The sequence below is a fragment of the Nyctibius grandis genome, chromosome 5, assembly GCF_013368605.1.
Source record: "Nyctibius grandis isolate bNycGra1 chromosome 5, bNycGra1.pri, whole genome shotgun sequence".
Lineage (NCBI taxonomy): Eukaryota > Metazoa > Chordata > Aves > Nyctibiiformes > Nyctibiidae > Nyctibius > Nyctibius grandis.
In genome coordinates, this window is record NC_090662.1 from 53,404,466 (window position 1) to 53,526,883 (window position 122,418).

The 122,418-nt window shown below is 40.5% G+C and overlaps 2 protein-coding genes across 2 annotated transcripts; one reads left to right on the forward strand and one right to left on the reverse strand.

The window, feature by feature from the left end:
• Positions 1-2,403: 2,403 nt before the first annotated feature.
• On the forward strand, positions 2,404-37,890 carry PLEKHG7 (pleckstrin homology and RhoGEF domain containing G7). The gene is given in 16 exon segments (XM_068401741.1): positions 2,404-3,120; positions 4,287-4,309; positions 9,666-9,793; positions 11,099-11,139; positions 13,107-13,202; positions 14,341-14,490; positions 16,481-16,576; positions 18,921-19,016; positions 20,287-20,400; positions 22,048-22,222; positions 24,181-24,296; positions 25,323-25,416; positions 28,760-28,839; positions 30,171-30,330; positions 34,199-34,296; positions 37,783-37,890. Coding segments are annotated over 16 exon segments (2,292 nt in total).
• A 7,861-nt stretch (positions 37,891-45,751) lies between these two features.
• On the reverse strand, positions 45,752-118,988 carry EEA1 (early endosome antigen 1). The gene is given in 30 exon segments (XM_068401356.1): positions 45,752-47,383; positions 48,440-48,538; positions 48,879-48,999; positions 50,343-50,581; positions 50,880-51,065; positions 52,803-52,934; positions 53,383-53,568; positions 60,201-60,383; positions 61,213-61,407; positions 62,803-62,904; positions 64,392-64,722; positions 65,321-65,460; positions 67,417-67,572; positions 68,781-68,894; positions 70,305-70,505; positions 71,084-71,287; positions 71,517-71,636; positions 72,643-72,792; positions 76,076-76,414; positions 81,231-81,347; positions 86,298-86,453; positions 88,085-88,179; positions 88,182-88,205; positions 88,292-88,399; positions 89,272-89,311; positions 90,149-90,214; positions 90,343-90,397; positions 94,284-94,411; positions 109,308-109,400; positions 118,867-118,988. Coding segments are annotated over 30 exon segments (4,227 nt in total). The 5' UTR covers positions 118,891-118,988; the 3' UTR covers positions 45,752-47,260.
• Positions 118,989-122,418: the final 3,430 nt, after the last annotated feature.

Here is a 122,418-nt window from a genome sequence, read left to right on the forward strand (position 1 = left end):
TGGTTTTCAATTAGTTCTGCAACACAACAAAATAGTGAATTATTAATGTTTGGATGAATTCTCTAATACTCTGATACTAAAATCTATCTGTGTTTCAGATTACTCAGATAGTTAGCACACTTGTTAAAATTAAAATCTGATTGTAAGTAACGTAACCAAGGGATATATCACCACTATTCTTCCATGATGGATGAACAACGCATAGTTAGATCCAGCCGAATGAATCAAGACAAGCAACAATAAAAGGATTATTGGAGCAGTGGAGACATTTCGTCTGCTCTTGCAGCTTACTGTATACTTGACTGAGATTTCTCTTGCCAAACTTTATCAATACGAAAAGTACAAAAAAAAGAATCATAAAAGGAATGAAGTTTAATAAAACATATGGATCATGTTACCTTTTGTAAACGGGCATTGACCCTGAAGCCACTTCCGTCTGATCTGATAAACAAATCCCCTAGAAACAGATCTACAAGAAAAACTAGTTCCCTATACCAGCATTCAGTAAGGAGGCTTTAAAAGAGAAAACACTACTGCTAAGCCTGCTATCAGTTAATCAAGAACTTGTTGAAAATTTGACATAATTGCATATGAAAAGGACATCACACACTGGAAGTTGGTAAATGTTCACCTGGCTACCTTGGTAAGTTTAATCATATACACTAATTTTTCTGCATGTATGTGGCGTATTTCTGCACTTTTTTTAACAATGTACTTTCTTTACAAATACTTTGCTGCTGAGAGATTCTGCTCATAATAGTAACTCCTAAGTACTCATAAAGAAACTCGTAAGTTTCAACTTATTTTTTTTAAAAAAAAAGGTAAACTGAAAAGCAAAAAGAAAACCCCATATTTTAATATAAGACTTCCATTAAAAGATGTCTTTAATCTTTTCTATTTCTGCAACAGAACTCTATTCGCATGAATACCTGGAAGCTCCATGCCGAGTTGCAAAATTCTGCATAGGGAAGAGGTAATATTAAAAAACAAAAAAAAAAAAGAAAAAAAAAAAGGCAAAGAGAATACCTGGCCAAAAAATGATCAGTCTTTTTATTTCATTATGTAGCTTAGATGTGACTGCACTACACAAAATAAAAGTCTAGAAAGATTAAAAAGGAATAACAGCAAATCTCACAGCAATGGTGTGCAATCATATCTTTGCTCATAAGTTGAAAATAGTAATAATTTCTCATTATTGTAATTCATGATATATCTTGAATGTGATTTTTAGTGTTTGTCCGTTTTAATAAGCAAATGTGCTAATTAGCCTTTATCTATTAAAGAGGAATGAATAGATGCTAATATATTTGTGGCTGTTCACTACAGTTGTGAAAGAAGCCATTTCCATCATAAAGATGTGCTTTTTCTTCAGTAAACATCTGAATTATTGTCTTCTAATGGCTGAAGACCTTGAAAAAAGCAATACTTTGAACTAGCAAACTTGATGAAATAATTTGTTTCTAATCACTTCAGAAATCAATCTGATGGGACTATATAATTAGACAAAAATCATATTCAATGTGTGATATTCAATAGCTCAAGAAAAAAGTCAACATATGTTTGAATAAACTCATTCTAATAAATAAAAGTGCCCAAAGAAGCCAGCAATCATGAACAGTTTTAAGATTCCTCTTAGCAAACAAAGAAGCTGAATTAAAGAAGTTGAAGAGGTTGAATTAATAATCTTCAGTTATAACTTGAGATGTCAGTCCATTTTTAGAGAGACTAGTCATAAAATACCTTAAAATAGAGCTTCATGAATCACAGAACATAAGATTATTTACTGGTCAATCAACAGATAAGTTACTTCGATAAACTGTTGTCTTCATTCTTTGATTACAATGTATACATAATTACTACAAAATACTTTTCCTACTGAAAAGAAAAGTGAGTGATTAGACTCACCTTACATAAATAAATTGTATTTGCTTAAGCATTCAGTGAGTAATTAGTATTTGTTCATAAATGATTGTGCAACACGTAGGAGTCCAGAGAGCTAGTGACTTCATTTTTATCCCATGTACAGCGGTATCACAATCTCACTTATTGATGGGGGAGTGGCAACAGGAAATTAGGCGGCCGCAGTACCAGACAAGCAGAGTTCCTAAGTACACAGTTAGTCTTCACCATCTAATCAGTTCTGCTGACTGATGCTGACACTGCTTGCACACAGTTAGTGGCTGTTCAAACAGCTTGCTGAAATAGGGTCCTGAAGCTGTTGAAACCTGCATTTAAGCAGGATTCAAAGTGCAGGCAATTGTTTCTGTATTAGTGCACATATCTGCATTATTTCCTTTAGATTTTTTTTCCATTTGCATATCCTCCCATATAAAAATGCATATGGCAAGTTTCTAAGAACCTTTTCTGATCATGCATCCTAGGTACCCACAGCTATAAATCTTCATGCTGCAAATAATACAACAACCAAACTCTGATTATTCTCCGGACCTGGTCAAAGAAACCTGCATCAGAGTGGGACTTCTAAATAAGGAAGCTAAGCTTCATAAAGAAAATGTTGCTTTGTCTAGAAGCAGCAATCCAGAAGATATCTTCAGTCCTTGTGAAACACAGGCAGTATCAGTTTGTATGGACACCACCATGCCTCCAGGTGACTACATTCGACAACGAGGTTATACAGAGTCTTCACTTCTGAAACTTCCTGCAGAGGAGTGCATTGGGAGCCACCGTGCACTGTTCCAGTTTGACCGGCATGCTCTGGCCAGAATTTCCACTTCTCCAACTTTAAGGCGTCTAAGGATGGCCTCTGCCTCACAAGCACCATCATTTCAGGACTGCTCCGACACAGCTCAGCTGCGAAATCAAAAGGAATACACCAGCTCTCTCCACCACATTTGTAAGAGTCCACCTAGGTGCACTACAACTTCCTTATTGTCATTGCCTTCTTGTGTCCATGCAAAATTACTGTCTTCCAAAGCCAAGTCTGAAACAACTATAACAGATCCAGAGTCTACCAGCCCCAGATCAAAGCTGCCAAGCCAAAAAGATCTTCTCAACAATGGCAGTGCCAATGAGACATTCAAAAACTCTCGGAGAGCCAACTCTGCTACACTGCCTAGGAGACTCCCTCACCCCAGCCCTACACCACAGGAGGGTGTCCAGGTAAGAGGAATAGGATGATGCAACCTCTTTTTCAGTCTTGCATATTCAGTGTCGGTCCATCATGGCCCAGTGCATAAACAGTGCAGTTCTTAACCTGAACTGCAACCGGCTTGTGTTCCTTTGATAAAACAGACCAACTTCTATGCTCACAAGGAAGGGAGATTTTTTCTTCCAAATCAGCAAGAGACAATGGTTCCAGCCTTGTCTCTTGGTGACCAGGTTGGCCTATTCCACTCCTGCACATGGCCACTCTTTTCCACCTCTGTCCATTCACCCTGGTGGGCCAGTATAACTGTTTGTGTGGCTATGAAAGCACAAGACTAAGTAATTTATCCAATTCTGGTTTGGGTTTTAGAAGATTGTTTTCTTTCCAGGGTCCTTCAGCAGGGTTCTTCCTAAGTCGGGGCAGTTCTCTATTCTGTTTTACTGAATAGCATTACTAACCCCAAGAAAACCAAGAATGAAGTCATTCAAGATGGTTGAGCCAAATTTAAGGTTTGCTACAACCAAAGGAAGAGGTCCCATTCCCTTTCTTTATTTCCATTTACCTAGCTCTGCCACTCACTGGCCCCCTCCATTTTTATGTTCAGCTCCATAAATGAGCAGGCAATTGTGCAATCTTTTCTGAAAAAAAGAAACACTGATTCGGTGAGTCTCAGCATCAGTAAAGAGAAATAAGCAAGGCAGGAGCTAGCCCTCCTTCTTTCCCTGGCAGCAAACTACCATTCAGCTATCCCCCATAACTTCACCCCAAGGAGAAAAGGAAAGGCACTTCATAAGCCAGGTTTGCTACTAGATCTACGCTCCAAGACCTTACATTACTTGCACAAGCTGTTAAATTTGGACACATGCTTGACTCCGTCCTCATGCAAAGCACCTACACACAGGTTGCACTGAACATGGATGGTGTCAAATAGGTGAATAGCTCTTTACTAACTGGTTAGTATTGTGCCACAGACCAAAAGCTATTTCACCCCTCCTTCAAATACAGAAAACATTCTGGATATCAAATGAGTTCTGCTCCTTTCTCCAAAACAGCAAAAATAATTAGCCAACATCTAAGTCTATGTAGTATATTACTCTTAATAAATGAGTATTTCTTTCACAAAAACAGATTGCTTGCTTGCTTTCTGACCAAGTAACAAGAATATTTCACTTTCTTTCAGAAGAGTGGATTGCCTATACAAAGGTATGCGTATATTTGTTTTATATATATTCTAAGCTTCACTGCTGTACATTTTTAACGAATCTGCTTCACTGTAAGACAAAACTGAACAGTGAGGTATGTATGTGTAACTCAACTTTAATTTGTAGATTCGATTTGTGAAATGCCTGTCACCAGCTTGTTAAACTAAACTTTTTAATGAGATTGTCTTTCAAAGGTGGTCCTCTCCCCGACATGTTTAGCTGTATTTCACGCAATATTTCAGCTGGACCATCGGAGAGCTCTGCACTAGGAACTAACTGCCAAAAGCTCTGGCTGTTTGGATTAGCAGCGTCAAATTTCAGCTTGAAGAATGTGAAACATCTCATAATCTTGAGCAACAATCTTCAAAACTTTGTGGGAGGGAAAGGGAAGCAAAGACGCTAGCAGAACAGCTCGATATTGTTCTCATACACCAGCAAAGCAGATCTAGGACTGCTGCTGGATTGGGGGATTGTTAATCCTACAAACTAAGAATACTTGCATTTTATAAGTTAGTGCAGGCAAGATAAGGTGTTGTGCACTGTAGATCTGTGCAGTGAATTGCATCAAGATCTTACAAGCAATTATCAGAAAGTAAAATCTTGATTAGAAATGAGTTTGATTCAGCCACGTTTGTTTCCTTAAGATGTTCAAATGTTTACAGAAGGGAAACAAAATTTATTTTTCCCCCAAGCAACAAGGAAGTAGCAGCTAGTACCTCCCTTAATAACCATACCTCTCTCACTGGTGCAGTGCTCCCTTTACTGCATGATCCCCTTGAAGATTTCAGGTGGGGCATGCAAGTGAGTGAAGTATATTAAAAGCACTAGCCCTGGTGAGCAAGGATGGGGAAGACAGTAATAGCCTCAGAACAAAGAGCAGAACACCGCTTTTGTGACTCTACCATAATCTGTTTCACTTCTTAAGGCAGTAGACATCATTAGCTGAGCCGTATCTCCTCTTCTTCCCAATGTTTACTCATTTTCAGGTAAAACCTCCAGTATAACCAACCGTTTGCAAAGAGGTCTGTGTTTGGGACTGGGTGTGTTGGAGCAGGCTGATACAGTCTGTGAGTCATTACACAATGCAGCTCACTAGACAAGGTTTAGCAGATGTGTGTGTGTGTGTGTCTACACGCTCAGTGTAGAAGGCACTTCCTAGATTTTCTCAATTGTTGCAATTTCCAGGCCACTCTTTAGCACTTTGAATTTACAGTAGAAAAGGGAGAGGGAGATGGAGAAAGGAGAGAAGGGAGAGATCTTTGCATTTCGGTGTGAAAACAAGTGATCCGCACCTACTACGGGAAAAGTCTGCACCGATCCAACTCAAAACTATAATACATAAGCATATCTCACTGATGGGGTGAAGGTTTGTGTGATCTGTAGCAAACTTCAGGGGAAAATTTGAAGAATACTGAATGCAAATGGCTAAACAGGACAACACTGAACATTTAATGTACACACCTTCTCTTGGTGCCACTTGCCTGGCAGCTTCAGAGGAAAACCATTATATGCCAGCTAGGATATTGGCTCTGGCCTTTTATCCAGATACATTTTAAAATCAAGAAATCACAATGCAAGCTTTGTTCCACAGCCACCAGCAGGAAAGATTGAGAAAAGGATGTTTGGATGATGTATTATGATTTTATTTCTTGTCCTGACCAATACTATAATGTGCAGAAATGTAAAACAAAAATCACCAGTTTCTGCTTTAAACTTTTTTGTCAGGTTGAATTTGGTCCAAGGTCTGGGCAAGGGCTGCATTCAGCTCCTCCTTTATCCATATCATTAGTCTAACTCCTTAACAGCTAATCCCTTCTTATCACAGCCAGAGAAAACCGCTGAAATGTCAGATTATTTTCTCCATCTAGAAGTGCATTGGGACATTTGCAGCCCTCCTCCAAGGCTGACTTACATATCGCCCAGGGTAAAAACATACCTCCAACCTTCAGTTTTAATGAACATCTCCTCCCTGCTCTCAGGCTGCACTTTCAAAAGCCTTTCTTAAACCAGCAATGCTCATTTTAAACAGCCTTCCCCCACACAGCTTTCAGTCAGGAGCGCCAGTACATCTCTGTTGGCATGGCAACATGCTGAACTGATGCTGAATAAAAATAATCAGCCAAAATAAATAAACAAAGGGGCAATACAGAGAGAGGTGTGTGTGGTGGAGACAGGGTGAGATGCTAAAGCCAACACTGCCATGGAAGGAAGTGTTGATGAAACAAAACCTTTAGTTTACTCTGAGCTCATTTTCTCCTTGCCCCGTTGAGCATATCAGAGACTCAGTGCAAAACTGGATTGCGCTATTTCCTGAAGACAACCAGCTAATGAGGAGTTTTCTCAGTAACTGCCAAGGCAGCCCATTTTCAATGAGTTGAGGGAGCTGGGCTCATTTATCTTGAAGTGCTCCTCTTCCTCTTTTAATGTCTCAATGCCCATAAAGTGTCATGCTAACTCTTTGAATCAGGGAGTCCAAATACCCTGCCTGAGTGGCTTGGGTAACAGTGTCATCACCTGGCAGCTATCTCAGTACTGTGACCACCCTGTTTTATTGATGCTTGTAATCTCTTCTGTTGCTTTTATTCTTATCTAGTAGGCATTCTTTTAAATAACTTACCTATTATTTAAGTAAGGTGATTTATATAGATGTCTGTTTCCTGGGACATCTAAAGGTCTAGTTAGGCTAAGATTATGAACATATCAAGATACGGATATCTAAAAAGCAATCAGCTGAAAGTCTCCATGCCCTAGAAGCAACTGTATACCCAGGATATTTGTATTTCCAGACCATGAGCTGCTTCAGTGTCTTTAGTAATTTTCCACAACTTTGTAATCCAAGCCTGTGACATTATCTTGTTTCACAAAACAAGAATATTTAAAGGAGGAACTACTGGAGATTATATCTCGTCAGGTGCTTGAGCTCATCACTAAAATACAAACATTCCTTTCACTCAAGCACTTCAGCCCCCTGCCTCTAATAAGGAAAACAAAAAACTAAAGAAAAAGGCCTAAGCTACAGCGTCTGCAGGCATGAAAAGATGGTAAAATATTGCATACAGACTCAAAAACTGATAAATTGCATCACACAGCACATCAGTAGCTTCATTCATCCAGTAAAAGCAACAAGAGCATCTAATGTATCTAATATGTGTACAGGCAGTGGGCCAGGTGACCACAGATACCTGTGTATCTTCATCTGTGAAGCATGAGTACGTGATTTAGGCATGTAAGTCATTAATCACACCAGGCATGTCAAACTGCAAAGGTATATGGTACATACACATCCAAGTGACCTTGGCATGGTCCAACACATCACAGGCTTGCATACCTTTGTGAAGAGCCTGTTTAGACGTATGTGTCTCTGAAGTTCAAGGCTCTTTTGATCTAGGGAAATAACACTGTTTAACTCAGTTACAATGAAACTGTGCTTCCCATTACTAATCTTCATAAACTACTAGCCTCCAACTTCAAAACATATTCTGCAATTGAAGTAGGCTAGATACTTTAAGAATCAATAATACATTGGCAAAATTTTGTTGTGAATCCAACCTGAAATAAATCCCTTTAATTTCACAGTACGAGTGACAACTTTTAGAATTATCCTTGTATTATATTGCAGCATCTGGCCTGTATAATAATCCAGCAGCCCAAGAGATTGCATGGTGGAATCACTAGAGGTTTCAGAAGCATCTTAGTATGATTGTTACCGACACAAAATTTGCACTGGGTAGCACTCAGCGCACCTCATCAGGAAGCAGTCTCCCTTGCACTGATAGGGGCTTGCAGACAACCAAGAAACAGACCCCATCCATAAAAGCTTTCAAACCACGTCTTAGGATCAATTTCATGAGAAACCTCAGAGTTTCACTGTAAATCTCTAAAGTTAAGCAAACAGATCCTATGCTCCCCATTCAATAGGACCACCAGAAAATGAAAAGCTCTTAGAGAACTCATATGTTGCACGTTGTCAAGTCCTCAACATTTAGTTTTCAAGCCCTAACATGCCTGTGTTTCCAGTATTAAAGTCCCAGACTTGGCCCTCCTGATAGCCTACAGCCCTCTCTGTTGTTAGGAGCAGGTCTTTTATCTATACAATTCAAATTTAGCTAAGGCAATTGCAAGCAATGTCACTGTCAGATCGTAACAATAAGCATAATCTCCATGTCCTGCTATACACATCAAATCCCAGTTCTCTACCTCAGAGCTCATCTGTCAGGTGATAAGTTGTCAAGTGACTATTCACGCACTTAAGGGGAAAAATATACCTGCCAGGTTTCACATCAGGTGTTGGCAAATAGCGAAATACTCACAGTAAGGTATCTGCCTAGGCAAAAAAGTAATTAGAATTATACTTAGCTGACCAAAAATACCATACAGAATAAATGGTGACTAAAAAAAAGAATTTTTATATATGTACACACATTTCATGCCTTCTCCTTCAGCTACTTAATTACTGACCCTTTGAAATCTGATGCAGTCTTCAAGTGTCAATCAGTTGAAGACAGCAGAACAGAAGATACAGACATCCATCGCTTTGCAACAGTATACTAACACAATTAATTAGCTATCGGTGTGTCATTAGCAAAATCCAAAAAGGTTTTTGATGTGCACCAATAATTTCTGTATGAATGCAAGCAGCCTTTGGCACAAACACACTGTTGGATACAGAATGCCTGTGTCACTTCACTTGATAGATCTACACCCTGGACAATGCCCTCCGTTAGTAACAACAATAGTTGGGAAGAGCCATTTGTTTTCGACCAGCAGGGCTGCTAAGTCATATTATATTCAAAATACAAAATATTTGAATTAGCAGGAAAAAAGCCAAAAAGTTTTAGAAGGAAAATAGCATGAACTAGCCAAAAGGTTAAATATTTTTTAAAAATCCCAACATTTAAACTCTTTCACCAGTATGCTGTCTTTTCCTGAAATCATCTGACTTATATGAAGTTAAAAGTAATGGCAGCTCACATACAAGCTAGGGACATCGTCTTTAACTGCTTCCTTGGACTCCAGTGCCAAAATATAGATTCTGAAATCTCCACTTACTTTTTGCCTAATCTCAGAAGAACCCAGGAATTTCCATTGTTTAAATTCTCTAAGTACCTAATATCTGAGGCAAGCCAGGGCCATAAGCACCTTGATCTCAGCAACAATGTGGAGTTGGAAGGAGAATTAGGTATTTGCTGTTGATTACTGAATTTTTCTACTCATTTTTCCTTTAACACATTATGTCATAGCCACTGAGATTTGGTTTTTTAGCTCATTTCCTCCTGCCTCAGCAAGGAGCACTTCAGAAGTTTCCTCTGCAGCCCTGAGCAGAGAGAGATGACATGTGGTGGTGTTGCGTCTCACAGATCAGCCGAGTGCAGGCGTAGCTCCATGGTAGTGAGTCTGCCAGGATTCGAGGTGTTCCCTGGAGACCTCCTGGTGCCAGACAGTGCCATGGACTACCTGCCCCACGCGGCCCTGCTGCTGAGTGCAGGTCAGACAAAGGGTGGGGTTTGCTCGTCTGAGCCCAGCAAAAGGCACAACTGAAACGTGTGCATTTGTGGGATGGGGAGGGAGGATCAATGCGACAATGACACACAAGGCAGCACAGCCACCATGGGGATTCTGTTACCCAACACCAAAGTAACTACATTGCTAATTTTAAAATTCCCCCAAACTACTTTTTCTGCGTTTTATTGTTGAATGCAAAATCTAAGAGGTAGCTGAGGGGGCAGGACACAGATCACCTCCCTCCTCCACAGGGTAGGAGCAACCAAAGCCCAGGCCAGGATCTCCCTCTGCAAGCAGCTGAGTTACAAATTCCCACCTGCACAGCTTCACGGGAAGAGGATGGCCACGCTTCCCAACAGTGCTCTAATCACAAAGGCAGAAGACCCAGCTCATGGCTAGAGGTTGCTCACAAGACCTTCCAATACTGAAATGTAGACCTGCAAGCAATTTCCACAAATACCTGTTGTGGAGTATAGTGTGCAGTGTGATTGCTAGAGACCAGAAGATGCTGATGACCAGAGACCAAAATTTTCTCAAAAAAATAAATAAGTCAAGGTCACAATCAGCATTTTCGTGAAAGTAAACAAGACAACCATCCCCAGAAAGAATGAACAAGGCCTTCAAAATCCAAAAGGAGGAAGTTTTGACTGTGATTCCCAGTCACACACAGGCCTGAATGTAGGCGACACATTTAGAAAACTTTTTCAAATTTCTTGCTGAACAAGCACAGCCATTCCTCACCTCTCGCCAGTGGTGAGATCTACATCTAGATCCCCAGCTTTCCCTGTGCCTCACTAAGGACCATGAATTACAGCCTGCACCACCATGCCAGCCCCATGAGAGATCTGAGGCTTAGGTTTTGTAGGACCGTTTATTCACAGGAGTTTTAAATACCTGCATAGCTCCAAAATATCATTCATGAGCAGACGTAGCCTAGTTCTTGCTTCAGAACAATGGATATCTTCAAAAACTGGCCTGAGGTATGATGCGTTTTCCCATGTAAAGTACTGTCAATCACATACTGATCATCTGCAGCAAGTGAGAGCGTTTAGCATCATCCAAGATCCCATCACTGACATATTTCTTGCTGGGAGGAATCCAATAGGCTTAATGGGTTTTAAGTGTGGTGCACAAACTGCCTAAACACAAGTATTAAATCTGAGCCCAGTAGAGTATAGTATATCAGGATTCATATAAAAAAAAAAAATTTAAAAAACCCCATATAAATAATATTTTTATTTTTAGTTGTTTGTTTCTTTACTGATAACACTTTTGTTTTACTCATTAGAGTCCAAAAAGCCAAGGTGGCCATTTGCCAAAAGAGGAGCTGTGAGTATTTCACCACATTTTTTTCCTTGCACTGACCTTGCCCTCTCACACAACTAACCTGGGTAAAAAAGAGTTTCTTCAATTTAGTGCCCTTGGAGAAAGGCAGCCAGCAGGTGAGCCGAACGCAGAGGTCTCAGCCCACCCTGGGACTTCTTGGACATTAATCTGCAATGAAGGTAGGGTGGCTCCAGCGCAGCCACCAGTGCCCCTGCACGTGATGCACATGAAAATACAGCCAGTGCCACTGCCCCCCATCCCCGGGGTGATGGGAGGAGAGGTGCCCTTGGCACCAGGAGGGAAGAGGGGAGTGGGCAAGGGGGGACCTCTCATTCAAGGTGTTCAGGGCTGGCAGCGGGTCCAGTGCAGCTCCCCGGGATAAGAGAGCACAAGGTGGGTAAGTCAGTTGCATCATTGCTTTGACCGCACTGTATCCTGTATTTTCTGCATGTCAACCTAAACCTTAGTGCCTCAGGGCTCTGGAGTATGTGCCTAAGTCCCACTCACATGGAAGGGTCTAGGCTTTACCTTTCAAAGTAACTTTTTTAGCTGCTTTCTTAGGCCTTTCCTTGTCCCTGTGGGCACCCTCACACTCTCAGTAAAAGTATACACACCAGCACACTTCAGTTAATATCCTTATTTAGCACATTTCCTTGACTTTTCCAGTTATGAACATTTTTCACTTATAGGGTATCTGAATTTCCTTTTTGAGTGTTGTTTCATCATTCAAAAAAATCATTGCAAGTGTCTGATATACTTTGCACCCCTAAACATGTAATTGTCAATAGTTCCCTTCCTAATATTTTTTGCATTTTATCTTCTAAATCTCATCTATCAAAGAAGAGTTTGTGCAATTGAAAACCAATGCAAGTACTCAGATTAGCATGTACAAGGAGTTTCCCACTTCATTGATAGCATTTCTACAGCATTTGAAGGAGCATGGCCTAAACTGAGAATTTTTTTTTTTGAATATTCAGCAAAATATTTGGAACTTTGCAATAAAATGCATTGGATATTTAGCCAAAAGTAATTTCTGAGACTATTAAATGCCATAAAATTTAATTATGAAGATTCATTTGCTGGGCATGGTTAAGCATGTGTATATATAATTGCATTATTGTTTCTGCTCCATTTCAAGCTATCTTTCAAAACCAAGAGTTGACCTTAAACTCTGAATTTCAAACATTATAATCAAACACATATTTCAAAATTTGCTTGAGTTCAGTGCCTAAAGTTCAGACAATAGAAATACATGAAGTATGAGTATACAGTTCCAGAGAGCAGATAAAACTTAGGCAAACACCGTATAAGTCTATGCTCACAGCACTAAATCAGAGTTCATAAATATTGGTTAAACTTTTTACATGGCACTGTCAGCCTGAAAAAACAAAGCCAAACCAAAAGCAATTGTTTTTATTTCATGATGCCTCACAGACAAACTCCTCCTGCTCTTTAAGCTTTCTAAAAGCTCATTTTATAGATGCTTCTCTGCAACTGACCAAAGGAATTTTTTCAATACGTAGCTCAAGTAAAAAATCTTAAAAAACATAAAAATAAACAAACACACAAGCTTTGTATACCTATGGCAGGAGGATGATTTCAACTATGAGTTTGTTGTCCCCTACTTCTGACAGTGCTGAAGGAAGCAAAGTGTTTTATTTGTTCTGTCTGCTGAGGGTAGCCCATTGTCTGTTGCCATACCAATGATTTGCCCTGCCAAAGACTTCTGTATTACATAAATAAGATCTTACACACCCACACCTAAGCCACATACACACCCCACCCATAGCTACAAATAAACCTGCCATCACTGCCTCATCTCTGTGTAGGAGAGTCTGAAAATATGAGGAAATCACTCAGTTAAGGGCAAGTTCCTTACAGATCAGAGTAAGGTTACTGAGCTGGGTAAACTTCTTATTGGTCTTTAAAACATTGTAGGAATCGGAGAGGGTTTTTTTGTCGTTCAACAGGGTAAAGACAAACAGAAGCAAACATCTGAACTGGAAAACTGTCTTTCAACCATTAAGATCACAGACTGCAGCACATATGATTTTTTCTGCTTTAAGGTATCAAAATACTCAGTATACTGTACCAAGGATACTTAAAGATGGGGATAAAAATTCTGCATTCTTTTCAAACCATTTATACCATTTTTCACTATATTAATCTGGATATGAGACCTTTCTGCAGAATTATTGCTTAAGCAAAAGGTATATTTTTAGTTTTTGAAATGAAGGGGTGAGGGGGAAACTGCGAATGTCGTAGGTGGTTAGCAAGGGCCCTCACAACCACCTGGATGTTGCCAGGCTTTCAGTCTGCCCTAGATCAGGGAGGTACCACCTTCAGAAAAAGCCATCAAGTCAACTGTCTCAGCAGTGCCTGCAGATCTGGGGAAAGAAATTGCAGCATCGCAGAGATACCAAATGGGGCACGGTCACCCTCACCGCTGTCTTAGGGGTGCATTCAGAGGCAGACACGTAGAGGTCAGTGCCAACACCAAGGTTCAGCTGCAGAAATCCCACCAAAGCCTGTCTGCCAGATAAACAAGGCTCCTGGCTTCCAGGGCCCCCTAGCCATAGAAACACCAAGCTTGGGCTACCCGGGTGATATTCAGATAATCCACACCTAACACCATCCCTTCTCCAGAGCAAACCTTTTGCTTCTCACAGCAGGCTGTTATATCCAGTTCCCCATAGACTTGGTTGTTGAGGACTCCTGTCAGTGCCTGACATATATGGGGACGATTGACTTTGGAGCAGGTCAGGAATGTGATAGGGGCCACCTTAGGACTAAACAAAACAAAATTCAAGTACCTATGAAGACCTAGTCCTTTGGTACCTTGATTTTACCATCTGGAAAATAGGAAGCTGTCATCCATCCCTGCTTTCCAGCAGAAGCAGTAGCACAACAGATTAAATTCCTTAGCATTTGCAAGCTGCCCAATACTTTATGATACAGCATCCCACCAACATAGACTATCATACTGTGTTACTTTCAAATTCAGTGTGTTGATGTTATAAATATTTTGGAGGAAAATGTCAGTTTTTTTAATCTTATTAAAAGAATCTTTAAGTCTTCAGAAGAAGAATCAGTAATACTGGCAATCAGGCTCTTTACATGGACAAATAGATCATAGATTCTTTTCATAAGGTCTGAAGCAGTTGATGTAACAGTCAGTGGTTTTCTTTCTTCTTCAATCAATAGAGTAAAACCTGGCATGATTTTATAAAAGCACAGCAGACTGAGCAGAAAGATGTTGACAGCCGGTTAAAAGTGAAAAAAGAAGCAGCAGCATGGGAACTTTTCACGAGTGTATGCAATTACTTCCTGGATCATTTGCTGGTTCTCAAGATGGTAACTTCAGATTTCATTTCTCAGAAATAATGAAACATTATTTGCCCTGCTGCCAGCATGGCAGACATAAAGCCACCTGTAACCTCTCATTGGGTGTCTACGGGGGAATGACTTCAGCGCTTGGGTTTTCTCCCATCTTGTCTGCTCATCCTGTTTCCACAGTTCCCTTTGGTTTTTATCTTCTTGATGGCATCTCTTCTTCTAGACATCACTTTATAGACATCTTCTAGACAGATCCTTCCAGTAATCTCAGCTGATATTCTACTTTTCCTCTTACTAACGCTGAACTGAAGCCACTCTCCAATTGACTATACTGGATATTTCTCTACCCCTAGTCTGTAATGTTACACTCTCCGTTTAACTTCATATACAGCTGTGGTTAGATTATCCTGACTAGAGCATGAAAACTTCAGAATTCAGCAGACTGGTAGTTCTAACATTATAAGAAAACAAGCAAACTAAAAAAGTACTCCTATCCCAAAAACTCCAAATTGCCTCCATCATGGTGAATTTTAAGAGCTTTGAAATACGGACAAGAATATTACACACTGTTACAAGAATAGCTGCACTATTTACATTCATCACACATCAAAAGTTAGTGTATCCATTTAAAAGGATGGAAGCTTCCCCAAATATTTTCCTATCATTTTTCTCTTATTCTGCACAGACAACTTCTGTTTTCTTATTAGTTGAAGGAAAAAGATTAGTGAAACATCTTCCGTGTTGCTGAAAAGTTAACCTAGGCAGTACAAGAAGTACGGCAAAGTAAAGGGAATAAATAGAGGAGTGGGCTGAAGTCTTCCTTAGTGGGGCAGAACAGGAAGAGAGAGGAAAGGGGAAGACAGGACCAGCTATTGGTCCAAGGCAAGATGGAAGCATCCTTCCTTCTATACACTTTGTTCAGAGATCTGAGAAGATTAAAAACACGTGAATCCTGGGAAGGATGAGGACAATAGGAGACATGCAGGCCCCTTGGTGAGTCTGATGTAGGAATCTGCAGACAAGCCTTAGCCAGCCCTGCGTGAACCACAAATGATAAACTATTCTGTCCCCACCAGCTTCCCAAACTGTGCTGCCAAATAAAGAACCCATTGAATTTGGGTAGCCAGTTTTACAGATACCTGCTACTCTAAGCAGTTCCCAGTACAGAAATATTCCAACGATTTTAATGAATCTCCACAGGAAACTTTAAGACCACCTTAAATCCCCTTTAAGCTCTCAGGTCAACTGATCCTGGCAACTGCAGAATTACACAAGGCTAATCAAGCACTCTCACTGGCTCTTCAGTCTTGGCACCTCGGTGAAGGGTTTTCCCATTAATGTTTTTCACACATATACAAAAAATTCTACTTGGTAATCTACATCTTTTAAGCCTTTTTCAGATTTAAATCAGATTCAGCACAGCTCCAAGATCACCATCAGAGCTTAAATAACATAAAATCTTAAACAGCTAATAAATACACATGCGGTTTTCACTCAATACAGGTTAATAAAACAATCCAAAGAGATGAAAAACTTTAATGAGCCCTCTACTTATGCTATTCCAACTATTTTTTTTTCCACAGTAACTCTAAACAACTTATATAGCAGCAGATGTATGGGGTAGGAAGGAAAGCATTTAGAAAGGTCATAGAAATCTGAAACTATGGCTCTGATGTTATTAAATCCTTCACACCAATCTGCAGGGGGCTCAGTTGCCCCTCTTCTGCCAGAGAGCACAGCAGGGACATAACTGCCTCCGTGGCAGCCGCAGAGACACCCCAGAGACATCACTCATACCCTCCTTTTTGCACAAAGCCCAATATTTAGCCTTCAGGCAGGTCAGAAAAGTTTCTCAGAGTATCGTCTTCTGCCCTCCCCAAATCAAATGATCGTTTCATGAGAATTATAGTGCAAATGTTCTTTTCAGGGGGAAAAAAAAAAAAAGGAGAGAGAGAGAGAGAGAGATATTGAATTGGCACAAATAGTAAATTTTGTTTTGGTTTTAAAGGTATTTATGAACACTCTAAGATGCCTCCAGAGTAATGAGTTTCTCTTGGATGTGGATTTGTGGAGACTTTTTGCAAACTTAGAGGAGTTAAACAAGGTGAGTAAAAAAATAAAAGTCTTACTGAGATCAGAAGTCAACCAGACCAATAAAAGGAGATGAGAAACCATCCATAAAACTTCTATTCAGATTCAATGCTCACGTTTGGAACTTACTTCAAATAATTAGTCTTTCCTTTATTTCTATTTTGTATATCAGTGGGGGTCAAATTTCACCAGTGCAAATTACTCTCATGTGCCTCCAGCAAAAGATAAACAGGCATTTGAACATGGAGGAAAGCTCATTTGGCAGTTGCTTCTGAAGTAAACACTACTTTGAGACTAATTCTAATAAGCAGCATCCTTTTAAAAGGATTTGTGAAGATAAATTCCAACTGCACAATCCTTACAGCAAAACAATCAGAATGGCAAAATAGCTGCAATAACAAGTTTCCTTTTGCAAACAGATGGGCACAAAGACTTTGCTCTCTATTATGCCACTCCAGTAGAGCAAGTTAAAACAAAACGATGACCACCCCTCTCCAGCTGGGGTTTCGCTTGGTGTGGGTGGAAGGATATCTCCCACACCGACTCGATGCTCTGTGTTCATATACTACTTACCCTCCAGCTTCCAGGAGGAGGGGGATCATAAGGCTTGGCTGTGATGTGCTCCAGCTCTTTGCTGCTTGTGGCCAGTTACTGGGAGACCATTTTCAGCTCCTGAAAGTTAAAGGAACCCATAAGTCCAAAATGGCTTTTACATAACTTCAGAAACAAAACAGGAGGTTTTCTTAGCTTGAGAGTTCTTTTACAGGACACCTCACCCTTAATAGCAAGGTGAATTTTGAAAGGGGCTCTTCAGCTGCATAAGTTGAATAACTGCTCACAATCACATCACATGCCCTAAACCAGTTGCTTACTTCCAGTTCTTCCCCTTATCGAGTTCCCGTGCCTGACCAGTTAACACCTCCCTTTTTAGCCAAGACAAGAAAAGCTGAGAAGCTCTTCAGATTAGGGACAATTAGCCAGAGCTCAAACACAGGAGCAAGTCACCTCTGCTCAGTGACTGACCACACACCATCTGAGCTGCTGTGAGTGACCACCTGAGCAGGTTTGGAGACACAAGGAAAGAGATTTTTAGCTGATGTGTTTCACCTTGCACTTGTTGTGGGCTAAGACCATACATGCAGACAACTACTAGTGTTCAGTTGATGTGTGTGTGATGAGTCCTTCGTTCTTGTTCAGAGAAGTGAGAGGGCTATATTGCTGTGTGCCATTTAGAGATCACAAAAGCTTTGAGTTTGGCTGGAGCTTGGTCATGTCTTGAAAGAATTCTCTTTAATATCTTTCTTTATTTTGTTTTCTAATTTTGTTGTCCTTATTAATGAGGATGATAAATTATCATCCTTTATGCATACTTGTATGTAAAATAGTGATCAAATGTCAGAGAAAGTAGCTTCTCTCAATGCCTTCTATGCCTTTTTTTAATGCATTTTACAGCATGCATTTCTTCTTGACAGCAGGCCGAATCCATGAAGAAATGCATGCTGTAAAAGGTGTAAAAATTGTCAAAATGAAAGAGTAAACATCATCCTATAAGCAACCCTGCCCCCATAAATACACCAAACAAAGCAGTGTGTGCAGCTACAACAGCAGTTCATAGCAGTATCACAGAGAATGATGTTCCCTTCTGGACTAAAATTTGGCCTAAAGCTGAGACTGGTCATGAATTTGTGTGCAAATAGTGTGTTCAGGAGGCAAATGTGGGCTTAGGAGCAGGCTTTCATCCACATCTGACTGACAGTGTGGGCACCCCTGAATCCAGTGCAAACATATAAAGTTAACTTATAGCCAATATGTGACTTTTTATAGCATTTTATAGAAATTTCCCTCATCTCCAATAGCATGAAACAAACTCAAACTATGAAAGACTGTATCTCCTTGAAATGACCATGAAGACTGCCTTAATTGTCACAGCTCTGTCATACACAGTGTTTGCCAGTAAATACCATTCACCCATTGTAATTGTTCATGTCAATTCATGTTAAATACAGCTGCTACCCTAAAATAAGTTTAAATGGAATAAATAATCTTGTTTCAAATCTTTTGTCATATGGCATTATCACAACATAAGTTGGTATTTGAATAGATTTCTTTTAGCTTCTGACTAATTAAAGCATTCCGGGTGTAATTCTGAAGCTATTTACAGAATCACAGAATCAACTAGGTTGGAAGAGACCTCTGGGATCATCGAGTCCAACCTTTGACCTAACACAATTCTGGCAATGTCGGGGAAATAGGCACCCCATTAGGCTTGCAGCCCAATTTATTGGGAAATAATTGTTTTAAACTTAACTTCAGAAGATCACTGATGTTAATTTCTCTTTTTTTCCCCCCTTACTTAGATAAGTCTCAGTTTTCTGAAAACCTGTTTTGAAACTGTGAAGGAGCATGTCAGCAAGTCAGACTCTCCTATGGATTTCAGCTCCATACTCAGAAAGGTAACATAATTAGAAGTATTCTCACTTAATATCAGCAGGTCCTTGCAGCAGACCATTTATCATAACATGCAGTTGCTTTAGAGCAATCCAGTCAGTCAAGGACAGGCCATCTGTCACAGGCAGTTTAGTTTCAGCCTCACGCACCTCCTGTCAGTAGGATATTTTTCTTTTTATTCACTGGCGTGTTTGAAGTGGTCATGGAAAGGTGCTCTGTATGTGGAACAAAGTGTGGAAAGATTTTCCCTTCCTGGGGAACGGTAGCTCAGACCTTGAGGTAACTTTGCCACCAGCAGAGGCGAGCTTCTCGCTCTATGGAAGATGACCAGACACCAGCTCCATCACTGGATGTTCCCTGCCTTCTTTCACTCCATCGCATAGATCCTTCCTTTACTCCATGGACCAGACCCATAAGTGCTTAATTAAGAGCTCAATGGGACTGAAATACCTCTCGAACTTTGGCCTGTATCTGCTAAGCAAGAGAGAGGCACAGATACAGCTGTCCTGCCGCTGCCAAGCACTGCTCTGCAACCCTTTTGGGCAGCCTGCATGGTAAACAAGGCAGTTGTCCAAACAGCTCTATTTCCTGCACAAATTCCCAATGACTGAAAAGTTGGCAATATTAATACAGACAGAAAATCAATTGATGGACCTGAACTTTCCCTAGCAGTAGAGGCCATTAGAAAACTTCTGGGAAAATATTAAAACAGACCCTACCTCAGGGTTAGGATTTTAAAAAGGGAAAGGGAGGCTAGAGCTTGGCTTCTCACCCCCATTACCTCTGATTTCAGGTGTTCTTACCAGTTACGCTTGTGTGAGAGAGACAAAATCCCAGACAAAACTGAGTTTTATCACGGATGGCATTCAACATTTCTAAGAGCTAAAACATTCCGATATAAAGTGACATGCTATATGAGGCCATGCAAAGCTGTTGCATAGACAGTGTTTTTTATCTTCAGCTTCTACAGGAATGTCACATCATATATTTCCAGTGCGAACGAAGTCTAAGAATGCTTCACACCTCTGCAGAGCTGTTAGAACTCTGCTGCCATGCATTGCTTGAGCACAGTTGTGGGTTTTTTTACTACTTTACCACTTTTTTACTACTTTTTAACTTGCCCTTTACTTTTCTAACTCACCCTTTCCCTCTTCCGCTATTTTCCTAGGTATGAGGAAATCTCAGGTAAAATGCCCATTACAAAACCAAAACTTTTCTTCCTCCCTTTGTCACGACATTTATCTTTCTTGTTAAGTTTCCAAGCCTTTTCTGCAGTTTTTCCAGGGTGACCTCTGCCAGACACACCAGATTTATTGCCTTAATTACACCTCCGCTGTCTTCTACTTGGAAAACCTGAGACAGAGAGAAGATTTTGGCATCTACCTGAAAGTAAAGTGATGGTTTTGTTGTTGTTCTTCTTGTTATCTTCAGCCTTCCTGCCTTATGATAGGATTTTAACAGCAGACTAGGAAAGTTCATTGGAAGCAAACCTGTGTAGATAGCATTTTACATAGATTTTTTGAACCGCAGAGGTTATCATAGATACGAAGTCACCCTTCTGAGTGTATGTTCCCCTGCATATGTGAAAGTCCATACTTGTAATTTAGAACAGGCAAGAGAGGGAAGCCAAAAGGGAACATCTGGCTGCTTTTTTTTCAGGCAGAAAATACATACTGCCAGCCTCGATCATTCAGATGTTTCACACATAATCCCTTGACTTGGTGACCTCCCCCTTAACAAAGTGAAATGGTTACAGAAAAAAAGAAAGAAAAATCAAGCCACATTGTAAAATCTCTCTCAAGTCTTTTACCTTGATATATGTCCTGCATAGCAGCTTGGTTTAGATGTTGGGTGGGAACACAGTATGTAGGGTATTACGTACTTTAGCAGATGACAGGGCTCACGTTCCCTGAGTACGAAACAGCCCCCAGCCTCTGTGCTGTGCCACATCAGCAGTGACATACGCAAACCTCAAAACTGGAGAAGCGTGTGATGGCTTCCTTCTGCTTAAGGAAAGGTGTATATGATACAACCCAAAACAAGGGGAATAGAAATCCATGAGCATGTCAGTGCTTTCATGTGTCTTGGGAGCCTACAATGAGAGAGCGGGGTGGGTTTTGGCTGAGCCCTGTCAAGAAAGACAGGCTGCTTTCCTCGCTCACGGGTATTCGCTGACCCACGTGCCCACAGGGAGCAAGCAACCCCTCTGCAATAGCAGTGTTTTAGCTCCTCTGACAGGTTCTGCTTAATCATAGATAAAGCAAATGATAGAACTTGCTATCAAAACACTACAATTAAGTCAGCATTTACCTCCCTCTAAGGCTGGAAAGAGCTATCAGTGATGTGTTTGTAAAGTTACAGCACTAGAGCAGGTTCTGTCTTTGCCGACACCACATCTGCCTGAAGTGACAACTCCAGCCAGTGGAGCAGTGGGGCTCCCAGGGAGAGGGCTCCACTCTTTATGACTTATCATTAGCAGACCAGCGTGTCCTGTCAATAGTTAAGATTGATCTTCAACATTACAAGCCTAGAAAGAGAAATCTGAAGAAGTGGGCTTTTCTCACAGGCAGCCCAAAACTGGGAGGACATGTCTTTGTAGCAGCCAAACTCTGCAGCTTTTAGGGCCTGGGACTTTCACATCGCTTGCTCCCCAACAAGGATTTCATACACTCATGCCTAGGAAAAAGTTCCCCAGTAGGAAGTAGCAGGTGACCCTAAAACATTAGGTGACCCTCAGATGTGACTGAGGTTTTCCTGATAAAATTAAAATGGCAGATAAACAAGAGCACTGCTTGATCTGCTAGCATGGCCACAGCATCTCAAAGGGAAGCAGCAATGCAGAAAGTGAATCTGGAGGAGAAATGCGATTCCCCCTGTAGAGAGCCTTTACGCTGCCCTTGTTCTCACTGTGTGAGAAGTTCATTTTTAATTAGTCCCTGCCTCATTAAAGTCAGCTGATGATGCAGAAAACTGTTTGCTACCTCCCTGCCAGGGAGCAAGCTGAGGCCTAAGGCAGGTTTTCCTTGTCTTCAGCAGTGGTGTGAACAAAACGAACAGTGCAAGAGGCTGCATCTGCCAGAGCTGCTGGTCGCTCCTTTCCATCGACTGACACGCTATCCCCTCCTCCTTAACAACATCTGGAAGAGGAGCACTGACGAAACAGAGAAAGGCTTTATCTGGTCACTTAAAGAGAAGGTGGAAAAGTCCATATGTAAGTAGCTACGGTTAAAAGTCAAGTGTGCAGTTAACAATTAGCAAGTTATGTGGCTTTTTTGTGCATGTCCTTTGAGTGTGAATGGGTCCGGTCTCCCTGCAGAGATGCAATGAGGACGTGCAATGCCTTTCTACAATCCTAAGCCCTTCCCCATTCTGTAGGAAATGATTGGTGCCACCCTTTTGCTGTCAAAGCCTCTCTGAGCAAGGTCACAGGACTCTCAAATCAGTGAGCCACTTGTATTTGCTCAGAAACATCTGCAGTGACATGCAATTAAAAGCAGATCACAAATTAGAACAAATCAAGAAAGATCTCAAACAAAGAAGTCTTTGAGTTGGATTTATGTCTAGGGAGGATTTGTTGGGGATAATCCTTAATAGGATAAATTTGCACTCACAAGGGGAATATTATGTCAGTGACCTTTCATTAAATGACAGGGTCCTAAGATGTAAAGCAGCTGAAGAGCTATCTATCTCAGCTATGGATTTTCTCTAGCTATTGTGGAAAAAGAAGGGGTTGGTCAAGGAATATATTTTTTTCGCTGCATTTTGTTTTAAGTAAATAATTTATTAATTCTAAATAATTTTTTAATTCAGTTTTGTTCAGGAAGCTATAAATGCATCTCTAAGTGTCTTATGGTCACATAGCACATCAGCAGATAGGTTTATTCCACAAAGGCCTCATGCAGCCCCCAGTGAAATCAAAAACAAGGCAGTGCATGAGCAAAACACTATCCTGCCAATCTCAGCAGGGAGAGGTGCCAGGCAATGCTTCATCCTCACCAGCAGCAGACCAGGACCTTGAGACACCCAGCATGGTGGCTCGCTCTCTGCCACTATCCTTTTCCCCATCCTGGAGTCTGAAGGCTCAAACATCTCCTTGGGAGATGAGGCACAGAGAGAGTTAATGTCTTCTAGAGAGAGATAAATCTAGAGCTCCTTCTTCTTGGCTAAATACTCCCATGACAGAATTGCCACCTAAACGAGAGACACGGGTTCTTTCTTTTCTTGCCAAGTCTTTTGAGGAGTCTAGCCTGATGGCCACACAAGGAGCACACTTTTCGGCACAGAATGGGTCCCATGGGAAAATAAGATGGTTTTGTTGCTAGTCTGGGGACTTCTGCTGCAAGGGCATCAATTTTAGGTATGCTCCAAAAGACCATGGGTTATCTGGGGAATATTACTGGCAAATAAATAGGTCATTCCACATTTTAGATACCTCTGGGCCAAGCAAACCATAGATAGAGGGGGGTGACCCCTCTTTATTCATTGACACATGACAAAAATCTGCCCTCATTTTTTGATCAGTGAATCAGCGACATAAGGAATAGTTGCAGACCCAGCATTCCCCTTCTGGTCCATATGTGTGTGTGTGTGTCTGAAACCATTATTTGCAGTATCACTCAACACAAAAACTTGGAATTTAAGTTGCAGGTCCATTAAAGGTTTCCCCATAATGGCCCTGAATCAGCAAAGACTTAGTCCCCATTTTTCACATTCTGAGGTGCCCCCATCCCAGATAAATACTTCAGTCACTTCTGGCACCACTTCCCCTGAAATTAATTCTCATTAACTTCAACAGACTTTTGATCAGGCTGTATATAATGAAAATTATTTTTCTCTCACTACCCCAGAAAGGGAGGATTTTTTAAAGAACTTTTTAAGATTACAGTTTCATTGAGTTTTATATGATTCTCCCTGTTCCCCAGTCAGATTAGTAAACATAACCTTTTCATTTACCAATGAATTTAAGCATGTTTGAATGCATGGTTTGAAATTCTGGCTCTGCCGACCTGAGAAGGGTTTAGGCATTTTTTACAATGAGGCCAAGATTTCATCTGGGGCTTCATATGTGAGGTGCTTTGGCTCCCACTGAAGAAAAACAGTATTCAGCATCTTCTATGAACAGGACTGGTTTTGCCAGCCTTGGCATAACTGATGTTTCACATATTCCAGGGGATCTGGAAGGTAAAGTGAGGTGGTTGGACAACTTTCAGAAGTTCAGGCAGCTGCAAGAGGTCATAGTTTGGCCTCAGGTCTGAGATCGTGACAAGAGATTCTTTGTCCCAGAGGTAAGCAGTTTTTTAAAGGGCATTTTTCCTTGATGAAGGTTTAGTTTCCTATCTATCTTTACAGTGTGGTCTAAAGTTGGCTGGTTGTCTACATTCTAGTTACTGGGGGTGGCCCTGCTCTAACAGGAGCAGATGCAGCCTGAGCACTGCAAATACTGTAGCTGGACACTCAGGATGTGCACAGTGCCTTGGATCGCAGCATGGGTTGCTCTCAGCTAGCATTCAAGAGAGTACGATCATATGGTCCAGGAGGACTCTCCAGTGTTTGCTTTTAGGGGGTGGAATGAAATGGGATAGATGCAAGATAGACTGGATATCAGGAAAAATTTCTTCACCAAAAGGGTTGTCGGGCATTGGAACAGGCTGCCCAGGGAAGTGGTGGAGTCACCATCCCTGGAGGTATTTAAAAGATGTGTAGATGTGGTGCTTAGGGACATGGTTTAGTGGTGGACTTGGCAGTGTGAGGTTAATGGCTTGGCTTGATGATCTTAAAGGTCCTTTCCACCCAAAATGATTCTATGATTATATGATTCTAAGTATTACTACCTTTTTATAAGGATATGAAGTAGAAATTATTTGCCTCTTTCACTTCTCAGGCTAAGCCAAATAAATTTCTATTTACATTTAAATAGCATTACAAAAAAATTACACAGCGTACCTGGGAACATGTGCACCTTTCTGCTGTGCTTACCCCCTTACCCATACAGTCAGACTTTAAGCAGCATTATGGTAACATCGTCAAGTGGGTCTCACCTCAAGAATTATGTCTGTTCACATGCAGGGCTGCAAAAAACATTAAACTCACTCCGTAAAAGAAAAACCCAGCTTAACATTTCAAAAGCGTAAACACATTTAAGCAATAGCACTGCTGAAGAAACACAGCCATGCTCAGTCATTAGCTGTGCGATGTATTTAGCCTGAGATAAGAGCACACATGTGCTCAGTTTGTTTAACTGCTGGTTGCCTCCCAGTTCATCATCAGATATGCAAGATTCCCCATTCTCTCTCTCTCTTTTTTGGGTCAAGTATTTGAAGCAAAGCTTAAGAGAAAACAACAGCGAAAAGATTTTGTCTTCAGTGAACAGACTTCTCCTTCATGAAGGGAGGCTAACACTAGCAGGTAATGTCCCTAAAATGGTCTTGTATCAGGAGTTTGCTTAACAGAATCATATTTTGTTATGGCAGGTCTAGAATGAACATCTGCAACAGTATTTGAGAAGGTGCGGGAAAGAAAAAGCAAATGTACAGCTTGTCAGAGAGAGACTGAGAAACAGCCAAACTGCCAAAAGGATGAGTAATCTGCATGATTGCTTGTTGCCACATCTGGATATTCAGTCTACCAGGTGCTGAAGAAATCAGCTTGACTGGCCAAAGACTGCCACTCAAAGGGGGCGTTCTACTGTCACGTTCAAGAACGTGGCAAAAGGAAAACAGGAAGTTTAGACTGTCCTATACAAGGTGCCTCACGTGCCAGGGACCGATGTCAACATACCTCACCTATCTGGCACCATATCTGCTATGAGTTTCACTGAAAATTACTGAAAAGTCCAGAGGTTTTTCCTATTTTTATTTCATACTTCATCTCTGCTAAGATTGCTGTTTTGATGGATACCTTGGAACAAGAAAGGGTTATCCTGCCAGGTGGCTTCCCTTTTATGAACAGAGTACTCAGACAACATGCCATTAACTCCACAGGGAGCACAGTGGTCCCACACAAGCATGTTGATTTCTACAACGCTGCTCGCAGCTGTCTGTCACCCTGGCAGAGCGGAGACTCACGGAGACTCACATCTCCAGACACACAGGCACTGTTTTGTAGCAGGGCACAGGTTGTTGCTGGGGCGCTGCTGCAGAATCTCTACCTGCACAGGAGAGGAGGATTTCCTCCTTGCATGAGCTGGAAGCAGAGCCTGGGCAGTTTGGAGAAGACCATCATCTGAAAGGATGCTGGAAGCCGTGTGCCACAGTGTCTGCAGGGCTGTAGCAATGGTTTGACAGAAATGAGCACAGCCCTTGTCTTACATTTCCTTCACCAACATCCTCAGGAGCAGAGGTGAAGAGAATAAGCACACAATACTTTCTGTCTCCTACCACCATTATTACTGTTATGAAGGGAGCAGCAAAAGGGACACGGTCTATTTTTCAGTGTTTTTGTTTTCCTTCCCATGTAAGGAGAATTATAGTAGCAGAGGAGAAGGTGCAACATCAGGGTATGGAGAGCAGAAGAAAAGGTTGCTGCTGATGTTTAGAGGGTGGCAGGCAAAGGAGAAAGAAAGTCCTTTCCTGACAATGCTTCCCCCTGCAGTGAGACATCAGCCCTCAATGCAGGAGGTAAGGGTGGCTGTCGGGTGTCCACATTTCTTTCTGCAATACGTAATCAGAAAATGGAGGAGGTATGAGCATAACTCTTACCCACCAAGACAGCCAGCTGCCTGCAATATGCAATACAAAAGTGCCTGGCATTTGGCCACTTCTCTGAATGAAATATCTTTCATGACAAAAATGAAATCACAAGTCAAATATAATGCCACACAGCAGAAAGAAGCGTGTCCTAAAGTCACAGCTCTGAACAGACTCACACAAATTTGGTGTAAAGGTGAACTGTGCATGTTGGAATGAAACTGAGATCAGTGAGACCACAGCTGCATGGTTTTTTTGTAATCCTGTAGAGTGAGAATAGGAGCAGCTGAGAGAAGTGGGTTTGTTCAGCTGTAGAAAGAGAAGACTCAGGGAAGCATTACTGCTGTCTTCAACTGCCTAAAGGCTGGTTTAAGGCAGATGGAGCTAAAGGCATCTTGGAGTTGCACAGAGAAAGGATGAGATGTAACAATGCAAGTTGCAGCATGAGGTATTCCCCCAACAGATATCTGGAAAAACTTGTTAACAATTAGGCTGGTCAAACATTGGTACAGGGTACCAGAGAGGTTCCAGAGTCTCCCTTCTTTGACATACTCAAAACTTGACTGAACAACCTGCTCTAGCTTGGCCTGTTTGGAGCATTGGGTTGGACCAGAGACCTCCAGAAGTTCCAACTGATGCCATTCAATAACTCTGTGAACACAATATAAATCAAAGAAACAGAAATGTTTGTCCACAACAGTAGACCGAGTTTACAACAAATAATTCTTTCCTGTGTAATGCCCACAAAAGCCTACTGCTGTACAAGAGATGCTGTGGAGAACCCTCTACCAAGATTTTGACTTCATAGAAACTTACAGAAGGGTAGTTTTTTTAAGATGTCTAATAACATGTTAACTTGCTTGTTTGTAGTCTTCTGAATCTCCAGTGGCACGTAAGAAGGTCCTCATGGTCCTCCTTTTTTTTTGTTAAATATTTATTAAAATAATACCTGAGTTTTCAGCATGGCTTGGAGATCAGACTGGAAGACTTTGAAGCATTCTCACAGACGTTTGTTGTTGAATTCCTCACATCCTCATGACTTCTAAGCTAGGAAGAAAAGATAAGCCAACCCTGTTTTGTGTAGTTTTTGAAAGGCTTTTCCCTGCACTTCATGAAAGATGTTGAGGTGTTGGAGTGAGTCCAGAGGAGGGTGACCAAGCTGGTGAAGGGTCTGGAGGGTATGACCGATGAGGAATGGCTGAGGGAGCTGGGGTTGTTTAGCCTGGAGAAGACGAGGCTCAGAGGCGACCTTATTGCAGTCTACAACTACCTGAAGGGAGGTTGTAGTGAAGTGGGAGTCAGCCTCTTCTCCCAGGCAGCTAGTGATAGGACAAGAGGACATAGCCTCAAGCTTCGCCAGGGGAGGTTCAGGTTGGACACTAGGAAGAATTTCTTTACAGAAAGGGTTATTAGCCATTGGAATGGGCTGCCCAGGGAGGTGGTGGAGTCACCATCTCTGGATGTGTTTAAGAAAAGACTGGACATGGCACTTAGTGCCATGGTCTAGTCGACAGGGTGGTGTCAGGGCAATGGTTGGACTCGATGATCCCAGAGGTCTCTTCCAACCTGGTTGATTCTGAGATTCTGTGATGCTATCAATTAATATTTCATCGCTGCAAAAGCCTGTGAAGAGGGCAGCATACTAGTATTTAAAGGTACCAGGAAAAGGTGGCACTTTCCTATTTCTTAATCTCTGCCATTTTCAGAAGGTTCACTGTTTACCAGGTATGATTTGCTAATTTATAGCGTGCTGATTGTTGTATTTGTAGGTACTCCAGGTGATCCAGGTCACTTTTCCTGGCAGGCAAGTGGTTGTTTTTTCATAATGAGGGAGCTGCTACAAGGTACAAGTAGCCAAAATCATCAAGAGACATGATTTTTTAAGCTCTGCATTTGAGAGAGCAGACTAGGGGATGAGTAGTTGTGTACTATGTTGGAAACCATGCTCCTTTGTTAAAAACATTTTGTAAGATGCAGTGATTCATAGATGTGCCTCATCTTAGAAGTAGCAATTCATTAAAATAATCACACCGTAAAATTGATTTTTTTGTTTTCCTCCTCAGAAAGCACAAGACTCCTTGACATCTACCTCTTCCTATTCGATGATTTCCTATTAATTACCAAAATTAAACGTAACAAAAAGGTAATAATGGATGGAGACACACATGGTTGAGGTTGTCATGGTTTTTAGCTTGGTAAATACTTTGAATGTACTTTGGAAGATTGATCTAACAATAAAAACACAAGATGACTAATTGGCGTGAAGGACGGATGATGCTTCCTTATGTTAATAGAAACCCATAGCACTGATTCAAAACCCTGCTTCTAGGCTCAGTATGTCACAGGAACGCTATGATAGGCAGAATTTACATTGCAAGACCTTAAAATTTTCCTGGTGTTGTTCTGATGTGCTGGATTCCTAAAGCTCAGAAAAGTTTCAAGAATGTAAGAAGTTTTCTAATGCTCCCCTCATGACTCAGTCCAGCAACCTGAGAAATTTTTATCCCAGAGATATCAGAACTGTTGTAAAGAAGTGAAAAAAAAGAAGGAAACAAAACAGGGAAATGCTAAAATAGGTGCAAGGTTGGCTTTATTCTCAGTTCCAACACAGCCTGTTGTATGTGTCCTCTCTTTGCCTTCATTTCCCCTAGTTTAAAATGGAGATATAATGACTGGTTTAAGATTTTTTTTATTTATGAAAGGTACTATAGAGAGAGTTCTATAGATGATAAACATCTGTATTTAGCCACCAAAAAAAGGCACTGGATGACCTGAAATTCCTAAAGCTTCAGTGTAGGAGTGCATCTAGCTAATTAAGTTTACGAAGCTGATGTAAATTAAGGCTAAGTGGACCTAAGTTAAATTTCAAGGAGTTTGTGTCTGATTTAAAGACTTCTTGTTTTGTTTTTTTTTTTTAAAGAAGCAGGTGTTCTGCTTTTGTAAGAGATACAGGAGGCATGCAGTGAGAGATTCTAGACCAGCAGCACCAGCCCTTAGCAATGGGAAGGACGAAGGGAGCAGGAATTCAAGGGACCTGGTGCCCACAGGCAATTCTCTTTGAGGGCTGCCCTACGTATATGTGTTGGTGAACCTTCCATGAAGGGCTGCAACCCACCCAGAGTCCCAGCAATTCTGTGTTCAGCATGTATGTGAGAAGAGATGGGGAAACACACCTCCAAGGAATGGAGAAAAAGTCCTGCTATTAAAATAAGGGGGGAGGTGGAAAAAAAAAATACTTTTGAACACCTTGGACTGACTGCTTTCTGCCTGTGGACTTGTATTGTGCTTCTCTTGTGGCATTTTAGTACAAGGTGTGAGAGCTCCAGGTACCGATGAGTTTCTCTGGGGTTCCTCTGGCAAATAAGTTGAGTACCTTTGGTAAGAGAAAGCACATAATGTAGGGCTGTTTAGTGCCTATATTTCATGAGCAGGTGGCAGACAACCAGCTAACCCAACTTCATTTTCTATTCCCAGAAATACGGGGGCTCAGACACCAGCTTAATCCCTGTATGTCCTTCCCTCACTCCTGAGCTGCAGTCCTTCATAAGAGAGGGTGGATGTTGCACAGTCCTAGACCAGCCCATCCCACTAGACAGACTGATACTGAAAAACGTTGACCCCGTCCACGTTATAGGTACGTGTCCACGTGCAGTTGAACGTCTTCAGAAATACAACCTCAGTGCACTGAGGTGGCAGTGTAAAGATAAGACGCTGTTTGCCCACAAACCACCCCCAGATGCCTGGAGTGCAAATGCCGGTGCCTCAGCACTGTTTGGCTTCACAGCTCTGCTCTTACTGTGAGGAATGACCTGCTAACACCGACATTACACTCCATGTTCCCCTGCCTCTAACAGTCACTCTGACGTACACACCAGCAACTGTCAGATATTATCCATTCACCCCAAAGGAGGTATCAAAATTCCAATGACTTCTTTCTCACAAAAGAAGTATTTCCTTGCCCTAACTGTCCTAATGCGCTCTGTCAAACCCCGGGCCTCTTTCCCAACTACATTTTCAATTCTGCAGTAGTTATGTGGCATTTTTTCAATTGTCCCAATGCCCAACACCCCAGCGCATTGCTCTCCTGGATGTCCTCATCATGTGTGCAGCAGCAGTTCTCAAGGAGGCTGAAGAGATTTACCTTCTGCTGTTGCTCCTACTCACCTCCCCACCAGATACTGAGGATGGAAATCACCCACCATACATCAGTGCTTCCTCAGTCACAGACATCCAAACGCATCACCAGGGGCAACTGCCCCAATAACATCTGCTGCTGTGTCCTTGGGTGAGGAGACGAGGAGGACCAACCTCCACAGAGAGTGACCAGCCCTACCCTACCAAAGCAACGTCCCTGGAGTCACCGAATGAGAGCTTGGGTGAGAGAGCAAGCATGAAAATTCAGGCCTCCTCTTGGCCTGAGCCACTCATACAGGCTTTCACATACCTCAGTCTAACACTGCACAGATCTCAGGGCCCTCCTATATCAAAGAAAAATAAGAGAAATACAAATATCCAGGCTGCAGAGCCTGCCAGCCATCCTAATCCTAAAGACCGGGAGGAAAAGCTCAGAGAGCCAGAGTGCTCTGTAAGAAATCAACAGATGTGGAAAATAAACCTAGAGCCCATAAAATTTATGATAACCTTGAAATATATTCACCCAGAGTAATTAGCATTCAGCATCAATGCGGATAGGAAATAAAAGGTAGGCAACAAAATGCAAATGACTAAAGATGGGATAAGTGGGAAAACACAGAGAAGAATAACCTTTTTCTTAAACACACTCCAGGCACTGTCTGTCTGCCTATCAACCCAGCAGAAATGAAGCAAACACAGTGGCCGCCTCTCGCCCGCCGGGTGGACGGGAGGGCAGCCCCACGATCCTGCCTAAGCCCAGACCAGACTCAACGTCGACAGCTTCTGGGTGCTGGAGAGAGCAATGCAGCCACCCCGCAGTTTGCACATACAACATTGGGCATAAAAGCCATAATAGAGATGGGAATATGATTTTTGGATTTTTTTTCCCTAGCCAGCATTTGCTACATTGAGAGATTTCTAACCAGGGTCCTTCTTATCCCTGTGACCCAGCCGCAACCAGCAGAACAAAGTTACCTGCTGCACCCCAGCCCAGGCTCTGGCCACTGGTTAGGGCCCTTCCCAGCACTATGGACCTCATTGCCTGACTTCTCTCCCATATATTCCTACCAGCTTTATTACAGCTCTAGCTATGGCAGTCTGTTATTTACCTGTAGGCTTGTAACACCTTGGAAGCTCCATCCCAATGCAGGACCCCTTGGAGTGGGGTACAACAAAAATAGTGAGAAAAATTACTATAGAGAGCTTGCAGTTCAGATTTCCACCATTTTGGGTAAAACAACAGCAAAACTTCCAGTGTCAATGGAAAATGTCCCTTTGCAGAAAAGAAATAAATAAGTAAAAGACTACTGAGGAATGTGTGACCTTGGGGAATGCTGCCAATTTATTTGCAGTTTCAAGGAGACTTTTACTACTGGTGGCAGTAAAAGATTAGTTAGCACATTGTCAGAAAGGACAGCATGTGACTTGTAGTGATCCATCACGTTAATCAAAAATGTAACCCTGATTTTTGATCTGACAAGTCCTTTTGCATCCATTAGTTTTCTGAGGGTTGACCTCACTTTGGAAAGAAACATAACTCAACATGAGGACTAGAAAAAAAATATATATATTGCAATATCATAGAAATACCCTTTTGGCAGCAGGCAGGAGGCTGATAATTATGCAGGATAATTCTAGCCCAAAGCCTGATACGTATCAGTGACAGGATAAGAGGTATAATAGTGTGCTCATAACACTGGGTAACTACCCTAAAGGCAGAACTCTGTGAATGCCAGGACCTTGTACAGAGATGTAACTTTAAATGTAAGTGTAATAGCAGGAATCCATCTCTGAAGATCGTAAGCAGCAACATACTTTCCGATTAGGAAATCGCTTTCCTTTCAACATTCTGCTCTGGATTTAATCTTTGCAATTACTTACTATTGCTCCACTAATAATGCTTTACACCAAGTTTGAAGGGGCCAGACACACTGGTATGTCGCTATATCAAAGACTGGTAATCTTTACAGCCACAGAATTTCTTTTAGAAAACATTGCAGAGCGCCTGATGCTGAGCATTGCCTAGAAAATTCATTTTTAGGACTGCAACGTTGTATTTCCCATTAACCGCAGGCAGACATAAGGCATGAGTTCTGAAACGCACCGCCTCTGCTGCTACAAATTTCTGCTGCTGATTTGCTGCAGTAATGCAACCAGTCTGTGCTCCACATTTCTTTTTTATAGAACTAGGATTATAGAACATTTATCTTCCAGCAACTTTTTGAGGTCTGACTGTAGAGCACTTGGCAATGCTTGGACAAGAAGCATTACATAGCAGCAAGATATTCTACACAGTGCAAGGCTTCAGAGGAAACTGTATGAACTAGATAAGGTTATCAAAAATACATGTCAACTGTAGTAGATTCAGAAAAATACTGCCTTGTCTTGGCAACTCGAGATCCGTGCTCTCCTCTGGGCTGCGTGGGTTCATGAGCAGGGCTCCGCTTAGGGCTACCGCTCGCAGGGAGGCAATCCCGCACCTTGCTTGCCGTTGCTTCATTTACAACAACGTCAACTCCAGCTAAAAAAAGCAACTCCACGTGAATCTGGTGCACTGTAACAGGTTGCTGTGTCCCCCTCCCTGCTACTACCAGCCCACCCAAGCACACCTGCTGTCTGCCACAGGATTTTGGCTACCTGAAGATGCTTTCCCCTCCTCTTCTTTCTCAAAGCTTGCTTTGTAGCAGACTTAAGCCACCCCTTCATGCTGGACATGAGACGTTGGTGCTGACTTGTCCCCTTGCAGGGAAACCTGCTACCTGATACTCAAAGTCATCTGCAGGACCCACGAGATGCTGCTGTCGCCAATTAACTTCTCCTGCAGAAGTTTGGCACGAACTGGAGTGCTGCTGGCAACGTGCCTGGCCCTGCAAGACGTTGCTGCTGGCAGCTGACCAGGCACACCCCAGGCAGCATCACCGACTCATACACATGACCCCAGGAAGGACCCAAACCCACCATTAGCCTGAGTGCAGCTGCTTCCCTGCATGGCAGCTGTCATACAGATCTGATTGAAATAAAATCAAAATGGGGCCTTTCTCTTTAATTTTTGATATTTGTTTTTCTCTGACTTCAGTTATGGTTTAGTCCACATTGAATGGAAACTTCTCTTAACGATCCCCAGCTAGACTCAAAAGCACCTTAGCTGCACAACGATAACGTAATTAAAAATAAAACAAATGCAAGCAGAATGAACTTTTTGAAACAACAAAGCTTACCGCACAACAAAAAACTAACTCTATCAGGGTGCACTGCCCTGTTAAGAATCAGAAAAGATGATTATATATATCATTTCTTCAGTCATAACCAGACAATGGACTGAGAGCTCCATGAGGGAATTTATATCACTTCTTTATATTTTTCCACAGTCTTCAGCCTGCGAAATGCTTTCCTAATACAGCATGAAAATAGGTATCATCAGTGCATAGCAGTCTTCTTGCTACAAGCTCAGACAGAGACAGCCAAGGTAAGTAGCACACTCTTTTTTTCTTCTCCAATCACAACTATGCTTTCCCTAAAGAAAGATCACAGCCTAAAAGCATCCATGCTGTGCTAAGAATCTATTACAGTTGTGACATTTGACCAACACCAAACCAAAACAAAATAACACCCCAGTGCTCTGGCTCACACATTTGTTACAGCGTTTTTGCTGTTGAACACGTACCAATTTTATATTGTCGTGCTATACGACGATAGCACGTTGTAGTCTTGTTGAAAAACATTATCATTTCTGATTGCTAAACAAAAAGTCATTTCTTATGTCACAGAAATGAAGATGGCTAGCCCCTCCAGAGAAGTCAACACCAAAACAACCCCCCCACACCCAACTCACATGCGGTAGTACTCAGATCAGAAAACCGTGTCGTGCTCATCTATGCATGACACCCATTTTGCAATTTCAGATTGAACAGATGGTATGATTAATCCCACTGTTACATAAATTTACCCCTCATTTTCACACCACATCACATTTCTAGTAACAGCGCTGTATGTAACATCTGAAAGTGCGGTAGGCACTTCACAGAAGTATTTTTTTTTCTCATGTAAGTTGAATTTCATTCTCTGCTACCTAATGCACAGAAATTAAACTACCACTAATACTAATTCTTAAAAGTAAATCACAGTAGATAGATAGACTGTTTCAGGAAAAGGCAATGAGGGAATTCTTTTCAAGTCACTGGTTGGTACTTGGAATAGGTATCTACTCATGAAGTCACAACCTTCTCCTGCTATAGAAATATTACTTTTTCCTTCCAAAGCTGCCTTCACACCAGGTGGCTACCATCTTCTCAATGTCTCCCAAGTCCAGTTTATCAAAGGAGAAAACCCTGCAGTGAAAGGTTCTTTTCACTTGGATGTGGTGGCATTACCACATTTTGTTGACTTCGAGGGCTCTGAGCCCTAGGAAAGGTAGACTTGCCAGCACCGGTTGAATGAACTAACTACTTTATTTCAGCTCCCAAGAAGCCCAATCTCAGCATGATCAATATGTTTTTTAAAGAAACTTTGCTAGCCAAGATGAGCTCATGGCTTTAGCTGATGTGATTCTACAAAGCAGAATGGAAGATGATCTAGATAAGATTGCTATTGGTGAAGGCCATTAGACTAGGGTCTTTAGCTAGCTAAGTGTCTTGGTTTGGCCTAAACCAGGCCGATTTTCCTTTCAGTGATTTTTACTTTCAGCTAAGTCTCCTCTAAGTAACTGCACTTTCTGAAACTAACTGCATGTTTTTGCAGACAGTGTCTGCTTCCAGGACTGATAACGCTCGAAGTTTGTAGTTATCGCTGAGGCACTGGTAGGGATGTTGTGCAGTAAGGCTCTTGCTGTACTTAGTCTTAGAGAAACCAAGGTCACTGCTGAATTCCTCACTGCTTATGAGTGAAGAGCCGAAGGGGGGTCGCAGCTGCAGGGGGAAGCAGACAGGGCAGGTGACCCAAAATTGACCAGCGAGGGTATTCCATCCCATACACGTCATTCTCGGTATAAAGCGGGGGGATCACGAGGGTCTCGCTCTTCTTGCTCTTTTCTGCTATGGCCGGTGTCCAAGGAGGACTCCGACTGTTTTCCTGCTGCCCCTGATCCCGATCCGTGCATCCCTGAATCCAGCTCTCGACTGTCGCTAGGCCCAGCCTGGGCTTCCCGGAGCCTGCCCTGCAGTGCCGGTGGTGACATTGCCGACATCGGGGGAGCTCGATCTTGGTTTTGTATATATATTTGTATATATTTGATTATTCCAATATTATTATTATACTCTTTTTCATTATTATAGGTTTATTAAAACTGTTTTAACTTTCCAACCCGTAAGTCTCTCTCTCTTTTCCCTTTCCCTTTCCCTTCGGGTGGGGGGGGAGGGTTAACAGAGAGCGTCTGCTGCAGGTTTAATCGCCAGCCCAGCTTTAAACCGTGACACTAAGCTATATCAAAATGGAGACAGCAAACTGAATGAAGCCATACATGCCATATTCCCATTGACTTGTCCCAAGCAGAGGGCTGTTACGTTGCGAGCTGCCTCTTAGATCTCCTGATTTGTGGGAGATGCCTGCCTTGGCTCCCAGCTCCCTTGCAAGGCCCTGGCTCACCGTGCCTGCCTGCCTCTTGCTGCCATACTGCACTCTACTGACTGCACGGGGAGCATATGACACATTGAATATAGGTGCAGTGAATCTTTTGCCCCATCCCACCTCTCTCTCAGAGACCCAATACTCAGCAGACACGTGAAAACACAGATCTGAAATATGATCCTGCTGGTCTTCCTGCCCATACCACTGCCCTGCCCTCTGTTCTCTTCCCCCCATCCCCTGCTCTCCTCCCTGAGCCTTGAAAAGCTCAACAGTTTAAATCCTGCCTCCAATGGGTCCACTACCACCTAGCAAACCCCTGTGAAACCACCACCACACTGCGCATCGGACCCTCCTCCACCGGCAGCTCCAGACGGGGTCAGTACAATCGCCCCGTGCCAAAGCCAGGCTCTGTGCTCTGCCAGCCACACACAGCTTGTGCCCTCACCTGCTAGGACTCCCTAGACCCACAGGTCATGCAATTTATCTCTCCAGCTTTCTATTTTTCGAAGCGATGTGTTTAATTTGTTCAGGGTGTAAACATGCGCAAGAAACAACCAGATGGGTCAATAAAAAAAAATTCTGAATTGCAGAGTAGCATGAAGTAGAACAGGCTGCCCCTTCTCATGCATTTTTACTCTTCGCATCAAAGCTCAGTGTCTCTACGTGCATTACAGCAAGGACAGCAGCCCCTGACCAGGCAAAATAAAAATCCTGGGGTGGGAGAAGCACAGCTAGACCTTAAGCTCATATTGCTGCCAACTAATTTGTAATGTCTAATCATAGCAATTCAGAGACAACTCAGCTTCCGTGACCCACACCATCTGGACAAGCACAGAGAGAAGGAAGTTACGTATTTTAAATCCATCTCTCCAGCCATCACCCCCTGCCCTCATACCTGGATGACAGTAGATATAGAGCTAAATGCTGTCAGCATGATGCTAGAAACTGAAATTCATGTGGCAGCACATGACAGATCTCAGAGGGGGACAGAACTCGTGATGCTGATAGCACTGGAGCTGTCTTAATCAGAGGAACAGGGAGCACAAACTACAGGGACAGCATTAAATTAATAAATATTACACAAAAACAGGCGAAATAGCCTGCAGCAAACTTCACTATTTCAAGCAAACAGAGCATTAAAATCCTGCCTTCCAAACAAAACTGAAACCTTCACTGGAAATCCCTGGCCCCAGACAGACTCCAGTAGCATGTAGTGGCCTGAGCAACTGGGAGAGTGTCGGTTCTGGGATAATTCACATTCACTTCAGGAATTATGAGCATGGGTATGAAGAAACACTAAATAAAACTAAAGGCTCTGAGTGTTTATCTATCTGAATTACTGGAACTTTTTTAGATTGTTTTGGTTTAGAAATTATTTTTCATGTTACAGAAAACATGGATGTCACAGATAGAAACGGCAATCTCTGATTACACCACGCAACACGAAACCAAGAAAAGCACTGCTTTCTGCTTCCCAGCTGAATCCTCTGAAATTTAATAACATCAGCGCAGCACCAGAAGATCCAGAGGAAGACTACTGTGGTGATAACACTGTTATTTCTCCCAGTATGCCCTAAGTTTCTGAAGCTAACAGATTTCTGACTTGACTAGACAGAAGTGATGAGTTCTGACCATGGGATGTAGGAATAAACTGGAGGGGAAAATGACCCATGCAAAAAATGTATCGCTCTTTGATGCTCCTTTGCTTCAGCTAGGGGAAGGCTCTTGCCATCCAGGGAAGTTTTAATACAGTTTGCTGTTTCCTAGAAAGCAGGACAGGGGAAAAACCTACATTAGTAAGGAGAACTTATTTACCAGAAAAGTCTAGAAGGGCTATTCCAAGGTTGTGCAAACTGTATTAATAAATTTCACAAAATTAAAATTGTATGGCCATAGCTCCCTATAGTTTTACCTGCCTCTCTACCTACTAAACTATGATATCACAAGTTTTTTGCATTAAGATTGAGCTCGTGGAGGCAGATCAGTAAAAGCATATATTGTACTGACTCCCCATTAATTTTTAAAATGAGATTAAGTTTCTTTGAAAAAGGTCATAATTACATACAACATCCAGTTAGAGATGCTACAGAATATATTAACAGAAAGAAGTGCAATGATGCCCTGCTTTATTGAGTTTTTTTTTTTTACCTGAAGTTTTTCACCACTTTATTAACAGCAGTTTACACTCACTGCAGCCTTCAGAGTTCAAGTTTGCTTTTGCATTAAACCATTCAACACTTCACTGCTATCTGTGGTCCACACAGCATGTGTGCCCCTGTTAATCACTTTTTTCCCCCCCTCTTTTTGAGGTACTGGAAGAGACCCACAGAACAGCCTGCAACTGCTTGCCCCAACATTCATGCAGGTTACTATCACAGAGGGCAGGTGCTCTCACCAGGTCAGCCTTGGCTAATCCCCTGAGATTAGCCATAGTCAAGAGAAAGGGAGGCTTCCCTAAAGCCACTCTTAAGTGACTCTGTCACTTCTCCCACTTCCTGTGCTCCATCAGCTAGTCTCTCTCAGCAGAAAAGTTAGCCCTTAGAATATCCCTTCAGTGTCAGAAATGACTTTGGGGGGAACTGAACAGAGAAGCCACACAGATGAGGTCTATGCTGAAGACTGTAGGAGAGCCATTCCAGTTGCTTGCGTTAATTCACGGGGAAGCCAGCATTCACCTCTACTCCAGAATCAAATCAGCCATGAGTTCAAGAACTGCCCCTAACCCCAGCTCCTCCTCAGCTCCACCCATCAGGCTGCAGTGCTACATTTTATCCACTTGAGCTGGTTCACCTGTACATACAAGCTCTGGTCTGGAGGCTCTATATACGTATGTACTTACCTGGTTCAGCACCCTCCAGATGCAGCCTAGGCCACTGCAGTACATATTCCTGCTCTTCCCCTCTATGCCTGTGATGGGCAAGTTTCTGTCACAGCTTCCTGGGAAAGGACCAGCCACCCAGGCTCCATGCTGAGTGGTGAATGCGCAAGGCAGGAGAGCAGAACAAGTGTAGAGACAGCAGATCTGCTCCAGGACACCACACAAGCTGCAACCACTTAGCCACAACTTGGCTTACACAGCTGTACTCAATCTCCCCCAACCCAAGCCCAGCTGCACTCTGCCTCACACCCTTCCAACCCTGGTGCCTCACCAGGACCTCACAGTATCTTGAAACCAATGCTGGTAAGACAGAAAGGTATTTCAAGCCCAGAGAAATCACACCTGACAGCCTGAACTCTGTGCTTTGTGCGCTGGCAGAAGGGAGGGGGTGTTCTACTCCTCTGCATATTTTTTGCCAAAATGACCTTAAGCCAGGTCTGTCAGTTTAGCAGACAACTAAGTAGTCCCAGAGATTCAGTATTTCTTGGAGGCCAGCACAGCTCCGAGGCCAGGGGAGGGAAGTACTTGCACACAGGCTGTCTCTAGGGAGACATAAGCTCAACAGGCTCTACTGTGATCTGGAGAGAAAGACACCTCAGAAAGAAGCTTCCCAACTTAAACTGCCTTTCAGGAGACCTCTTCTCTCTGTCTTTCTCCACTGTCTACACAGAGCCCCTAGGAAGATCTGCTTCAATAGCTAAACATATTTTTTTGTGAATGTCCCCACAATTCAATAGTGGCTTTGTCACAGGACTGATCTCACATACGTTAATCACCTGGCTTCTCTCAGCAACGCAGTTCCACCCTAAAAGAGGTTTCCCTCTCACAAGTGAGCCCTTCATTAGTCTAAAAACTAAAACAAGCGCTACTTCTGAGTCTTCCAGTTATGCCACTGTCCGACCGCATTGAACGCGACATCTGAACACAGCCCGTGACAGAAAGACTTCAACTGAACGCGGGATACCCAGCAGCCTTGTGCAGTTATTGGGAATGGAAAAACTACTCTGAATTTAACCTGCGAAAAAAGAGATTTGAAAAACAGTCATTATCACTGCCTCCGCAGGAACGTGAAAGCTTTTGTTGCAGCTCTGCACAAGTCTAAGAAACTGGACTGTTTTAGCTTGTTCTTAGATGTGTGGCTTCCCAACAGTTCATTTGTAAGATGATATATCCCCCATTTCTAAGTAGCTTTGCTCTCTGAAGTGGGGCAAGGTAGTTTTGAATGACAGAACTGGTCTATTAGAAAGGTCTAATTTATTTTTTTATTGTCATTAATCATTCCTTTAACAGGTTAGAAAACAAAAATGACATTTCAATAACATTTCATCATAGTTTATACAGAACCGGTTGATGCAGCGTGTCATTTTCTCATCCAAATCCACAGCCACCCTCCAAATCGCAGAGTTTAGGAATTACAGTGCACGCTGGACTAAATTCTTTCACGATGTAAGGCACAACTACATGATCACAAGTAGTAAACACATGCATGGAAAATAGAACTTAAGAGAATTTGAACTTCAATTAGAAAGAAACAAAACCAAAACACACTCATGCAAAAATCAATGTACACCTACCAAGATGGTATGATCCAGTTGAAAAGAAGTGCAGTACTCTGTAGGTAAAACTGCAACATAAGGCTAGTATAATACATTACCTCTAAATACCGGGTAAGAACTTAAAACTTTTTCCATTTATATTTTATACAATTATACAGAAAGTAGGTTGTATGCGCCATGTTCACATCTGCAATAATAAACCGATCATTAAAATTCAGAAAAGAGGCAAACAAGACAATGTAATTTGTGGCACGCATCCATTACAGAATACCATTCATCAAGTTCACATCTCGAGTTCTGAAGGAAAAAAAGAAGACTAAATTAATGGTATATTTGGTGAATCTATAGCCAAATGATAAAGCTGCATACAAAATTGTTTTTACCCAGCAGACCGTGATTATGAAAGCTTGTGGTTATGATTTATTTCCTGTCCAGCAGCTAGAGTTTGCAAGATTGAAACTACAGAAGTTAAAAGAATATAACAGAGTTTACAATAACTTGGAACTATTGGATACCTTCAAACACATATAAAAAAAGACAACTTTTTTCCTTTTTGGTGATAAACTTGCAATTTTGGCATTCACTATAACTTTTACATAACATGACAGTGAGCCAAACTTTACTAAACTTACCTAATGTTTGAATTTCACGCTGAGAGGTAGTTTAAATGAAATCTTACGTAACGGCATCAAATGGTGGGGGTTTGTGATTTTTTTTTTTTTTTTTTTTTTTTTCTTACAAAAGTGACAAATCCTATACAAGCAGCATTTTGGACACATTACTATAAAAAGTTCTGGTATTTGCTAACCCAGCGAGACATTCTTTCAAACATCCCTTTTGTGCCAGGAATCAAGCTTTAGCGTGATACAATGCAGTACTTTGCCATAAAGCCAACAGCAGGAGCCTGGACCTGCCAGCACTGGCCTGCTGGACATATAACAATGAACACTCTTTCCCAGGCCTCTTTACCCAAAAAAGGCAGGAAATACAGATGAATTTGTTTTTAGTTAGGTCACAGGGGGATGAAAAATTGGGAAAACGCCCTACCAGGCCTCTGCTTCATAGTAACGCTGACCCAAAAGGGTTAGCAGGGCTTCAGTTATCTTCAAATGAGCAGATAACTCCTGCACCTGCTGCACAGCGAGTGCATAGTATGTGGTGAACTACAGACAAAAGCAGAGTTCGTTACATTAACTAGTACCTAATCCTCTTCATTAGTGTGATCTTAAGTGGCATCTACTGTTCTCTCTTAAAGATGCAACCTCTTTATTCAGTGCCCCTTAAAAAAACAAGGAAAAAAAAACCTCAAAACTGAGTTTCTGTGGCAGGACTTTACTATCCAATTATTGCTGGTTTGAAAAGTACACCATTTAGTGCTTTTGGAGAGCTGTGGTTTGGACAGTAATTTTAAACTTATCCTAGAAGAGATGCTTGAGTTAAGACTTCAAAAATTAAGAACTGGACAACAGGCAAGACCCTTGAAAATACACAAAATCATGTTTTCTCTTTTTTATAACCTTAAAATGAAGTTCTACCAAAGACAAGGTGTGTGTGACTACATGGTTTTTGTTGTTACATGTGCTCTCAGATGAGGATCGCATTTTTGGTACAAAGGAATTATGAGTGCAATTCTCCTTACATAGCAAGGGGCCAAATGTAATACAGTGAAAAGTCCAGCTGAAGATAAACCTTCTGTCCATTCATTACAGCTAGCACGTGTAATGCCAACAATGCCATTCCACTTACTGTTGATTATATTCAGTTAGACAGCAAAAAGTGCATAGTGCAAATGACAGTATTGTTTCCTAGTCCTCCAAGAATATGAGAGTGGGAGGGGTGGTACTTGGAGGAGTAATTTATCAGTTTCAACATAATCAAACCATGGTACCATTCTTCTTGGCATAGTTTATATTCTGGTTGAACGTAAGCTCCAGTAGTTTTCTGTCTGCCACTGAGTACTGGTCATAAAGTTTTTAAGTTTTGCAACAAGCATTTGTTCGCACTTAGCATTTAACTGTGACATTAACAATCCAGAAAAGTACTTGAGTTTTCCCATGTCCCTTCTTCAGAATGTCACTTTCCTTACATCTAGCATGAGAGACTCAACTGTTCTTGCTAATGCAATACAAACATAGCAAAGTTACTCCATGCTTCTGCTCCAAATCCCGTTCTTTTCTAAGAAAGCTTTTCCAGTGAGATTCACAAATAATCCTAATCATCCCAAAACCAACAAAAATAGTTATTCGTGTCTTGTGTACCTTAGCGCTCCACACTCCAAGGCAACTGGTACTTGATACCTTCCAAACACAGAGGAAAAAACCCACACTGTACCCTAGAGCCTCGGACTCTTGTGCCAGAGAGTGAAGCCAGCTGAAAAATGAGATCCCTCTAAACCTCTTGCCTCCGTTGGAAGCCGCAGCAGAAAATTCCTTTTGTCTCTTCATCTGCAGACAGCAACTTTTCCTACTGTGAATCATAAATTTTATCCTCTTTGTTCAACCTCTGCAGAAAGGGGAAGATTACCGGGGGGGAGGAATACATGGGGAGAAGAAATAACAGTGAAGCGCAGCCAGCTAAGATCAAAAGCCTGCCACTGACCTCTGCAACGTTACCTGCCTCCAGAGGCATTGCAGGACGGAAGGATGAAGTATGTATTGCTGACATAAGGCTGGAGTAGAACAGTAGGATTTGGCATTTTGGAGGCAACAACCCAAGGGATTGTGGCTGTTTGACTGGGAAGAGAGGTGATGTCTCCAGGAAGTTAAAGAACCTCTCTCCACCCCTTAACAAGACTATCCTTTACACTTGTCCAATTGCCTCTGTAGCTTGTCTCAGCCCACGTAGCAGCTGGTCTCTCGTATTCTGCTCCCCCAGCAATTCTGAATATGGATGGAGTGTCCTGCAGAGGGAACAGTTTCAGGAACAAACACACACTTCACTGTCCATTCCTGATGCCATGGTAATGGCTAGTAATCAAAGGCAGCTTGAGGATCCCACACACCTCCTAGTTCGAGCGCTAGTTTTACTGTTATTTCCATTTCTTGCTCTATAATGGCCTCTCCTCAGTCAATCAGAGCAATCCGGCTCTTGCTAAAGGCTTTTAAAAACACATCACTGTGCATCCTTCAGTTCCAGGGCTCTAGTCTCTTCTGCCGTTATTAGTTTTTCCCTTGTTCCTGTGTTTGGCAGTCTGAAAAATCAAGTGCATTAAACTATTTTGTCTGGACTCCTTTAACTCAGCATGGTAAAAGTTACCAGGCTTTTTACTAGGTTTTCCTATTACTTATATTTTAAAGCAGCACAATAAAAATCCCACATTCCTATGACAACATGCCCATCAAAACAGCAGACTGTGCAAGCAGATTTATAAATATAAGCTTTCATAACCTTCCAGTTTCCCTTATTATGTATCTCATAGGTCATTTTACTGAGTTTGAGCACAACTTCTAATCTGGCAGTGAGGCCGAGAGCACGATAGGGTCTATTACACCATCAACTTGTCAACAAATACAGCCCAACAATAAGAATCATAAGCACAAAAAGGAGGAGCGTAAGATTTAGCAATGACATAATAAATTCGCTCCAGTGAAAAGCTGTAGAAATTCTGACCTATTGCTGCAGACTCAAAGCTCAAGCATGAAAGCTTCTACCCCATCACTGCTCCTCCAGATTTTAACAATCCCTCTTTCTACAAATGTGTATTTGAAAAGCATTTCCATCCCCTCAAAAACTTGGTCATATAAACTGGTCAGCAAAATGCAACTTTCAGAAACAGAGCTGGTTTTGCCCCTGAAGCTGAGGAGCTCCAGACCAAGGTCTGATCTGCGATCAACCAACCACACTGCTTCAGCAGCCAGCTGAGTGAGGTGACTGCTTGTCTTTACACAAGGGCATCCCAAAAGGCTGAATTAAGAACAATCCTACTAGAGCTTCTACCACTTCCTCTTTATTGCAGAGCTCTCTCCTCAGCTTTCACATGTTCCCATGCAAAAGCAACATGCCTGAACACAAGTGAGTCTTTTAACCATTTTCCTAGCTCCCCCAGAGAGATTTCCATCTTCCTCTGCCTCATGCGTTTTGTCCTTACACAGCTGCAGGAAGCTTTTCTCTCCCCTCTCAAAATCCCTTCTGTTCCACGTGGTCATCCTTCACCCCGAGAACAGCATGAGGCTCCGTGTGTTACACAACCGGGCAGAGCGCATCCAGGCTGGAGCACAACTGTCACATCTTTACTTTCCCCACATTTCTGAAGTCATGCAACAGGCAAAGAAAGGCTCAAAAGCAAACTCTTCGGATACTCTCAATAAATAATTAAGTAAAAAAAAATTTCCAGAAGCAGAGATTCTGTTCATATTTTCTATTCAAAAGATTCTTATGCCAAACAGTTACACTGATGAGGAGAAACAGTAAGTCCAGAGGCTCTGTTCATATGGAACAAGCAACTCTCAAGTTCGAACCAGAAAAGCAGGTCAGTATTTCACACAAATCACGGTTGTATCCCAAACCCTTTTACAGCAAGGTGAACCAGTTACATAGTTCAGCTGGCTTTTGGGAAACAAGAATTTAATTTTAAGCAAATTCCTTGAGGAAGACTCCTTGATGCTGCAAATGTAGAACTAGACAACTAGACAGGTAAGCTAAGAAGGGATATGAAACATACAGATCACTCTTTCTGGAAAGGAGGGATTAAGAAGTCCTGATTAACTCTCAAGTGAAAAAACAAGATATTTTTCATAAAAGAGACTCTTCTTCATCCACATATAGACCTGTCAATAGATAAAAGCAAATGAACGTGCCTAACAATGGCTAAGCTTCCATCATTGTGACAGAATTTGACTCCTTACCTCGGGCAAGAAGTAGAGGAATTCAGGACACAGTGCCTTTTCTCTGAACAGCTGGCAAGATTTTGTAAGACACAGAAGGGCTTGGCATGTGGGGAATTTATTAGGGTATTTAAGACAAAGGGTCCCCAAATACTGGAAGGCATAAACCCCGCTCAAAGAAATAACCTTAACAGTTTTGAAATACCAGATACAAAGGGAATAAAGTTAGACACAGGCAGGCAAAAATGAACAGGTGTAAATAAAATTACAACAAAGAAGAAGTTTAGAGCCTACATGAACTCTACAAGAAACCTCTGTGCAAGTACAGAAAAGAAAATACGAACAAATATCTGAAGACTTACGTATTGGCCTCTTATTCAGAGCCGTTTGGCCAATAACTAAGCCAGTAGCAGGAGATTCACACCACCGCTCTGAGCAGACTAAATCATATAACTAACATAACATTTAAGACCCCCTGGTAATGCGGGTCAGATGGAACAATGGAAAACTGAGGTTTGTTAGGTGTAGCAGGAGTTCGGCTTCTTCCACCAAAAGCTGAGGGAAGGGCAGAAGAAAAGGTCAGATGAACTGCAGCAGTTTCAAAAAAGGCTTTTTCTCAGTAAGATACCTAGCATGGAAGGTCTGGGTGTCCCTTAGAACCACAGGGATCTCTCAGGTCTTCCAGGGGATGGGCAGAGGGAGAGATGCGCTACAGGCTACTACCAGTATTGTTAGTTTGCTTTTTTAAAACCCACATATAAGGGTTTCTGGAATATTAAAATCCATCAACTGAATATGTAAAAGTGAAATCAATCAATATGGGATGGAATATTGTAATGTATCATGTAATATCCCTACAACGCCAGCTAAACTTTGTCTCACAATTTGTTCACACATACTCTCTTTCAGAGACACGCACACACACAAACTACGCAATATAGTGTGTGTAAAGATGTTCCCGTATCCAAGCGCTGTAGTTTGAAAAAGACTCGGGTGCTGATATGACAACAAGTTCTAAGTGGGCAAATAAAACTGAGCTGGAGTCAAGTCCAGCCGTTACCCTCACTGTGGAGTTCGAACTTTAGAGAGAAAAATCCAAGAACCAGAGAGATAGAAAGAAAACAAAATCACAAGGGGTTATAAAGAACATCAGATATGCAACCAAATGCAACAATTAGTTATGCTTTTAGAGCAACATTTGATACATAAAATCCTCACAAGTTTTTGCATCTTCCTTTTTCTTTGAAGGAAACAAGAATAAACTACAGTATCACATAAACACTGTTTCTCTTGAACAAAAAAATAAAAGATAAAAAAATACATTGTTACTCCTCTGTTTAAACTTTATTTACAAATAACTGGGTATTTCTAATCTAGACATAGAAGCTCTTTCCAGGATAAATGGCAATAAGCTATGGATGATCTGAGCCCATGTCTCACAAAAAATACAATAGTTTTACTTGGTATCAATAAACATTTTAAAATATACTAAATTTTGCCAAGTGTTACAATCATTGTCCAAACTGAATAGTAGTCTGAGTGCTGAACAAAGTGCATCAACAGAAATTATAAATTTTAGTGTAACATTTCTTTGTCACTCACGATAGCCAGTTATCCTTGCAAGTCATTAAAGCAAGTATCACAGACTCGGACAGGCTTCTTAGAAGAAGGAGTTAAGGCATTCTTTGCTGAGCACTCGGCACAAAAGATATTTCCACACTGTCTACAGTGATGCTGTGAAAGAGAAGAAACATATATGCTAAACATGAATGACAGGGCATTGATCACCAAAAGAGATCGTGTCAAGTCAACTCTCATGTTTCAGAAGTCAGTTTGAATTTTTAAATAGCAGTTACACAGCACACAGAAGGGCACAGAAGTAAATTCTTTCTAAAGGGTACAGGAGAAAAATATTCAGAAGCACTTCACTGAGTCAGGAGACTATACCAGTTTCAGAAATTAACTGGTTGAAGTTCATCCTCCTCTTGAATTTCTCCTCTTGAACTTGTTTTGGTCACATAAAACATGTTCTTCTTATATACAACTACCTGCTTTCACATTGAGAAGTATCTTTGAATCAAAGGATCCAGCAGCCCTTGTTCAGAGACTACCCAAATAACATCACTACAAATAATGCAGGACAGGGACAGCCACCTAACACCAAGTCAGGAAGCACTGTAAAATAACCTCATGAATATCCCTCATCTACTTCATTGCCAAGTCACTTGTTGGAGGGATGGTAATCTCTGGATGAAGGGCAGACCCTGCCAATCGAGGGATGCTAACATCTTAGCTGACCACAGCTGTTTTTACAAAGAAGGTCTGACTACAGACCTAAAACACATCCAGTTGTTTCTTCTGTTCCATGTCTAGTTAGTGTTTAGAAATATATAGTCACAAAGCACCAGATCATGTTGATGCCTCATATTTTCACATATATTTAATTTCAACAAATTTACATTCCTTTTATACCTGTAAATCCAGTTCAGACTGGTTATAAGTAAGTTTACTGCAATTACAATGTAATTTTGCTTGCTCACGTAGGGGATTGAACTATTTTAACACTGTTTATAAACTGATGCTGTTAAAATGGCATAAGAATCATGAATAAACTAAGCTCCATAAACTTTATTTTTAATATTTAAGGCACTGCAAGCAATAACTGTATTCTGAGATGTCCTGAGTATCACAGCACTATTAAGGCCATTTTCTGAAGTTTGTATCCCATCTAAGAGTTTGAAAACAACAGAAAAAGAAAATCCCCCCAGACACACAGTAAAACACACCTACCCTTCTCACTGTCACTGAAAAGCCTTTTCCACAGGCCATACAATTCTGTACCTCATTGTCTTCTGCCCATTTCCTGTTGAGAGCTTGAGTGTGTTTGATCTATATAGAAGATATAAAAAGGCAGTTTCTTTTAAAATGCATGTCTAATTCCTACTAATTTCCTGTTTTCACTGCACACACTACCCAATGAGGTATAAAAGCACCAATTCTGCCATGATACTGAGAGCTTATATTTGTTCAGAGAGAAAATCTTTCAAGTTTCAAAACTATGAGCAGATTTAAGAACGCACAGACAGCAATATGGCCCTCGTACACCACAAGCATAACATCTTAATCACTCTGGAAAGGTAACCCACCACCAATCTGACATAAACTTGAAATTCTCGTAAGTTCCCACACAGAGAATCAACAGGTTTAATTGTTTCAAACCAAATTATACCTGTAATGACTGGTTTTCCCGGCCAAGTTCCTGCATTGCAGCAGTAGTGTTGTCCAGCTTTTTCTTCATTTCTACAAGTTTGGCTTGAAGCTTTTCAATTTCTCCCTCGCTTTTTATACATCTGAGAAAAATAGTAAATAGTCAGCTCAAAGCATATGAGGCAATCTACACTGCCTCCTTTGGGCAGGTTGTCATGTCTGAGAAGTTACTCTTATAAAATCCAGCCAAAACTATCCTTGCTGTGAAAAGTTCTTGCATGCCTTGACTGGAAAAATGTTCTGTTTTAACAACCAGTTTAAGATTATCTGGCATGCTCGCAAATATCTGTGGCTTATTAATACCTGGAGTTACTCCCAAAACCAGGGACAGTACTGAACGCAGTCCATCGACAGCAAGCCCTGATAAGTACCTCTGTGCAACAGGACACTCTCACAAACCAGCTGCAGCAGACCAGGTCAGACAACAGAGCAGAAAATAAACCTTTTTCTTTTAGCAAGGCCACCTCCCATCAGCTGAAATTCAGTTAACTGTTGAAAGCCAAATTTCAAAGCGTGTTTTTCTGCCAAGCTGTAAATGGCTACTGGATGAGTTCAGCATAGTATGGCAAGGCATTGCCAAAGAAAGAGGATCTCATATGAATTGATTCCATCCTTTCCCAAGGTCTACTGCTCAAAAAACAAATCAGCAAGCTTGACAGTACTGAAAAAAGTTTTCCACTCTGCCATCACCAAACATGTCAGGAAATAAGGACGAAGAAATGTTCCTGTCTCACAGGTGTTTCTTCTGCCCTCGTAATTGCTGCTTTCAGGTAACTCCCGCTGCCTTGCACGCCTCCTGCTGTCTGCAGGAAAGGCGCTCTGCTTACCTAAGATTGAAATATACTGCAGAAACAACAGCAGAACTGAAGAAAATAAGACTGTAGGTTTTCAGGAGGAAGAAGATGCCTCCTGTGTGAACCATAGCCTATCTAATCCAATTACATGTTCAAACTCCTAACATTGCGCAGTGGGCATACCTAGAAATCCCTAAGCAAATTCTGTGTTACTGGAGGCACTAAGGAGTCTCTTCCAGGCTTCTAGATGACTAGTGCATCTACTCTGATTGAGTCAAGGCAGGGGAGCCTCAGAGTGAATGGATTTAGAAGGCTCTTATACATGGGCATAAATCTTCAAGCACAAGCACAGACCTGTGGCTTTGGTGATAAGTAAGGTCCTGATTTTCTACAAAATGGTCACCCTGTCAAAGCCCACAAAGAACACAGTTTTTTGCCAACACCCCTTGCTGTGCTTTGGCATTGACAGAATGTTGCACTCTGGAAACTGCACCCACATCCCAGGCACTAAGAACAAACATGGATTTAAACAAAGCATGCATAGAGAATCCTGAATCAACTAAAACAAGTTTTCAGTGTGAGGCTACCCATTTCCCAGACTACGTCTCCACATCATCATGACCACAGCTTACCTCTCCAGCAATGCTCTTCGCTCATCCTGATTATTCTGCACTGTTGCTTCCAAGACGGCAATGTCCCCACGTAAATCATCCGTCTGTTTCTCCAGCTCGCTCACTCGCCTCTGACTGCTTTGCCACTCTTTCTTCATGGTAGCCAGGTTTTCATTCAAAGCTGTGACCTGCATAGTGAGCTTGGTCTCCTTTTCCTCATGTTTCCTGTTTTCTTCTTCTTTCTCTTTTTTCTCTGTGTGCTAAGAAAACAATGGAACAATGAAAAACAACCTTCCAAGTATTCTTTCTCTATTCCCTGCATTTAATTGAGGCAAAGAATCTTACTGTACTAGAATCACTAATTTTGATCAACAAACTCTATTAGACAAGGCTGTCATCCCACTGAATTTTCCTACACCATGAAATGCCTCAAAGATTTATGAACTTGTCATTTAAAAATTAATGTAAACTAAAGTCAACTCTTTGCTTCCTCTCTGTCCCTGAAAGAATCCAAAGGCGTGTTCACAAAACAAGTCTTATACTCTCTAACATACTAACCAGTTTAGCTTCAATTTCAGCACATTCTTTCTTCAGCTCCTCTTCTCTCTTTTTCAGCTGATCTTTGACAGCTTGATGGTTTTTTTTCTCCTGTTCCAGAGCTGAATTCATATTATCCAGTTTGCCTTGCAGCTCTAATTTCTGTTGAATCAATAGCTGCTTTGCATCCTTGAGATTTGCCACCTCCTGTTAGGATACAGAGCTCAAAGTTGAAGTAGCAATATTGAGAGTGTAAATGATTTAAATCCAAAACTACTGTAACTCTTTCCAAGGAGAGGACAGCAATAATTTTTAGCTTTATCAGTGGAAGAAAGGATGATTTTATAGCACAAAGTATCAGTGATTTTCATGACCAAAGATTTTAAACATACCTATATTATGAACAACATTCAATTTAAAAAATAAATTTAATGTATGTTTCTACTAACGTAGTGGAAGCTCTGTTGGATTATTTACTACAGTTCTTTGAAAAGATATGTCCATTGTCATTTTCTAGAGTCTGTTCTAAAACTTACTTCACGTTGCTCTTGGGTTGCAATAATGAGCTTAAAAGCGTCATAATGACAATGTAAAGACCAAACACTGATCAAAGAAAGCTGGTTTTTATTAGTCTTAAATGTATAAATCGTTACCCCATGTTTTAAGCAAGTAGGATGATACATTTGGTTTTAAATATTAGTTTTACTTGTTCTTCTGTAAAAAAACATAAAAGATCCTGAAGTAGAATAGTTAGTTAAACTTACAGGAATCATTTTCCTTAAAATTACGCAGCCAAGCATACAGGTACCAACAGATAATAGGCCGTTTGCCAGTTTTCCATAAATCAGAATTTTCATCACAAGTTAAAACCAAACCAAAGGCAGCGAGAGAACTTATCCCGAGGACAGGGGGATGCCCTATAGATGCAGATCTATCCATTCCTTGGTAGGAGATGGGAAACAGAGTATAAGCCTTTAGGAGACAATTTCTGGTTTAGTCTGATGGCTTGTCGGGAGATCAAGAGATTAATATTAAGCTGCCACTGGTATGCACATATTTTATATACATATTTATAAATTTTCTTCTTTAGAATACAGATTTTAGGAATGACAAGAATTATAACCACCTTTCCCCAAAATCCAAGAAGTACTGGACATAGATTGCTTGACAGAAACAAAGAACTGATTTCTATCTAAAAATAAGACCATTTTCTAAACACTGGAGTACAAAAGAACATCTGAAACTCATAAGAAATCACGTTACTTTCTTTTTATTAGCATATAGGGACTGTACCTTCATTTATACTTGTGCAGCAACTTAAACCCTGTATGCTTAACAGATGCAAATACAACTCCTAACAGCGTAATATGGAAAACACAAACTATGGTCTTTTAGGAATGTTTGTTTCTACAGAGACTAAAAAATGAAATACGTAGAATGTGGCAAAAAAAACAGCTTGTTCAACTGAAGACTAAAAATTATTTAAATAAAAGTGTGACTTTTTAAGACATTTTAGAAACCATAGCATATCAGGGAGTTTCAACTCTACCACATATCCTTGAGAAGTACCAGATGTGCCTAGAATATCTGGGAAACTTCACATTCATGACACTTTTGGACATCTTTCTGTACTTCAGAATAGTATGCACAGTGAATCTACAGTGAAATAGAAAAAAAAGTCCAGACATACAACCCATCTCGAAGCTAAGACAAGTTATGAGGTCCACCTGCCCAAGAACACTGGGCACCAGTGCTCCAGGATTATCACTAGTCAAGTCAGCATTGCTCAGGAACCTCAAAGAAATCTGTGCTTTGGTTCCCTTACCTGTAATACTGACATTTACAGCAACCACCTTTGCAAAGCTATTCCAGATAACATCTACTGAGTAGGCACATATTTCTTATCAGATAACCAACCACATGAAGACTAGTGTCTCAATATACCTTCTCAAATTCTTGCTTGCAGGCTCTAAGCTCTTCACCCAGCTTGGCACTTTCTTTTTCGAGTCTACTCCTTATTTCCTGGAGCTCTGTTGTTTTACATTTTTCATTAGCCAAGTCTTTTTCTTTCAAAATCTTGAAGAGAAATAAAAAGTGCTAGAAAAGTTACTTCTTCCAAGTTCACAAAATAAAATTAAAGAAAACAAGCTAACAAACAAAAAACATCCAGGGCCCAAAACCTACTTGGAGGCTTTGTAATTAAGGGGAAACAACTGCCACATATCTCTATCCACAGTTCAGAGTGCAAACAATTAGCAGCATGTTTGCAGTTTTAGATTTAAAACTAATAACGTTTTTCCACATGTCTAGCCACTTAGAACAAATTAACAATCTATTTCAAACCAAATTCACTTCAACTGTCTTTTAAAAGTCTTTGCACCAGAGGTTCAGTAAAACTGCCATTGCTATGCACTACAACAGTGCTATGCCCCCAAAATACCCCTTGTTTAGAGATGCAACAGAAATTAATAAAGGGTGCCTGCATGGGGTGGATGTGTCTGTATGAAAGTTTCAAAAGACTTACCCTGTCATTCTGAAGATCCTGTAACATTTTGGTCTTCTCACCCAGCTGTTGCTCCTTCTTTGATGCATCCTGCTCCAGTGTAGACTTTGCTTTCTTCAGTTCCTGAATCTGCTGATTATTGCTAGCAATTCGATTTCTGCTGGAAACTAATTCTTCTTGAGCTAAAGCAAGTTTTTCTTCTGTGGACTAATTACAAAGAGAGCTCTGCAAATTATCTGTCAGTATAACAGCTTCAGATACTCAACAGGCATTTAAACATTTTGAACATGGAAAAATCTTTTATCTAGTGTGCAACTTTTGCTTCTAATGATGACAAAGCATAGGTACAGAAACTTCTAGATTACAAGGTTACCCTAAGTAAAAAGAAACTACCCCAGTCCCATTTCCAGCAGCAATACCTTACTGTACATATTCCAGCTTGCATCCTTCCACAGAGAAAAGGTGAAAACATACAAAAGGGCAGAGAATGAAAGGTGACTGATGAAAAGAGAATGAACTTGAATTTGCTCACACAAATTTATTTTATTCTCTGGACAAATCAGCTGCTCTATAACTCTAGACAGCTGTTACTTAAAAGGCAGTAAAGCTATATTGTGTAGATCTCAAGTCATTCAATGCTATTTTTTACCAATGACTCAATGAAGCTAGTGCTAGGACAATCATGAAATTCTGGAAAATCCTAAAATGAAATGTACAAACTAAAAATGATAATATCAGGACAAAACATTTCAGTCTCAGCTGTATTGGCATTTTAAACAAAATTTAAACTTCCATTCAATATCTACTACAGATTATTTTAATTTGCCTCCAACTCTCCCCGTTACCTAGAAAAAGAACTTGGATTTATCTCTCTACAACAGGCAGCAAAACCCCAAGAAACAACCTAAAACTTGCACGCAAGGCTCATTCTATTTGCTCACAGAAAAGTCAAACTTTGGGGTTCTTCTTGAGTTAGTATTCTGGAGGGGGTTTTTTTTAAAGCCTTTGGCTTTGGCAAGGACTAGCACCACTTAGAAGCATGTTCTTTCACAAAGAATCAAAGAGAAAGAAAAACGCCAAACTCATCCTCCACTCCACCAAAATATTGGCATTTAATGGAAATTTTTTGATGCTAAGATACACAATATGAGGTGATGTGACTTATTATTAGTAACAAGTTTAATACCTTCAGTGCACCAGTAAGGATTTAAATTCTTTCGAGATAAACTAAGTTCTTTTTGAAGCTCTTACTTAAATCCTGATCAAATCTCTTGTTGAAGGTTAGTGATTTTTAAAAGGAACAATAAGCACAACTTTGACTTCACTTAATTATGTATATGCTTTAGCCACTCCTGTGTTGATTTAAGAACAAATTGATTTCTGATGCCTCCTAACTCCCTTGTAAAGTATTTTGCCTGTAGAGTCAGACTTAGTTTGAAACACCAATGATGGAACACTGCTGATTCAATAGCATTTTCAACAACCCCAGTGGCTCTTAGAAAGCTCACACTGGCTTTTAAAATTAATTTGCAGAAAAATGATTTTATTTGCTTTCTGAGCTATTAGAGTTTATTACTTAAAACTTTGCACGGTGTTAACTCAGAAATTTTTTTAAGCAAAATAGGAGATGCTTTTGCAATTTCAAGCTTTCAGCAGGGTGGGTCTTTCAGAAAGCAAAATTAGAATCGTAGAACCATAGAATAATAGAATAGTTTGGGTTGGAAGGGACCTTTAAAGGCCATCTAGTCCAACCCCCCTGCAATGAGCAGGGACATCTTCAGGTTGCTCAGAGCCCCGTCCAACCTGACCTTGAACATTTCCAGGGATGGGGCATCTACAGCCTCTCTGGGCAACCCGTTCCAGTGTTTCACCACCCTCATTGTAAAAAATTTCTTCCTTACATCTAGTCTAAATCTACTCTCTTTTAGTCTAAAACCATTACCCCTTGTCCTATTGCAACAGACCCTGCTATAAAGTCTGTCCTGATCTTTCTTATAAGTCCCCTTTAAGTCCTGAAGGGCTGCAATAAGGTCTCCCTGGAGCCTTCTCTCCTCCAGGCTGAATAACCCCAACTTTCTCAGCCTTTCTCCCTCTGCTCCACTGTGAGCAGTGGAGTACCATATTTTTCTAACAATGAGAAAGAATGGGAAGCATAGCATCATGATATAACATTTTCACAGGAAAACTCAGATAGTCTCTGCAGTTTTAAAAAGAAACATAATGAAGCCACAGCTTTTATTCAAATTTGTTTCCAGTAGAAGAAACGTGGTTACATCCAATCTGTTAGCACAGGATGATGAAACTTGATGAAGTGGATAGTGACACCCAACTTAAAAGCCTCACATAGGGGATACTCCTCTCTCAACACCCCCCGCCCCAAAGTGTCTACACTGGACAGGTCATCTCATTGTCCAGGCTAACACAACATAAACATTCTTAATAAGGAAAGCCTGTATCTAGCCTACTCTGCACCGTATTATGCACAAACATTTCTATAATTCAGTAGTTTGTAATATCCAAGACTTGAAATTTTGCATACAATTTAGCATACTATAGCCTACATATACAAGTACCTCTTAGTTATGCTGTGATTAATAATGATGTTACCTACCTTAACTGGGAAACCATTCAATATAATTTTAACAATAAATCAACCTTCTAACTATTTATGCCTTTCTGCTGTGCTCAGAAGTCCCTCACAGCATCATTTGGAAATGAGCCGAAATCTCCTGGCACATGTTTAAACATTCCAGTTATTATCCTTGCTCCTGACCCAGTCTCCCCTGAGACTGTAATTCAGCCCAATTCTTTTGGACTGCTAAGGAGCTCACATCTTTAACATAAAATCACCTTTCAAAATATCAGATGCCATTTACCTTATTTAATTACCATTCAGTTTTGCCATTGTTCCCAGAATATAATAGATGTTATCCCAACAAGATGATACCCTCAGTCATGAGATAGATTGCTCTTTAGGATGACAGACAAAACCAGACACAAGGAAAAGGTACAGAACAAAAGACACCAATCTGTACTTATTTTTGTAAATAGATGCTAGGATTACTGGTATAGAGTTTAAATAAATAAATAAAAAGAGAGGACGATATCACAGTCTGATTCAGGACAATCTGGGCTGTTGCAGTGCAAATCATAGTGCCAACAGCAGAACTGGTCCTAGCTGGGTGGTAGGACCTGGATTCATGCCACGTAAGTGAGGTGCACAAACGAGCATTTTAGTCTGTGTGCTCTCCCTGATCCCAGTCCACAAGGAGAGACATGAAATTATTCACACATGCTAACCTGATCTCTCTTCACTTCCTAAGAAGGGTTAGACTGACTGCAGGCAACTTAGGCTCCTGACTTACAGACCTCAGGTTTGGCAGCATGAATATTGTCCTAGAACATCCACTGAAGATACACTGACAGCGATGCCAATATTGGAGGCAAAGAAACATTCTTTCGAGAACACCGAAGAAACCAGAACCGACTACAAAAAGCACAACTGCCAAGACTGAAGGATACTTGGCAGAGTTCAAGAGGGCAGGATTCACACAAAGTACGTTTGCACTGACTCAAAATCAAGGCAATAATAACAGTTCTGCATTTTTATTAACTCTTCTACATAAAAATTGCTTTTTCCACAAAAAAAAACCCTCACGATTAAATATTTTGTGTGTGTGTGTATACAAAAAATATTTATATATTATATATACACATATATATATTTCATAGAATCATTTGTATATATGTGTGTGTATATATACACAAAAATATTTAGCGGTATTCTTTTTTTATTTTATATATATATATATATATATTCTTTTTTATCAAAAACTATAGCTTTTACAAGCACTCAAATCCTACCCAATTTCTTTTTCCAGTCACAGAGACAAAAAATCTATGAGTATCGTTACTGCTATAAATGGTGCATTTTTAAACCAAAGTAAATTCACCTCAAATAGTATCCATGAAATCATAACTACGTTCTCACTTCCAATTTTGTTACAACACTTCTCACTTTTCCTCTGCAAGATTTACAGCTTCAAAGTTTGCATCTGGCTACAGCTGCAGGATCTTCTGTTACTGAACCAGAAACTAGGATCCAGCCGTGCTGATGACACTCCAGGGAGCAGCCACCCACTCTGCAGCTCCTTCTCATGCAATGCTCTATGTCCAACCACAAAACTCCGTTGAAGCATTTGCTCACTTTTCAATCACACCTCAGCCTCCCAGCTGGAGATGAGCCAGCGATCCCAGCCATGACATTCCGAACAGATGCTGGCAGATGGTGCTCCTCGTATGGCCTAACGCCCGCCATCCCCTCCCAGGAACCAAACCCACCACCCTACTCACGTCACCCATATGCTGTATGGCCTTTTATGATTTATCCCCACACCTGAAACCTCGGCCTCACCAATAGCGTGGTGCTACACCATGTGGGAATATTTAAGTTTTCCCTTGCAGTATTTTTATCTAAGGAAAACCTCACACTGCTAGGATCTCATGCTAGGGCCTAGCCGTGCCTGTCCCAGGCAATGCTGAGCTTCAAACCGTGCTGACTCAACACAGCTGTGCAGGGAGTTCATATCCCTACTAAAAATCCTGCACTGAAAGACACCCAAACTCACCTTACATACAAGTTTTAAAAATTTCTACTACTGCCTAGATTAAGACCAATCTGAACCTCAGCCCACCCACCAGCTTCGGTTTCAAATTTTAACCACAATCCATAGCTCTGGCTCAATTTATCTGCTTCTATTACGTAACTCACCTAAGATGAAAGATAATCCAGACAACTGACTTTGCATTGGACTGTGAAACTCTACCATAAAGTTCTTCTGACCTAAATGGTATTTTGATATTCAGGTCTCAGGACTAACATTATCACGCTGAGGCTTTCTGAACATGCTTTTTCCTTTGAGGTCTTCTAAGAGAAGTTATCACTGCTTCTTCAGGTTAACATTGCAATGAGGCAGCACATCTGCAATTAAAGATCTGCTCCCCACCTTTTCCCTCTTCTACATTTTACAGGAAAAAGTGGTGGCAAGCAGACCTCACTAATCTTAAGTAATATGTTTTTAAACAAATTTTTTAAATCGAGCAAACAGGCTCCAAGTTGGTAAATCGCTTCAGTACTGAGGACCCCGATCTTCCTCAGGCTCTCTAGGCTCCACAGAGACTTACGTAACAAATCAAGTTACCTGACTGCTCATCTTGAAAATCTTGTTTTCCCATTGCCATCACCTTATTTTACCTTTTTGGCACGGATGTTCTCTCTCTCCCTTGCTACCATCCCCATTCAGGTTTAAAAGCATGTGGGACACCTACTGTCCTAGTTTATATTTGCCAGAACTAGAAGTCATCAAAATGATTTAATAATACTTACTCAGAGCTATTTTTGCAACAAGCGATAATTACATGAAAACTATACCAAAAAACCCCAGTTACTGAGCACATCCGATGCTTTTACAGGTCACTGCATTATCAAATGTTGATCTAAATGCATTGCAGGAAATTAACTCTCAGAGATAAATCTGCTACAGTAACTAACCGTAAGAAAGAGTATGTTTAAACCACCTTTGCCTGTTAATCATGACAAAGTTCTTCACACTTTTACATAGCAATTCATCCAAGAAACACTGATAAGTAAAGTTTCTGTACCCTGCAGAGAAATGTGGCAGATAATCTAATACTACAGAGGAGAAATATGATTAATAAAACTCCAGTGGCCTATATGTAAAGGAGCTATTTCTCTTTTTCTTAAAATAACCCCAAACCTGGAGTTTGGCTAGGGCTCCACAGCTCACATGGGCCTATCTGAAACGGCCACAAGACCTTTAACCATTTCAGTGGTGGGACTGAAAGGCCTCCACTGGGACAGGTGAAAGGGAGCTCTGAAATCTAAGCAGTTACCGATGGCTCCCTTTATACATAACAAAGCAAACAAAAGCTGACATTTAAAACACATCAGATGATCTGCCCTCCCAAAGTGCCTATTTCTCTCCATAAACTCCACAAGAGCCTAGAACAACAGTGTCAGTCAGACAGACACTGCAGTGGGATTCATGTGAAGTGGAAAGTGACAAAGCTACACAACTTGCCAGTAGACATACAGTCTCTGCAGCACAGTATGTCCTGGGACTAACTGGAGCATTGGCTTAGCACTGACAAGAAGGAGTGGGGCAGAAAAAAAGGACAAAACACTCCTTTGCTTACTGACTCAACTCCCAGCAATGCCTCTTTGAAGGCACTACACTCTAATATCAAATCAGATAAATTCAGCTTAGGAATACCAAAACCATCAAGGACTAAATTCAGATACCTGTATTCCAGGCAGGTCCCCAAACCTACTGTTTCTATTAGTTTGACATCTCTGAACGTCAACAATCAGCCAGGAAGAAGTGGAAGCGGCAAGGACATGGGAAAAGACTGACAACTAAATTCTATTTAAATCATATACATGATAGGAGTTACTCACCTGCTGGCAGAGACTTTGCCCTAATTAGCTATGCTGTTTAAATTAGTTGAAAGTTACAATATATAACAAGAAAAAGCGGCACAAAAAATTAACTCTTGAAAGAATGCAAAAATAAATCATCTTTCACTTTGCTGCTCTACAAATGCAAGGGTAAGTTCAGGAAAGCTGGCAAATACCCTTGGCTTTAAATTACTTTCAGGATGTCCATTGTCCCAGGGGAAGGGATTGAACAGCACTAAATTCTATAAATATCAGAAGAGCTTTTTTCCCCCTATACAGTTCTTGCACTGTTTCTTTGTCTTCAAAATGGATACAAACAGATCTACTAAGTCATATATGACAATAAAATTACTCTACGTACCTTAAGGTCTTGCCTGGTTGCCAGCAGCTCAGACTCTTTCCCATAAAGGTCCAGCTGCAGCTTCTCCAGGTTTTCCTTATGTTTTTCATGGGTCTTCTGTAAGTCTGCTAGCTTGACTTTCTCTGCTTTAAGCTCCTGTGCTGACAAAATAGACTGCTGTTGCAGTTTATTCTCCAGTTCTGCCTGAAACACAAGCATAGGCAGTTTCAATTAAAGTCACAGACAGTAAAGTAAGCTTAATCATTTCAATAAACTGCATTTCTACTGCAAGACAAGATTTTTTCCCACTTATGAAATAGCTTGTGATTTTACAGTAATGTTTTGTAACTAATTTAATAACAAAATTTAATTCATGTCAGAAGACTGAAACACATTAAGACCAAACATTAAAAATCTAAATAATGTTTCCAAATCCTAAAGTTTCCATAGACTGACTAAAGCACAAATATGATCATGTAGCATAGGGTAGCCAAAGGTGGGGTAACATTTAACAGTGCAAGGCACGCAACACAACATTCTCTAATGTTGTAAGACGTTTGAACTCTTTCCATTATGGTTTACAAGTTTCATACTGTCACTCAGATAAATTCTTTTGGTATAAGAGAAGACCTGGTTTAAAACTGCCACGGATGTTCCAAAACACTGCAGAGTTTGTCTAAACTACTCTCAGAAAAACTCTACTACTTTACAAGAAAATGGCAGCTCTTGCCTCATAGCATGCTCCTGAAGCAAAATAAACACATTCTATCTAGCCTTTTTTATCACTTTATTGAAACCCATTTCCCACAGAATCTGTATTTCAGCACTGGTTCTTTTTATTTTATTATTGTTGTTGCTGTTGATGTCGTTGCTTCAATTTCCAACAGCATCTGAAGACCTTGTTTCCACATCCTGACCTTATAATTTCTAAAAAGACTACAGCAAATAACTTTATCACAAAGATATTGACATAAAAGCTGCAGCTTTATCAGATAATTAATTTTCTTAAAGGAGTAAGAGAGGCCAGTCTTACCTTTTCTAAAAGGGCAGTTTTTAATTCAGCTTGCAGTGTCTCACTATGTTTTTTCTTCTGCTCAAAAGAGTCCTTTAACTCTCTCAGCTTTCCCTGGAGATGTTGCTCACTTTTTTCTTTCTCTTTCAGAAGACCCTGAATTTCCACTACTTGCGCTCGTGCTGAATCAAGTTCTATCGACAACTGCTTAGAAATCTATATTAAAAAACATTAAATAACTGTATATTATTTTAATTTAAATCACTACTTGTATATGCCTACTTGTACAACTGCCTATTGAACCACGTGGATGACAAATTACATAGTTCAAGAAGCAAACAGACAATTTCACAGATGAAAAATTGGTCACAGCTGAAGATACAGCCTCAGGAAACCAGCTCCCAAAAGACTGCTAGAAGTTGGGGAGAATCCCTTGACTGTAGGAATCTGAAAGGCTTGCCCTATTTTACTTTTCTCTAGGCACCTGCTATTTTCCTCTGCCAGAGACCAGATACCAAGCTACACCTTTCTTGTGGTCCAGTATGCCCTCTCTACGTTTTTACAAAGAGCTGCAGATTATTTGCAGCAAAAAGTTTCCAAGTTTGCTACTGTTATTTCCTACACACAGAACCAGACCACCCCACAGTACCACTGCCGCTACTTTCTGCTTCAGAGCTAGGTGGTCCAACACTGGCAAGTAGATTTAGACTTTAAGAGCTACTATAACACATTAAAATCATCTGTTATTCCCAATTTCCTGCCCTTAGAGCAACTGCAGTCTTTTTTCACCGTTCAAAATTAAGAGCAGGCAACTATTCTCTAGCCAGCAGTGGTCTGATACCAAATTTATCCTCCTGCACTTGCCACAGAGTACCATAGTGCTTCTGACGAACGAGAGAGGAGCCAGGGAAGTAGCAGCAGTAGTCAAAGAGCAATTACGATCACACCTGTACATCCACAAACCCTCTTTCAGGCAGTAAGAGTCCATCACAGTCCATCAAACTGTGTCCACTGATCATATCTTTTCTGATTCCTTTAAGGAACAGGTGACAGCTCGGGTAAAGAAATCCATGAAAGTGGATTTGGCCTTCAGGCTGCCAGCTGGACTACATGATTTTGCAGTCTGAAGGCTCATCTTTAAAAAAGAAGTATATTTGGTCCTTATGCACTCACAGCAATTATACAAGTTTGCGAAAGCAACTAAATCCTTCAAAGATACCTGAAAATGTCCTGTCAACCACACAGGGAACAGACTGATTAGGCCTAAGACTAAAACAGATCTAAGGATACAAGATAACAACTTTTATCATTCACAGAGCGTAGTATGAAAAAAATGAGGACATGGTAATACAAAATAACTGATGGGATAAAATCACCCTCTAAGGTATGTGGAGCACTGAAAGGTAGGATTAAAACCTGTATTTTAAAACTTCATACTAAGATGTTGGAAATTTTTAGTATCACCTTATTTCAGTTCCCTAGGTAGGTTAAAATTTGAGAACTGCAACCTCTTTATCTCTCATCAGTCCCAGCATGTGAGACTAAAAATGCATCTTTTAAACATTTATTATTATTGTTTTCCAGATTTTTGAAACTAAGTGGACAGCTTACCCCCTCCTTCTTTTCCAGTGAGTTCTTCAGTTCATTTCTCTCTTTAGCTACAGACTCTGTTTGTACCTGAAGCTGGTGTTTTACTTCTTGGCAAGATTTTTCCTAGAAAACAGAAGACAAGCAAATATTTCTGTTAAGTTTCTAAGATTGGGTTCCAGGTATTTTTGCAGGATCTACAAAGCCTTGAAAAATAATGCTTTCCTTTTCAGTGAAAAAGCTTTCCTTCTCAGCTGCAGACATATTTTCAGCTAAAAACTTCTCAAAACTTTAAGAGTGGAAAATCTAAGCTGAACACAGCTGATACCCTGTACTCAACAAATGCAGCCATGTGCCAAAGAGTTTTTCTGATTAGGGATAGTCTCCCCATTTGAAGCTGCTGTTGGCAGCCCTCCTCCTTCTTGTGGGAAGCAGTAGGCTCATCACTCTCCTTAGGATCCAAAATTTCTTGATGTTCTAAAACTCACAAGCAAGTACATTTGCAGAATTTGTATGCAAATACAACTACTTTTTAAGCCCAAATACTAAGCAGTTAAGTCAGTGGCGAGCCTCCAAATGACTACAGAATTAGAAGCAGAATCTGGACTCCTATCTTTTAAGTCTAAATTGGGGAGAAAATCCTTCAAGTTTTAAGGAGAAACAAATATTTAAACAGCAGTAACTAAGCAAAGCAAACAAAAAGGCTTATCTTAAAAAGGTGAGAGAGTAAAGGAAAAATGTTATTTTTAACTAGGAGCAGAATTTTTTTTAGATCAGAATAAAAGCAGCTATGAACGGGTTCTGGGAAATAGTGACATGTCAGATGAGAAGGGAGTGAGACAAATACCCCCACCATGTCTGAGGCAAGAGTGTCACAACTGTGTAAGAAAATTTATAAAACATGTATTGATATAATGCTCATTCATATTACCAACAATGCAAAAGAGGGAAGAAAAAAAAATTTATTTCAAGGCTAGTGAGAGTTCACTCTCGTTACCATAAAAGGTTGCTCTGGTGGTCAAGCACTTGTTGCTATACCACCACTTGTGAGACTGCTCTGAAATTCAAGTAGTTCTAGCACTCTGATAATACCTTAAGCTAGACTTCTTCCCAGACGACAGACCGTGTTACTCTGCCTGCAGTATACAGCCTTCCAGCATGTCCAGACTGGTGCACAGGAAGGTTCTATACAATAGAAAGGAAACTAAAACGGCCTCAGAAAAACATCTTCTTCAATATGGTGGCACTTTAGCATAGGGTTTAAAACTGCATTTTGTAATAAGGCTGATGTATTTTTAAAAAAGGGGATATTTCCCAAGAAATTTTTCACCACTTGTCCCTACTTGGTTTTCTTTACCCTATTAAAGGCATGCAGCAAGGAAAAAGGGATCTTGTTGTGTGAAATGACTGATGTTTAGCAATGCAAACATCCAGACAAAAAATTTTAAGGTAGGACACATGTATGAACAACTGAAAATCACAATTTGTTCTTCCTTAAGGCAATTAATTTCCATGCATTGTCATTGTATGTATACTGTTTTCAGACAGAAAGCAAAGTCATTTCATCACACTGAAAATACATCAAACAACGTCTGAAGAGAGAAACTACTAACCATTTCTGCCAGAGCTGCTTTTCCTTTTTGTATTTCTTTTTCTAATTCCTCCTTTCTTTTTTTGAAGGATTCAGAAGTTTTTGAGAGCTTGTCTTTGGTAGCTGTAAGGTCCTTTAATAGAGTATCCTTCTCTAATTTCACTTGTTGCAGCTCTGATGTTGCTGCTTGCATTTTACAGTCTAATTCCTTGAGTTGTTTACTTGTATCTTCATTTGATTTCTCAAGGTTTTGTTGGAGGCTGGCCTTTTCCTCCTCCTGCTTTGAAATTTGCTGTTTCGCTTGTTCAAGGGCCTCAGATTTCTTCTGTAAATCCAATTTTGCACTAGACATCCTGCAAATACAAAGAGAAAAATAAAGTGGGGTTTTTTTAATTCTTCTTCAGAGGTTCATCTGTATCATTAAATGCCTCTATTATTTAATATATTAACTGTAGAACCACTTCAAAGCATACCTTTTTCATCTAGAACATTGGCATTTTCTCTCTCCAGTGAAGACATACCAGCAATTCTAAATATTACTTTGAGATGGATTTTTCTTCCTCAAATATTATGAACAGAAACTACCCCTTTGCTGCTTATGCATAAATTGTAAATTAGTCTTTGAAAGTTACAGAGCTGTGGATATTTAAAGACGGATCTCAAACTGTTCAGATATTTAGCTGACAACAAGCACGGTGAATAAACTGAAGTGTATTGAATCACAGCAGTCAGTGATTCATACGAAAGAACACGGCAGATGGAGTCTGCATGGCATATCGACTGAAAGAAAACAGGTGGGATATTACCCAGTTCTCGTAGCAGAGGGAAGAATCACTTTTATCTATGATTTTAAGAAATCACAGGAGAGAAGACCAAAATTTCAACTCTAGTCCAAACCACTCTAGTTTTATGTCTGACTCTGAAAAGTACTGTAACACAGGAAATGCATACGCTTCTCTTGCTGCTTCAAGTTGTTTACTCAGTTCTGCTGCTCGGAGGTCTAATTCTGTAGATAGCTGTCGCTGCTGCTGTAACTCCTGAAGAGCTTGCTCTTTGCTTGCTTTAGCGTCAAGAATGTCAGCTTCAAGTTTCTGAGATAGAAAAATAAAACGTTAGAGCCATTAGAACACAACCAACAACATAAAAACAGCAATAAAAAGCAGAATTCATCTAGTCTGTCAGTAGCATTTACTGTAGAAAGTCTTTACTGTAGAAAGCAGTCACAATTCTCACACACCACCTACCTATTTTATTAGTTTGCTATTTATCTTTCATTATTTAGTTCCTGCAAATCTCTTGCTCCACCAGAAGTGAACTTTTTTGGTAAAACATTCTGAAATCATCTTTAAATTAAATGCCAAGCAGACATTTTACTACAAAGCAATAGATAAAACGCAGAAATCTTTGAAGAGCCTATCCAAAACACCTATACAAAAAAAGGCCATACACAGCACTCAGCTTCGGGGTCGGGTTCTCAGCCACCACCGAGTAGCTTCAGCAGTTTCAAATGACCGTTGATTTACACATCCCAAGAACTCTGCCATTCTTTATAACAAAAACACAAACTACAGCTGCAAAGAAATCCTATGCTCTCCTGGAAGAGGTTTTTCTTTTTGTTGTTTTTAGAAGGTACTTGTTCATTTCCACGGAGTATAAAGAACACAGGAGACTTCAGCAAACGGGCACCGCTTAGACTCTTCAACACACTGGCTGTTTTACAGGCACTTCTGTTTTCATGAAGTGGCCATAAAACAAAATGGTCAAGTTTCTCTGAGAAAATTCCTGAGGGCTTTTTGTTTTCTTTTTTTAAAATTTTTTTTTAAATACAATGCATTCAACTGGAATAATCCCAAAGAATGGTGATGACACCAAGATTTTACACAGAATCGCATTCCTGTTGACAGCATCAACAACCCTGCTCAGTTTCACACTTCAGCTACCAGGAACCTCATAAAATCTCGTGCAAGCAAGCACTGTATTCCTCCCAAGCATTTGTGTCTGTTGGTTACTTGTGAAACTTTAGCAAAAGGATGAAAAACACAAATGAATGCGGGCAGGAAAAAGAAAGTATGCAAAAGAAGAGAGAGACAGAAGCACAAAATAATTACGCTAATAATGCAAATGTATGACTGCTTTATTTTTTAATAGCATTGAATTTAAAATTTCATCTGGGAAAACAACCTTCCTTCTCTTCTATAGAGCACATAAGCTAGGAAAAACGCCCCACTCAGTCTTGAGCATAAAGACTGCTAATCTCCCCCAAAACAGACAGACAACACTGCAAAAACCTATTCTGCGTTGCTCCTAAGATCCCTGTATCATATGGTGTTACGTACCATGAATTTGACCATCAAGAATGCTTAACAAATAGTGAACAAAAGTTAAAGTCTAAATGTAAAAGCTCTCAAACATTAGGACTAATTAATACCCTTCACTGAAAAGAGTAGTATCTCAAAACATCAAAAGGTTCTGCAAACCTTCTGCCAGAATTATGTGTACTTACTGATTCCAGAAATGGAAAAACTGATTCCAGAAATGGAATGCAAAACTCAGGATCAAGTTAGAAGAAAAACACTGATGAAAAAATCTTGATAAAAAGCCTCTATAGAAGTCTACTGAAAGGCTTCTGAAAAAAATTAAACGAGACAGGTAGTGTTAACTTGGGCTAACCAATGTAACACATATTCCCTGCTACCACTTGTAAAGACTGTAAGGTTGAACTTGAAGACTCTAATTTCAGGAATTATTCATGTTCCCTCTCATAACACTTTCCAGGTAGCACAGAAGTTGACAGAAGCACACGTACAGGAAAATGACAACATAGTGGCAATGTCCTAAGCCTGTCTTCTTAGTGTGATATGCTAGCATGGAAGAAGAGGAGAATGGGATTAAAGGGTGGATCAGAAAACACTAGCAAAAAAGAAAACCTACAAAAGTGGTATTGACATAATCCTTCCCCCATAGTTTGAGCACAGCTTTTATCACATACTACCAAACAGTGGAGAACATCAGTTTCTGTAAGCTCAGATACTGTGTTCAATACAAACCTTAAGCTGTCCCTCTAGCTCTTCAGTTTTCTGTTCTAAATAAAGATGTTTCTCTTTGTACTCTTTAAGATTGGCTTCCAGCTGAGCACAGTATTCCTGCTTGTCATTCAGCTTAGCTGTAACCTGATCCAACTGAACGCTGACCTTATTTAACTCCTGAGGTAAAATAAAAATACGAGAGTTGTTAGTTTTTAAATAACTTTCAAAAATTACTCATGTCACATATGCTTTAAATGATCTAGTGTGTTCAAACTAAAAAGGAAAATAATGTTTCTTTTTTATTCCAAGGGGCAGGAAATTGAGAGGGGAAACACAAACACGTGCACAAATTCTCTCTGTGAAACTGGCAAAATTTCTTTTAAAGCCTCAATATTCCTCTCAAACTTTACAGGCTGTGGGCTAAATCTTAACAAAGCTGGCTTAAGTTATAAATGGAAGAGGAATTGTAGGTAATAAACGCACTAGATCCTGCAGCTAGAACAACCGTGAACTAGAAAGTAACACTACAAAACCTTAGAGAAAATTTTTGCTGTCTTCATGAAATCAAGCACCACCGAAGAGGAAAGCCGATACCATGGAAACAGTCATTTCTCCACATACCAGAGATGATTTCAAACCATTTGGTTCAACACAAATCAACGTAGTTTCCACAAGAGACATGAACAAATTCACCTAGTCACCACTATGATGATAGCTACATCAAAGCTTGTTGCTCTCCAACCAAGCTGATTCATTTAACTATTAATTAATTATTTAATAGTTGCAAAAAGAGGTTTATAGCATTTAATTACATTCCCACTCTAAAAAATGGAGCTACGTTAGCATCTGCTGGATGTTTCCATGAAGACCACAGCAGCACTGATTCTAACAATGCAAATATTTGATTCAGCAGCCAGTGGAATGCTTCACTAGGATTAATACACATTAAAACATGCAATTTTAACAACAGTCTTTTGTTTTGTTGTGTCAGTTGGCACACAGAGAATTATTTCTGAATACAGGCAACTGATTCTGAATTTATCTGAATCTGCAATAAGAGTTAAAAATTTTTACTTGTACCCAGTGCATTCTACAATCTTTTCTTCGTAAAATACAGGTGAGAATTGAATTACACCCTTAGATTCTGAACCACAATCCTACAGCAAGGAGTGGATTCCTAAGTAAATTCTTTACACTGCAAAATATATCTGGTCCAGATTACAGCAAAAAGAACCTAATACATATCATATGGTTAAAGTATCCTAAATGATGATTTCCAAATGCATATTCACATGTTCATTTAGTTTGTAAACAGACTATTCTTAGGTTTTTAAGTAGGTTTTTAGGTAACGTAGAAACTTTATAATTTCTATGTTGCTTATAACCTGTTGCTTATCTTGCAGTGCATGCTGGGCAGTGTCCAGATGATTCTGAAGGTCGGCTCTTTGAGCAGCTTTCGATGCTTCTGCTGAAAGTAGCAATTCAGTCTTTGCTTTTATCTGAAAGACAAGTTGTATTTCACTAAAACATCTATTTCACTGTAGCTCATTTTAATTTTTTTATACTTATTAGTAAACTCAATAGTAAAATCAGTAGTTTTCATGTGCTAGTGTAAAAAAAAACAAGGGAGAAAGATTTTAAACGTTTAGAAAAATATCAGGATTTTAAGCCACAGTTAGTTCTTACTTGGAGCTAAAAAAAACCAGACAAATAAAAAAACCCCACCACAGCAGTCCCACTCATCTTCTATTCTAGGAAAATATTTTTACTTACTAACAAGGAGCAATGGGACAGACTTACTGCATTCACACCCATGCATACCTTGATAACCTCAGACTACATGCACATTTAAGGGTCTCCAAAATTTTTAAAAGCAAAACCAGTAAGAAACAACAAAAATATGCTTCCACATGCATACTATCTTTCTCTGCTCCTATCTGCCTGTTAGGGAGCAACCTCCATTCCTTCCAAAACACCCAGCAAACAAAATTTAGAAGGTGGGTATGAATAGTGTTGGTGCAGAGAGGCAATATTCAGGGTCACCTGCTATTGTGGTTTACTGGTTTTGTCCGTAGCAGAAATGCTACTTCTCTGAAGACTGTAAGGAAGCTCACAATGCCTTAAAAAGCAGTTGCAACGGCCCATAGATGATTCAGTTCTAGCTCAAACGTCTTGGTGAAAAAACAGCTCAGCTAGCGTAGCAAAGCCCAGTAAGAACATCACAAAGCTACATCGGAAGAAGTTCCTAGACCTGTTGGGAAACTGAGTAACACTAATTCAAAAGGCGTCGCAGTGTATTAATCCAACAACAGTACTAGCTGCTCCAAGTGTACCGATGCAAGAACTTCTGATCATATGTTATTTATTCTTTGGGGTAGCTGAATATAATTAGCAGCTTTTAGCTTAAGCAACACTTAATAGCAGGAGAGTCCACACTGAGTCCATACTGGGGAATTTCCTTGTTTAGTAAATTAAATCGACAACAAGGTGGCCCACAGCCTTTTTGTTTTGTTTTTGACAAAAGTCACTAGCACAGGAAATTTCTAGGCAACAAGACATTAGTGTCTTGACAGACTTTCACTCTGGTGCAGAGAATCCAGGACAGGTAAGAGCAGGGTTTTGGATGGCTAGTCATTACAAATACAACAAGAGATGCCTGAGAACAGATTTTCCCAAGTCAATTAAAAAACAAACAAACAAACAATATAAACAAAAACAACCAAAAAAACAACACTTGCCATCTATTGCTATTCTGAATCTACTTATATTTTCCTCAATTTTATCTGCCTTATTCTACTTCATTTGTCTGTCAGTAGATACATGCAATTTTTCCTTTGTACATTCTCTGGAGAGAACACAGAAATCAGAAGCAGGATTTATCATCACCAGACAGTATAGAGTTTCATTACCTGTACATCAAGTTGTGAAACTTTCTCTTTACTTTCATTTAGCTGGCTCGTTAGTTCAGTGATGTTTGCTTCCAGGGAGACCACACGGTCTTGAGCAGCTCTTAGATGTGCCTTTTGCTCCTGCACTTGCTCGTGCAAATTCTCTTGGGCTTGTTTATGACTTTCTGATTGATTCTTCAGCTTCTCTGTCAGCTGAGTTACCTGCAGTGAAAAAAAAGGAGGTAACTAGAAGGCTGGAACAGCATGTCCAAGGAAGCCATAAATCTTTTAAATTTTAGCATGTCTTGTTGTGGCTTTGGAGACTCAACACTATCACATTTCTTCTTCTGAACTATGACAGTAAAGCTATATTGTACACAATGCCAGAGTTTAAACAGGTTACCAGTCAAACATGGAAGTAAAAGGGATTTGTCAATTTGGCCTTACTGTAACAAACCCAAAATATTAAGTAGACAACAGATGCAGGCTGAACTGAATTTTTGTGTTGAAAGCAGGAATTACACCTCTTTTTAAAATAAGAGAAACAAACATGTATATGTATCCAAAAATTATTTGTAAGCACATATTACTAGCATATCTATATCGGAAACATCTGAATTCCTCCCCCTATGCTGATAGAAAGGAAGTCACCAAAACACAAGTCCTGTGAAATTTACAGTAAGATCCTTAAAGTAAATATCAAAGAAATAGCAAAGTACAGAAAAGACTAATGTCATATCTGATGAGACAGAATTCAATAATGAGAATGAGAGAAAAGAAACAAGTCTCCAAGCTCTTACCTGTATTTGCAATGCATGGTTTTTCTCTTGTAGCTGGTTAAGAACTGCAGTTTCTCCTTCACCAGCTTGAATTTTTGCATATAAGTCCTCTCTTTCCTTTTCTAGCAGAGAGATGTTTTCTTTGCTTTTTTGAAGCAAAGCCTCAAGATTTTGAATTTTTTGGTCCTTATCTCCAATTTGTCGTAGTACTTGCTCCAAATCATTCTAGAAAATCGCATAATAGCTTCCTTAATTATAGGGACCTTAGAAGTTATTCCTAATGCATAAAATGTTGGATAAATTTATTAAACACTCTCTGTATATTCTGTTCTAGACTTAGAAGTTAACTTATTGAAACTAGTATAAGTCATGCAAGTCATTTTTACAGAGAAAACATATTTAAACTAATGCATCCTGAAATACACTTTCACTTGAGAATACATGACTATGTTACCTGGGCTTCTCGTAGTTTTGCTGTAGTATTTTGCTGAAGTGTCTGCTGTTCCTGGTGCTGCTGTTTTGCCTTTTCTAATTGATGCTGCAATTCTGTGAAATTTGCTGCTTTTTCCTTTAGCTGAAAAAAACAACCAAGCAACCAAACCAACAACAGACTAATGAGTGAACAAGCACCATTCAGTATGCCAATAGTGCTCAGTGTTCATTCTAACGCTAAAAGACTTTACTCTAAACACAAATATTTGAAAACTGGTATAAAAATAAAAGTGTGTGATGCTAGTTAAAGACTCAAAATCTAAGCAAAGCATTCCTTACTATTAACAGGTGAGATTCTATATCACAAGCTAGAACTATAAAACAACTATCAGGCACATATGTATTTTAGCTCTCAAAAATCTAAACCATAAGAGATTTTTAGTATGTTTTTTCCAACAGTTGTTAAGATGTAACACAACTCATAATACAGATACCTGTAAAACAGCATTATTATTACTATTATTAGCAGTTTTAGTAGCAACTTCAGTTCAGCAATCTCTCCACTTCTATACTGGTCAAGGCTTTGCAAATTAGCTACAGAAAAGCTTTAAAGCTTTGACAATATACCACTCAGATATTTGGCCAATCCCCATACAGGCAGCAGAAAATCAGCAACATATGCAAGATACTCATTAAAACAAATAAAAATTAATACAAGTGATTTCTGCCCATCCACCCCACGCAGGTTATTAACCATCAATGACCTGCTGTGCCCTGTTCACCTTTTCTTTGTGCAGGGCTTTATCTCACAAAAGTATCTACACACACAAGTTTATCCACATGAGCTCAGGTACACCTAAGTCTTTTTTTCACAAGATCCTTAGACAAAGCTCCTAAGTGCAAAAAAGCATATCTTTTGTTCATCTGTAAAGCACCATGAACATCCATGCATCTGATAAGCATTTAGCCTACAAAACCTGTAATGCAAATGGTATTTTGGCAGATTTTGACAATTTTACTGTAAGACTTTAACAGTGTTAGTCAGATGAAATTCCCATAAGGACAAACTTTATAAACCGCAACATCACAAGTGGATATAAGCTACTATCAGAAGCAGAGCAAACTAGAGTCTGCATAAAAGCCCCTACCTGCTCTTCGGCACGAGAAAGTTTTAATTGCAGATCAGCCACCTGCTGCTCTTTGTCCATCAGTTTCTCACTTGACAGCTGCCTCTGTTCCTTGAGCCGCCCGTGGGCTTCCCCAAGCTGGCGTTCTGTTTCCAGAAGTTTACTGTGCAACTGAAAAAAAAAAAAAAAAAAAGAGTAATCAATTTTTTCAGCCATTTTTTAGCCAACAGCACTTGGCTGCCTAGCGGGACAGAAAAAGGAACAGTGCTTTTGATAACATTAAATTTTCAGGCATGGAGGGGGTGAGGCATGACTGTAAGTCTCTCTCCTTTACCCAGCTGCCTGTTTCCATAAAATTTTAACACTGAAGGACCTAATGCTGAAGACATTGGACCACCTGTCAAAATCTGGCTGAAGTTATCAAACAACACAAAAGTAGCAGGGGATGGAAACGGGGAAACAAGTATGTCTGCCTTATTTTCTCAGGAAATCAGGCTAAATTATTTGTTTATATGTCCACAACCACAAAAACTGTGAATGAAAAGCTGTTCAGCCTGTGACAGAGATACTGACTGATAACTGTGACTGCATAGTTCAGAGAGAGAGGTAGGAAAAGATGGAGGACAGGGTGAGGAAAGGCCAGTAATCAAGAACATGTGTCATCTTCTGCAGGAATCACTAAATTATTAATACTTCCTCACTAAAAATATGAACAAGAGCTGAAGAAAAAAAACTAACTAAGAAAGAGTGCAACAAGATTAACTACAGAATTCACTGTTATGCTGATACTGGGACAGAAAGGGGAAAATATTTGGAAAGAGGGAAATCAGCAAACAACATTTTGCAAAAGTCACTTTTCTTACAGGCACAGCTAAGTATTTTTGAAGGACTTTAAGACTGACTTTAAATAAACAGAACCATAAAATCCAGGATTAACCCATGTTACAGAATACAAAAATCATAGGTTTAGCATAGCTAAAAATATTTAGACTTTCAAAGATACAATCAAGTAGATTCATATTTTCTCAACAACAGCATTTATTAGCAATTAACATTTCTTCAAGACTGAAGGAATTCGTATTTTCTGTGTTAACCTCTTCCTATTGCTGTGCTGGAACCACTGAACATTACCATTGAAGCTTCCTTCCATTGTGAAGATCACTTCCTTCACATCACCCAAATTCTAAACTATACAAACTTAACCAGACCTGCATCTGTTCAAATGCATTTTAAGAAGATGGTAAGGATTCTTTGAAAATGTAGTTTCACTAAACACCTATACACATACCTTCATGAGCAGTATTCATTGTGTCAACATAAGCTATTGGACTATACGCATAAAAAGATAATTCCATTAAAGTATTAAGTGAAGAAATACAAGAAATTTAGACTTTTCATGACAACAGTAACTGGAGGGAAAGAGAGGAAGAGAAGTTTTTGCTTGACTTCAATTTTATTTTATACCATGTGTGAAGGGCTTTTTTTTCCTCCACTATTCTTTTACAACACAATTCTAAAATACATCGTGAGATCCAGCAGCTTGTTCAGGTTTTCTTGCTTAGACTGTCTTCCTTCCCAATCGTATCATGGGAGAATGTGTGATGCCTCCATTTCCTTTCAGAGGAATTAATTCAGCAATGCATTATTCACCTTCCTTCTCCTTCATTTTCCCACCCCAAAAATCCTTCCTGAAAACGCCCTCTGAGGCTGAAGCCAGATTTCAGCTCGACCTCTTGGCTGTGCTTCTGAAGCTTGCATACATGTTGCCTAGGCAGACTGAGGCAATTTTACCAAGTGAGGATTCCTAAGAAGATAACTAATATAATTATCTCCCCTCCCCCCGACAAAAGACTGATGGGAGAAGGAAAGTCATTCTGGGGATGTGATACATACATAAATGAAGTTTTGCCAAGCCACAGTTCTTCCAAGATAAACTATACACGCACAACTTGCAACTTAATCTATCTCAGACTTGACAAAGGGTTGAAAATTGAGAAACACTCACTTTAGAACGATAAAGCTTTAGCAAGAGATTAAAATGAAGTACATCATACTAACAAAAAAAAGCAGATTATTTTTTCCATCTTAGGACTGGACACAATTCCTGATGCACAAATATTTCTCCAGTATAACACATTACTCCCCAAGACACTAAATAAAACAGAGTTCAACCAGCCTCAAATGTCAGTATGCTCAATATTATATGAAAGTCCTGCTTCAATAACTCATTGGACTCAGTAGAACAATACGTAAACAGTGGGGGGGAACATATGCTCTGTGTGTTCTCATAGCTATCGGCAACATAAATAGAAGGTGTTTGTGGAAAGACACAAAGTAAGCAATATTAAGATTTCATATTGTCCCTGCTTTCCACACTAAGTATTCCCTACAGTACTCACTATTTAGTTTTAAAACAAATCAAGCATTGTTCAGTTCTACTGTAAAACGAAGATTCACTTTTCTCAAACTTCCTACAGAACAGTGAAATTACTAGAAGTGAAACTATTTCTGATACTCTACCTGAATTGTTTTTCTCATAACCTGAATTCATTATAGCTTCAGCTACCTTACTGAACCAGAATAAATAACCTTGCTAACTTCTTAGGATTTGCCTGTTACCATATTTGTCATGGAAACTCAATATTCTGGGTTGCCCTCTCCTTTGACAATACTTCCCTTATCTCAGGGAATGCATCAACAAAAAAAGCGGAGGGGAAAAATTGGAGGATGAAAGAAGAGTTCATTTAACACTGTAAGAGAAAAAGAGTGGACGTAAAACCTGTCTCAGATCAGCTAAAGCCTTTTTTATTCATGTACAAAAAAGGCCTCAAGTCAGAACATGAGAAATAAACTACAAAGTTTATGCTCATTCAAGCTTAATCTTCAAAACTGAAAGTATAAAGATAGTTTTACAGAAGAGCTCCAGATAGAACAGAATTAGTAAGATGTTTCCCTTTCAGAAAAGGGAGAGTTGTACTACAGATAGACAGGTATTACACTAGCATTCCCAGAAATAAAAATGTGGTAAGGTCATTATAACTGTAGATCTTGCTGAGTTTGATTGTGACACAGGGGCTGCAACTATGTTCATTTGCCTCTGACAAGAGTTTGGATCTACTAAAAAGATTGAGACACAACAACATACAAATACCAAAGAGTTTCTACAATCTTATCACAGCCCCTTCTTTTTGTCTGTTCTTTTCTTTACTTCTCTAAGGGGAAGAGGTGATTGTATTTCATTCTCTGCAGTGTTAGGAAGAATGCTTTATGTTTATTCAAATACCAGTTAGCTTTACATTTATTCAAATACAAGTACTGGTTAGTTACTCCCCTTCAACAAGGAAATGCAAATGCATGCGTATACAAAATATGCATGCACAGTTTAAAAAAACCTAATGGGATGGTTTAAGGAACCATTCCAATAGGATGGTCTAGGAGGTTTATGGAACCTTACCTGACTGAGCTCGCTTTGGAGTTGCAGGCCATGCTGCTCTTTTTCCTCCTTCTGCTGCTGAAGCTGTTTACATTCTGCCTTGAGATGCTGGTACTTTGTCTCTACTTCAGACAACTCTTCTTTAAGTTTCTGGCTCGTTTCCCCCTTCTCACCTAGCTCTGCCTGTAATCTCTGTATCGAGGCTTCAGATGCAGACAGCTTTGCCTGAAGCTGTTGGCAGTCCAGGTCCTTCTGATGAAAGCTTGCCTGCACATTCTTCTTACTCACAGATACTTCATTGTGTTTTTCTTCTAGCTGGGTGTAGTCCTGCTCTTTCTTCAGCAGCTTCTCAGTCAGACTCTATGAAGAAAGTTACACAGCAATTCAAGTGCAAGTCTGCTTACAGCTGGTCAATGCATCATTCTAATTTCTTCTCAAGTGTTGATGCTGAACAGTGAAGAACTTGCTCAAAAACATTATTAAAGGAAATATTGACCTCTATTTTGTATTACACAAGTTAATTCTGGAGCCCATACAACATACAGTTTCAAATGGAAATACTGTTTTTCATATTCTCACATGAATCCACTTCCTCTTACTGTGAACACCACACAAACTCAGTTTCTGTATCCTGGAGAGTAATTTGCTTTCCCTAAATGTTCAAATTCTAGGTTATTACACCTGGATTTGCTTGGGGAAAAGCTGAAATAGTAATTTGAGTTATTAGCATACAGAAAGAGCTGTCAGAGGCCACTGTCCTTCACACAATTCCCTAAGCAACAACATCTGTGGTTTAATTCCTGTCTAATCCTGTGCAGACATCATGCTAGTCATTTTTAGAAGTATCCTAATTTTGTTCTTTCACTATACTTACGGTATGATCTGCTATCCAAAATATGGAAGAGAGCCTGTGAAAACTAATAAAATCTGTGATGTTGATAAATCATAGAATGAAACTCATGATTTAACCTTCATTTTAGAAGATCATGTTTTTACATTTTAATTCATACCATCTAATTTCCTTGCATACAAATCAGCTCAAAGAGAATGGTTGCTTTGAGTTTGAAAACACTAAAAACTGGGATTCCCTAAAGAAAAGACCTGAACGACACTGAGTGTCAGATTTTTCTTACCACATTAACAACAGCAAATACTGCAGGGTCTAAGGTCATACTATTAAATTTACATGCTGAGACAAATACTGGAAAAATTTATTTACAGATAATTTTCAGCTATTTCATAATGCTTTTCATCAAATTTCATGAACTAATCAAAATTATATTCAGATAGAAATTAGATATCTTAATGAATAAGATGTAATTCCAGAAGTTTAGGTTTTCCCCCAAGCTTAGCTGAGGCACTAACTAGAATTTCAGAGATCTCCAAGCAGGACAAAGAAGTCATGAGAACCATTTCATTTTTCCAGTGGCGCTTTTTGAAGCACAGAAATACAGTTGCAAGGAGGCCCCAGTCATCATCCAACCCAAGTAATTAATTCCATCTTCTTGAAATGTACCAGCAGGTTCCATTTATTGCAGCATCTTACTGATATCTATCTCAGTGGAGCATTACTACACACATCTTTTAAATGCTTGCGTTCTTCCTGCAGTTTCAGTGACTGCTGTATTCTCTAGTGACCCTTTCAATTAAAATACAGAAAAATAAAGAACACTTCTAGCATGTCAGCCTGAAAAAATGCCAACATTGAGGTCAGCCTTATGTATCAAAACTTCAGACAGTTCTGCAACTTTGGAATAACACTGTTCCAAAGATAAGATAGTTAGTGCTGCAATTCTAGCTATGCTGGGCATCTTAGAAGCGCACTTCTACACAGTATGCAGGGATGAAACCTATTTTGTCAAGAAAAAGCTGTAAAACTATCTAAATAAGTTGAACAGTTGAATAGTTTTGTTCTTTACAGATTTTAACAAATGATTACTCTGTTGGTTGTTATAAACCATATACAGACACTTTATTTTACAGTTGTGATAAAATAAACAGAAGAATCTACAAATGACGACTCTAGCAGTCCAGCAACCCATGGGAGAACAAATATAATTAATGCCCTATGTGTCCATTTAAAAAAATACATACTGTCTAAAGCATACAACTTAGCCAAAAATTCTGGCTCAAGAGTAAGGTTTGGCTACTGAATTCTAACCCTGAAGTAGTATATTTTGAAGAGTTTCTTGAAAAATAAAACAACTTGTTGCCGTTACAGGTATGCAGAAGTTTTTATATATGCATCTATAAAATCCAGAAATTAGAGTACATAAAGAACATACTGAGGTCAGGTGTCATCTTTATCCTCCAGAAGCCAGTGGCAAGGCTCCCGCTGCTTTTAGAACAGGGTTCACCCTCAGAATGTAAAATAAAAGTTGTAATTCTCTTTTCATTAAAGAGAAATGGCCAGGCAGGATCATTAGCATTCGTTCTGAATCGTGTTCCTGAAATACCAACACAGTACAGCACCTTTTTCATCATAGCTGTGCAAGTTAGAGCTACGGTATTAATATTACTACTACTTCATAACTAGATCCACGTGTCGTAAGTAGAACTGCTATGGCCTACTTTGTGAAGAGTCAGCGCAGAGCACTAACTTAAATTTCCAGGTAAAGTGGGGGCTAGGGGGAAGGAAAAAAGGAAGAGAAACAGTGAACATTGTCTTGAAGCAGACTGAGACTCTGGGAAGCTTTCAGGAACGCAATGTAAAACAAAAAAGAAGTAAAAGCCTCTTCACCATCACCTAACAAGCTATCCAAAGGACAGCCAGGAGCAGCAGCTACATGCGGCTGGAGATGCTGCTCCACATCCTGCACTACTCTTCTCTCTTCCTCCCCGGTCTGATGAGCAATACAGCAATGAACACCAGTGTTGAAAGACACTGCCCCTGACAGCTGAACACCTTCTGCAGTCATGAATAGCTAGACAGAGCTGCAAAGACCTACTGCTGCTTTCACAAGAGAAGAGTTGGGTTTGCCCAACAGCCTGCTACTTCCGTGCATGACTGAAGCCCACGACCAGACTCAAGGCCACAGAGCTGCCACGCTATGGTCATCCAGGTTACGTCAGTGGACCCAGCAATGTTTCCTACCTGGATGCATGTCCCAGCTGCATCCCAGATATATAAAGGGATATGCGGGCACACACGAGCCACCTCCCTTCCCTAAACCTTGATTTCCACAGAAAAGAGGGAACGACAGTATGTTACAGCCCTCAACGAAGAGACCTGAGCCTTCAAAGCTCACAAGATACAATGGCGACCACTATACTGATCCTTTCTTTTATAACTGCTCCTTGGAAAAATACATGTTAGTAGTGACAGTGGCCAGGAATTAAAGAATGAACTCTGTGGTCACTGATCAAATTTCAGAATAGTTACGTCAGTAGAAGGTTGGAAACTAAGCATTTTTTCCCTGTAGATAATGCATCACAATTATCCTACAAGAAAATAAACAAAAAACCCCACATGCAATGCGTTTAGAATTACAGCAAGTCTTATACTTCAGGGAATATGCTGGTTTTTCACACATTAGGTCTCTCCTCGGCTACAGGCCATTACTGGCCTCTGCAAGGCAAGCCAAGCCCCATAATTACAGTACTTTATAAATGTAAGGAAAGGCAGTTCCGGCTGGTCTCAGAGAACTGATCTTATCTACTTGTCATCTGCTCTTCTCAGTATAGCTCCTGAAAATATAAGAAACAGCTTGCTTGCTTGAGGTTCTACATGAGCTTGAGAAACTCTGTGTCAGTGCGCAGAAATATCTTCCCGCATTGCAATGGAATTGTAAATGGGTATACATCTCAAACTGCAATATATTCTACCCTGTATTAATGGCTTCTCCCTCCTCCCTGACAGCTTCTTCACAGATGGCAACTCGTTTGAAGTGGAAGCAATTTTTGTCATTTGGGAAGCTAGTCTTACCTTTTCCAATTCTAGGTCCAAGTCCCCCAGGGACAAGATTCCTTAGCTAGCATACCATTTTTATGGATATTGCCTTTCAAAAAGCTGCATAAAGAGGTGGCTGTAAACTGCTTTAAGTCACTGAAACTGAAAGAGGAAAAGCAGCTTGCTGCCATTTCTCTTATTCCTATTCCTCAAGTGGTGTTTGGCATTAACCTGACACAGCAGAGGACTCTTTCTTAAAGTACAGTTATCTTCTGCGTCAGTCTGTTTCACTCCACGTTGTTAATGGAATAGCAATATATTTAAGCAAGGGCTCTATACTGTATAGCAATAATTTTGTCAAAAGCTTGTTTCAGTGTTGCTGGTCTGTGGAAAAGAACAGCATAACAATTCTCACCATCTCAGTTCTGACCCTGATTCAATAAGTCAAACCAAGAGTCATCCTACTAAAGGCAAGTTTAATTTACCAAATTTTAATTGCACCTTCTTATATTCTTTGCAAGTGCTGTCTTAATATTGGATTACACGAAACACACACTGCTTGGTCCCTTTTCTTTCCTGTTTTCGAAGATTGACAAGGTTGCTGGTAAATACACGTATGTAATGTGTACAGTTCATATACAGTGTTATTATACACACAACAAAAAGCAGCATGCATCTTTCTCCTTGTCTCTTTTCCTTCCTTACCCCCATTTATTACCCCACAACACATGCTTTCTTAATGCAAACACAAAATGCAGCAAGCTCAAAGGGCTTTGATAAAAGCTCTAAAGGAATACTTATAAGCTGAGAAGCTCCTGGAGTTTATTTCAATTTTCTACCATTCATGACTCTGACAAATGGCCAGAAAATATGACAGGAGTACAATCTAAAAGCTAAGAAACTGGAAAACCAATGAAGAGAGCTCAAAATGTCTTCTGAATTATGATTTTTAGGCAAACATTGTAATATTTCAAAGGGTACTGCTTTTTCTTTTGATGTGTGAGATGGCAATACTGCTTAATAATAGGTAAGCATAAACTGCAGCAATTACAAATCTGCAATAACAACAACCCTCAGGATTTCAGCTGTAACCCACTGATCATTAAAATACAGTGTTTGCTTGTACATTATGATATCCCTTGTGTTAAGCAAAATGGTAAAGGAATTCTCAACTTCTGCAACACCAAGAAGTGTTTTGTTACAGTCTTCAGCACTTCCCCAGGCAATGTGTGATGTGTGTCCATTTTAATGTGAACTGACAAGCATAGGAAGTAACAGCATTCTCACCTGGTTTTTCTGTTCTAGCTCTTTGACTGAACTTTGAAGTTTTTGCAGCTCCTGAACATACACAGCTACCTCCTGAGGTCCTTTGGCAAGTTCAGCTCTTAACTGGTTAATGGTAGCCTGAACAGACAAATAGAAAAATTCACACTTAAAACAAGGCTTTGTGTGCACAACCCAAACAAAAGCAAGATGTCTGGTAGCAAAACAAAAACCATCTTGCATACAAATAAACAGTTTAAGGAAAAAATCACCTGCAAACTCATCTCAGAGCACCATCAGCTACAGAAGTACCCCTGAGCATGATTTCCCAGCCGAGATTCATTCATGTCTTATTTCAGAAGACATGAATTTGCCCCAGTCCAATAGAAAATGCCAGGCTGAGCCCATAACCGATGAAAATTACAAGAGATTATCCATTAATCATTATCAGAGTTCTAGCTCACAGTGAAACCCTCCCAAGCCATTGCAGTTACACAGCCAAAAGCTTTGCCTCCCTGGTAAGGGAAATGTACTGGTAAAGGCACTAGAAGAGAGTCTGGCATCTGATGCAAACTTGTGTGTGACTTTTGGACATACCAGCCCTTCAGGTCAGCATAATCAGGGTAACAACACTACCCCATTAAACAGGATTGGTACAAAACAGAACACATCAATGACTGTACAGCATTTGAACACAGTAATGAAAGCAAAGCACTTCAGACGGGTAACAATGGCTGCCCTAAAGCATGCTGTGTATGAAAGCACTCACTTTGAAGACACTATATAATAGTAACCTTTTTAAAGAAGTTTTCTTTCCTATTGTTCTCATAACCACAGACTTTAGCACAAAGGTATAAATACTGAATTTCAAGAATGAACTAAAGCAGCAGAACAGAGATAGCAGACAATAAACGTACTATTTACAACCTTCCTACAGAAAAAGGAAGACCAAAGAGAACACATGAACACATTATATGACTACATATAGTTATTAATTCTGACTTTCTATAATGCTGTGCTTCACAAAGCTGTTTCATTACAGAGCTGTTAGCTAAAACACATCCTGGGATCTGTCTTTGGCAGAAAAAGAATCCAGGATGTTCTCAGAAAACAGAGTATGGGTATTTCACTACTGAGAGAATATAATGCAGAAAACATGCAGAAGCTTGCTAAGGACACCACTGCAGCGCTGCAAACTAGAATATCCATAAAGATACATTTCTCTCATTCACAATTCAATAAACCAGTCCCACATTTCATTCTTAACATGGAAATATATCATGGATGAATATTCATTCCTGATATTGGTCTGTCTGATGTGTCTGTATGATTAATGAACCAATAAGCAAACAGGAATACAACTGTTTAACAACCTCTTGAAATTATCTTCATACAACAGAAATCTACTATAAGAATAAAAAGCTTTCAAAGAAAATTTACCTCAAGTTTAAGTGTCTCCATTAGAAAGCAGAAAAAATAAAATGGATGGATGAAAGACAGAAATAAGCAGTCACAAAAGCTGTTAGCAGACACACTTCCTCAAATTTGTTTTCAAATACTTCAGTGTTTTTAATGCCTTTGCTTAGTGGGGAAAAAAAAAACAAACAAACAAACAGTCCTGGCTGTATTAAATTTACCCATAATTTAATCTACTAATCTTATTCTGTGGGCACTCAACAATTAAGTCTAGGCCCTGTATTTTATGAAGATTTATCAGATACTGAAACAAATCCCAATCTGAAGAGATTCATAGAAATGCTTAGCTCCACAGCAGTGCAGCTGTTTTTGTAATGTATTTACTATGCAGGAGTCACTATAGTGAGAAACTAAACATGGAAGGAGTATCTCAGAATGAACACTCATCTGAGATACCTAGACACCAGAGTTTCAGGTGCAACTCTGAAATAAAGCATAAACACCTAACAAAAAAGAAAAGAAGGGACAACAATGAATACATTTAGGCACAATTGTAGAGCTATACTATTCTTCATATGCCTCTCCTGCCACATTTGAAGACGCTCATATAGGGTTAAGATGATCTTTGTTATTCTCTTCACTCACATCATAAATCCAACTTATTTTAAAGACATCTCACTTTGGAAACCAATATCAATATATATATCCTCAGCCAGCTTAGAAACATAGCCAAGGATGGCGTAAGAACCACTTTACTCTTTCAGCCCTTGAGGCAGTCTTGAAGAGCAAAGCTGTACCCATTCTGCCAATGAAGGACTTCCATTTCTTTTTTTCTCATGGCTAACACTTTTCATAATTGTGTTCTTTTAGGAAAAGTAGAAAAGTTTTCACCACAATGACTTTGTACTTTTTTTTAAAAACTCTGATCTGTCACTTTACATCAACGAGAAGCTTTCATTTCAAACACGTCTTGAGCTATTGTTGCCATATGTTGGAATTAATCAGTAAAGGCAGTAACATTTCTGAGAAGAACCAGACTGCCACTGCTTACCATGTTCTGCCATGCAGCAACTTGGTCTTCTCTGGTTCAGCTTACATACTGATGATACTACACAGACATCTGATGATATTATAATTGCTGCAATGTAGTTTATAATCTTTCCATACAACTAAGACTTCTTATATGAACACATAGGAACAGCCAGGGGCATCATGCAGCCTTCTCCCCCATCTGCTGTTCAGGAGGCAGATGGACTTCCAGGAGGACTGAAACAACCTTCTTCACTTGTCTTTTTTCCTGTTAAAGGCTGCACTTTAAAGCTACATTTTAAAATGGATAGTTATGTCAAAACTTAAACATATCTAATTTGGGGGAACAGGAGCAATCCAGGCTTCCATGAGAATGTTTTAAGATGAAAGATCTTTGTTACACCCATGTCACCATGTCATTTTTTCTTCACATGAAAACTAAATATCCTAAACCACAAAAGACTACAGAGACAGTACTTCAAAATGAAATTTAAATTCTGCAGCACTGTTGTGGGATCTCACAGTTGAAACCAAATTACAATTATGCAGCAACTTACATGGTCACATAACCACATTATATGCATAACTCCAACTGTGATATTCCTTTTTTCACATCTGATGAAGCTCTTGGCATACATAATTTTAACTTGAAAACAATGGTAGATTCATGTTCAGTACAATACTGTACCCTTGTACAATTCCTGGAGCTCAACATATCTGTTGGAGGGGGGAAGCGGGAGGGAAAGCCCTAAGGAGTTTAGAATAATGCCGGGCAGCACTTCTTTAAAGCTCTGCAGTGCAAATGAAGAAACAGAAACTTAAAACTGCGGTTCCTAATACCTAGGGCACATGAAACCCCAGAATAACATGATGTCAGGAAACCTTCACATCCACAAATCTCAACAGGACAGAGGATACTAGGAGTCCTGCAGAAACTCTAGGCATTCCCTTATGTAAGCTGGGGAATTCTGCAAGGACCTCACTTCACTAGGGACCACTGCTCTGCGTTGACAAGTTTTGCTGGCACTGCTGCATTGGTGGGGGACAATAGAAAAGGGAGAGGGCAAAATTAAAAGGTCTGAAACACAGCTGACAGCCTTCAGTGAACAGTTACACTGTCAAGCCATTCATTAGTAAAACTATACCAACCAACCCACTAGTGAGACGTGACAACGCCCAGCAATAGAATTCTTCTGCAGGTATGGATTTACCAACTCCACCATAGAATAAATTATATGTCAGACAAAAGCCTTTTTGGTGATACTGTATTTTAATGAGGATGTCTTGCCATTATCTCTGTCAGAGATTTCTCTCACTGTCATGGTAATCAACATCAAACAGGCTTTAGCCAGGAGGGATCTGAGACAGTTCAAGGAGTAAGGTCCCCTCTTAAAAATCCAAGTCAGAGCTGTTGCATCCCTTTTTCTCCATCTTGCATGGAAGTGGAAGCATTCACTGGTGGAAAAGCAGAGGAACCAAAACCAAGAAAACCAAGTATTTGCTACTGCAGAGACAGTTAGTTTTGCTTCCTTAAACATGGAGTTCTCATTCATTCTATAAGCAATAACAACAAAAAATATTTACAAATCTCCCACCAATTTAAACTTCTTCCACCAACTCAGCCAAAGCAGAGGCAAGCCTTCACAAAATATTTCTGAAGAAACCAGCATATTCTGTAACTCAAGTAGACAGTGAGGTCCCTTTTAAATGGGATGAATTTACAAAGTTCAAATACAGTAAAACATGGAGAAAAAATGTAAAAAAAAACCCCACAAAACTAAAATGAGAACAATAGATTTTATTTTCTACTTTAGACTCCAGCAACAAAGAGAGGAAAACTAAGGTGGTGTTGCCTGGAAACAGATTACTGTGACATCCTGACATCTTTACCTTAAGACATGGTAAGGCCTGGCAGTCTCTCACTTTCTGCTCTAGTGGGTAACAGGCAACACCTGGAGGCCATTATGCAGTGGATTGCGGGGGTATGTGTGCAGACCAGATTTATACCTTACAAACAAAACATTCCTACAGTAAATAATAGGTGTAAAAAGGCTTCCCATTTGACAGTAAAAACTAGAAAAAAACAAAAATGAAAACCACTTTACAATTTCCATTAGGATTTTTAAATCTTGTGTAAGTTCAGTAATTATATGTCCTATAAGAATATTCAAATTATTATCTACTTTGTATTAATCATTTCTTTTTATACATTTTAACACTCTAGCATCCATTTTCAGACACATCAACTCAAATACTAACCTAAACCATCATTTTCAGTAACAACTGTTTTTATCTGCATGTAGCTCAATAAGGGAAACAATTCTTTGAATCACGCAGGTACTGCTCTATTTCTCTCTCCCAAGAGAATGGGCACAGCTCTGCTAGAAGGTTTTTTCCTCCACTACTGGGCTCTTATAATAACTTTTTATGCCAACGAAAGGTTTTGCAACAAAAAGTGTGAGGGCTTTTGGAGGGCACATATTGACAGAATTATGCAACTCACTGTAATGAAGAAACATGTCTATTAGATAAGTTAGAAGATTCACTTAAGAAAGAGGCTTTTTCAGTACGAAGAATTAATATTTTCCATTTTCTTATGAAAATCATGGCAAAGCTAACACACACATCTTTAGGTATGACTATTACCTCCGAGTTAGCCTGCTCTGCCTGCAAGTGCTTGCACTCATCTTTCAGCTTTTCAGATTCTCTCTCACGTTCCAGAGTCATTTTGTCCATCAGCATCTGAACTTGGACCAGCTCCTTTTTCAGGACAGCCACATCTTCCACACCAGGCCTTTGTAGCTGAAAAGTAGAAGAGTAGCAATGAGTGACACGCTGTTGGCAGACATGCTTCCATTGTCAATGTAATCTCTAAAAATCTTTCAAATTGTCAATTTATAGACAAGGTGACATATACAGTATTACAGTTGTGTGAAAAAAAAAACAGCAAAAAAAAAAAATTAAAATACCCCCAAAACAACAACAAACCAAAAACAAACCCACAGAAAAGTACACGTCATTCCCAAAGAAACAGGATTTAATGGCTGGTTGTCAGTTCTTGCCTACTAAACTTTGAACTTGTTGATTGGTTTCCACTAAATCTGACAAACGGGATAAGGTCTCAAAGATTTAATTTCCGTAATTTTCATGTAGGTGGATGGCTAGGTACAGGAGGGAGACATACCCTGGGAGAAAACACTGAAGTGACAGGGAATTCATGCAGGAAATTTACCTGAACTCACAGTTCCCCGAGAAGCAGGCTGTAGTGACTCTGCTACTCGACAGAAGGAATTACTGTATATACTATACTGCTGCAATACTCAAAAGCGCCTCTCAGGACTGAGACACATAACAGTGCAGTACTACACAGCCTTTTATAACACTGTCTCTGTCTTCAAGAACTATTTCAGAGAACCACAAGAACAAAAAAAAAAAGGGCAGCTGAAGGAAAAGTCTTGAAGATACTGCCAGACATGCCTCATACCAGATCCATAGGTAAGATCTGTTGGTAATTACATTTAAAGCACCATACTGTCCCTCAAAGTGAAAAGCTATGGAAGGGAGGGGAAAGGCAATACTGAGCACTGAAGAAAGTAGAGAAAAGGAAGTGCTGGCATCTAGAACAGAAAAGGTACAGGGAAAAGGGTAAGAATGTAGAAGGAGAAAGAAGGATGAGAAACAACTAAACAGAGAGAAATGGATAGGTCCAGTGGCTGGGCAGGACCAGGCAGGACTCATGAGCCCTTCAGGGCAGCTGACTACAGGGAAGAAGGGGGATAAATGAGTCCTACTTTCCTCCAGAGTCTAAGCAGTGGTCAAGTGGAGGAATGAAGACAAACTAGGAAGTCCCCTTCACTACTGCTTTGGAAGCAGCATGACTGCTGAGTCACTGGGATTGCTCCCTGGAGCCATGGCTGCATATAAAAGTCACCAGGAGCCAAAATCCTGGAAACCATGCACACCGGTATTATCAGCCAAGCGCAAGCGGGACAACATTAACACACAGAGATGACAGTTGCCAGCCTTTCAGCCACCATGTCACAAAATACCTCTCTGAGCACTTCTTACGAGTGCAGCTGTCCAGGGACATGGACATGTCTCATGGAAAAAGGGTGATCTACAGACAGCTGTGGAAGTCAGCAATGGCATGCTGCAAGTACAGGCCTGCACAGCAGATCTATACATGTAATCCCCTGCAAAACTGCTGAAGAGTAGAGCATCAAACAAGCAGACTATAATATAATATAGGGTAAATTTTAATATATGTCAGAAACTACAGAAACTTTCCTCACCGGAAAAACACTGAAAACGTAGGTCAGTGAAACAAATCAGAAACAATGTGTTCTGAACTTTTTCACCTCACAAAGAGACATCTCCAAGTTCAACAGAGTTTGACTTGAAAATAACAAAAACATTAAGTGTGATGTGAATACCAGCTCTGTCTTTAAGTCTTCCACTGTACTTCTCTCCTTCTGCAGCTCTCGTGTCAAGTTTGCCACTTTCTGTTCTGCAACCTTCCGAAGCTGATTTCTTCATCATACTTTGATTTAAGATCTAATAAGAAGGAAGTTGAATAAATGATCACTTGCACAAGTTGCACAAGCAGAGAATGGAATCAGACCTCATGTTAACATACTTACCCACAATTTCAGTGGCCAGTTGTGCCGCTTTTTGCTCAAATAAGTCTTTCATTTGCTTAATGTTAAAATTTTCTACTTGGATCTCTTCTAGTTGCCGTTCTAATGATTCTATTTCCATAAAAAGAACAGTATTATTTTCTGGAAGAGCTAGGACAATACAGTTACTCATGCCCATAATGAACCACAGCAGGTAAATAAGTAATCTAAGTTCACTTAACATACAATTAGCTTCGCAAAGTGAACAACTTAATTGAAGTTAAATATCTTCAAGCATGATGCTGGAACCTGTCACTAGCTGAGTACTCCGCAGGATTAAGTACATATTGGTTTTCCCTGGTCACAAATAGACCTTCAGATCACTGCAACATGTTGCTGAATTCCAAGGCCTCAACTGCAATTAAAAGCTCTTTAATCATGATCAGTCAAGATACTTTAGGTACACATAAGGAAAATTTTATTCCATGAGTGCCTCATAGACAAGAACATAGAGCAAAAATTATTGGTCTGCAAAACAAACAAAAAAAACCCCACAAACTAAAAAAAACTCATTGTTTTCTTCGCTAGCAATGAGTACAGAAAAACACTAAATAAAACCAGCACTGACAAATGCTATAGTTTAAATATCAAGAATCACTGTCTTTCTCAGCAAAAGATATGTACTGAATGCTTGAATATATGAAATGATTAAAAACACATTCAAAACTACTCATGAGAACTGCTTTCAGAGTCAGGAGAACTCCTGTCCCACTTCTAGAAATTACAAACCCCAAGCCTCTGGAACATTTCCCCAGACTATAGCTATTCAAGAGCCATCTACCTTAAGCACTTACAATGCACTTTTTTCCAGTAATTGTACCATTCCAGCTTTCCAGCTCTTTAATTTACCAAAAGTGCTTTTTCGTAAACCTAAAAGCTACACTGAAAAAAATTTCAGAAATTCCAGAACAGTGCAGAAATTAATATAATAAAATGTTAGCCACCTGTAGATGTAGCCATTGTCAATCCATCAGACTTAGAATCCTTAAGAAAACAGAATAAATGCATCATTAGACAGTAGGAATAAAAAGTACTACTTCCAAAGTTCATCCCATTTTTGGAAAAGACAGAGAAATAGAGACTTCTGTGCTCAAATGCTGCACAGCAGTATAAAAATACCTGATTTCAAACAGTTATATCTGGAAGACTGGAAAAGGCCAAGATGACTTTCCATTTCATGTATGACTACACTATCAGGCTTCCAGACTTGACAGACTCCAGTAACTATCCCATCCCCCTCCCTTTCCTCAATATTGACATCTGCCCTAAAAACAGAAGTTACAGACATCATTAAATACATTCTGAGAAGACATTCTGCCAGAAAGCAATTTCTGAGGCTTGTAACAATCCAGTATCTACGTAGCTCATAGTAATAAAAGAAGTGAGCTTCCTTAGGGCACAACACACCACAATTTGCCTTGCCTTGTTTGTTCAGTTCATCTGGACATCTGTGAAATCACACTACTGTTCTCCAAAAGTTCTTAGAGAACAGACCCTATTGCCCTTTCTCGTAACAGATGAAACACCACATTCGATTTATTTTCTTTAATAAACTGAGTTCTGAATAAGCCCAACAGAAGGAAAAGTCTGAACTGAACTTGTAGTGAGTTCTATGGAAGAATCATTATCTATTCTGAGTTTGTTCTTCAGATTTATATATGCAGTTACATTGTGGAGAGATAACTAGCTTTGTTTTCAAGAACATGTCAATATTCAAATTATGGAACTAACTAAATCAGGCCACGTGCCTTACAAAAATGGTATTAATCTTCAATGTCAATGCTGATGATAAACCTGCTTCAAGTATTTTAAAGCAATTACTTGCTGCTGCTGCCCCTGCAATTTCTCCAGTTCTTTCTTCAGCTCTTCTGAGTACCACCTCTCCTCCTAGGGGGAAAAAACAAACAAAAAAAGGAGATGGGGGAAGAGAGAACTGTAAATTTGGTTGCTTACGACAGTGGAGCACTTTGCAATTTGAAACAAAGAACCAAGTGCAAGTAAAATACTTTTCCAACCTTCAGCGAAGCTTGCAAGTCTTGGACTTCTTGTCGGAGCAGTGATACTTCATCTCTGAATAAATACATCCATGGAGTGGAGAAAATGAATACGCAGTAGTTATATTTCATCAATTACATACAGCTTATAACATGTATTAAATAACTAGAGCGACAGCCATGTACTACATAAATATAACTTACATAATTATAAATAGTTATTTTTAGATTTTTTGAAACTCAGAACCAACCAGATTAATAGATACTTATTAGTTCACTTTGCACATCACTTGACAAATGCTAAACTTATTAATTGGATAAGTAAAGAATAGATATGCAAAAAGTCTCATGAAAACAGAATGTAAATCTAAACCAGTGCATCAGCTCAACCACATGAGCTCAGAATGTCAAAGAGGTGCACTGGGACATTTAACTGTTTTGCATGCCTTTTTATGAAAAGGACAGGTCTGTTCTCCTTTGCTTCCTGTATCATGTAAAGGAACACTGCTAAGAGACAGCATGCTATCTTACTCCTTTTGAAATATGCAGTTACATAATTTTTCATCCACACAGCACACTCACTTAATGGTCTCAATGTTTAAAGCCTTGGGATTTAAAATTCTCAAATTTTGTGCTCAAGCCCGCAGCCATGCAAGAACACAAGATCTAAGGCTACAATTGCTACTAAATGATTTAGACCGCACCCTTCTAAATCACAGGTCTCCTTACAGAATTGCACAACTATACATACAAGGATAATGTTGCATTACTGAGATACAGCCACTCCAAATCTAGAATACACAGGTCATTAAAATAATGCAAACATACCCTTTCTTGCTGTTTGTACAGTGGGAACACTGAGGAGTACACAGAATATATGTGTATCGGTGCCAATGCCAACAAATTCTCAGTTTTATACCATAGAATTTTATTGCTGCTCTGCCACATTATCCCCCTCCATAGATGTTCTTTTAAATTATCTCATACTTCGGAAGGGGCGGGGGGGAAGCAAGATATTCTTTAGCTAAACTGGGAAGGAATAGACTCAACCTATATTAGCATATTAACATGAGGTCAGGATCATCAAGAAGAAAGTGAAACACATGCACTTGAACCAGTGAAGCAAGAACTCCAAGGTGGACCAACTTTAATGGCAAAACAAACACGGGATATTGGGAAGCTGATTTTTTTTCAGAGGAAGATTTTCTGCTGTTTACACATTATTCTGCCTGTGTGAGACAGTCACCAGAGGTTCGCAAATACAACTTTACTGAGACAGGTGTAGCTGTAATTCAACGCCCATACATTGGTTGTGGGTGGAGAAGAGGGAGCAGCTTCCTCACCAGTTTGAGTAAGTAAATCAGCTAATATTCTCACCTAAGATTAAAAACAAAATCTCAGGCAGGTGAAACAGTTAACTATATTGAAGTTGGGCCTGAACATATACCAGATCTGCAATACTAAAGCATTTAAGATGCTCTGGTCTTTGTACCAGATAAAAGGTTTTGAGTTGTATAAAAAATAGTTTGTTAGAGAGGGGAAGGAGGAGGGTAGAAGGGGAAGAGAGAAAGTTTGTAAGAAGGGCCCTTCTACAGTAACTGCATCAGTATTCCCAACACAGTTTTGCTTGACAGTTTTAAGATGAAACCTAAATTCAATTTAACTGACCAGTGGAAAATTAATGGGGGGAAAAAAGTGTAAGGGATCACTGTAGACACTGTAACTTTGTCTTTCTTACTGCTATCCAAATCCTCACCAAATCTCCCTTTCTGCTAGGGCTGTTACAATCCCTTCCTCCTCTCAGCACATCGGACCTTCACTAACTGACAAACCCTCACTACCATTTCCTTATGCTCCACTCCAGTCCCCATCTGTAACGCCTGTGCCTCTATCCTAGCACCAAGTACCAATGGCCTTGCTGAATCACACTGGGGAGAGTTACACGATTTACTCTTGGCACTTAATTATGGTAGTTTATTAGGGGGATGGGGGTATGAGGACACAAATGTAATTCACAGTACCTGGCTTCCTCTATTGACTAAACAAGGAACTTCACCTCCCAATCTTGGTCCTATGAATTACATACAAGCTTCACTCCCAGACCGCTAACAGAGTGGCTCCCTGCTGCAGGCTGCAATATTTCTTTAATGCAGTATTCCAGGTCTTGGAAAAACATGTTTATGTTGAATGAGGGTTTTCTCAAGCAAGCATGGAACTGAGAAACATTAAAGAATGTCACACTAATAGGAAGAAATAGCCCATGTGTTACACAACAGCTCTCACCAGACTCCCTTTACTCCATCCAAACTCGCTGACCTTGTCCACTTCTTCAATTATACGAGAGAAAACAAAACCACTTGTCCTTAAACTGTCAAGAGCCATGAAAAAAATAAATAAATTTCACCAGCCAACATCTGGTTGACATTGGAAACTTGCAGGCATAAAAATAAATCTTTCATAAACTATACAAACAATATAGTTATGAACAATAATTCCCCCATGTGAATGTTATTATTGTAAGAGTATCATTTCAGGTCTAAGTTGTATCACTCCGAAAGGGCTTAAATCAGACAGAGAAGAAATACTCATTCTTGAATAAAAGTGCACATAAGAAACCCAATATAATTCCAATAGTACCCCACCACTTTCTCCTATATAAAGCCCTAATTTTAATTTCTTTTGTTGCAGCAGCTGGGAGAGAAGGCAACTATCCACAAGCAAGGGCCCGTCCACGCATGAAGACATGACTTCTGCTAATGCTGGCTGTTACTGGCTTGCCAGCTCTGCACAATACTGGGGACATACGGATCTTCATTCCGGTAACAACTGAAATCCGTTACTTTCCACACTCTTTTCTCACCAAAGAACCACCCTCTCTTGAGTTAGTTACATAAATACATGTATTTCTTTCAATGTAATTATTTATAATTTTGGGTCACATTTCTACTAGTGACAAAACATTTGAACCATTTACTTCCCAGCACCAGCAGAAGCCAGGTCCGTCAGCAGGTGACCACCCGCGGGACTGTGCAGTGTGTATCTCTGTTTGCTGAATGAGGCCACAGGCAGCTGCTCACTCTGACACTGCTGTGTACAAACCAAGGGAGTTTGGGGGAGTGTGACAAAACTGTAGCATGCACTGTCATTTACAACAGTCCAAAATAAACACTGAACTGAAAAAGACCCAGGAGGAAGCAAAAGGAAACCTATGTAAATTTTAGCCCTCCCCAAGAAAAAGCTCCCCAAACAAGCACAGGCAGACTACTCAGTTAAACTTTTCTAGAGAAAGTTTCACATTATCAGTTCCTGCTACATACTGCTGCTCTCAAAAATAAAACAACCTGCTATGTTTCCTAGGAATACATTTAACAATACAGTTTCGACCAAACAGTTAAAATAAAATAAATTGGAGAAGATTTCTGAAGATCACCATAGAGCTTCTGGAACACAGAAGGAGAATTAGTGACACAGACAGAAACTTCTCAGATTTGAAAAAAACTAGGTAACATGGGAACCTATTTAGGCAAATACTGGTGTTACAATTACCCACTAAGCACCCTAACTACCAGGGAACAAAGTCAAGTTTCTCCTCTATCTTCAGGGTTGTCCTCCCGTCAAAGATGAAATTTCAGCTCTATGCCAGAAATTAGGAGGAAACCTGTATTTTATTTTTGCCACACTCCTGAAAATCATTCCTGTGTGTAATATTGCATTGTCGGCTGCATGAGAAACAGGTGATTTAATTAACAATATAAACATGTGTATCTGATTTTCATTTATTGTCAGATCAGTATCAGCCAATGTAAGTTTCAAGCTACTTTCTAATTGTAGTTGGAAATGGGGCATGAACATTTAAATACCTGACTACATAATTAAGCGTTCAAATTAATACAGCCTTCAGTGTAATTAGAAGCAGCTCAACACCGACACAAAAGCACATGCACAAATGAGTACTGTTGCACCTTTTCGGTGACAGATGACCTTCCCCTCCATGAGTTGAATCAATGCCAGAATTATGAACTGCTTCATAGTGCTTGAACAGCTCCTCAGCTGATCCATGAGACTTCATACAGAGAGGACAAATAAAGCCCTATTACAAAAAGGAAAAAAAAAGAAGTGAGAAGTTATTTTTTTTCCATCTAAATTTTGTTTGCACATCTAAAAGATAGCAGACACAATTGTTAAGCTCTATACTAATTATTTCATGTTCTAATAACAGATTCAGCAATTAAAAAGTTAGAAAATTCCTACAAAAGTCATATTCCATTATTGAGCGTTTTTTTTCCCAACAGCATTGCATACTAGTAACAAAACCTTTATGTAGAAAAATATGAAGTCACTTCAGACGGACTGCTCTGCAATTTCTTGCCCTCTAAGTAAAGAATTTTCCATACAACTTTTCATAAAATCAGATTCTTCTTCCAAAGAGGAGGTAGGGTTTGGAGTTTGGTCTTAAAAAAAGGAGATACAAAAACTCACTCTAAAGCACAGCTACTCATACACCTACTACCACCATATTAGGCTTCAGATTTTAATATAGGCCAGAAGATCAAGAATCACTTTTTACCTTGCATATAATTAATTAGTAAATGCAACTCGGAGAAATACTACCTCAAGAAAATCAGATCTCTACAGCCTAAAGAATCAGAAATCATCCATTTTCATTCCAGCATATTTACTGCAAGCTTACCAGAGTGAAAATTTTGCAGAGCAAAGCCCTCATTCGACCCATTAGCCCACAGACAAATGAAAACCGTAAATATCACGTACATATCAACATTTGTGGAGTGTCCAAACTGACATTTATCAGAAGTACCATCCATCTCATTTTATCTAGCAACCGATTACATCTGCTTTTAAAGGCTGAACTTTATATTGGTTCTTCACTCATTTGGTTATCATGTCTATTCCAAGCTCAATTCCCATTTACACTACAGCCCATACACACCATGGTGGCAAAACAGAGATATTTCAGAGTGAGAGGAAACAACTTAGTCTCACGTTAAAGGCTCCCTGCAATTCCAAGCTGTGCAAAGAGAATCTCATCCAAGTGAGACGAAGGCCTCCTGTTTCTTAAATTAATTTCAAATGCACCTTTTCATATTTATATGTTACCCTTAAGTCCCTTATGCCAGTACAAATTGTAGTGCACTCCAATGCTAAACCAAGGCTCTCCAGTATCCAAGATGAAAGTACCCTTGTGGGATTATCACACTTCACATAACATATGCTCCCATACAATTTCTGAAGGACATACGAAGAGTTTCAATACTCCTTCCCTCAACTTTGCTTTTGGATGCTACAAGACAAGCCACAAAATTTTAAATATTACCACAAAAGGAATATGCTGAACGTGCATGTTGATACCCACAATAGCACTGATTTTCTAACTTGACTTTCATAGTATTTTGTTTCACTAGTCACAAAGAATTCAACAACCAAACACTTACATGGACTTAACCCAGGAGAACCATCATGTTCAGCTACTCAAGCATGGCTGGAGCTCCAGAGCACTGAACAGGGACTTCATAACTGCTAGTACTTGTTTAGTGTTTCAGAAATAACTAACTAAATACAGTTGCTCGTCAAAACCACCACATACCATAATGAAGACTAGTTTTGGACAACTAGATCAAACAAAACAGTATACTCCTTCCTAAGCAGACAATAGGCATTTACCCTTAACAAGCGTTTATTTATTTCCAGAATCGATCAGCACAGTTTCATTCCAGATTAAACCAGGATAACTCATATGGATGTATACATGTCAAAATGGGTACAGAAAATTGGTTAAACTACTAGGTTCCCAGTAATGTTTATCTGATACAATTAGCATATAATTATATGACAGCAGTGACAGTCACTCTGAACAATAGAACCAGAGGGAGATTCCTTGCAAATAGCAATGGTAATGAACTATAGGAGGGGTGAAAAAGCAAGGGATTTATTTTTCCTGGTAGGTGAAAGCAGTCAGTCTCATAGGGTGATGCTGCAACAGCATCCTTTTGGGATGAAATGCTATGAAGCGATTCTCAATGTTTAGTTTAGTTTCTCAGTGACTGGAATGTCTGCTGTTCACAGAGAAAAGCAAATGTTCCTCCTAGCACCAGTAAGCGCATCTGGAAAGAACGAGTGTAGAAAATTGCTCTGGCCTCTCCTTCTTTTTGCCCTTTATTTCTTTCCATTTAAACAGCAAAGTCTGTTTCTTTGCTTGTTTTTTTGTGTGTTTTTTTGTGGTTGGGTTTTATTCTGTGGAAATAGGAGTCCCTGGAGAAGAGGAAAGAATAGATTATATGTGCAATTAGCCCGAGAGGACAGCAATCAATCGTTTGTCTCAATTATTAGGCAAAGCCAGCCCAAGATTTCCCAGGCAGGCAGGCAGATCTGAAGGCAGTGGATGCAAAGACAAGGAGCCAGAGGCGGAGCAGAGCTGCCAAGCCAAGGGAATGTGCTGCGCCTGAGAGCCCACAGGGTGGATGGGAGCTGTGGAGAGGCAGGCATGCTGTCTCTGGTAGGGGGGGGACAAAACCTCCTCTTTATGGTACAAACCCCCTTTCTTTCACACAGGCAGGGGTAAAAAGTGTATCACCCAGCAGCCCCAGCCTCCCCACCAGCACTGCCGTGACCATGGCTGGCCTCGCTTTCAGGGGACCTAGCGCTGTTGGAGTCAGTGATGGGTTACGGCTCTCACACGCGCCCTTACTCTAACACAGCGTTTCCTAGAGGGCTGACGCACAAGCTCTAACAGAGTAAGGTGTCACCCTTCTGCAACGGGGCATCCTCACCAGAGAAAACATCATCCTTCCTGCGTGGAGCTGGGATGGGCAGGAACGTTGGCTCCTGCAACTGCAGGCACCACTACTTGCACATCAGGGTCTTACACCGCACCAAGCCAGGACCCAGCTGCGTTTTGCAGGCTGGTAATATTCAGGTGTCGACTCTGATGTCAGCAGCATTAATTCGGTTCTCTTTAGAGTAAGAAAATCAGAATCATCAGGATCTTCCTGGGCATCAGATGGTGATAGACAGAAGTGTAAAGGCTTCCTGGGCCTGCAACTATCAGCCCCAGGTGACAATCTTGTCTGGGGACTTGGGTTTGTGGGTCTCTCACTTTCTCTCTTTAAAAAAAAAATTTAAATACAGCCATAAAAATCTCTCTCTTGGCATCATCTTGAGATGAATTTGAGAAACATATGCAAAACTGTATTTTACTAACCTAAAGACAAATGTGTGCAAAGGAAGAGGGGAAGAAACCTGATGGTCTGGGATGCTTAAATCTTGTAAGCATTTTTATTAGTTTGCAGGAATTTATATCAAGTGCAAGATATTCCTGTATCAGGACCATGCCTGCCCCGCATAAAGAAGAGATTGCGCAGTTACAACCATGAGATGTAGAACTGGTCACCACAACTTGGGGAGCTGCGGTGTCCTTTCCAGTAAGCCTGCACTTGGCTCCCTTAACTAACAGACTCCTTTACAGAAGAAGCAAGTATGAGAGCAACCTTCTTGTATTTGAAGAAGGAAGCTACCATATAAAACACGCACCTTAAAAGTTATACCTTTCAAAAGGCTGTATTTGCCAAGAGACACTTGGTAGGTTTCATTTTAAAATGCATTTAGGAATTACTTTGCATAAAACACATCCATGGAGAAGTGAAAGGCATTTCATATCCTTCATTTAATAAAAGCAAAGATATCACTTAGAGTCCCTGCAGCGCTGCACTGTAAGTTGTAACTCCCTAACTGATGTTTCTAATTGGGCTTTATCTTTCACTTTACACAGGGAGAAAAGAGCCTAAAAGAAGGTAAATGATGATTAGTTTGGGTTTTGTTTTTATAAATAGAGAAACTTTCACCAGGAAATGACAATTTATTGAATCCAAAGCTTTTTGCAGATGCCTGTCAGTTAATGGACAACAAAAATAAAACCACAACCATCACATGCACAAGTTTTTATCAGGAAAGAGTTCTTAATATCACCACAGAATTGCTGAAGCAAGACAGAGCAAAAACAGTAAAACAGAAAAGGAGTCCAAACCAAAAACCCCACATACAGGCACAAACAAACCACCAGGAGACAGCACACAATTACAGCTCAAAATGGCCCCTGGCCTGCGGCCAAGGCATGCCAATTGAGAACAAGAGAGATGCTGAACTTCAAATCCCAATTTTCTGATCCCAAGGGACATATATTTCTCTTCCAGGTGGATGCCTGTGAGTCATGCCTAGCATCCAGCACCTCCACAGCACCACGCTGTTCACAGTAGGACATGGCCTTCCCCAGTGCAAAGACCCCAAAACACACCGGTTTCACTTGGTACAGAATAGAAATTGCTACATAGAAGTTTTGTAGGAAAGTGTCTTGCCTTAGCTTGAGTTATAATGCCAAATTTCACCAAAAATCTTGGACTCTGTGGAAGCACCAGAGGCTTCTTTACTTGCCTTTCTCAAGACAGACTTATTCATAAGTCTGTAGTAGAACATTCGTAGCTATTTTTCCCCTCTAATAGTTAAGCTTTACTTTCAGGCCTGATAAAAGTTAAGCTTCTCAGTGCTCTCTCTCCTAAAAGGCATACAAGGTAAATGATTCCTTTTGGGTAACGTTAATATTCGTACAAATCATTAATACAGTATTCGTTGGGAAGTACGCCAGGATGCTAAAGCAACACTGGAAGGGAAATTCTCACCGCAAGAACTACCATATTTATTTTTATTGTACCAATATAATTTACAGGGCTATTAACTGTTGGAAGAACTTTGGCCTCCCACATCGAAACACACTGCCCAGAGAGAGCAGGGGCACAGACCCACAGGCACACAGCACACAACCAGACTGACTGCAGGCTACCATAGAGCCCTCCTAATCCTCAGACTATTTTAAAACTGATTCAGAAATAGTTTATGTAACAGAAAAATTGATGTATAGGACTGAATAGATTCTGTTTGTCTGGCTTCTCCTTGTATTACTCTGTAGGACTGGGGGGAGTAGGGTAGTGATATAAAAATATATTTCTGAAAACTTCAGCCTTCTCAGAATATTGTCTTATTGTAATGTTTTTTTCCTCACCATTCTGCACAAACCTGTTCTAACGAAGCTGTGTAGTCTGACAAGACATTTTGAAAAGCAGTATTTTCCTTAGTCACTAGCAAAGAAAATTGAAGATTTTCAAAGCTATTACCTCAACAGGCTGAAGGCTCCCGCCTGAGATTTAAAAAATAATCAAACATCTACAAGTAGGTGTCTACTTCCCACTCACTACCAATGGAGAGCTATTCAACAGAGTTAACGGAGGAAGAAACTAGTCAGTTGACCTAACAAATAGGTATGCCATATGTAGGGTCAGCATAACAGCACCCTGGGCTCCATCATTGATAATGAGAGCTTCTGACACCTACATATACATGTATTAAATCAGTCTTCATCTGCCAACTGCTCTTTTTTCCCCAGAGCTTTAATGAAATGGTCTTTGTAGAGCTAATATGAAATCTTGTCTTAAGTAATTAATGAGTGAAAGAACAGCTTACTTTATTCAAAGCTCCTTTTTCACAAATTAAATCTGGAGTTATCTGGCAGAAAGAAGATGACACTTCTTGAAGGACAGTCCCACGGGCAAAACACTTTTTACAGGATGGAATTCAGATTTGCTCATCTAGTTGGAGTCCAAGAAAAAAGGTACCCTATTTAAGTTTGAAAGTCACGGCCATAGCTATCCAACTTCCTTAGCATTTTCTTGAAATATCTGATGACTGCCTAGTCTATTCTCTAATCCCGTTTTAATATTGCATAGAACTGAACAAGCGGTCCCATTTAGGCTGCTGTGATTGCTGCTGATCTACAGCTGTTATGCGGTAGAGAGCCATATAGCACAAATAGCGTGTGCAGAGTTCTATTTGCTAATACAAACAGAGCTTCTGCAAAATCTTAAATTTTCATCCCAGCAATTATGTCATGAGTCAAGCTTAAAGAACCAAGGAACTTTGCTGTTTTCCACTGAGAAGTCAATTTTATTCCACAAACACTCTTCTTGGAAAAAAAACGCACCACCACACACCACAAAAACCATACCCCACAGAATTTCAGTATAATTGATACTTCTACCATACGGAAAAGATTAGTGGCTATTCTACCATATACATGCTATAGGACAGCCTAGCCCAATCCAGTATGCACTTTAACATGCTTGGCATTCACATGACCAGGCTTTAAGTTCAAATAAATTTGAATTTCTGGGATTCATCTTTGACCTTCCAGAAATACTGGGCCAGCACTCAAGTCTACACCCTGTTTCCAGCGAGCTGCATGAACAAAAAAGCAATAGCTATGATTTAAGCCCAGAGCTGTAACACCTTCCAGCCATGACCTATGTTTGCCCGTATCTCAGAATCCAGATTTACATTAACAACTCTTTCACAACTGTATTGGTACAATAAGCTGTATGCTGTGAATAAAGTCCAAAGTGTTCAAAAACTGAAAGTAAGTTCAAGAGCTGTATGGCATGTTCATGCGCTCAGAGGCAAAAACACTTTTCCGGAGTTGATTTTAGTTTTTGTGTGTCAAGAATATTTGGAAAAATTCTAAATTCATCCTTCACATTTTTCCACTGCAGATGAACCTCCACAACCTCCCCTGTTACACAATACACATCTTCACCAGCATTTAAATAGTAAGTCTATGATAAAACTCAGATATTCTCCAGTTACATAGTGATTTAAAGGCTGAAACATTTTACAGGACAGAAGATCAGGAACTGTATATACTTAGGGTCAGAGGACAGAAACATACTGATGTTTCAGAGCTGAAAGATGTATCAAGTAGTTTCTAGGCTTTATTTCCAAAATATATATCAAAGTAATTAACAGAATCCTCAGGAAGTTCTCAGAGGCAGATTAAACTGTCTGCCTAGACAGCAACGGCAAAACTACATTTCATAATTTATTTCAGAAGTCTTACATACTGACAAAAAAAAAATGAGATATTTTAAGTTAAAAAAATAAATTAGGTCACTCCCTTTATATATTGTTAAAAGGAAAATGCAGTTGACATTTTTTCCATGCCTTCCACCAGAAAAAGCCTTTTGCTCTGTGTTTACATAAACAGTAAGATGACAGTGCCTTCCTCAGATAACATCTCTATTTAATCATTAGAAAAGTAGGTTAAAAGGTCATGTTTTATATAATTAAGACCTTCAGTCCATTCCATTTCAATTTTAGAAGTAAGTATTTAACCTTCTGGACAAAAAGAAAAAAGGTGTCTCACTACAGTTTATTTTATACCAGACTGCAGACTCAATGACTTATCAGAAAAGAAGATGGATTCTTCCTGAGAAGAATAGAACCAACATAATTACTAGTTCAGTTCTCTTCTGTTTTTATTACTATTGATGAGTAAGACTACAATTCTGTCACAATCTACAAGACTACAATTTTGACACGAATTAGAAATGCTCATCCAGTGGATTCTCTATTTCTTAAAGAAAAGTCATATCACATGGCCAAGCCAAATCAAAACAGTACTCTAATTCTTCATTCTCTTAGTATTGTTCAGATGTTGCAGCAAATTAATGTACTAATGTAGCTCAACCAATGATTTTTGTTCCTATGCAAAGCAGGCAAGTACCACTGAGGTGAAAACAGCCGCCACAACCAAATTTGAGAAGCAATTGAAAGAGCAGCCAAAGAGAATAAAACATCAGCATTAAAGCATTGACATGATGTTCTGTGCAAAACCAGTCTGCAACATTCCAAGGGCATCAAATAAAACAGAAGATGCAATGAATTGCATCTACAATAAGAGACAAGTAGGAAAAAAAGCACCATAAAGAATGAGGTCTTTTCAAAGAAAGACAAAAAAACCCACATTTTTCCACAACTCCTATGCCAATTTACACTCTAGGCAATCTTGCTATGAAAAGCCTATTCAGAAAACATCAGGGTCATATCTTGCTTGTATTAGCCAAGAAATACATATTTACTAAACATCTGAAAAGTTATGAAGACTACCCAAAAGAACTGTTTAAAAATTGCCTTAGATTTACCCTAGTTGTAGATAAGACAATAGATATTAACAGCCGCTATATTTTAAACATTGCAGGAGTACCATACAGTGGGTTTTTTTGATGTCACAGGAGAAACTGTCCTGAACGTCCAACACAGACAGCCAGGAAATGCTGGACACGGTTTAGAAATATATCATTCCTTTAGGAAAAAGAAAACAAAACAGAAGAAGCCACACAGCTTTTGTCAGTGACACCACTGTATACATGAAAGTTGGGGAACAATGTCCGTGTTTGGGAACGTGGTGATGTGTGTGACTTCCATACGGCATTTGTTTGGCTGAGTTGGCTATATATGGACAGAGACACTTGCCAACATTTTGGTGATTGTTCCTGCAGCTTAATAAGCCTTTGTCTTTTAAGGCTTCATCGGTGCTTGGGGGGCAGGGGAAAGTATTTCACTGTCATTTTCACCAGTTATCATATGGTGCAATCCCTAGTTTGAAAAATGAGGGCTGCACAGAGAGCTGTTTAAGAGGAAAACCATAATGAAGGCTGCAGGCGAGCGGCAAGGATCCTTTCCCACAACAGGACATCAGACACCTTCAGAAACTGCAGGCATGGATGCCTGTGACGGAAGAACAAGATCAATTCTCACTGCACAGAGGACAGAGAGGAGGGAAGGGCAAGGAGAACAGCAGGGCAAATGACCTGACTTACTAAAATTTTCATCAGCAGGGAATATCAGTGGAAGAAAGGTTAGTGAAGAAAGCCGCAGGCAAAATTAAAAGCAAGATACTAATGCTTTTGTCAACCAAGTGACAATTTTTCAGATCTCACAAAGTGTGACCAAACACTGGCCTTGCAACATGTCCTATCTCCATGTTCGAAGAGAACGCACTGGGCAAAAAAACTAAACTCAGGAGCTTCTTCAGCATTGTTTTCAACAAAATGTATTTGAACTTTTCACAGGAGTATCCACAAGCAATAGAAAGCCAAACACCAGTTTAAGTAAGCCAAACTGAGCAACGTTTCATATGTCTTGCTACGTAAGATGACATTGGTAACATTACATTACTCTTATAATGATGTCCCAGGAATGGCAAAGATGAAACGAAGGGTGACAGCCCGGATGTGTCGCTGTTTCAGGATCACAATGTGATTGTTGCGAATGCAAACCACCAGCTTCTCAGTAGTCAAGTATTTTAAACTTTACATACTAGTACTGACACAAAACTGGGAGGAGTGGCTGAGGTGCCGGAAGGCTGCGCAGCCATTCAGAGAGACCTGGACAGGCTGGAGAGTTGGGCAGGGAGAAATTTAATGAAATATAACAAGGGCAAGTGTAGAGTCCTGCATCTGGGCAAGAACAACCCCATGTACCAGTACAAGTTGGGGACAGAGCTGTTGGAGACCAGCGTAGGGGAAAGGGACCTGGGCGTCCTAGTGGACAACAGGATGACCATGAGCCAGCAGTGTGCCCTTGTGGCCAAGAAGGCCAATGGCATCCTGGGGTGTATTAGAAGGGGTGTGGTCAGCAGGTCAAGAGAGGTTCTCCTCCCCCTCTACTCTGCCCTGGTGAGGCCGCATCTGGAGTATTGTGTCTAGTTCTGGGCCCCTCAGTTCAAGAAGGACAGGGAACTGCTGGAGAGAGTCCAGCGCAGAGCCACGAAGATGATTAAGGGAGTGGAACATCTCCCTTATGGGGAGAGGCTGAGGGAGCTGGGTCTCTTTAGCTTAGAGAAGAGGAGACTGAGGGGTGACCTCATTAATGTTTATAAATATGTAAAGGGCAAGTGTCAAGAGGATGGAGCCAGGTTCTTCTCAGTGACATCCCTTGACAGGACAAGGGGCAATGGGTGCAAGCTGGAGCACAGGAGGTTCCACTTAAATTTGAGGAAAAACTTCTTTACTGTAAGGGTGACTGAACACTGGAACAGGCTGCCCAGAGAGGTTGTGGAGTCTCCTTCTCTGGAGACATTCAAAACCCGCCTGGACGCGTTCCTGTGTGATATGGTCTAGGCAATCCTGCCCCGGCAGGGGGATTGGACTAGATGATCTTTCGAGGTCCCTTCCAATCCCTAACATTCTGTGATTCTGTGATTCTGTGATTAATGATAGCGATTAACAGATTTTCCCACCTTTTCAGTGCTTCTATGCATGCTGATGCAAAAGATCAAACTGGGGAAAAAATAAACCATATACGTTTGCATTCTTTGTTTCTCACCTCTTCCAGATATTTACTCCATCACTGTACCAGGAAACACAGCTTTAGCAACAGGAAACAGCAACAGCTAGAAAGAACTGAATTTGCATTTTATGTGCTACACGATACACAAGTTTTATCAAGTCAAAAAGTTGTAATCAGCTATTGACAAGCAAAAAGTACTGACAAGTAACTGATGGTGGAAACACAAAAACTCAAAGTGAACAGGAACCCACAGTCAACTCCACGAAACTATGTTAAACACAACCCAACTTAAATGAAAGAGTGACACTTCACCAAACCACTTCTGATGGCTCACATCCCACAATCTACTGATACCATCGCATCAGGAATGTCACAGCCTGTCACTGATAAGTCACAACTTATTCAAGTAAGGCACTTGCATTGTGACCAGGTAATAAAGAAAATAAAAAGCTGACTTGACCACGAACTGAGCACTACAGTGTACTACCCTACACTCTCTGCTTCAACAGGAGGTGGTGAGGAATTAATCAAAAGCCAGTCCCCAGTTGTCCTGTCTCTGAGGACGGTCCCCCAGCATGGGCCCGTTTTACCACAGATCCTGCTCACTTTAACAGCTGACGCTTCACCCTTGAAAAGAAATCTCAAGTAACTCTAGGATAATCAGTGCATTGATGGCTTTCATCATCTTTGGGAATAACATCCCATAATTTGAAGCCTTCCCTTCAAAAATAAAGTGTAAATACAGATTGAGTGTAGGGAAAGAAAAAGGCACCACTTAGCAAATGCATACAGCAACAAACACAATAAAATTACATTGCTCACACAGCCTAGAATAAACACTTTGATTCCAAAGCTCAACAAAAGTAACATCGTCAGAAAGAATGCAAAACTTCACCTCCATACAAACCCATTTAGTCAAATCTACGCGCTGAAGGTTCATAGAAGAAAAAATTCAGATAGCCTTGTGCAGCTGGAGGCTGTTACATTACAGAATCTAAATTCTTCCAATTGAGGAGTATAAAACTGCACACTTTGTTTTAATTGATTAATTTAATTTAATTCTTCCACAATTGAAAGAATTTAGAAATGCACTACTGTTTATAATGTCTGTTAACTGAAACAGCCTTCGCATTTTGTTGGGGGCATAAAAAAATTCCAATAAAATTCTATATAAAAAAAATTGGGTTTATAATTATATTTATAATGTTGCTGTAGTACGTAAGGCTCTTAAACATGTTCAAGAACAGAAGCTTCTACTATATTCCTGTCCTCTGCTCCATCTTTTACCCAATGTATCTATCTCCCACCAGAAATCTGCTTTAAAAATAGTTAGCTAATAAGAGCTTGAAACATTTCTTTTCACAAAGGATGTACCAGATTCGATACTGCATTTATCACTATACTGAGTCTGATGTGAAGTAAATCAAATAATGTAATAGTCTTATTTACAGGAAAATCAAGCAAAAGCTGTTCAAAAAGAATATATTGGTGACTGCAAGTCTCCCAATATCGCAAATGTTTCATGTGAGAGATGACTGCAAAACAGAAAGCTAGACATAGATTAATTCTCCTGGTGAATGTATACTTTGGAATCATGCGTAAGAGATCAAATTATGTTTAAGCCAGGAATCAAACCAAACAATTTAAAAAGCTGACACCCAAGCCACAAGAAAAGATGCATGTTCATTTAAAGCAGCCCATTACCAGAGCTATTGAAACAAAATAAACAAGACCCACAGTAACAGCTGGGAGGTCACGAAGCTCCTGTCTTCCTTCTGTCCCAGCGTGCTCATTCTGGTAATGTTCAGACAGATCAGTGGGAGTTACGCACACTTTCATACATAGTGGACAGGTGAAGCCCTGTGAAATGTATATTTGTTTTTAAGAAACTAATAAAGACAAAAAAGCAGATTTGGAATCAAACGCTGTTCAAATTCTTATGCTGAAAGATCTCTACAATCACCAGAAGCAAAGTCTGTTTTCCTTTTGGAAAGACAGTTTTTGCAAACCACATATCAATACCATGAAGAAGGCAAGAAGGAACAGTTATCAGGAACATGAAAGCAAACAAATCCAAAACACACTTTAAAAGCTAGCACCATGCTGCATACTACTATGTGTTTTACAGACACTCTTGGTACCCCCTTCGCATGACACAAAGGAATAAGCTGCATGACAAATTGTGAATGGACCTTTACAAGGCATCATGTCAGATCCATCACGCAGTTTCCCATAAGGGTGTTCAGATGTTTCAGAGACAAAAGTGGTGCAGTGAGATTGCAGAAATACCCCTGTAAATTAATAAGCAAGTTTGTGGCAGTAGGAGAGGCCTAGGCCCAGCACAGCCACACCTGTGCCTGGCTGGCATGCTCACTTAGAGAAAAATATGCACTTTCCTTGGTAGAATTTAAAAAAAAAAAAACCTCAGCATGCTCACCAGAGATTTACCCAAGCCAAAAGTTAAATCAGTCTCAGAAGAACAGCTTTACATCTTCAAGACACACGCTATGTGCTTAAACACCTAGAAAAAGAAGGGTGGAGAGTAAAGCGCTGTGGGCCCCTGTCCACTCTGCTGGCTGGAGGATGCCGGCGCCTTGGCGGAGCACTACAGGCAGGCAGGGCGGACTGAACACAACCCTCCGTGCAGGCATGGAAAGGTTAAGGCCCCTTCCAAAAAGGATGTCTGTGCCAAATCTGTCTAGCTAACACAGCCACATCACACTAAAAAAAGCGTAAGCACACTGACGGACTCACTGCAAGCACAGAGTATTTAGCAACGCTGTACTGCAGACAGAGTTGCACTGGGAGCTAAGCTAAAACGGTAGGATAGGCTCAAACACTTCCTCCTTGGGCAGATTTCACAGTGAATAAAAGATGTATCTAGACTTGACTACAGGTCTATGTGTGATCTGCAGTGCTGGCGTGGCCACAGACAGGACTAAAACAGATTTTCACCTCTCCTTTAGCAAGGAACAGTTTCAATTCAGACTTCCCCACTCCTTTTGATTCATACTACAATTCTCAAAAATCAGGATTGATTTCAAGCAGGCTTGAAGAGATAGGCAACATGAGAATCTGCACAGATTTAATAAATATTCTCCATTTGAATCTTGCAGCAATACAAATTAGAAAATCTAGCCACGAAACTGGAGTGAAAATAAGTCAACCGGATTTCTGACTTTATGTAATACTGGAGAACCAGGTGGGAACATAATGATAAAATGGACAGCAAACATTCCACAAAGTCTGGTTATGGTGCTCCTGGAGAGAAGTTCTCAGACAGACAACACTTCAGGCCAGCTGCACAGGAAAACGAAGACCAACAGAAAGGCTCAAGTTGCGTGCTGTAATGCATGAATCTCAGAGTAAGAACCCATCACCAGCTTCGGAGCTCAGTTTCAGATTTTGAAAGTATATGCTAAGGAGAACACCCCACTTGTAACTAATGCAACAGATGGTGGAATTATTGACAACTAAAAGATACTTTTTCGTGTTATACGGTATCAACCAAAAGTGACAAGGCAGCCTTTGGTCTGACCCAGTTTCGACTCAGTAGCAAGAAAAGCCAATGGTGCAATAGTGCAGGCACACCACCACTTTGAAAGCTTGTCCTATGTCAAGAAAATGCTACTACCTTAGTATTGAGGTACCTTGTGACGCCCACCAGCTGTACGGTCAGTGATATTGCAGTCATGTTAACAGAATTGTGCAATTTTAGCCAAACTTAGGAAAGAAGCAATTATCTCATTGCACATTTTTATGCCTTAACTAACTGCAAAAGTAATGAGATTTTAGTCTGCAATTTAAGAATATTTATTTGCTTCGGGACAGTGTAAATATGCATGCAAAACAGATATGGACTCACAAATGCATAAAGTGTAGCATGCAGCAAAATATTAAGGAATGTCTGATTATACTGACTGTAAAAAGGCTTCAAGAAATAAGCACATGCACAGATGGAAGGCAATTAGTATTTTAAACAGCACAGTGAAAGTTTCTCTTATCTCTTACCATAGCAGACATAGGAGTATGTGAATCATCATACACTTTATTCAGTGTAAGAAAGGGCACTTTGCTCCCTTTAATGCTGTAATAGGAGTAATTAACCTTGCACTGCATTTGTATGCTGAGCTTGAAACATTTTCAAGCTAGGTAATCAGGCTACATTAACACAAACTAGCTTCAACAGCCAGTGAAGTCAGTTTGCATTTTTCAGAGTTAATATTTGACAACACTGTAAATCCAAAGACATTGTAATATGGAATTGAAGCAAGCATAACAACTTATTCTGCTGGTTAAGTATGGTACACAGCACATAAAAAAAATGGATAAGATTTACAAGTGGTAGATTTATACCACCAAACAAAAACCAACACATTTGATATTTCACAAGAAAGAGGAGGTTTCCAGTACACATTATAGCTTAGCAGAAGCAAGGTGAAAAGGGAGTACAAGTGTGATAAAATGCTAAGCCTCGTTTTTCGGAACTCTCATAAAAGATTTATTAACGAGGAGTCTTAAGCTTACATCTCATTGCTTTTAATTTTAATAATTCATCTCTAGGATTACAGGAAGGACTGCTTGTGACCATTTAGATAGATAAGCTAATTAATACAAATATGGCCTAGCCTTCCTTTTTTTATTTAAATAACAACCAATTCTTAGAAGATGATACTGCTGAGAATTTAGTTAGTACAGCTATTATTTAGGTAGGGCATCAAAAGTTACTCCCAACAGCTTCATGGATCAGAGAAACAGCACCCAAGGTTTAAGACTACAGTACCATGTACGGTGCACAGTACCTCGGAGGAGCCTTCGTTGTTCACGTCCACGGCATTTCCCGGTGTGGCAGATGAATCTGAATCCGAGCTCTGAGACCCACCTCTACCGGGAGTCTGAAATAGAGGGGGAAGAGAAAAATGAGTGTCTACAGACTGTATTTAATAAAGCATGGTACGTATCCTATGCAAAGGCCTCTCTCCTACTTGCTGGAATACAGAAGTATTTTCCCTCCACAAGAGTAATGAAGTGAACAAGCTGACAAGCAATTATATAATTTTCAGCGCAACACTTCAACAAAAGCTTTTATCCAAGGCTCTCCATGCATCAAAGAACAAGCAGACACCAGAAGCAAAGGCACGGATTTTAAACCACTTCCTCTCATGAATGCTCAACACAAAACAAAGAATTAGGCTAAACTCTGCCCTCATATCTCTCACTCTGATGTTAAATTAGGTCTCTATATCCAATAGAAAAACACGAGAAATTACAATCTAAACAGTTCCAGAAGTAGTAAACTAGCATCATACTACTTTCTTGATAATTTGTCTACAATCTGAACAAGCCTTTAAATATTTGAAGGACAGAAAACTAAAGAGTGAGAACACTGCTGATACAATAAGGGACGAAAGCAGGTACACTGCCTTGATTTGGGAAAAAAAAAAATAAAAATCAAGCCTGTGGTAAAGTTAAAATATGTTAATCAGTAAGACAACCTATAAAAATAAACTCCTACGAATATGCTGAAAATCAAAACAACAGCGTTGATTTGAAACTATAGATTTAGAGAAAATAAGCAAATAAATTTGAAATACTAGATGATTCAAAATCTGGATGGATGGATCGCAGCTTATAATCCTTATTTAAATCTAACTTTGACTTAAATTTGATTTCTCATACTTATCTCTACAACTCCACTGCTTGACCAATGGCAGAAGAGTTAGCATTCTCAAAGCAAACATCAGTAAAGAAGTCATCTTAATATGGATATGCAATCCTAATTTCAATACAGAATAAAAGTTCATTATCCAGTTCCACGACAACAATCACAAATGGGATGAAGTAATGCTACTGCTGAATTTTAGCTCATCTGGAAATAGTTGTATTATTATGAAGGATTTTCTAATTCAATATAGGGAGATTAAACACACAGAATTTTAAATATATAGATTGAAATCTATATATTTATAGATTTTATTTATCTATATATTTATATATAATCTACAGAGAGAGGGACAGAAGTAGATAAATAGTTTTAGTTTCTAGATCTTGGCGTCTCCAAAATTTTATTTCTTTTAGAATTTTTTCACCCAAATATGTCCTCTTTTTTTTCAGACAAATCAGCTATATAACCTTTTATAAGATATCTGCAGCATGTAGGCTTTCGATCATGTTCCCTATTTAAGCGATGCGTGACCTCAGTGATGATGGAGCCTGCTGGCACAGGTCAGGGCCTGCTGGGAACCCTCACCCTCTGCTCAGCCCCTGCTCACTTCATTTCCAAGCTCCTCCCATGCTGCTCTAGCACTGCTGCTCCTCCTGCTCTCAGGAGCACGTCCCTTCCTTTGCCGTCTTGGTCCCGAGATGCAGTATTTGCACATGTGATTTGTATACGTATTTCAGAGGAGCTGGAATAAACTGAGCAACGTGGCCAAGTGCGAGGACAGCAGGGTGGTGTCATCCACCTGGAGAGAGTGGGAGAAGGGGGATCGCCAGGGGAATAGTTACAGGCACTTCAAGAAAAATGTTGAGGTGTTGGAGCGAGTCCAGAGGAGGGCGACCAAGCTGGTGAAGGGTCTGGAGGGTATGACCTGCGAGGAACAGCTGAGGGAGCTGAGGTTGTTTAGCCTGGAGAAGAGGAGGCTCAGAGGTGACCTTATTGCAGTCCACAACTACCTGAAGGGAGGTTGTAGTGGAGTGGGAGTCAGCCTCTTCTCCCAGGCAACTAGCGATAGGACAAGAGGACACAGCCTCAAGCTTCGCCAGGGGAGGTTCAGGTTGGACATTAGGAAGCATTTCTTCCCAGAAAGGGTCAATAGACATTGGAACAGGCTGCCCAGGGAGATGGTAGAGTCACCATCTCTGGATGTGCTTAAGAAAAGACTGGACATGGCACTTAGTGCCATGGTCTAGTTGACATGGTGGTGTCAGGGCAGTGGTTGGACTCCATGATCCCAGAGGTCTCTTCCAACCTGATTGAGTCTGTGATTTTCCATACTTTGAAAATTCAGTATATTTTCCTGCTTTGTTTTGTAAGGAATGTTCTATTTCCAACTTTCATAAAGAATACAGTTTTTATTACTAATAAAATAAATGTAATGAAAAGGTCAAGTTTACTGATTAAGGACTTAATTCCCAGTGACATACAGTTCAATTTTAGAAAGGCTCTGAAGACTGCCAAAGGGAACTGAGGAGGAGCGAAGGAGCAAGCTATCAGGGCTGGCGACAGTAAGTGAAGGAGAGGACCAACTCTCCTCCTCTCCTCATTCCAGCCTTCTCTGGGGTCATCAGTTAAGTGATCAACACACACTGATTTGCCTACTCCTGTGTCTTTTTTATTTATTTTAGCTGTTTTACGTTTCTAAAGAAAATAAGAACACTATATAGTTTCTTTCTAGTACAGCATACAAAAGCAATAGGCAAGGTGACACAAGCTCTCCAAGTCAATAATAGGAGAGGCAAAAAAGGGTGTAAGCAAAGAATATGATGCACATGCAAAGCACATCAAAGTAAAGGCATTAGTACTTCTCCAGGTCACTGGTATAGACAGTAAACAAGACACATCCCAGCATGGACCACAGGTGCATGCTCATCAAGTTTTCATATGACATCAAACTGGGAGGACGAGTTGACACACTCAAGGGCAGGGCTGCCAATTAGAGGGACCTAGATGGGCAGGAGGAAAGGGCCAACATGAACCTCACACAATTCAACGGGGACAAATGTGGAGTCCTGTGCTTGGGAAGGAAAACCCCTGGCAGCAACACAGGCCCCTCTGCTGAAAAGGACCCGGGGCTCGTGTCAGATAGCAGGCTGAACAGGAGTCAGCAGCGTGCCCCGGCAGCAGAGAAGGCCACCAGCACCCTGGGTTGTACTAACAAGAGCCCAGCCAACTGACCAAGGGAAGTGATCATCCCCCACTGGCCAGCACCCGTTGGACCACATCGAGATACTGCATCCAGTTTTGGCTCTCCCAGTCCAGGGAGGACACTGATAAACCAGAGTGAATTCAGCAAAAGGCCACCAAGACAGCTGGGGCTGGAGCACCTGCCCTTTGGGGAGAGGCTAAGGGAACATGGCTGGCTCAGCCTGAAGCAGAGACAGCTTTGGGAGAGCCTAACAGCAGCCCCACCACCACCTATGAGGAGGTCATCAAAAAGAGGAAGCCAGGCTGCTCCCAGTAGCACACAGTGAGGGGACAAGACACAAAAACTGACATAGGAAAAGCTCCTTCAGCTTGAGGCCAGGCCTGAGCATCCTGCTCCTGACCTCCGAGCTGGTCCTGCTCGCAGCAGGAGCTTAGACTAGAGAGCTCCTGAGCTCCCTTCCCACCCAAAAGGTTCTGTGATCTCTGTAGCGCTGCCCTGCAGAAACACATGTCCTGCGGAGAGCTCTGAAACACCAGTTCAGTCACTCCATTAATGAAGACGTGGATTGTGTGCATTGACAGTGAGAGGAATAATATCTATAACAACTGGTAAGGTGTAGCCAAGTTTCTCAGTAAGACAGATAAGTTAGAACACGCATCTAATGTTATAAACAGTTTTCTTTGGTTTATATAGTTCCTTTCCATGCAATCCATAAACCACAATCATGCAACTCAGAGGTAAAGCTCACTTATGATTCCATTTTGTGTGAGAACAAAGAATTCAAAGAAGAATGTATATACACATATGTCCACATAAGGGAAGATGAAAAGGTCAGGTGTCAAAGCTTTCTTCCATAAAGAAGCTGAACTTTCACAGTATAAGAATCGGTTTCTTATTGAGAGGAATTTTTTAAAAGGCTTTAGAATCTGAACACGATAAAAAGGTTTTTGTATGGCAGTTAGCTATGGCGGCTGCTCTGTTCTAGAAAGCCTGAGATGTTGGACCCCTGTCTGTCCCAGCATCTACATCCACAAGTAGAAACAAGATGTTTTGAAATGGATAGTGTCAGCATTAATGGGTATGCACTTCTTTACTAATGCTTTACAAGAAATGGAAGCCTTTTGGTCCACTCTTCAGTTCCAAAAACTGAAGAATGTGTCTTCACATAGTCTTGGACAGAAAGGAGAGAGAGGGGAGAGAAGAGAGGGAGAACAGAGAACGAAACTTGATAGCCTAAGCAATGGCAATAAGAGATGGTCCAACCGTCTCTTTAGACAGGCAGCATATACCTCCACTTTTGCAATACCTGAGCATATGCTTTCAGCGTACCTAACGAATCCTTTCGTCCCAAACCCAAGAATCTTCTCTGACAATTAACACAATATTTTCTTCACCTTATATTGTAACTTCTTATACAACGCTACTGCGCATTGTTAATCGCCCATCATATTCCACCCTAGAGTTGACTGCATTTCGCAATGAGATTTGCATATTAAGCTCTGCTAGTTCTAGCACTACAAGTTGGAGATTATTACCACCTCCAGGAAGAAAGCTCTTATATTAAAAGTACAGTGTTATTACTATGGGGTTGATTAAAGTATTTGCTTTATGAAACACTTCAGACATGCTATAATCACACTAAAAGGCACCGCATGGCATGTCTTATTACGTGCAATATACAAGACAGAAATTATTAAACAGTACCTGGTAAAATCCTTTTAACCTTTCAAAAAACAATGTGCTCTCTTAAGAGAGAAAGCATAATGCCAAGCTAGATTTAGAAAGCTTAGTACAAATAGGTGGCATGTTCTGGTGAGTGGCATGCACAGAGAAGGGTGGGAAGGAAGAGGTTATTAAGTACCTTGCAAGATCAGGAGAAACACCCCATAGTATCCATTTGCAAAGTAATACAGACTAGCAAGAAAAATTTAATACATATTTGGAAGGATGTTACAGAAACTGAGACCATAAATGCAATTAACTTCTCTTTCAAGGTTGTAATACAATTTAAACATCCTTCACCAGCCAGATAAAGGATGGAGGATTGGGAATATTTTTTTTTATTGATTATTGCATGATCAAATAAGTTCACACAAATGCTTAAGCTAGGCTCCCAGACCACTGTGATATCACATTCCATTTGAAAAAAAAAAAAAAAAAAAAAAAATCATAACACATTGAACAACTTGGACTTTGTGAACTGAGGAAAGACTCAGAATGATGCTCTTCATTTTCAGTTGGACTACACAGGGGAGCAAAAGAATGACTTATGAATCCCATAGGAAAAGTAAATTTTCACACAGGTTTCTGTATATGTATTTTTACAAAATTGACATTTGACCCTTACAGGCATACCTGGAGTTGAAAGACTGATGGAAAATTAGTCTCTCACCCAGCGTATTTCTTTCCTAGTTGTCAGTGTTACATTTGTTTACTTTGCAGAGAAGCATATGTTTCTACTAGCAGCACTAGCGTTATAGAAGTAATATGCTAAACTTCATAACGTTGTTCTCTGTGTTTTCTCAAAACTGCAAGCTAATATAAAGAAACATCATTAACAACAAAAAGGACGATAATGATTACAGCTTGTTTTCTGAAAAGGAATAGAAAATTACATAATGAATGAGTTGAGCTAATGCATTAAAATGGAGTATAAATATGGATCGCTACCATGTCATTTATCTGTCTATAGCTACGCTCCATTCAGTTATGATACTCTTTTCAGCAGTTTTAAATTCAGAATAAATTAAACCTTTGAAAAAATATGTTAAGCCTTGAGAAAGTCAGAACAAATATGTATTTATACGGTTTTTCCAGTACAGATTTAAATTCTACAGAAGACTACTGTTGACCAAACATATTAAGGCCCTGAAGCAACAAACAAGATGTAAGAATGAAAAGGTAAGAAGGCCAAAGCCCCTGTTATCAAACAACTCTCAGCACTAGATGCAGAGTACAGTGCAACACAGAACAGAAATATTGTTTACTTCTAAAGGAGTGTGACACTATTTTATGACTCCATAAAATGAAATGACTCCTGACTCCATAGGGCATAAAACCTTTCTTTCCCATTGCGCCATTGGTTCCACGCAAGCAGACGTTGTGCCCAGGAAGAGGCACAGGCACTCCCTCCGACAGGGAGAGCACGAGCACACCCACAGTACAGCATCCATCCGAGTAACTACGCTATCTAGCAAGCCCTGCAATTATGAACATAAAAAAGAAAATTATAGGTAAGGCATGAGATGCAATGCATCCCAGACAAGTAAATAACTCTGCTCCTGAGCTTGGAGTAAGAGAAAAGGTGAAGAGAAAAGACTGTACTACCCGAGCTACAGAAATGCCTGCAAAGCCCTGTTCTCTACCTAGACCCCAAGATCTCAAGACCAAGAACTCAAGCATTGTTAGAAACAGAACAACAGGATCTTAACCACCCAAACACAGAACAATCGCTAACATTTGTAGACAGGCAATTAAACACAAGGAATTATGACAAAAACTAATGTAAACAGTAGTCACACTGGCCCAACAGATGAGTCCTTAACTGCAAAACCTGAGCGATGGGAAGAAGGCTCAGAAGAAGGTCCACGTAATCAGTTTTCCACCAGCTGAAAATAAATGCTTCCTCCTTACAAAAAGTGTTTGTTTAGGTTTTTTTTTTTCCAAGCTTTGGTATGTTGCAAATGTAAGAAGTGAGCTCTGCTTCAAAAGACTGGAGGCAACAGCCACTGTCCCACTAGTAGATAAACAATGGGGAGGGGACACAACAGCCACAAAGGGCCTTCGGAGTTGAACACAATAAAGAAAAGACAGCTCTCTAAAGAATATGCTGACAAAAATCAAAGTATCTGGGCAGGAAAGTTGTGTCTCGGACATTCCACGTAGATGTCGTTTGGGAAAGATTACCTTTTTCTAGATCAGCACGACAAAGAACGCGTGAAACTGAAAAGTGGCAAGAATGAATGAAAGGGGGTTTTACAGTGCAAACATACAGAACAGATGGATCCCTGAGGTGTCACATTGAAAACACACATAAAATTTAGAAATAACTTGTAGGGAAAGGACCTAAAACAAGGACCTATTTGAAGACAGCATGGAGATACTAACTTCGAAAACTAAATGAGCAATGTTCAGTAGTAATGAGTATATAGTATTTTCTATTTTGAAAATATGCCAAAGTCACCGTGAAGATCCTTTTAAAAACAGAAATTACAAATGTGGAAGAAATAAAAAGGTGACTAGGGAACAGAAGAAGTATGTTCTGTTTTAAAACTTCAGGAATCAGAATTTCAAATAAGTGACTAAAACTATAAATGGTATCTTTGTAGCTTTTATCTTCCTCCTTTGCAGCTTGATGGCCAGCTGAGTTACAAGAAAAAGGAATGTAATAAGGAATTCCTTTTTTTTTAAACATACTTTCATAACTCTAGTTATATCACCAGTAGTGACCAGCCATCCGGCTAGAAAGGATGGCATCACCTATAATCAAATAATAAACCCAATACATAACACAAGAAACTACGTCTCTGTAACTGGAAGGCATGGGTTTTTTTGCCAGCTACATTAATGATGCACAAGAAAAGGATCAAGAGGAGGTTCCTTGGTCTTCAGATTATTGCCCCAGAGACGTGAAAGATTTTAATACTTATGCTGTTTATGAACAAATTTGACAGCAAGCTAAGGCTCACTTTTAACACCAAAGTACATCATAAGTCTTTTTCATACTTTGCCAACCACAGATTGTAAGTCAAAAAGGTATGTGTGAGGTTGGGCATGTAATCACTACTTTTATAAAAGGCATAAAGCCCTTTTAATAAGAGGTGGGTTTTTAAAAGCATAGTTATTTGCACCAATTAAAAGATTAGCACCTTTAAAAATCTTGGCATTTCTCTATTGATTTTTTGGGCAGGAAGAAGTCTGTTTCACCTTTGTTGGCAACTAGCTCTGCTGTAATCCTGTAATTTTCAGGAGCCACTGGGGAATAGTTAGTTGTTTAAATTTTTCAGAGAAGATGGCTGTTTCTAACACACAAAAACTTCTGCACTGACTTTAGATTTTTATAGGAAGCGTTTAGCTGAACTTATACTTAGGTGCAAATTTCTTGGCACTGTATCAAGCTTTTTCCTCTATCATAGAAGCTTTCTTTGATGGCCTGTTATTTCTCAGAATCAATAAACACCCAGCTAAATGCTGCCAATATTTAATTAGGTCTGCCCTAAGTTTCCCTGCTTGTTAGCAGGGCTTCCCATCAACCTTCAGGAAGGAAGTTCTTCCCTGTAAACACAAAACTCCAAACAGACCAAGAGCGATCTTCACCTGCTCAGGGTCTATGACCGAAAAACAACCTGAGGCACGCTTTATGCTGAAAAAGTTGGCGGTATGCATACCGATGTGCTTGCTTCCCCTCTGTTAACTCTCATTCTCGTAGCAACGCTTCCTTGCATGGCAGATAAGGAAAGCATGCCAGCATTTCCAATAAAACGCCCTTTCCCAGAGGTGTTACGCAGACAGCGCGCTTTGAAAGAAACACCAGATACAACACGGAGAGCAGCTGGTTTCCCCTCTATCAGTGAGCACCTTCTGCACGACACCGGCACCGCTCTCTTGCGGTGCGGGATCTGGAGCGCTGCCTTCCCACCGCCGGCGTGACTCAACCCTTTTCTGTGCTTCCTCCAGCCGAGCGCCAGCGACGAAGGACGCCCCGAGCCACGCCGACACCTCCGCGAGAGCTTCCACCGGAGCCACAGGCGAACTGCAAGGCGGCAGCACCGCCGCGGAGCTACGCGAGGATTTCGGAAGGCGAGGAGGGTTTCCTAAACGAGTGTCACAACTCGGCTTTTCAAACCAGGCAGAGCTGCCGGAAAAGCCGGTTGCTAAAATAAAGGAGACAGCTGGCCGGTGGCTGCCGGGCCGGCTTTCGGCGTTAGGAGCCTGTTTGCTAGCCGGCCCCCAAGGACATAACGCCAGGCCCCCGCAGCGGCTCTGCCCAGGCTGGGCTTCCCTTGAACCCGCCCTAAATGCGGGCGGCCCGCACCCGCCGCGACGAGCGAGGGCGGCGGGCGGAGACGGCGCTACGAGAAAGAGCCACGCCGGGGCAGGGCCGCCCCTCGCCCCACCGCCAGGCCCCTCGCCCGGCCGCGGGGGCCCGCTCGCCACCGGCACCCCCGCCCAGCCCGGGGGATGCCACCACCCCCAGCCGAGACCCGGCACAGGACCACGGGCCTGTCCTGTCCCGTCCCGCCCCGTCGGGGCTCGGGCCGTCCCCCGCGGCGGGCGAGGGGGCGGCGGCGGACAAGCTCACGGCCTCCGCGGGCCTACCCCCTCCCCGGCGCCGCAAGACGGGCGAGGCCGGGCCCATGGCTCCGGCCCCGCCGCGGGGAGCTCGGCCCCGAGCCCAGTCGGCACCAGGAAGCGGCACCTCCCCGCCACGCACGGCAAGGCAAGGCACGACACGGCGCCCTCGCCGCCGCCGGGGCGGGTCTCGCTGTCTTACCCGCTGCAGAATCCGCCTGAGCATGGTGGCGGAGCCCGGATGCCGCCGGACGGCCACGGCCAGGCCGAGGGGGAAGCCGCGGGGCCCCGCGCAGCACCACCCCCGCCCCGCAGGAGCCCGGCGCGGCCCGCTCGCCCCGTGACAGCCGCCGCGGCCGGGGAGGCGGGGCAGCCGCCGCGCCGGGGCGGGACCGCACCGCCCCGGGGAGGGACGGGCCCGGCGGGCACGGGGCTGCTACCGCCCGGCCGCGAGAAGCCGGAGAAAGAAGAAACGGGGGAGGGAGGCTAGCGGGCGCCTGGGCGGAGGAGCCAGGCCGGCGGGGGCTGCCGTGGCGGCGAGGGGTCTGCGGCCCGATCTCCTCCGCTGGAGCTCGGGCCGGGCTCCTTCCCGCCGCGCCGGGCCCAGCACCGCAGCTCTCGGAGCGCCGCCTGCTCTCCGCCGCCGCCGGGGTAGCCGGGCGGCTGAGGCGGGGGAGGATGGCGGTATCTCCCCCGGCCCTCGTCCTCTGCCAGCCCGGCGTGCCGTGCCCGCGCAGCCCGCTGGCTGGGAGCGGGGCGGGCGCGTTCCCAGCCCCCCGGCAGCGCGGCCATTCTCCCCTCAGACGCTGCCCCAGGCGCCGGGCAGCCGGACTCGCAGCTGAGGGCTCACGGTATGAGGCAAAGCGCAAAGGCAGCTCCGTGTTTATTTTGTTAGTCGTGCGGTATTGAAAGTACTGAGGAATGCACGTTACAGGGATATTGTTAGGGCATTCTGGTTTGGATAATTAGCTGGAAATTTAATTCTGAAGGAGCAGTTGCTTCCTTCAAGCCCTGAACTGAAAAGGCGACCTTGTGGCATGACCCATTGGGTGTTTTTACACAAGCGCACACCTACCTTCAAAAAAAGTACAGCCCAAAAACATCAGTTCAACCAGAAAATAATCTATAACTGTCCATGCTGAGGCAAAACCCCACATGAGACATGGCAGCAGAACTGCTGGAATACCAGTAGCCTCTGGAATACGTAATTCAACACGTTCCAGGTTCTATTCACATATTGGATGCAAGACAAAGGGTCATGAATAAATAATAAACCTCTTCAACGACTAATTGTGCCGAGTAGAGCAAATATCATAGCAGAGCACCAGTTGTGCTGCAAAGATTGAAAACATTTTTCCACTCAAAGGCTGACATTTCTAAGCACTCTAAAATCCTCGGAGTTAGCATGAGTTAGGAGCACCTGACCAGGAGGATTCAGCTGCAGCAGCTTAAGGCTTGAGGCACAGCAGCATTATGTGTTTGAACTTGCTTTACTCCAGCTACAGGCTCCAGGGTGTTTCATGCTGATGCCTTTTAGTCCACAACTGGGGCAGGTTAAGAGTGCACACCCTGCTGATAATGGCTTCAGCTGATAAGCAGTGACATCTTTGGTCACATCCATTAGATCATTTTCATTTTTGTGTCCATAGTACAAAATCATTTTGAAATGTGGTGTACTGTATGGCAGGAATGAGGTTTGTTTCTGAATTTTGTACATGGGATTAACGATGGGAAAAGGATTGTTCTTGTATGTCTGTGCAGTTCCCTAAATATCTAGGCAGGCTGTAGACATTTACTCTAAATCTAATCAAAATGATTGCAAATTTTAATACCTCACTCTTTACCAGATACTTCAACAAGAGCAATTGACAGCCTAGACAATGAACAGCTGGAGTGCTCAACTTGCCATACCCAAGTAAGTTAAGCAGCCCATCTTTGCAACACACTTTTTACTCTCCCAGGTTAGCAATTCCTGAGTGCTCACAGAAAGATGATATAGATTTGAGGACACTAGTTAAAAGTCTTGCATCAGAGGAGGATTTTCTCAGACAAGTCTTGCAAAGAGATGCATGATCCTTTATTTGTGTGGATGTTTGTGTGAACATATGCATCTGTCTCCCTGTCCACCCATCATTCCCTCAGTAACTTATGAATCCACTGGCCAATTTCAATCAAATACAACAGAGCCAGATAAGGCTCAAAGATATTAAGTCCCTACAAATTTAAATAGGTGGCCAGGGAGAGGAGAGAGACCGTATTGATTCCTGCCTGTAAAGGCAAGGCCGCAGTGTGACTGCCTTGACTAAATACCAGAGAATGCACATAAAAATTCACCCTTGGGGCAGAGATCTAGCAAAAAAAGATTAAATCAGTCCCATTTCCAGTGGAACTCCTTTGTTTTAATCGTTGTGTGTATGTTAATGCCTATGAATTCATATCATGTGCTTCCCTCATATTGAAATCTCAGGCTGTTAGAATACAGTTGATGTCCTCAGGCATGGGAGTTGTAAATTTTCATTTCATCCAACCTCATAAAGCCTGTGAGGGGTTTGGTGATGGGAGGGTTAAAAGGTGCCTTTCTGTAGAGTCCATCGGTGGCAGAAAGTCTCAGACCACAATCAGGGCAAAGATTTTCCCAGATCCAGCTGGAAGTGGGTATTTCATTCTCTAAACAGAAGCCAAAAGCTGAAAGGCTGAACTACATCAACCTCTTACATACCTGCAGAAGCCAGCATGCTTTTATTTCAGTAGAGAACTGAAATCAATATTTTGACTGTACAAGCAGTATTCAGGACGGCCCAGCATGTGCAAGCACCTCTCAGACCTTCCAACAGATAACTGCATTTTTTTTTATTTTAAATGGCTACGCATATAGCCAAATAAAAGCCATGATTCCTGGACCATGAATCACAGGAATCAGTGCCCATGCAATCTTCTGCCATGACTGAGGGCCACCAGGAACCACCATCGCTTGGTACAAAATGGCAGGGAAAATAATTAGTGATATGTCCATAGCACATGTGCTCGCTTAAACTTGCAGCCTATGAATTTGCAAAGATTCTGGGCTACTGTCCTACATGTTATCAATGTTTATACAGATGATTGTTTTCAACCATGTTAAGTTTCTGACCTTAACATCTCTTGGTCACAAGCCCTTTGGGTTCATGATGTGCTGCACTGGAAAAGTATCCCATTTTTTCAAGATGTTGCTTTTAAGTATCCTATTTATAACAGGCATCAGAAAGCCTCTGGTTGTTTGGGGGTTTTTTTCCTAGCTCTTTAACTGTACATTTTTTACTTTCACTGTATGCTGCTCGTATATTTTCAGCAAGTAGTTTTCAAATTTACCCACATCTTTTTCTGAGGCTCTCTCCTTTCAAGTTAAACTCTATGAATCTCAGTTGAACACATTTTGTTTCAAGGATTTTTATGTTAAACACCATAATAACTATCAGGTAAAAGTAATATCATGTTAAAAATCCACATCACAAACCATGAACAGACAAAGACAAATAATAAGATTAAAGATTAAGAGTGTTTAAAACTTGCCAACCATCTGTTTTCAAAGATTATAACTTTCCATAAACTCCCCTTTATCTCCTCAGCTGAGCTCCTCCAACAAATCCGTGTTTGAGGTATTGGAGAAAACTGGCTTCTACATACAATTTAAATATAAAAAAAAACCCCAACCACACCCCAAGAAATGATACAACTTACCATATGGAAATTATTGATCAAAATAAGTCTTTTATCT